Here is a 136989-nt window from a genome sequence, read left to right on the forward strand (position 1 = left end):
CCTTCCCTCCTTGTCTCACGTCCCCACCCGCATCGTGGCTTCCTGGGGTCACGTCTGGGACAAATCAAATCCTCATCTTAGGGGTGTGATTTCTGGAGACCCCAGAACATGACAGCGTCTCTCCTCCTGTGACCAGAGACGATCCTGCAGTTGGCGCGGGGTGGGTCATCTGTCCCTGGGCTATTTCAGGGAGGTTTTATGGGGCGGGTAGGCCGGAAACGGGGCTCACACCACCCTCACCCCACACTCCCTCCACCAGTGGGCTTCCCTCCAGCGCCTGGCTGGCCGTCACCTTCTCCCATGTCTTGGCCAGGCAGTTGGAGGGTGTGGGAAGTGTGAGCCTGTGTTGGTGGTGAGCAACGCAGTGGACCAAGAAAAGCAAACACTGATGTGAAAACCAACCAGCAACGTTTAATAAAAAAATAAGCAAGTTATCCAGGACCCGACCCAGTGAGCAGATGTCCCCAAGAGAGCAAAGCACTGCTGGCCGGCTCGGACATTCATTCCCGGCCGGAGGCACAGCAAGTCCCCCAGCCCAAGCCGGGCAGCACCGGCCCAGGCCCCGGGCAGTACCCTGGTGCAGCCGAACCCCTGCAGGGCCCCAAACACACAAGCCCACCAAAGGCTTGAACGCAGGAACACCATGGAGCGGGCAGAGCCCACGCCTGAGACGCAGGACAGGAAGGTCAAGCAGAGGGGATGACAAGTCAAAACAGGAGCGGGGGTGAGCACAGGAGACCCAGCCCCTGTTTTATCCCTTGCCCCCGCCAGGGGGGCTGGGTCCAGGGAAGCCTGGCGTGGCTGTGTGGTTGCTAGGACCCGCGGCTGTCCCTGGTGAGGGGAGAGCCACCCTCCCTCCTGGGTGGTGGTGGGGGGGATTTTGTCTGCACACAGCTTGGGTGACCAGGCTGGGGGCGGGGGGTGGGCAGGCAGGGATCAAACTCTCAGCCAACAATTCTCCAGTCTCACGGGGAGTCCACGAGGTCTGGTACACAGTAGGCGCTCCATCAACGCCTGCTGCAAGGAGAAATAAGATTCATCTTGTTCATTTGGGTGGCCCTGCACGCAGGAGGGTCGTCTTAATGTCCTGACCCAGCACAGGCTGTGCTGTTTGGTTTCGCTAATGCTGGCCCCCAGGGGGCGCCCTCTACACGTGTGTGGAAGAAGCCAATAGAAGAGTGAAAAGCACCTTGTTGATTTTCACCCCGGCACCAAGCTCAGTTCCCAGCACACAGCAGGCACTCAATAAATGCTCTCAGTTAATAAGAACTTGTCTTTGTGTTCCAAGTACCAGGCACATGGTGGGTGCTTCATTGGTATTCAGAGAAATGAATGAAAGTATCTTGTTTATCCCGGTATTCCCAGAGCCCAGAATGGTTGGTGCCCGACATACAGCAGGCTTTCAATAAATATTTCAATGCATTAAAACAATGACTGTGTATCACTAGTGCTGATTCTTGGGGTGGGGGGGGGCGGGATTAACAAAAGCTTGATGGACCAAACGGTCACTAGCTGAAGGAATAATTATGCCCCATCCACCGCCAAACGCGGAAGCCTGGAACCCGATGAGGACTTCCAAGTGTTTGGCACCTGAAGACAGGAACGAGGTCTGGCTCTCTTCTGATGCCCTAGTGCCAAGCCCCATTCCCGGCATACAGTAGGCACTCCATTAAAGCTGCCTGCATGCACGTGATTGCTGAGCCAGAGCCGAGCCAAGCCAGCTGCACACTGCCTCGAGGGGAGAGCCCTCCGCGGCCTACCGGGGGTCGGGCTGTGCCGGTGAGGCCGGCTTCGGCAGCTCGGCCCCCCGCGCTCAGAGCTCGTCGCGGGCCGCGCTGTCCAGCGGCGACTGCAGCACGTCAGAGTTCTTGGCCTCGCGGCTCAGGGCCTGCTGCTCCCGCATCTTCTGGGACTTGGCGCGGTCCCAGTCGGTCTTCACGTGCTCGTTGTTCCACACCACCGAGGTCTCCGTGTCGCTCACATAGCCATCGTCCCCCGTGTAGTGCGTGGGGTAGACGAGCAGGGGCTCCACCGAGAAGGCGCGCAGGTTGCGGGGCGAGAAGTGGGCCTTGTACTCGGACCTGGTGGGGGAAGAAAGGGGGGCCGCCATGGGTGGGGAGTCCTGGCCGACCGAGGGGGGTGTGGGCGGGGCGGGAGGGGTGCAGGCACCTAGGAAAGAGTGGGTGGAGGGAAAGCCACAGGACAGGGTCCACTCCGCCCACCGACTCAGGCCCGCCCCTCGGCCCGCCCCTCTCACACTGGGTGCTTGTCAAACATGACCGGCAGGAACTCGTCGACAGGCAGCATCTTGGAGAGCGGCTGGGCGGCCAGAAGCTTGCGGGCGCCCTGCAGGGAGATCACGTAGGCCAGCGTCCAGTAGGAGTAATCTGCTTCCACCAGGTTCCTCACGCGGGGCACGGCCTTCTCCGGGTGCTCCACCTGCATCCGCTTCCGGCCCACGTAGCTGCGGGTGCAGAGTCAGGGTCCTGTCACCCTCTTCGCCCCCGCAGAGAATGCTAACGGAGCGAGTCTGAGGTCTGGTGAGCCTCCGTCAGGCCCTGGGGTGCAAGCGGGCTGGGCGTGTTTGGGGGAGCAGCCAGGAGGCAGGGGTGGCTGCCGGACCACGGAGGACCTCAGGGATCTGGGACGTGCAGGGAGGAGACTGTGTTTTTCCCAAGGGTACTAGGGAGCCATGGGAGGATCTGGAGCTCAGAAGGGGAAGACGTCCTGGACACTCTGAGGTTGAACCACGGGAAGGACTGGGGCTAGGAGGGAAGCTGTTCTAAGTTCAGAAGGCTGTGGGGCAGCTGGGCAACGTGCGGGAATGTGGTGAATGGCTGGGGAGGAAGGGGTATCGCTCCTAGTCCTCTGACTAGCACAGTCCAGTCTGGGGCCCAGCACCTGCATCAGGGCCCTGTATACCGTGGGCCCGGGGGGACAAACCAACTCACCTAGGGGAGATTCCAAAGGACTGTCCAGAAATACGCTGGCCACATCAGACCTACTGCTGGTCTAAGACCCAGGCTTCCTGGCCACGCCCCCACACTCAGACACGCCCCCAGCTTCTGGACACAGCTCCAACCCTGACCACACCCACCCCACCCCACAGCCCAAGATCTTCAGCCCTGAGCACAGGCTTCCACCTCAAATCTCAGGCAAACCCCATCCCCTCTACAACTCCTCAAGCCTCCAAGCCCTCTCGAGCCCCCTCCCCACAGGCCAGGTCCCTAGATTTCCAGGTCATCTTCACAGGCCACAGGCCCTACCCCCCAGGCCTTAGTCTAAACCCTGAGTGCTCTCTGGATCCAGGGACCACAGGCTACACCTGAGTCCCCTCCCGCCACACCCCTGAGAGTTGGTGCGGCCTATTACCCTGCAAAGGCCCTCAGACCTCCAGGCTCTAGGCCTTACTTCCCGAGTCCAGACTGCAGCTCCACCCACTCCAAACCGAGCCCCCAAGTCCCGGACCCACCCCAGTGCCACCCAGGGGCCCAAGCTCACATGAGGTCCCAGTCCAGACCCTCCCGCTCCACGTCCCGCATGAGGTTGAGCAGGCGTCTCTTGAAGAAGATCTCAAAGCGCAGGTCATCCTCGAAGACAAGTGACTTCCGCAGCCCTCGGTCCACAACCTGAGGGAGGATGCCCTGCCCACATCAGACGGGGACCAAGGACAGACCTGACCCAGAAACCAGCTCCGCTTCAAGGCCCTGGGGCCACAGGAGAGAAGCAAACACAAGCCTTCCTCACCGTCGTCTGGATAGACCTCTTGGCCATCAGCTCCTTGCACACTTGGCGACAGGGGCCCTGGCCTTGCCCTTGGCCTGACTGCTCCTTCCCACCCCAGGGCCTGTACCTGTGCCAATGCTGATGCAGAATGCTCCCCCCGCGCCGCAGCACGGCGGCAGGCTGGCCCCCAGCCTTAAGGCCTGGGCTCAGAGGTCACCTAGGAGGTCCTCTCTGACCACTGGCCACAGCTGTCAGCTGAGGACAATTCGTCCTCGTGTGGGTGCGTCACACTTAGATTACTGTGGTTTGCCATCAGAGTCCCCATCTCCCAGGGCCGTGAGCCCCCTGCCAGGACCCGCATCTGTCTTGGTGGCTGTCCCGCTCCCAGCACCAGGCCAGATGCACAGCAGGTGCATGGGTGTCCCCAAAGGCACTTGAGAAGCCTCAAGACTGAGGAGGGTGACTGTCATCTTCAAGAACAGGGCACCCTCACTCACAGAGCTCACCCCTCTGTGAGGCAGGGCTTGGCTTGAACCCAGATCAGGCCGCCTGGATACAGGAATCTCGGCCCCTTGCCCTCCATGACGAATCTCACTGAGGAAGAGAGGAACCATCACCTCAAACGCCCGGACACCCCGTCTGGCCCCCTGCCCGGTGGCTCCATGTTTGAATCTCAGCCTCTGAGAGGGGCTGACAAGACCCCGGTGTGGGGTTAGCGTTGCTGACTGTCCCCGTGGCTGTCATTTCTACTGGTAAGTGCTGAGCACCGAGTCCAGGCTCCAAAGACCTGTGGCAGCAGCGGGGGGAGAAGGGGCCTCACTTAGAGGTCCTGGGTCTGAGACCCCACCTTCTATGGAAGCTGGACACATCCCTGCCTCCCTCATCTGCTTCCCCATCTGCACAACGACGGAAGGATAGCAGCTGCCCATCCAGGCTGCCCTGACATCCTGGTGGAGGCTTCTGGGAACCGAGGCCCGTGTCATGCTGAAATTCCAAAAGCCTGCAGGGGGCGCCTGCAGCGAGTCCCTCCCTAGGTGGCCAGAAGCCTGAGCGCAGCCCTGCCCTCCCCCGCCAAACCTACCTCCTTCCAGATGTTGTAGTGGCTGAGGAAGCAGCCCAGCTCGCCCTTGGTAAGGGGCCGCCCGTGGTAGGGGTCCCGGTAGCCGGGCAGCATCTGGATGCCCAGCGCCTCCACCTGGCTGGTGTTCATGGCCCTGGAGGTGGGGACGGGAAAGAGGGGGTCAGAGTAAGACGTATGTGACAGTGCAGGCCTGGGAGCCATCTACACCCAGGTGCCCTGCCCACCCGCTCCACCAGCCACAAGCCCCCCCCACCCCCCCCACCCCCGGGCGGGACTCGGGACGCACTTGCCGTCCACAGCCTCCACCAGCCGGCACTCGATCTCCTGTGCCTGCAGGGCCCGCAGCATGCGCTCCCGCCGGTCCTGCCGCCGCTTCAGGTTGATCATGAAGACCTGCGGCCCAGAGCTCCCGTCGGACCCTCCAGGCCTGGCCCCTGCCTCCGCCCCGCCCCCACCCGCTGGGGTAAGCCTGGCTCACCTCGTCGAAGCCCATCTTGTCAGGCGTCTTGGGGGGCACGGAGATGAACCTGGAGGGCTCCGCCGGTGGGTGCTTTACTGTGAGGCAGGCAGAATCCAGGGTGTCAGTGGGATCACCTGGGGAGGCGCTCCAGCCTCCAGTGTCCCTTCCTTTCCCCAGCCCCTCTGGGACCCCCGTCCCCCTAAGCTCCTTAGCCTGGAATCATTGACGATGTAGCACCGACTCACTCTGGCTATTGGCACTGCCCCCAGATGTACTCCCTCCTACCTCAGGACCTGTGTACATGCTGGGCCTCCGCATGAAACACCTTCCTTCCTCCCCTCCTTCTCCTGAGTTCTCAGCTAAGATGCCCTCTTGAGCTGGAGCAGGGTACCTCCTCCTGGCTCCCACAGCATCTGGCCTTCCATCATCAAACCCCAAATCTGTGAGCCCACCTCCCTGGCTTTCTATCTGTCTGCCCCAAGCACTGCAGGACAGACACCACGTCTGTCCACTCACACTGAGTCCCCAGTGCCCAAAGCTTGGTACACAGCAGGCACTCAATAATTGCTCAGAGAATGAACCAAAAAATGATGGCAAACTGTGTGACCTTGACCTACTGGGGCCTTGGCTTTCTTCATCTATAAAAAGAGACTCCAATTTTATTTTATTGAGGATTTATTTATTTGAGAGAGAGAAAGTGTGCTTGAATGGGGGTGGTGGTGGTGAGGGACAGAGGGAGAGAGAGAATCTCAAGCAGACACCCTACAGAGCACGGATTCCCAACATGGGACTCAATTTCAGGACCCTGAGATCATGACCTGAACTGAAACCAAGGTCTGATGCTCAATTGACTGAGCCACCCAGGTGCCCCAGGACTCCAATTTTAAAAACCTCCTCCTCAGGATGCCTGCGTGGCTTAGTCAGTTGAGAGTCTGCCTTTGGCTCAGGTCATGATGCAAGGGTCCTGGGATCGAGTCCCACATCGGGCTCCTTGCTCGAAAGGGAGCCTGCTTCTCCCTCTGCCTGCTCTGCCTATTCTGCCTGTAGCTCTCCGTGCTTCTGCTCTCTCTCTGACAAATAAATAAAAATCTTAAAAAAACAAAAATCTCCTCCTCCTCCCAGAGGTTTCAGGAGATGCCATGAAATGATGCACATTATGGGTTGAATCGTGTCCTCCCCAACAGGATGGAATCTTAACCCCCAGTACCTCAGAATGTGATCTTATTTGGAAATAAGGTCTTTACAGAGACAACCAAGTGAAAATACTGACTGGGGTCCTTATCAAAATGGGCAACTTGGATCCAACCACATACGCAGAGGGGAGACCACAGAGATACACTTGCAGAATGTGACCGTGGGACCGGAGTGGCATGTCTATAAGCCAAAGTATGGCAAGAATTTCAGAGTGGCCATGAGCCCCGCCCCCAATATGCCAGCTGCTGTCAGCAGCGCTCAGACCACATCTCCAGGGCTTTGTCTTGGCAAAACCCTGGCAGCTTCCTTCAGAAGGATCAGCACCACTGGTGGACAGGAGGCTGGAGGGGCTGGCCCAGAGGAGCCCAGCCTGAAGGTGAGTGCGCCATCTGCTCCATGGAGAATATAAAGGCCCCGTGGGAGCCCAAGGGAGAGACACAAGCCCCTCTGTCTGGGACAGGCTGGGGCGCGGCCCAAAGCCAACCCGGACCCCCCAGAACACCACATCCCGGGGTTTCCTCCTGCCCTGGGCTCTTCACAGCTCTGCCCCCCCCCTGCCCCCGCCCTCTTGGGGGAGCTGGAGCTGGAGAACAAGATGCTGAGATGTGAGCACCCAGTTCAAACTCCGGATGCCTTTTCCCTTCTCCTTCTGAGCTTCTGCCCCTCCACTGCGGGGTGCGGAGGGTAACAAGGCTGCCTGTGCGGCAGGGGGAGCTCCTCACTGTCCACAACAGGCATCCAGAAGGAGCAAAGCAATGCAGCCTTTCCAGAAAAGTCACAGCACAGTGATTACAAAAACCAAACGCCTCCAGACCCATTGTGGGGGTGAAAAATCAAACCTACCCAAGAAGGCATCTGGCCTTTGTCCCCAGCACCTGAGAGGTGGAAGCCCTCTGAACATTCTGCCTGACAGAACCATCTTTGTTTGCCTGGGCTCTCGGGCCACACTGGGTGGTCTATGCCAACAGTGTGATTTAGGGGAGGGGTCTTGGGCCACGTGGAATCAGCTCACCCCCTGTAGGGGCTAGAGAGGCAGTCAGCCAGGTCCGTGTGAGTGAGCCCCAGTAAAAAGCCTGGACCCTGAGGTTTAGGGAGCATCCCTAGACAGTAGTACACCATATGCGTGGCCATACAGGGTGCTGGGAAAACTGGAAGCTGTCCACACGAATCCACAGATGGGGGACACCCGGAAGTTCATGCATAGAACTCTCTGGGTTGCCACCCAGACACCCCTTCCCTTTGCCAGTTGTAACCTGCATCCTTTTGCTTGTAATACACCCTGAGTGTAAGAGCATGGGTTCCCAGGCGATGGGGAAAGATACTCCACTGTCCACGAGTGGGGTTGGGGGGAAGGGAGCAGGCGGCAGGACCCCCCAGCCCCAGGGACGTCACTGAGCCTTCCTGCAAGTCTGAAATTTCATCACTGGACAGACTTTTGAACGCATGAAAAATCACATGCACAGTCTGGGATGGAGATCACATCCCCACACAGGGATGGAGAGAAAAATACAGTCTTCACTCAGACTGGAAGGAAGGATTTACACAAATATCTGAAACCCCCAGACCCTCCTTCTGTCTGTTTCGTAGGCTTTGCTCTGGCCCTCGAGACATAGGAAAATATTCACTCCTCTGGTGATGTCAGGTTCTAATACTTTCTAACTGAGCCTGGGTGGCTCAGTTGGTGGAGCATCTGACACCTGATTTTGGCTCAGGTCATGTTCTCATGAGAGCCCTGCGTCGGGCCGGGCTAGCTGTGGAGACAGTGTAAGATTCTCTCTCTCCCTCTCCCTCCATGCCGCCCCTGCTCTCATGCCTGCTTTCTCCCTCGCTCTCAAAAAATGAGAAATAATAAAAATAAAATGTATTAATACATAAATAAAAATAACATTAAAAAAATAATAAAATCAAGTAGGAAAACTCTGGCAGCCTGTGAGACATTTTTCAGAGGCCAGTCACCGGCTGGAGCTGGCGACGCCAGAGACCCTCCCTCTGTGAGTGTGGCCTGGTGGGGCTGCTGGACCAGGCCTGGGCATCTGTGTGTGACAAACGCTCAGGTACTACAAGGGTCTTCACCCTGGTGACCATGCAACCTACAGGTGTCACCTCAAAGTACCTAATGTCCCCCCCAAAACAGAGGGCAGGGTGCCATTCCATCTTCAGCCACCGGGGGGGGGTGTCTTAGAACTTTCCAGAGAGAGGTTTAACCGTGGGAAAGGTTAAAGGAGCAGGGTTCCTCCCTGTCTGTGCAGTGGGAGGAAAGGCCACGCTGCCTCAGAGGCCTTCTGGGGGATGTGCGGGGCCAGCACTGGGCGAGGCCCTCACAAGAGACACTGTCTGGGGTCTCTGGAGAACCCCAGCAGGAACAGGAGCCCCCTCCTCAAACAACCTTGGTGGCAGCTCAGCCCTTTGTGCTTGTCCCATCTCAGGGGCCCACTAGAGGGATGGCTAGTTGACGAGTTCATGGATTTATTTGTATATATATATATATTAGAAAGGCACAAGCTTGCAACTCTAGTACAAGTACCTAGCTTCCGGGGCACCCGGGTGGCTCAGTCATTAAGAGTACACCTTCGGGGGGCGCCTGGGTGGCTCAGTGGGTTAAGCCGCTGCCTTCGGCTCGGGTCATGATCTCAGAGTCCTGGGATCAAGTCCCGCATCGGGCTCTCTGCTCAGCGGGGAGCCTGCTTCCTCCTCTCTCTCTCTGCCTGCCTCTCTGCCTACTTGTGATCTCTCTCTGTCAAAAAAAAAAAAAAAAAAAAAATCTTTAAGAGCACACCTTCGGCTCGGGTCATGATCCCAGGGTCCTGGGATCGAGCCCCAGGTCAGGCTCCTTGCTCAGCAGGAAGCCTGCTTCTCTCTCTCCCTCTGTGTCTCCCCCTGCTGTGTTCCCTCTCACTGTCTGTCAAATAAATAAATAAAATCTTTTTTAAAATTCCTAGTTTTCTTTTTTAAATGTATTCAAGTGGGGGAGAAAAGTGTCTGCTTAAGGTAAGTATTAAATAACGCTGGGTCTGGGTTTGGCAGCGGCATGGAGGAGGACACAGCTTGCAATGGTGGAGCCCCAGACACTGCCATGCCCCTTCTGCTCTCACACCCTCTATAGCTCCCAGCTCCCTTTGGGCAAAAGCTCTGTTCCTCAGCTTGGTGTCAAAGGCCCCTGTGCTGGCCCTGCCTGTCAGCTCTGCCCAGCTCGCCGCCTTTATTTCTGTCCCGTCAATCTTGGCTGTTCTCTGAGCTCAAGTCCCCTCCAGCCTCCTGGCCTTTGCCCGTGCTGTTCCCTCCAGTTGTAATTCTCTTCCGGGCTAACTCCTACCCGCCACGCATCTTCATGCCCCTCTTCCCGGGAGCCCATCCTGACTGCTCTCAGGATGCTGCACACAGCTTCCAAGACCAGGGACAACCATCCACCTTGTTCGTGCCGAGTCCCCCGCTCCCAGCCAAGGGACTGGCACGCAACAGATGGGACAGAGGCAAGGTGGTAGAGAAAGGGAGGTGACTCAGCCCTCCGTGTTTGGGGACTCACCCATGACCTCCAGCTGCACGTGCATGAAGCTCTCGGCCTCATCCTGGAGGGTGCTGTGTGACCGCAGCGGCACAGGCAGGAAGCCGTACTCCTCCTTGTTGCAGACGTACATCTGGACCTCTGCGGCCGAGGGAACAACAATGCAAAGTGAAAAATGGTACGAGGCAACAGCAGCTCCCAGAAACCAGACGCACCACTGAGGGTGAGCCTAGAACCTCAACAGGGCCCCCCTGTTCCCGCACCCGGCGGGGACTCCTCAGCTCCCCAGCTGCCAGGCCGGCCTGGGAAGAACTCCAGAGCTGTTCACGAGTGCCTCGCACAGCCACTGCCATGATCCCCCGCAGGGTTCCAAGACACGGCCAACCGCACAACCCCAGGGAGGGCAGCGCAGAGGCCCAGTGAGGCAGGAAAAGGAGACGCGGCTGACCCAGACAGAAGCAACAGCACCTCCATCTGCATTTGTCCTTTTTGGGTGGTTTAAGGTTTTATGCATATCTTTTCTTTTTTAAGGGAAAAACCCAATGAAAAATGATTCCACTTGAACTGGTTAACTTTTTCTGAAAAGGGCCAGATGGTCAATATTTACACTTATGGGCCAGACGGTTCTATCTCAATGACTCAGTTGCAGCTGGAACGCAGCAGCAGCCAGAAATGAGGCTTCAGTGAATGGGCGTGGCTCGTGCTGATGAAACTTTATAGGCACTGAGATTCGAATCTTATACGATCTTCAGATGTCACAAATGTCTTCTTATCATTTTTTTTTTCCTGTTCAGATGACCAAATACAGATTTGGCGTATATATTTGGTCTTCGTCCACAGGTCCGGGCTCAGTTCCCCAAATCCTTGGAATTCCCTAAATGTTGAGAGCTTAGAGGTGTCTCTCACATTAGTAAGTGACTTTTGGAAAGCACTTAAAGAGGAACCTCCCTCCCCCAACACACACACTGGTTGCCAAGGGGAATCAGCCATGAACAGAGGGCTGGAACTTTCAGTCCTACCCCTCCGGTCTCTGGGGAAGGGAGGGGAGCTAGAGGTTGGATTGCTGAGAGCCAATGATCCAATTAATCACGTCTACGTAAAGAAGCCTCCATAAAAACCCAAAAGGATGGAATTGGTGAACACGTGGGGTGTGGGGAGAGTAATGTACTGGAGCCTGGAGGGGGAAAGGAAGCTCTGCGCCCCTTCCCCCGGACCGCACACAGCCCACATACCCCATCTCTTCTCCAGGGCTACTCCTGAGTTAGAGCCTTTTAGACTAAACTGAGGCATCTGGCGAGTAAATGGGGTTCCTGAATTCTGTGAGCTGCTCTTACAAAGTAACAGACCTCAAGGAGAGTGTCTTGGGAGCCGCAGGTTTATGGCCAGTTCCTCAGAAGCATGTGGGTTTATGGCCAGCATCTGAAGTTGGGGTGGCGGACAGTGTTGTCCGACTGAGCACCCCCCAACCTGTGCGATCTGACACTATCCCTGGAAAGACTGTCAGAAGTGAGTTGAATTGGAGGATACCCTGCTTGTCTTACAGAGACAATGGCTTGTTGGTGTGGGGAAGTCGCCCCCACCAACACACACTCTCAAGATAGAATTAGGTCCAGGAACCCAAGACATACTTGGCTTATGGCTACAGGAAAACAGATGGTGGGCCAGATTTGGGCCATGGGCCATTGTTCGCCGAACCACGGTTTAAAAAAAAAATGAGAGGCCAGCTATGGCTGTGTTCTTTTTTTTTAAAATGTTTCCTCCCTAACTGTATAATTAGCGAATAATTATGCTCAACTACAGAAAACTGGGAGAACACAGGAGACTATTAAGGTGAAAATAACCTCCAATAAAGAGATCTTAAAGATAAGAGAAGCGAAGTGACCGGGCGAAGCGGGGGCTGGAAGAAAGGGAGTACTGGGGGCATCACCTGAACACCTGGATGCAGCCACACCTGAAACAATCACTGTACCCTGCAGTTCTAGTTTCTGGGAACCTTCTGTGGGCTCACCTGCTTGCTTGCAGGAGAAGGCAAAAACGATGATGTCGTCAAAGGACCAGGTGTAGTCAGGGTGAGGAGGGTAGAACGCCAAGTTCCTGGACGCTGCCTTCCGCAGGTCAATGAGGAAGGTGGAGTGCACCATGGGAACAGCAAAGCAGCCCCGGCGGTCCCGCTTGCGAATGGGGATGTAGGCGGGGGTACGTTTGTAGTAGCCCTGTGGGGGGGAGGGTGCAGCTCTATGGGGGGGATGGAACACTTAGAGAGCAGGACCCAGATGCCAGCCTCTGGCTGTGGTGGGCTTTCCCCGAGTCCAGAATTCCGGGGGTGGTCAGGGCTTGTCCCCCACACCCAGAGCCACAGGCAGTAGGGTAGGGGCCGAGGAGGGAAGGGCCGCAGCTGTGTGCCCACCTGCAGACCTAGCTCAACACTTCAGATCAGAAAGGCAGCACTTGCAGGAAATGAGGAAGCTGAGAAAGGGACCAGATATTTGCGATTCCTTGATTTACACAGGACTGAACATCAGAAGTAGGACTTCAAGAAACATGGGGCGAAATCTTTTTAAAAACAAGTTTTAACCATCTGAAGTTGTTCTCTCTTCATCATACCTTTACAAACTGGAATTGTTAGAGGGTAATATTTAGATTTCCATGACATATTTTTTAAAATAGAAACTACTGAAATGTTCACTTTAATAGGGTGAGTTTCCTATTATGTGAATTACACATCAATTAAAAAGACAGGAGGAGACAGGAGGAGGTCCTGGCTCTGGCATGCCCCCCACTCCAGCACCTACCCTTTCACTCCTCCTGGTGTTGCCTGCAATCCCAGCCTCAACGCTGGGGTGGGACTACAGACCCAGGATCAGTCAATCAGAACCTGGCATTTTCCTGGCTTCGGAAATTGGCTCAGGTGTAGGAGGAGACTGGACAAGGCCCAAAGTGGACTTTGGCTGGATGGTGCTAGGATTGTGCTCCAGGAGTCTGACAATGAAGCCACCCAAAAGATGGAGGAAGATGGGAAAGTTGTTTGAACACCTGGATCAAGCTGTGCCTGAAGTCCTACCTGGCACCATGGCTTCCTAGCTGTGTGATCTCGGGCAAGTCAAGTCCTCTCTCCCTGCGTTTCTGTCTCTGCCTCAGTGACTGGGAAGGGAATGGGGAGGAGAGGGCACAATCATAGACCTTCCATCAAGGAGCTAGTTAAGGATTACCACAATGGTGTTGTAAAGGGCCTACCATGAGGTGGTATGGGAAGTTAGGCTCCAGCCACAATTCCCAATCGCTTGCGCCCACCATTCCTGGCCCCCACCATCCCCCAGCAGCCCCCTCACCTGGGAGGTCATCCCGCACCAGAAGTTGGAGTATGCAGCCCGCGAATCCAGCATGGGGGCCACCACCGTCTTATTCTCAGCAATGAGGAGGCTTAGTGTGTTCGGATTGAGGATCAGGTTGTCTGCGTCCACAAACTGCAAAACACCCAGCAGAGAATCAGCAGGGCCCATGGGACTGACCCAGGCTGGCCCACAGCTCTGAACAGCGGTGGCAGCGGCCAGCGTCCTAGAGGGGAGGGGGTGGCAGTCTGGGGATCCTAGAGTAGCAGATGGGGCCCTGGAAGCCAGCCCGTTCCTCCACCACCGGCTCTGCCCCTGGTGACAAGCCCAGTAATGCTCATATAAAGAAATACACTCTGTAGCAAGAGAAGGGACAGACCACAACACACAAAGCAACACAAATGGGGTCCAGACGTGGCGCTGGGGGCGGGGGGGAGGGGAACACATCCAACTCGACAGCAAGGACACGTGGCAACATTTATGGGAAATTCTCAAAAAGGCAGCCCCTGTCCATGAGTAGGACGGTAGGAGCAGAGGCCAGCTCCGCGGGGATTGGCAGGGAGGAGCGCACTACTGTCCAATGTGAATTACGGGCTGACAGAGTGTATACAAATCCGGTCTTTACGGAAGCCCTTAGTTTTCCTGTAACACCTTACATGTTGGGATAAAAAAATGGTAACTTAGAGGTGCCTGGGTGGCTCAGTGGGTTAAAGCCTCTGCCTTCAGCTCAGGTCATGGTCTCAGGGTCCTGGGATTGAGCCCTGCTTTGGGCTCTCTGCGCAGTAGGGAGCCTGCTTCCTCCTCTCTCTCTGCCTGACTCTGCCTATTTGTGATCTCTGTCTGTCAAATAAATAAATAAAATCTTAAAAAAAAAAAAAAAGATGGTAACTTGCTTGGTGCAGCATGGGATGAAATCCACCAACCCAGGAAAAGGGTCACCATCGGGGCGCAGGTGCCTGCTGTTCCCCCCAAAACCATGTGTCACCAACACTCCCCAAAGAAGCCCCACCCGGAGGCTCACTGCAGTGCTGCTGACCACACTAACTGGGGAACGACGCAGGAGTCTAGCCATGGCGAACCGGCTAGAGAAGTTCCGGCCCCATCCCACTGCAGAGTGAGCCCAGACAGCTAGGAATTGCACCACAGAGTAGGATCAGGCGAGGGTGTGCCTGTCCACGGGAACATGAAGACACCAGGCCACCACGCATCATGGAACTCTTAGGACTGATTGATTTGTTTTTCTTGTTGTTGTTGTTGTTTGTTTAAAAGATTTATTTATTTATTTGTTTGACAGATAGAGATCACAGGTAGGCAGAGAGAGAGAGAGGAGGAAGCAGGCTCCCCACTGAGCAGAGAGCCCGATGTGGGGCTGGATCCCAGGGCCCTGGGACCATGACCTGAGCCGAAGGCAGAGGCTCAACCCACTGAGCCACCCAGGTGCCCCTGATTGATTTGTTTTTAAATGCCTCTGGTCCACAGATAGGCTTTCTTTCTGTCCCCCACACAGGATTTTTTTTTTTTAAGATTTTATTTATTTATTTGACAGACAGAGATTACAAGTAGGCAGAGAGCCCGATGCGGGGCTCGATCCCAGGACCCTGGGATCATGACCTGAGCCAAAGGCAGAGGCTTTAACCCACTGAGCCACCCAGGCACCCACCCACACAGGATTTTTAAAACCTATAAATCACTTGCCACACGCAACAGCAAGAACTAGAGTCCCAGCCTTCCCTGGCAATTCCAGAGTGGCACTCCCACATGGCAACCCCCAGCTGGAGACAGAAGGTGGCTGCCCCTTGGGGCAAGCCGCGGGGCCGTTCCCTGCCTGGCCCCTGCCAACGTTTGTTTGTGTGACCTTTGAATATATACACAATAAAAACAGCCAGAAGGGTCTGGCGGTTCCTCCAAGAGTTACACAGAGAACTACCTAATGACTCAGTGAGTCCACTCCTAGGTATGCACCGAGACAACTAGAAACAGGCACCTGCACACCCACGTTCACAGAAGCACCGGCCACGAGAGCCAGACAGTGGAAATGACCCACGTGTCCGTCAACGGGAGAATGGATGAACAGAACATAGTCTGTCCATACAATGGAACATCATTCAGCCATAACAAGGAACACAGCACGGACACACGCCACAACAGATGAACCTTGAGAACATTGTGCTGAGTGAGAGAAGCCCGACACAGAAGGCCACAGAGCGTATGATTCATTTATAAGAAACGTCCCGAACAAGCACATCTACAGACACGGAAAGCACACTGGTGGCTGCCAGAGCCTGGGGGAGGGGCGGGGGAGAGTGAGAGACTGCTCCTGGGGACAGGGCATCCTTCTGGGGTGACGGAAACGTTCTGGAACTAGAGAGAGGTTGTGGTTGCACGACATAATGAATGTACTAAATGCCGCTGAGTTGTTCCCTTTGAAACAGTTAATTTTATGTTATGTGAATTGCACGTCAATTAGAAAATACGGAAACCAGCCAGAAAGGGAGTCTCTCTGGGAGGTAAGATTACAAGGTTTGCTTGTTTTTTAATTCCCTAGGTTTCTTATTTTTTCTTGTATATTTTCTTATAAGTAACACCCGGTGCATTTACAAAAAGAGAAAAAAAAAGTGGTCCTTTTTAAACATTTTTTTTTGCTTTTTCTTTTAAAAAGAGGTCTTTAAAAAAAGAAAAAAGAGGTCCTTTTCATAACAATTTTAAAACACTGGACAAATGATTTCACACCCCAATATAGATTTCCAAAGTCCCTAGTTACCAAAAGATACTGGTGTGTCAAAAGCTGCTTTGAGTTTTGAACCGACATGTAGAGTTCCACCCAAGTTTGCAGAGGGAAAAAAGTGAAAACCAACCAGGCTCAAACCCTGAAAGCAAAACCCAGGGAAGCAAATAAGGTGGCCTTGTGCTAGACAGTTCCAGAAGGTTCCGGTCCCACCACTGCGCCTCACTGGTTCTAAGACTCTACCAACAAGCACGATGTCCCCTCCATCTCTAAGCCTCCATTTTCCCATCTATAAAATGGTCTGATAAGGCATCAACCCATAGGGCTCCAAGGAAGACCTTGTTCCATTCTTGCTCCTCTCTGCAGAGCTCAGGCCAGGCACACGGGGTCCTCCCGGCCCCCTCACACCCAGTCCCTGAGCAGGGTTCGTCCCCTTGGCCTACGAAGGCAACCTCAATCTACTTGCCTTTTTTCACAGCCCTGCTCCACACTGGCCTCCTGCTGTTCCCCATCTAGCCCCAACAGGCCCTGCTCCCTACAGCAGCAGCCACGAGCTTCTGAAAATCATAAATCAGAACACAACTCTCCCCTGCTTATATACCCTCATGGCTCCCCATTACCCACAATGTAAAAACCAAATCTCTGCCTCGGTCTGCATAGTCTGGCCCCCTCCCACCACTACAGGACCACCTCCATCACCCCCACAGGGGCCTCAACGGTCCCTGAAGGCCTCAAGCTTGCACACTACTCCGCTCCCTCGGCCCCAGTTTCCCGAGACTGGCTTCTTTGTTCCTTCAGGTCACAGCTAGGGTTCCCTCCTAAGAGAGAACCCTAGCACCCCCAATCCTGCTCACTGGTCACTACACCCTGACTGTGCCATCTGTTGTGGATTGAACGGTGGCCCCCCAAAAGGTTGAAGTCCTGACCCCCAGGACCCTGCGACTGTTTTCTTATTTGGAAATAGGTCTTTGCAGATGTAACTAGGATGTAGGTTAAGATGGGGTCACACAGGAATTGAGCTAAAGTCAATGACTGATGACCTGGTACGAGGAGGAGGGACAGAGAGATAAGCCCACGGGACCACAGAGGCAGACAACAGAGGGACACAGCCACAGGCCACAAGCCCAGGAGCTGGAAAAAGTGAGGAAGGATCCTCCCCTAGAGCCAGTGGAGGGGGCAGGGCCTGGCTGACACCTTAACTTCAGACTTCTGGCCTCCAGAACTGGGAGACAATGAACTTCCGCTGTTTGCAGTCCGTCCCCCCCCCCCGCCCCGCCCCCCAGCCCTCGTCAGGGCGGGGAGTCTTTTGTCACAGCAGCCCCAGACACTGATCCACCAGCCACCGCCTTTCCTTTCCACAATCACGACAGGGGCTGCTCTCAGTTCTTCCTCACTCGGTTTTGGTTTCTGGCCACGGCCCCCCTTCCTGGGACACTAGGAAGGCAGGGCTCAGCCCGGGGCATCCTCACTGCATCCCCAGGCTCTGGCAGGTGGAAGAAGGTGGAGACCACAGCTCGGGGTCTGTCATTCCGACCACAGGCTCTGTCGGGCGGGCATCAGGGGAGCCAGGCCTGGCAGCCCGGGTGCCATCCAGTCCCATCCACACCGGGGAAAGGGATCACAGACTGATCAAAGGGATGGACTCAAGGAGCTCGCACAGGCCTGTGGGCAGGTACCTTCACATTACTGCGTTCCAGCCTGAACCGTCCCTTCCTCCAGAGGCAATGGCTGGCCCAGGAGAAGGAAGTGAAAGTCAGGCCTCAGCAGCCTAGACTCTCCACCAGCCCCCAGACCCCCACCCCATCTTCCTGCTTCTCAGCTGTCACCCAGAGGCTGTCACTGTGGGGTGCGAAGAGGTGGCGATAAAGTGGAGACAACCCCAGGGTGCAACCCCAGGGGACAGTCGGGGACACCACCTGATGTTAAGAACCCCGGTGGCCAGGGATGGAATCCCAGCTCCTCCGCTAACCAACTGTAGCACATCGGACAACTCATTCCCCCCTCTCAGAGCCTGTTTCCTTCTATAAACGGGCTTAAGGATGATCTCCACATCCCACTGATCCCCCTTCCCTCGGTGGCCACCCAGATGTCCCCCATGATCTCAGAGTAGCTGGCTGAGAGACTCACCAGGATGTAATCAGCCCACATGTCCCGGGCAGATTTCAAGGCTGCCTGGCGCAACTTCATGATGTGCTCGTAGCGCGAGTCAGACCAGTGTTTGGGGCCCTCCTCATCCGGGTAGGACCTGCAGAGAGAGACGGTTGTGATGTGCAAAGGATGGAGCGCTATGGCAACACAGAGGGCAGTGGTCAGAGAGGGCTTCCTGGAGGAGGGAATGTGTAGGCAGACAGGTAAAGAAATAAACCCGGAAAGGCTGAATGGAACAAGTGGTCTGCACTGCCCAGGGGTTCATGAGGAAACTATGCATAGAATGAGACTGGGAACAAAGCAGTAGGCGTCCACCAGGAGGACAAGGGAGTGAGGGAACTCTAGGTGGAGAGACCTGTGGGGACAAAGGTCCACCTGGAGGATTATGGCCCACTGAAGCTGAGATCGGGTCAGAGCAGCCAAGGCCAGCCCGTACAGCTGCGTTTGGCCAGAGAGGCAGAGGAGGAAGGGCTGGGGTTCTGTCACAGGACAATGGGGAGTCATGGAAGGTGTGTGAATAGGGGCGCAGCCCAGTTGACTTGGGGAGGGGGGTCAGGGCAGAACCTGGAGCTCACCTGGGTTCCTCCGCTGGTCGCCACTCCACAGAGTGGTACAGACTCTTCACGGCCACCAGCCATTCCCGCAGCACAGCCGATGTGTTATCTGAGTTGTGGTCTGTGGCCACCCTGCAAAGCAGAGCAGGGCAGTCAGCGTGAGGCTGGGGAGACTGAGGCAGCCCCGGGTAGCAGTGAAGCAACATGGGCTCCACACCCCGAAGCTTGCCTTCCAGCAGCTTATACAGCCCTGAGCAAGAAGCTTCCCTCCTCCATGCCTGCTTCCTCATCTAAAACAGAGATGAGGGCAGGACCCACTGCACTGGGCTGCAGAAGGGATTAAACAAGCTTTTTGGGAAAAATACAGCAGACACTGAGCACCCAGGATCTCATAACCACGTTAAGGACTAAATATGGTGATTTAATTTAAAAAATTCTGTATCATCTACCGCCACCCCACCATCCTGGACTGTCTCCTATCAACAACAGCACCTTAGAGTGGCCTGTGCTTACTGGTTAATTCAACAAACATTTCTTAAGCACCAACTGTGTGATTGCATTATCCAGGCTGGCGAATCTGGGATGGAGGAGTAAGGGGCATTTAGGAGTCCACAATAAGTTCTTATTAACTTGCCAACATGAGCAGCCATGACTAGTAAGGACAACATAACCATAACCACAGTTCTGGTCACCGAGCACCAAGCTAGAGATCCCAGGCTCAAGGCCTTGAGTGCATTAACTGGTTAATTTTCCGAGAGGAAGGCAACCAGAGTTATATTAATGCCCCCATTTTCCAGATGAGGAAACCGAAGCAGGAGGCAGGAAATCACGAGTTGCGATACAGCTCTGCCCACTCCCCCACCCTTGGCCACCTGATCCCATAACCCACGCACCCACCCACCCACGCTGGTTAGAGGGCAGGGGATCGACTCTGGCTGGATTCAGGATTCAATGCCCCAGAAACTGAAAAGACTTCCTGTTAGTGGAAATGCAGTGTGGGCCGTGGGGGCTCCAGGCTCCCCTAATTGGAGCTGTGAGTGCCCTGAAGGCGGTTTGAGGGTTCGTCCCAGGCAGAGCAGCCCAGCCCTGGCCTGGGCACCAGTGGTTCGGAATCTGCCCCAACCGCTGGACCAGAGGCCAGAGCACGGTCCGTCAGTACCACAGCGGCGGAGCAGAGACCGGGAGGGAGGGACAGCAAGCGGAGGGCCAGCGGGTCTGGCCGGCCCGAAGAGGGAAACAAGCAGGGGCCACGCGTGGGTCCCGCCCGCCTCGCCCGGTGCCAGGGCAGCAGTCAACGCGCGGGGTGGAGCCGGCTGGATGGGGGAGGCAGGCCGGGCGCGGGGAAGGCGGGTGCCGCGCTCACCACAGCGCCGTGCGCTCCCGCGGGTGCCGCAGCCGCTCGAGTGCGCCCAGCGTGGCGGGCAGCGCGTGGGCCGCGTTGCGCGCCACCAGAGCTATGAGGACTCGGGGCGCCTGCAGCGGCGACTCGGGGCTCCAGCGTTCCTCCGGGAAGTAGGCGGCGGCGCCCGGCGGGCCGCCCGGGGGCGGCAGCGCCAGCAGTAGCAGCAGCAGCAGCACCGGGCGCAGCCGCCAGCGCCGCCTGCACGCGCGTGGGGCCGCCGCCATCGCTCCACGCGTCGCCTTTAAGCCGCTTTTCTGCCGGCGGACGCGGACCGCACCTTGAGCCAGCCACCGGGCCCCGCCCTGCCGCGCGCCTTAAAGGGGAGGAGAGTGCCTGGAGTGAATCAGCCTTCTGGGACCGCTTCCCGGACCCGTCCTCCCGAGGACCTTAAAGGCTCAAAGTGCTGCGTACGCGACTCCCACCCGGAGTCACGTCAGTCCCGCCCCGACGCCCCGCCCCCCGCTCCCGCCTTAAAGGCACAGAGTGCTCCTAGCGTTCCGGTTTCACGTGACTCAGTGCCATAAAGGTGTTAGAGCTCACAACGCCCCGTTCCTCCCTACACCCGCCCCCGCCTGGACCTTCCCCTGATACGCCGTGCCACTTCCATTTGTGTAGGATCCAGTCTCTGCCACCAGGCGGACCTGGCTAGTTAGGACCTGGTTTCAAAGGGCTGTTGGGTATTAAGCCTGCGGTTTCTAGAGTCCCCAGACCTGGCTTCAAATTCAGCCCCCACTGTGGGCTCCCAGTGAGAGCCTCAATTTGTCTATTTGTAAAATAGACACCTTACCGACACCGCAGGGTTGGCGTCAGATGGAGCCAGATGATACTTGTAAGCGCTGAGCACGTGCTCCGCAGGTGGGGCGGGAATTTCCATAGAAATGCTGCTAAGGGATTGTTTCCCAATGCTCCAATGTACTTTCTAATGGATTGGTTTTGGGTCGTTATTAAAAACTAAGTTTTAAGAAGGATGCTCAGGTATACATTTGTTAATATGATGGTGAGGGGAGAGATTCAGTACTGTTACGTAAAATTCAGGGTCCTGCGACCTTGTGCTCAAAGGGACAGTAGGACCTGAACTGAAGGAAGTAAGACAGGGAGGTGGGCTTGACCCAAATGCCTCAAATCTCCCACCATGGCTAGCGGAGTCACGTGATACTTGCCCTTTCTCCTCCCCATGTCCTTGTCCATCTCTCTCTTCGAATTTCATCTCTCCTTTGTTTCTGTTCTCCAGTTTGTTTGTTTGTTTGTTTGTTTGTTTGTTTTTCTACAACGGTCATTTGTTCAAGTTCAGTTTTTAGCTGAATATTTTGGAAATGTACCCTAAAATGTCCTGGTTACCTGACTGACTAAGGGGGTGAGGGATGGGAGTAGAGGGAAGGGATCTGGCCACACTTGGTCACTGCTGAATCTGAGTGGGGGCACACAGGGGTGTGCTTTTGGGGTGTATTTGAAACTTTCTGCAACAAAATGGCAAAAAGCAATTTTACGCTCTATAGGCCTGACAAGGAAAGATCAGTCATATTAAGTGAGAAAAACAGAGTGACAAGACACGTCCCATACCCTGATCAACTGAGAAAAGACTGAAAGTTTTTGAACCAAAAGCAAATAGTGATTTGTTTGTTTGTTTGGTTGGTTGGTTACAGATTTTATTTATTTATTTGACAGAGATCACAAGTAGACAGAGATGCAGGCAGGGGTGGGGAAAGCAGGCTCCCTGCTGAGCAGAGAGCCTGATTTGGGGCTGATCCCAGGACCCTTACTTAGATCATGACCTGAGCTGAAGGCAGAGGCTTAACCCATTGAGCCACCCAGGTGCCCCACAAATAGTGATCTTCTCAAAGAGGGCAGGATGACAAGTTCTTGTTGTTCCAATTTTGCAGAATTAGCATCACATTCTGGGTTAAAAATTAAAACAAAAACAAAAAAATCCCACCCAGCTGTACAAGGGCTATGAAACACGAATCTATCTCAGAAGTTTGAGTTGGAGGGTAAAGTCAGGAAAAGTGAAGAAAATCTTTCTCTTTGGGGAGGCTAAAAACTCCAGGGAGGAATGGGAGGAAACCATTCCCATGCAGCATGCGTATTCCCCTCTGAAAGCTGAACCAGAGAAGCACCGTGGGGAAATCCCTCCGGAATCTGCTCCGGAAGCAGCTGGAAGGCTTGTGATAGGGAGAAGCTGCCAAACCCCAAGGAGACAGATGACTCTTCCTGGCAAGCAGAAGGGAAGTCAGCAAATGCTTCACTCTCAGCGGAGACACTTGATACCAAGTTAAAATTTGGAGCAAATAAACAAACCCAAAAGACCCCCAGCAGGTTGAGAATAAAAGTACCTGTAACCTGTATAACAAAGCATTCATAGCTTTAATATACAAAGAGTTATTAGAGATCAATAAGAAAAAGATAAAACCTCCTGAAGAGAAAAGTAGGGAAAAGTCATGAACAGGCAATTCACTTAAAACAAAACAAAACAAAACAAAAGCAGAAACATAAAAATGGCCAATAAACATATTTTTAGGTTCAGTGCCACCATGAGTGAAATTCAAACAATGAAATGTCTGCGTGTGTCTCAAGTTGACTTTTTTCTTTTATGAAACTGTCTAGTGTTTGGAAAGGATATGGAGAATATGCAAAAATGCTGTTGATGGGAGTGTAAGAAAGAGGCCAGCTTTTCTGGAGAGGAATAAAGTGGAGGTATGAGGATTATAAAAGCCTTGAAATGGTGCATATGTTTGACTCCAAATTCTGTTAGTAGACATTTACTCAATGGGAATAAGGACCAAGGTGGCCTAAGATTCAACTGCAGAATGTTCTGGGAGGAGGCAGTGGGCAGAGTGGCTGGACCTCAGTGCCAGAGGCTGGCTGCCCAGGGCGAGTTCCTCTCTGAGCCTCAGCTTCCTCATCTGTAAAATAGAAAGTATCATCAGGAGGCAAAAACATATCAAATGCCTGACACAAAGTAAATGCTCTGGACATGGAAGCCCTCGTAAAAGAAACTGAGCAGAAAATGACAAGCACCCAGGAGATGCGTGGGCCAAGGAGAGGAACAAAGTTTCACAGAAAAGAAGCTAAAATAGTTCTTAAACACACAAAAAGATGCTTAATCTCATCTCCAACAAGACATGCTTGTAAAAATGATGCCAAGACACCATTATTCACTCAGAAGATCTAAGAAATCCTGAGTCAGCTGGTAGCCTGTGCTGCTGGGGAAATGGGCCACCTTTACATGGGGGAGGGGTACCAGGTGGGACCAGCCTGGTGGAGAGTGCTCTGGATACTGCTGTTAAAATGCCAAACACAAAGGCTCGAAACTCTGAGATTTCACACTGGGGGATTTACCCACAGAGACCTGCACATTCCTGGAAAGTATGTACAACGTCATTCCCTGTAGCACTAACAGCTAGTTGGAAGACCAACTAGTTAGAAGAAGTAAAATGGCCATCACTGGGTATATTCTGGTCAAATGGATTAAGGGGCCTGTTTGCAATCCTTCATTCTCACTCGTGAATCCCCAAATATTCTGACCTCAGAAGTCTTTCTAAAACAGTTTAATCTCCATTTATCCACACACTTGTGTATACTCATCAGTTTGTCTACAGTGATCGACTATGATCACTATGACTAGGCCAGATTAGCAATGTATGAGTGTATCAGTTAGCTATTGCTGTGTAACAAATGGTCCCAAACGTTAGCAGCTAAAAACAACACACATTATCTCAGAATTTCTGTGGGTGAAAAGTATGGGGGCGCTCAGCTGGGTGGGTTCAACAGCAACACTCAAGGGGACTGAGCTGTGAGCTGTTCTAGAATCCTGCACCCGCCCTGGGTTCTGAACATCCAGGTTACAGCTGTCCTGCCCACCAGTCTGCTTCTAGGTGGACCAGTTGTTTTCTGCCCCATCTCAGGGAAGTCCCCATGATGCATTTCCATCTCACGACTGGAGCTGAGGATCCCTGCCCTGCCAGCAGCGTCAGCCACAGCCCTACATGCATTTACTGCTCCAACAAAGAGTTCGTTGTAGGATCCTGCAGCAGGAGGCCAGGCTGCCCTGGCCCTGAGCCTGGCTCCCTATACCCATCTCCTAGTACAGCCCTTGCTTGCAGTGGCCCCAAGGCTCCCATCCCCACAGTTTCCCCTTGCAGTGTTGAGAACTCCATGAGCTTGACCAACTGGCTGGGTCAGGAGATAAGGTATATGTTGTTCCATCCAGGAATCCACACTTACAACCATCCCTCCCACCCCATGCCAAGCCCCCCTACTCCCCCAACAATTCACTGGCATGACCCAAGAGCTTGTGATGTCCTCACCTACTGCTGTCTGGTCCCATGGGGCCTCCGAGCAGCCATCCGGAGTGCAGGACACTCTGGCACCAAGGGCCCTTTTCAATTCTAAAGCGAGAGATAAACGCTTGCACCCACCTGAGGATTCCATGCATTCCCTCAGAGAGGTCACAAGAGGGCAAAGGATGGGAGGAAACATCTCAACCAGGATCCAAAACAAGTGGTTCAAATAAGCCTCTCTCCATACCTGTGCTCACAGCAGACAAGGCTAGCCGATCCCCACCCCTTCACTGAGCCCCCCACCAGTCCCACCTGCCAACACAGCATCCCAAGCAGACATTACAAGTCAATTAAGGATAGAATACCGCTACCTGTAAAACCTCTAGGACAGAAACTCTCTGAGATTACCTGTTTCTGGATTTCCACCCACCCCCCATTAGAGAATAGCTTTTCCTCCACTGAAAATGCCCCTTTCCAAAAAGAAAAGAAAGAAAGAAAAAAAGAAAAGCCCCTTTTCTAAGGGAACTTAGGGGGTTCTTTTTGCATGGATGCCCAAGGACCAAAGACATCCTCACCTTTACCTCCTGGTTCCCAGAACCCTACTATCTTTGGCTTTCTCCCAAGAAAGGGGAGAGCTGCCTGAATCCATCCTTTGCCTCCAGGACTGTGCCCTCAGCCTCCTCCTTGGCTTCCGGTCTGGTCACTGTTGCCCTCTGCTCACACACCCTCCATGGCTCCCCATTGCCTGCTCAATAAAGCCTAACCTCCTGTGCCTGTTATTTCAAGCCCTGCACACCTGCCCCAGCAGCCTCCTCTCCTTCCGTTCTCCTTCATGCCCTCTGCATCAGCCACATGGATGCCACGCCATTCCCTCAGCCTCACATGGCGCATCCCAGCGCACGTTTCTGCAGTCTCAGGCACTGGCTCATATGCAAACTGATGAAGCAAGAAGGAGAAGAGAGGGTTCTGGAGCCGCTGCCCAGCCCAGAAGATCCAAGAACTCTGGGGGCTTCAATGTCAGCCCAGAAAGAACAGGGAGTTGCTGAATGAATAAATATAAATGTCTACCCCCAACTTCTCCATTTTGCCTCCTTCCCCCCATCCTAAGACATCCTACACACTCCTCAGAGCCTTGTTCCAATGCCCCCTCCTTTAGGGAACTGCCATCAGTGCCCCTCGAAGACTCGCTCAGCCCATTCCCATCTGTCCCAGTCCTACCCTCCATCAACGGACTAGTATTGACAGGAAGTAAGAGGTGATAGGGAATGTGGTAGAGGCTGCTACACACAGCCAGGGGTCACGAGGCTTCCTTGAGGCAAAGAGGAATGGGGTTTACCTCCATCGATCCTCTGCAGCAGGACCCCCTGGACGATGTCTTTATAGATGCCCTTGACAGTCAGGGCTGGGCTACCCACGGCAAGGACGTCTCCTTCGAACTCAAGCAGCTCCTGGAACAGAGGCGGCTGAGGGGCTAGTCTGGAGGGGAGGGTGGCCACTCTGATCCTGTTTAGCTGGGGGGGCCTTGGGATTAAATTTCCTCATCTCTAAAATGGACTCCTTGATCCATATGCCCTCGGGTTGTTGTGGGGATCAATGAAACAGCACATCACATCTTACTGCGCATAGGGCAGGCATCTCCACTAGCCCTCCCACCCATCTTCCCTGGCAAGAGGATCTTGTCAGCCACTGAGGCAGACCCCTCCCTGATGCCCCTGTGGGACCAGGCCCCTGTAACCTTCTCTCTCACCCCCTTCCCATGCCCTCACTCACCAAGCTCCAGCCATGTGCGCCTCCTCACTATTCCTCCCACACACCAGACACTGGCTGACCTCAGGGTCTTTGCACCTGCTGTGCCTTCTGCCTGGTCCATGCTTCCCCAGGACATGGCTCATGCCCTCAGTTCACTGCTTCTCGAGTGTCATTCTCAGTGAGAGCCTCCCTGACCATCCCGCAAACCCCCCAACAGACACACATTCCCTCTTTGCCTCCCCACTTCCCTAAGGCCCATGTCACCCACTGATACGCGATGCCTGGGTGCATTCACCCACCCCCCTCTCCAGCTTTCAAATGACAGATGCTGAGCACTCTCATGGGAGAAGCAGAGAGCATTGTGGGAGCCCAAAGAGCCATACATCCCAACCATAGGGCTTAGGGAACAAGAGTCTCTTATCATCACAGTGACTCCAAGGGAGAGAGCACTCTGCCCACTTTACAGAAAGACAGAGACCCTTGGCTGTCCTCTAGGATGTGCGCATGCGTGCCCTCTTACTCACCACTGTGCAGCTCCCCTCCAGCTGGTGCAACACAAAGGGCAAGAAGATGGAGAGCAGCCACCCACGGGTAAAATTCCTCTGCACTGAGCCACTGTCTGACTGGAACTTCTGCCGGACACACACAGCAGCCGGTCCAGGGGCCATCGGAGTACCCAGGCCATGGGAGTAGCCATGGCCACCCAATAGACCTCACCTTCAGCACACGCCCCCGGACTTTCTCCAGCTGCTGGGCAGCCTGGGTGCAGTCCAGGGCTGTGGTCAGACACTGGTCTGCCAGTTGTAGGAAGGTGGCCACGGCGTCAGCCATAAGCTGTGGAAAGAGCATCTCATAAGCCCCCTGGGAACCCACGCTCTGGCCTTTTGGGCCCTGTGCCTACCCGGCTGACCCTTCTTGGCATCCAGACTAACCTGATCAGCCACTTTCCCCCAACTTTTTGTCTCAAGAAACAGCCTCTCCCTCCACTCAGGACCTGGGAGTCATGCAAACAGTGGGAACCTATGTATAATCTTGGCAGAAAATGCCCTTCCCTCTGGAGGATGGTGCCAGAGTGCTCAGTCTGGGGAGCAGAGGGCTGGTCGGAGTTCCACCTCTTTAGCTGAGTGCTCTTGTGCAGTGTACAAAATGAACAACTGTACCAGGCAGCACTTGGTCTTCTCAATCCTTGTCTCCTTCACCCACCTTAGCAGGTCCCATTCCCTTGGCCTACAAATGCACCCCACTTCTCTCTATTAACGGCACCCATTCTAGTTCAGGCCTCCTTCTTGCCTCCTCTAATCCTGCCCCCAACAGCCCCTCTTCCCCACAGCAGGTAGGGCTTCGTAAATCTTGAATCTGGTCATGCCCCTCCCCTGCTCACATACCTGCTGGGGCTCCCCACTGCCCTCAGGACAGAGCCAGACCCCTTAGCCCCATATTCAAGTTCTGACCCATCTGCCCACCCACTCTGATGGCATATCTCCTACCTTTCTGCCCTCACTTGAAACATACAACCCAATGTCTCCAAATGGCTTCATTTTCCCCAAATGCGGATAGACTCCCTCACCTCCTGGTGCTGATCCACACTATTCCCTCTACCCAGGACACAACCCATCCCCCATTTTCCCCCCTGCTGCCTCAGTTCAGAAGTTCTCTCCTCCTGAAGGCCCTCCTAACACTGGAGATGAATTGCACACCTCCCCAGGGCTCCCACAGCACCCCATGTGTTCCCACCACAACTCTGCCCACCACATGGGAGCCCAGGGAGGGAGGCCAGGTCTGTTGGTCATCATGATCTCCCCAGCACATTCTTGGCACCCGTTCAGTGGACGCAGCTGCCCCCACCTCCTTCAGCCTTCCACTCCCCACTCACCTGCTGGGCAAGATCCTGGGCCCCAAACATCAGGCTCCGCATTCCAAAGAAGCCAAATGGCACCACCAGCTGCCTCAGGCGCCCCTGGCTTCTCTCAGCCTCACGGTAGCAGGTCTGCATCAGCTCTGGGTCCCATGGCATCTCCCCAAATGAGTAAACCTGGGCTCCACAGGCAAGTGAGAAAAATACCATCAGTAAATGGAAAAGAAAGGTCAAGGATCTCACAGCCAATTCATAGTAGGAGAAACGCGAATGAAAACACATCCCACCTCAGCCACCCAAAAAATGCATAATAAAAGTAACGGGTATGGTGTGATGGACATAAAATGGTAAAACCTGAAAAAATGGATAACGTGCAGTGCTGGCATGACTGAGAGGAAATAGGCACAGCCCTTGTCACACCTATACCCACCACCTGATGCCCTCTCTGTGCTGGGGAGCTCTGCAGCTGCAGAAATGAAGTAATCCAATATGGTCTTTGTCCTCAAGGAGCTCACAGAGAAGTTGGGGGAGGTAAACTATAGACTAACAACTACAGGGGTGTGTAAACCCATCTGTGAGGAGGATCACACAAGTAGCTGCGGATGCAGACAAGAGCAGGGAAAGTTCCTGGAGGGGATGATTATGAAATGGAAGCTTAATGAGCTCAAGTTTTCCTGGCACTTAGTCGGTCTTCATTTAATATCAGAAAAACTGAGGTGACCTCCATGGAGCAGAATTCACTGGCTTAGGGGATGGGGTGGCCTCTGACAACAAAGGAATGGGAAAAGGAGGAATCTGAAGGTAGGTGGCTCCAGACTTATGTTAGTAAAATGCTACTCTTGTCATTTTACTCCTCTCTCCAACCATGGTTTAAACTGTGGCCCCAATGACCATAGCATAGTGGTCTACAACAAGTAAAAAGCAGCCTACAACAAAGTTAAGAAAAGGTTTTCAAAAGAAGTTTTCAAGAAAGAGGAAAAAGAGTTCACGCAACTCTTCTGTAAAGCCAATACACTGTCCATTGGATGAACACACACACACACACACACACACACACACACACACACACACAGGAGTCACCTCCTTGCGCAGCTGCGTGCCGGAGGAGCTCCCACGCAGATGGCCAGACAGGCGGTCCATGCCCTGAGCTAGGAGGGTCTGCACTGCCGAGAGCACGGCTCCGATGGTGCTCAGCAGCTTCTGCGTGACCAGGGACAGCTGTGTGTCCACCTTTCCGTGAAGGCACAACTCCAGGGGGCGCTGGACCTCGACTGGGAGTGGAGGACACTAGCCTGGGTCTCCTTCACAAGGTGCTCCGCAAAGGGCGTGGAGGCGGCCCGGGCTCAGCACGAGGAGGAGGACAAGAGCTCAGACTCTGAGCACCCTTTTATACCATTTTATACAGGAGAAAACTGAGGTTTGGCGTATGGCAGCAGTCAGCGCGAAGTCCCACGCCCAGAGGCAGAGCCCGGATTCCAAGCCGGTTCTTTTGGTTACTGAGCCGAGTGGGAACCTCCGCCATCTGACCGGGATATCCCAAGTCAGGTTGGCCACTATCTGCGCCTCCACCAGTCTCCCGACTGGGTGTCCCTCGCTCCATCCCTAACCCAACGCTTTTCCACGACGGGACCTCCCTCTTGACCCCACCCGTGTCTCGCATCTCGGAGCCTCGGCCACGCCCAGACTCCCACCGACACCTAGTCCCTTGTGCTCACCCTTTCTCCCACGCCTTCTCCCACCCCTCCTCCCACCCCGCCCTGCCCTGCTGGGTTTGGGGTCCGAATTCTCGGCCCCACCCCTTACACCCACCCTCACACCCACCCGGTTCCCCTTCCACCTCTCAGGCTCCCGGCCCGGCCCCTCCCTGCCAGTCCCGGTCCCCAGGCCTCACCCCGCAGCCTCCCCGCCAGGCGCTCCCGCTGCCGCAATATCTGGTCTACGTCGGGCCGGATGGTTTTCTCCAGGACCGCGAGCAGCTCGTCCTTTTCTGGCTGGAAGGCGCGGAGCCCGGCGGAGGCCTCGGCAAGGACGGCGGCGTGCACTGCGTCTAAGAGCTGCCCGGCCCGGCCGAGGGGACCCCACACGGGCCAGAGGCGCAGGAGGGAGCCGTGATGGGGCGGGGGTGCGAGAACAGAGAGACCAAGACGGAGACGCAGAGAGACGGCGGAAAGAGTTTCGGGGACAGACGAGAGGAGGGGGAAGATGGGCCCCCGGGTAGGGCCCCCATCCGCCTCAGCGACTCCCCGCGTGTCCCGGCCCCCCCTCCGCGACCCCGCGCCTACCTCGGTCCAGGCCCAGGCACGGTTGCGCCTGGCCCCCCGCAGGCCGGGCAGGGTCTGAGCTCGCAGCGCCGGCAGCAGCTTCCTCATCAGCACCCCGGTCAGCACCTGCGGGAGAGGGGACCGTGAGCGCCACGGAGGGCCTAGGGGCTCCCGGGGACGGCCTTGCTCGGCACTGACCTCAGCGTCCGAGCCCAGGGTCACGTCGTCATCGCCAAAATGGCCTTGGTGCTGACGATAGAGTCTTACGGCGTCCAGGAAGGCACGGGCGGCGGGGGCCTGACTTCGCTGCAGGACTGAGGGGGCAGCGCCTCAGGGCCAGCCCACTCCTCCTCTGCTCTCGCCTCCGCCTGGCTCCCCATCGCCCGGGAAGGAAGCCCTCCACCTGCTCACCGGGTCCCAGAACGCCCAAGCCTCATCACCTCCAGACCTTTGCTTGAGCAGTGCCATTTGCAGGGAACACGGTGCCCCGGGACCATCACCAGCCCAGGCTGCACAGCCACCCCCCCCCTACCCCTCCACAAAGGTATATTTGTGCACTCAACGACCTGCTCAACATATGTGTTGGTCCTGTTCCCTTCTTCAGCCGGCTGACCCCTTACCCTTGTCAGACCCCAGCCTTGACATCCCTTCCTCCCCTCCTCCGTGTAGCCCTCCCTGATCTCCCAGGCTGAGCTGCTGCAGGGCTGTGTCCCCATCGTAGCCCTGGTTGCTTCTAACTGCCTGTTGTCGCTTCTGTCTCCCTCCACAATCCATTTCATAAGGAAACTAGAAGCTTTGAGGTGACCCCATAGCCAGCAGGAGCAGAGCTCCTGACCCACTGCTGCCTGGCCTTTCCCAGGACCCACCTGTGCCACGAAGCCGGATGCCACCCTGGAGGGCTAGCCTCCAGGCTCGCTGTGCTTCTCCTGTGGCTGCAGAGAAACACAGATGCCGGCGGAAGGGGTGCTGGAGGAACAGGGGGAAGTTCACCGGCATTTCCAGGAGGGGGTCAGACTCTTCCTGTGTATGCTCTCCTGCAAGTGGGCAGAGGGGATTGTCTTCATTCATGCACTCACTCTACAATCATTCATTCACTAGAAGAAAACACCCATGACGGGCTGAGAGGAGCCGTGCGGTTGCGCAGTTGCTTGGTAAGGATGAGCTATGCCATCATTATTGCACTCTCCTTATTCTTGCTCAGTCCCAGGGGGAGGTGGGCCCACGATGGACATCAGCAATCCCTCCCAGCATTGTTTCCCAGCCTCAGTATCCTCCTTAACCCAGAGGCCTGGGCAACCACCGCTAATCGAGCTAAGCTGGCATGCAATTTGAGCCCGGATTGCCCCTGGGGTCTCAGCCAGGTCCAGATTCAAACCCGGCCAAGTCATTTTGCTCGCTCTATGTTTAGGGAGCAGTTTCTCTGTCTGAAACTCGGGTCTCTTGGCTGAAAAATGGGCTTCAAAGTGATACCAATGAGATATTGAGAGGACTGTTGGAAGGACTGTTGGGGGCACTGTTGTGGGGGCAAAATGAGTGAATTTCTTTTTGGTTACTTAATTTGGGGTGTCCTAAATCTTCAGTGTTTGGTTCTGATTTCCAGGGTGATACATGGGACCACAGTAAGATGGAATAATCCAGAAGGTATAAATTCCTGGTCACCCCAGCCCTTCAACCTTGGCCCACCCACCAGTGCCCATCTTCCCACATGCTCACTGACACCAGGTTTTACTGTTTTACCTTTGCTACTTGGATTCTTATCCAATGTTCTAGGTCTCCTTCTCTCTCTGATGAGAGTGGATATTTTGCTTGCTAGAGCTGGGGTATTCAGCCAAAGACAATGCTGCCCCAAGGGTACACCTGATAGTGTCTGGAGATATCTTTGATTGTCATACCTCTCATGGGGGGCGTGGAATGCTACTGGCATCAAGTGGGTGGAGTCCAGGGATGCTGTTCAACATGGTGCAATGCACAGGGTGCCCTTCCCCCCCTCGCCCCCACAAAGAATGATTTGGCCCCAACTGTCAACAATTCTAAGGTAAAGAAATCTGCTCTTGAGGATCCAGGAAACTTACCTGAGGAGACTGGGCAGAGAGTGTCCAACAGGTGGAGATATTCACGCTGGGAAGTCAGGACGGTATACCCTGTCAAGGTCGTGGAACCCAGGGGATGGCCCCCATTTTCATATTCCTATGAAAGGCATCGAGAGAACCAGCTTGGGACAGGTCTAGACTGTGCCTTCCATGTCCCAACTGTGGGATCAGGAGAAGGCGAGGGTTCACTAGGGAAGTCCTCCACCCCCCCTCCCTCCCTCCCCGTAGTCAAGCACCAGCACCCACTGTGTGCTAAGCTAGTCCCAAATATTGTATGAGGATTATCTCATTGACTCCTCACAGCCCTATGTGGCCTAGACCACCATTATCCCATTTCACAGAGATGGAAACTGAGTCCCAGGGACATAAGTGACTTGAATTCGCCAGCAGATGTGATGCATAAAGGACTCTCAAAGTTTCAACCTCAGCTCTGCTAATGACCATGAGTAAATCCCTATTCCTGGCCTGGACCTCAGTTTACCTCCCCGGCCCAGCAAGAGATGGCCACCCCTCCCAGGCCAATCTCACAGGGACCCTCAATTCATAGCAGGTGACTGAAGAAAGGAAAGAGGACCACGTTGGGAGCTGCTGAGGGGAGTGGGATAGTGAGGCTCAAATGGAAGGGACAAGAGCCACTTGCTTACCTCCCTGTGGCTGAACCACTCCAGGCGGCCGTCCCCACGCAGGACACAGAAGATCGGCTGCCACCGAGGCGGATGGCCCCCAAGCTGGGTCAGAGGCCCTCGGTGCTCACGGACTCGGGGAAGCTTCTGTAGGAGGGACCAGTGGATGTCGGGGGCCCAGATCGGTATCCCCATGTCCAGATCACCTAGAAAACACCCTCCACCCATCCCAGGCGCCACCAAGTACAGGACTCGGGCACTGATGTGACCGCACTGCTCTTCTTCCTCACACGCTAATACCATGCACTTGTTTGGGACACTTCCAAATACACACTGACTTCATTCCCTCCCACAGCCCTGGGAGGCAGACACTTTGTCATCCCCTCATCACTCGGAAGCAGCCCACCCCTGACTTGAGCCTCGGATGAGACCCCAGCCCCTCGCCAATATCTTTTTTATTTATTTATTTGACAGAGAGAGAGAGAGAGGGACAGAGATCACAAGTAGGCAGAGAGGCAGGCGGGGGTGGGGGAAGCAGGCTCCCCACTGAGCAGAGAGCCCTATGCGGGGCTTGACCTTAGGACCCTGAGATCATGACCTGAGCTGAAGGCAGAGGCTTGACCCACTGTGCCACCCAGGCGCCCCCCACCGGCCAACATCTTGATTGCAGCCTGTGAGAGACCCTAAAAAAAAGAACTCAGGAGGCTGTGTCTAGATTCCTGACCCACAGCAACTTTAAGATAATACATGTGGGTTGTTTCCAGCCACTGACAGTGTGATGTGTTGTTACGTGGCATTATCTAACTAATACAAGAGGGATTGCTGGGTCACGGAGCAGGTGTAGTCCGCCTTCCTGTGGATCAGCAAGTCCTCTGTCCACAGACCCCTCCCTTGGGCAGGGAGGGATATCCTTTGTTTTAATAATAAAACCCTTTGTTTTATTATCTTTGTTGCTCTGCTCACTCCCTGGCCACCTGAATTGTATGTGTTTTGTTTCATCACTGGGTCCCAGAGCAAGGCCCAGTGCACAGATGGTGCCCAATAAATATTCAATGAATAAATTAACTGTATTTGTGATATTTTCATTCTTTGATGGGGTGGTAGAAAGTCAGGTGCTTGTTGAATGGTTCTCCAAACTTTCTCTGAGGTCTGAGATTTTTCATAATAATATCATTAAAACATTGTTATAGAGGGGTGCCTGGGTGGCTCAGCCTGTTAAGCGTCTGCCTTTGGCTCAGATCATGATCCCAGGGTCCTGGGATCGAGCCCCATATCAGGGTCTCTGCTCATCAGGGAGCCTGCTTCTTCCCACTTGTTCTCTTTCTCTCTCTCTCCCTCCCCCTCTCTCGCCATCTCTGCCTCTCTCTCTCAAATAAACAAAGAAAAAAATTAAAAACTTAAAAAAAAATAAAATCCTTAAAAAATAGTTATAGAAATGATGTATAAAATAAGTATATTATAAAGTGTTCAAACTGAAGCAAGGGGAAATCCCCCTACACTGTTTGAAACCCAGTGTCAATGGTTTCCTGGGCCCAGTGGCCAGAACCTACAGGTGGCAAGAGGTGCAGGTGGGGACGACACCTGGAGTCCTGTGATGCCCCAAGCAGGACTGGGAGCGCCCCAGGTGAGAGAAGGCTCTGTGTCCACAGGGCTGGGGAGCCTCCAGCCCAGGTCGGGTGCGACTGGGTAAAAGGCATCCGAGAAAGATGGGATAACTCGGAGCCCTTGATTAGGGCAGGGACCCAGTAACTAGCATGGACTCCAGGGTCAAATCATGCCTCGCCTCTTCCTGACAGGGTGACCTCAGGCAGGTCACCTCACCTCTCTGTGCCTCAGTTTCTTCTCTGGTCAAAGACTCATTTCACAGGCTGGCAAGGACTGGGGCAGTGATACAGGGCATGTGGAGCCATTCGTTAGCTCAGGAGACATCTGGAGCTGGACTGGGCAGCTCCACAGTCTTTTTTTTTTCTTTTTAAGATTTATTTTATTTGACAGAGAGATCACAAGTAGGCAGAGAGGCAGGCAGAGAGAGAGAGAGAGAGGCAGAAGTAGGCTTCTTGCTGAGCAGAGAGCCCGATGCAAGGCTCAATCCTAGGACCCTGAGATCATGACCTGAGCTGAAGGCAGACGCTCAACCCACTGAGCCACCCAGGCGCCCCTCCGCAGTCTTAAGTTCCATCAGCAAACTCTTCTTGACCTCCTCCTATGCACAGTCATCACGTGGGCACAAGGGATATGGCCCCCGCCCTCACAGGGCAGACGAGGCAGATGTGTGACCCAAGGCTTCCCTGGAAAAGCATCAGGATGGGGATCCCAGAGGAAGCACCCAACCCAGGAAGGGGCTGTGGTGATCAAGGAAGGCTTCTTGGAATAAGCGTGGCTGGAGCATGAGGAACACCAGGAAGAGTGCCCTGGGCAGAGGGTACCATGTGTGCAAAGGCTTGAGGGTCCAACGGGCAGGCTTCACGCCCCATCGACAAGGCAAGCCTTTTCTACCTTGAGAGCTTTTGCATGGACTGTGCCGCCTGCCTTGAATTTCCTTCCCACTCTGGCTTCCAGATCTGGTTCCTTCTCATCTTTTACATCTCAGCTCAGAGAAGCCCGCCCTGCACCCCAGCTCCCCGCCCCTCGACACTGCCTTTCATCTTGTCTTCAGAGCACATATCAGAAGTCCTCCAGTACCATGACATGCTAACTTGTTTGCTCACTTCTCCCCCAGTCAGACTGTGAGCCTGGAGGCGGTGGGGGGGGGGGCACTGCAAAGCAGGATCCTTCCTCCACCAATGCTGTGCGCTCCCGGCCCATATATCCAGCCCAGGGCATGGTCTGCTGTAGGTGCCCAGTGAATGTTTGTTCAAAGAATGAATTTTTAACAATCTCCCTAGGTCTTGGTGCCTCCTATAGGGTAAAGGTGGAAGGCAGGAGGGCCCCGCAACTGAACCAAAGTCCCCCCAACTCCCGTCTCCCTCCCTTAGCAACCCCTCCCTTTGTGGCACCCACTTTACTGCGCATCAGCTGACATCCGGCTGGCTCCCTGGGCCCCAGCTCACGGGAGATCTGTTGCAGGACAGAGGCTGCCAGCTGCTCCCGGTAGCAGGGCAGGAAGTTCCTCAGCAGGGTGTCCACCTGGCCTGCAGCGACAAGGGCATGGTAAGGTGATAGACTCAGAACCCTGAAGACCTGCCTGGGGAGGGCAGAATAGGCAGAGAGGCCACTGGTGAGCTCCTGTCCTTGCCCCAAAGCTGCCCAACAAGATGTGCTCCAGATTCCACTCACCATCCATAGACTGCTTGTAGCCACGTGGGGGTCAGAGGCGGGGGAAATGAGTGACTCAGGCTTAATTTATAACTGATGCACAATAAACTTTAATTACATAAAGCATCCGATCTGATGAAATTTGACACCTTTACACACCCTAGAAACCATCACCACCATCAAGATAATGAACAGATCCATTCCACCCCAGTTTCCTCTGGCCCTTTCCCTGGAGAGAGTTTCTGAATATTTTAAGCCTCACCCCAGCACCAGGGAACTTTCTGCATCTTGATCTAGAAAGTGATCGCACAAGTGTTAAAGTCCTTCAAGCTCTTCCCCTAAGATGTATGCACTTGACTGTATGTAAAACAAATCCATATCTGCTGCCTGGAATGTGGACCTAATGGCTGGAGCTTCAGCAGTTATTATGTGCTATGAGATGGCCTTAGGCACAGAAGCCATGAGTGGTAGAACCATGAAGTAGAAGGAGTTCAGGAGTCTAACTTATATGAGGCTGCCTGCCACTGTACTTTTCTATAGGCGGGAGAAGTAAATCTTTATCTTGTTTAAGCCACTATAGAAAAAAACAAACAAAAAACAAAAACAACCAACATAGCAAAGAGTAACTTACTGAATCCTTACAATGGTTCCATGAGATAGACATTGTTGCTATCCCTGCTTTACAAATAAGAGAATGAGACCTAGAGAGACGAAGTCGTTCACCCAAGGTCACACAGTGAGTGAGGGCAGGGCTAAAGTGTGAACTTACATGGTCTGAGTCCTTGCAAGACACACCACATGCCTGTGAACATGCTGTTCCCCCTACCTGGGATGCTCTTCCCACATCTCCTACCAATGAACTCCATCACAACCCTCCAGCCCTGGCTTGACCCTCAGCTCCTCAGCTCCTCAGTGGGCAGTTACCCACCCCTTTTCTTGCCCCCGACTTGGAGAACCTATGGGCTTTCCCACAATGCTTATCAGTCAACTGCTATTTTTGTAATTGTAACTTGATCTTCTTTCCTGGTCTAGGTCACAAACCCAGGAGCTGGGAACCGTTCTTAACCCCACTGTGTCCTCACTACCCAGCACACTGGAGGTGCTCAAGCATGTGAGGGCACCAGCCACTCTTAGTCTTGAAGTGGAATCTGAGCCTGTTCCCCCTGCAGGTCCCTGTCCATCTAGTAAAACCATCCCAGAAGATCTGGCTGAGCCACCTCTCACCTGCTCCCTCGTCCTCATCCTGAGCCCATGCCCTGAATAGGGTTACCAGATTTACCAAATAAAAATATAGGTCATTGGGGTGCCTGGGTGGCTCAGTGGGTTAAGCCTCTGCCTTCAGCTCGGGTCATGATCTCAGGGTCCTGGGATCAAGCCCCACATCGGGCTCCTTGCTCGGCGTGGACCCTGCTTCCCCCAGCCCTGCCTGCCTCTCTGCCTACTTGTGATCTCTGTCAAATAAAGAAAATCTTTAAAAAATATATAGGTCATCAATTAAATTTGAATTCCGGATAAATTAGGTATCATTCTTTAGCATAAGTATGCTCCCGTGCAAAGTTTGGGACATACTTATACAAAACAAAAATATTCATCCCGTATCTGCAATTTACATTAGTAGGGCATCCTACTGTGTGTTTGACAACCTTAGCCCTGACCACCACCACCCCCACTCCCACCGTACCCCATGCCGGCTCACCCCTCAAGTGCTGCTGCTGCCGCTTGTCCAGGGGGCTCGAGGGCCGCCCACCCATCCTGCTGCCGTTTCTAGGGTCTCCCTCAGGAGCAAAGCAGACACTCCCTCCCCTCCCACAACCCCCAGGTTTCTGGGTTCAGGGGTACCCCGGGAGCAGGGCAACCAGTGAGGGGCTTAGATGCCGCTGAGACCAACTCCCTGGGAAGCCAGAGCATGGCCACTGTGTGAAATGTGTCGGGGGTGGGAGGGAATCCCCGCTCTACCCCTGCCCCGCCCCACCCTGCACCTGCGTCCTCCTGGTTCCCCTGGGGCCTAGGCCTTCAGAACTGCTGGTTTCTGCAGGGGCTGCTGGGGCAGCCCCAGGGGTGGGTTGGGGGTATGGAAGCCTAGAATCCTAGCATTGGAGGAGGGATGCAGGGCCCACACCAAGAAGGACAAACAGCAGTTGTCAGGTGTGTGAGGCAGGGAAGGAGGGTGGGCAGGGACAGGGACAAGGGGACAAGGGACAAGGGACAGAGACAAGGACTCCCCCCAGTGGGTGATGCTGGGTTCTGAGAGGACTCAGCACTGATCCAACAGTCCCCAGCAACCCCAGACTGGGGAGGCAGAGCTGAACAGACACCCCCAGTTCCTGGGAACTGTGCTGGGGCCAGGGAAGAGGGTGGGCGGCTGTTGGTGTACCGTGAACTGGTGCAATGTGTCCCTTGCGTTCCTGTCTTGTCAGCCTGTCCTCCATCAATGCACACAGCACCGGACTGGCTCAGGCTAGTTGGACCTCCCTACCCCTTCGCCTGTTTTTCCAGCACCTGGCAGAGAGCAGCCCTGGTGAAGGGAGGGTGGGAAGGAGCAGAATCTGTGCTCCAGGCTGAAAATAGGATCAAATAGGAATCTCACAGGCTTTCAAATGAGGGGAGTGTTGAGTTCCAGTGGCTGGAAGGTAGATGTGATGGCTGGAGCATATGCAGTCCACCTTGGACCACGAGGTGAACCCCACATAGTGACAGCAGCACAATTATGATTTAGGAGCAAGGGGTCCCTGAAGAGTACATGACATCGCTCCAACCCTGGGTGGCCTCCCTCCAGAGAGCGAGCTAACCCTCCATTTTGCTTAAACCACCAGAAACACTGTAATCCTCACCCATGCCCAGGATTCATTTCTCCTCTCAACAAACATCACTCCTTGCCAGCCCGAGTGTCATCCTTGAACCGTGTGCCAGGGATGCAGAAATGGGCAACACAGACCATGGCTCCAGCCCCCATGAACCGTCAGTTGGCATACCAACAAAAGTGTCAGATAACGACAAAGTAAGGATGAAAGATGGAGCTGGAAGAGGTAGAAAGTACTAGTGGTGGAGAAGGATCGGGGAGATGTTGCACGGTGACCTCAAGCAAGTGAGCGCCCACACTGTACACAAAGCTGGAGAAAAGAATACTGGGTAGTGGGCAGAGCACAGACAAAGGCCCTGAGGTGGGAATGTGTTTGGCAGGTTCCAGTAGAACACAAGGTGGGAAGGTGAGTGAGCTGCGGCTACAGGGAGAGGAGTGGAGAGGTGACGCGCCCCAAAGGACCTCCATGTGGGGACCCCACGCCTCTCATCACATCCCTCTGCTTCTTGGCACCCCCCCCATCCTGGCTACTGCCTGAAACACTGGGGGCACGGCCACCTGCTGTTGCCCAAGCCCACGGCTGGGCTGCTTTCTCTGCTTTTCTTCATGTTTTCGCCCCGGGCCCCATCCCACTTCCTCACTCACACATCTGAGTGACCAACCCAGACAAGATGTTGAAGGAAACTTCACTTTCTGTGGTTTTGGCTTCAGGGTTTCAACCCCCACGGCCTGATCAGGTGCCTCTGTGGGATGGGCCCAGCCGCCAAACCTGACAAAGCTCCTCATGGCTGAGGGCTCCCATGCACCCACCAGCCTCCCCCACAAGGCTGATGGGTGGTCTATATGCACAGTCAAGCTCTGGGAAAATGCTGCAGCCCTGATACATCACAGACTGAGGAGTCTCGGCCCATTCAACATTCAAGGCTCTAACAAGGCCCGCAGCACAGCGGGACACAGAGGCTGCCACTCCCCTGTGTGCAGGGAGGGCTCAGTTAAGTGTGTAGTGAGCTGAACAGTGTATACCAAAAGGATATGTCCCCAGGCTACTTTCAAAACAAAACAAAACACACATTGGTGAGGTGGTGAAGAAGCCTTGGGCACCAGTGGCAGGAACAGAAAATGGTATAGCTGCTGTGCAAAACAGTACAGAGGGCCTCAAAATTTAAACATAGAATCACCATATGAATCACCCTTTCTACTTCTAGGAATATCCCCAAAAGAATTGAGTCTGTAGTAGCTCTGTCACAGTGAACAAAGTGTGGGAGCCGCCCAAGCGGCGGCTGGTGGATGGACGGGAAACTACATGGCATATGTGCACGGTGGAATGTTCTTCTGCTGTGGAAGGAGGAAGGAGGAAGGAGGTTCTGACCTAGCCTCCAACCCGGAAGACATTAGGCTGAGTGAAAGACACCAGCCACGGAAGCACAAATAACGTGTAATTCCACATATGGGGGGTGCCCAGAGCGGTCAGAAAGTCGAATTGTAGGTGCCTGGGGCTGGGGGAGGGGAGAATGGGGGGCTGTTTTATAGGTGTAGTTTCAGATTCCCAAGAGTTCTGGGGATGGACAGCAGTGAAAGCAGAGAGAACATACTTAATGCCGCAAACGGGACGCTTAAAAATGATTAAGATGGTAAATTTTGTTACTTTTTAAACATACACACACACACACACACACAGGCCATGTCCCCTGGAACCTCCAAGAGTGACCTTATTTGCAGCTGTAATTCTTAAGGATCTTGAGAAGAGTTCACCCCGGATTTAGGGCTGCCTGATATCCACTGGCAGGTGTCCTTACTAGAATGGGAGAGGACACAGAGACACAGGGGAGGACATGTGACAAGAGCGGAGGAGACAAGAGCGATGAGTCTACAAGCCAAGGATGGCTGAGGGCTGCCAGCAGCCACCAAACACAGGAAGAATGGCATAGGACAGACTCTCCTTCAGAGCCTCCAGAAGGATCCAAACCTGCGGACACCTTGATTTCAGACTTCTGACTCCCCCACCCCCGAACTGAGCAACCATACATTTTGTGGTCCTTTGCTCCGGCAACCCTGGGAAACTCACCCAGGGTACCCCATCCCTGCCCTCCCCTTGCTGGGCCAAGGGCTTTGGGTCACACACTCAGCTGGGGCATCCCTGCTCCCACCACCCACCAAGGACCACGAGAGAGTGGAGACTTCAAGCAAATGCTCCCTTTAATCTCTGGTCCCCCAGAGCCCTGGCCGGTGGGCTGAGTGCCCCCAGAGCAGGGCTGGCAGCCAGACCCTGAGGCCTTCCTGCGGCACCAGGTGGCTTTTTGAAAATGAAGCCTGGAGTGGTGGTGGCAGCGGATCCCAGCCCAGGAAGGTCCTGGCCCATGAGGGCCATTTGTGGTCCCCGCCGTGGAGTCCCTCGGGGCCAGCTACAACGTGGAATGCTTCTCAAAGGGCACCGTCAGGAGTCCAGCCGCTGCCTCGTCCAGGAACCAGCAAAGTTTCCCGGTGTGGGGCTGCACCAACGCAGCGGGGAGCGGGTTCTCCTCCTTGTCCTCCAAAATGCGCTGCATAGAAAGGGCAGGAGCATGAGGCACCCCCCAGCACCCACACAGCCCCTCAGAGCTCCCAGTTCCCTGCATGGACAAGACTGTCCTACTCTCAAGAGGTGATGTCGCCCTTCCAGCTGTCTTAGCCTCAGTCGGTCCCTGCCTTTTCTATCATCCGTGACTACAGGACACAGGGGTTGGCACACCTACCCTGCACAGACCGGGGTCACACTTGCATTCTGCGGATCACACCCTGTCCCTGTCACAAGTGCGCAGCTCTGCTCTCACACGGCGAAAGCAGCAGCAGATGACACATGAACAAATAGGCAGAGCCTGTTCCCGTGAAGCTTTATTCACGGACACTGCAATCCAGATTCCACAGAATTTTCATGGGTCAGAGAATATTCTCCTTTTTCTTTCTTTTCCCATCTGCTTTAAAATCCTTCTTAGGGGTACCTGGGTGGCTCAGTGGGTTAAGCCTCTGCCTTCAGCTTAGGTCATGATCTCAGGGTCCTGGGACCGAGCCCCGCATCGGGCTCTCTGCTCAGCAGGAAGCCTGCTTCCCCTGCTCTCTCTCTGCCTGCCTCTCTGCCTACAGAGAGGCAAATAAATAAATAAAATCTCTAAAAAAGAATTCCTTCTTAGCTGGCAGGATGTGGGCCCATGGGCTGTGGCATGCTGATCACCCCATGTGACCTTACAATTAGTGGAAATTATAAATGCTGCTTTCTGATAGCTGGGCCTGCCCCATTCACTCTGTGAGGTCACCTCTATGCCCAGCCCCATTTTACAGGTGGGGAAGCTGAGGCTTGGGGGGACTCAGGTGAGTGTACTCTGAGCTAAAACTGCCTGGACTGACCCTCAGGAGGTCCACAGGGAGGAGCCCTCCCAACCCACCCCACAGAAGGGAAAGTTGAGGCTTGGGGTGGAGGTGTGAAGTGGCTGCCCAAGGCCATGCTGGGCATCATGGGCAGAGATCCTGGTCTGCTGGATTCTTTATAGTCTGCACCCTTAACCCTAACACCAAGCCAGCCCATGAGGACATCTGGGCTCAACTGTTTGGGAGGATGAATTGTTATTTGTTAATTTTTTTTTTAAGATTTTTTATTTATTTATTTGACAGTAGAGATCACAAGTAGGCAGAGAGGCAGGCAGGGACAGGAAGGGAAGCAGGCTCCCCACGGAGCAGAGAGCCCGATGCGGGGCTCGATCCCAGGACCCTGGGATCATGACCTGAGCCGAAGGCAGAGGCTTTAACCCACTGAGCCACCCAGGCGCCCCTATTTGTTAATTTTTTTTAAATATTTCCAGTTTCTCCCATAGTTGGTCTTTCAATGATAGCAATTACAATATATTTTTTATTATTTAGTTTACTTTTAATAGCTTATATATTCTATATTTCCCTAAAATATTATGTTTAACTGTCTCTCTTTTTTTTCTTATTCCTCCTTTTTTACTTATGCCTCCTACATAATTTTCCTCCCTGATTAGTTTTGCCAAGGGTTTATCTTTGGAATCTAATACCACTAAGCTTTTAAGAATACTAATATATTCATTAATTTCTTTTTTTTGAAGATTTTTTTTTCTTTTTTAGAGAGAGAGAGAGACCATGAGGAGGGTTGGGTGAGAAGCAAAGGGACAGTGAGAGAGACTCCAAAGAGGGCACAGGCAGGCGTGGGGCTCAATCTCATGACCATGTGATCACCACCCCAGCTGAAACCAAGAGTCAGACGCTTAACCCAGAGTCACCCTCCCCTTAACCAATTCATTAATTTCTGATTATGTCAGGTATTCCTTCCACTGACTTTTTCTAGACTTACGTTATTGTTCATTTCAAGTCTAAAGTGGTCAATTTGTTTAACAATTTTTTTTAAGATTTTTTTTTTTTAACAACTGAGCCACCCAGGCACCCAAGACTTTATTTTTAAGTAACCTCTACATCCAATGTGGAGATGTGAACTTACACCTCCAAGCTCAAGACTCACATGCTCTACTAACTGAGCCAGCCAGGTACCCCTATTTAATACTTTTTAAAACTGCCTTTTCAAAGCTATGAATTTGCCCCTGAATGCAGCTTTGGCCTCACCTCATCAATATGCTTTAATAATTATTTATTCCTAACTATCCTATAATTATAGCTTCCACCTCCCCTTCAGCCCAAGAATTATTCAAGTACCTTGGCACCTGGTACTTTCAGCACTATGATATCTGGGGCCATATTCCATCCTTGGGCCCACACACCTTTGATCTTCTTGGGAACAGGGCCCTTGGCCATTACCTTCAGGACAGCTGCCTTGCCTTCTCCAGTAGCCACGAAGATGACGGTTCGAGCTGCGTTCAGCACAGGAAGTGTGAGGGTCACACGCTGTGGTGGTGGCTTTGGGGAGTCACTAATGGGGGCTACAATCTTCTCCCGCTCCTGGGGGAGGAAGGCCGGGATGGAAACAGAAGGACAAGGTCACTTCAGCTTCATGAGCACTCACACACACCCGACATGGTCTGTTGGATCATTCCAACCCCTCCTACTGATCCTGTAGTACTTGATTTAAATCCTCATTTTAAGATGGGTGAACTGAGGCTCAAAAGGGTTAAGCCCAGCCAACTGGCAGATGCTAACTAAACCCCGCTGTGGGTACCTCCTGGCCCCCAAAAGTGGCCCTCCCTCTGGAAGCCCCAGTCAGCAGAGGCCCATGTGGGCACACTCACCTGCAGGAGGGGGTGGTCTGGGAAGAGCGAGCAGGTGTGGCCATCAGGACCTACCCCGAGAATTAGCAGATCAAACACTGGAATGGAGTCCCCTTGGAAGGCCTAGATGGGGGAGAAGACAGTCCTGTGAGGTTGTGGGGGGTACTCGAAGGCCACAAAGAGACAGTGATCAGAAAAAGAATCCCAAGTGGTTTTAACAGGGAGCAACACCCAGTCTCACCTGCATGAAAGGGTCTCTACGAGGTTCCATGTTTCATCCATTTGACTGGCCAAGAGTCTGGAGACACAACTGTCCCCCAGATGTGAGAGCCCAAGCCCACTCCCAGAGGGTCAGAAGCTGGGCCACCCTGAGAGACCCAAAGGTGGGGGCTGTGGCCTCTCAGAAGAGGGAACCTCCTGGCATCTGTCCAGGGTGGGGTGGGATTTGCCAACCACCCCTGGGGGCAGTTTTTGCTGGTGACAATCATGCAGCACCACCTGCTGGGCCACTCCCCCACCACCTCCCTGGGTGCCAAGTAGGCCTCCCTGGGGCCAAGTAGGGGGTGGGGGGCATGGGACGACCAGAAGGTCGACCACAACTCACCTGTCTCAGCTTCTTGGCATAGTCTTCCGCTGCCTCCTCCACAGGCAGCTGGGGGTTAATGGTGATCACCTGGCTGTCAGGAATGGGCAGCCTGGAGAGCAAGTGGGTCTGCAGCAGACAGAGGGAAAAAGTCACCCAACAGCAACACGCAGCTCCCAGAGGCACAAGGTTTGCATGGGTGACCGAATGGCCCCTGGGACAGACCCATCATCGCACCCACCTTCTGTGTGTGCTGGGATCCCAGCGGCACTCCGCCAGGAGTCTTTCAAGTCCAGCATGTTTGGGGGCCTCTGGCCCCAGCCAGCACCTGTGTGGCTGTACCACAGTCCTGTTTCAAAGCTCCCAGAGTCCCTTACACCTCAGGATAAAACCCAGCCCCTCTCTGCCCTGCACAAGGCTTTGCAGACCCTGCGACCCCAACCCACACATAAGCCACTGCCCTTGCCTGGGAGAGCACCTCCTCTGAGGACCCACCCCCCGCCTGTGCCTCCCCTACACCGCATGTGACAGTGGTAAGCACTGACTTCTCTTCGGCTGCCACTACAGGGTGTCCTTGGCCAGCATATAGCACATGCCCCGGGCTCGGGAAGGTGGATTTAATTTCTTTGGAAGCACCTGGAGTCAGGTCCCCTGCAAGGTGGAGGGCTCTAGCCTTTTCCCTCATCTCCCCAGATTTGATCTGCTCCAGGAGGGACAACTGTGACCCCCACGTTGGTGCCTCCCTTCACACAGGATCTTGGAATCCTGTGCCAGGGAGACAATGCCAAGCTGAGCCACAGTGGAAAAGCAGGAAGCCACAAAAAATACTGTATGAGAAGGGACAAGGGACAGGGCCAGGGACATGGAGTACACATACCAGACCACATAGGGCAATGGAAAGTCACCTGAACACTGGCCCGAGGAGTAAGAGCTCTCTCTGTATTAAGGGTAATGGGGAGCCAAGGAAGGTCTGTGAGCCAAGGAGGGCCAGGGTCAGATCTGTTGGCAAGACCTCTCTGCTTTGTCCAAGGTTCCCATCGATACACACCCTTAGGGATTACACTGAGCAAAGCCAGTGCAGGGTATCAGTGTCCTCTTTCTGTCACGTGATCCTCTCCTTAGCTGCCCCTTCCCACCAGGCTCAGAGCCATTCCTTTCTCCTCCTCCTCCTCTGCCTGGGCTCCTGCCAGGGAGCCAAGGGCTGGAGTGTCAGTCAGGCAGGTTCCTGGAAGTGGAACTGCTGGTTGATCGGATTGTTTCTCTCTTAACATTCTGTGGGCATTGAGAAACCATTCCTAAGAAGGAGGCAGCCTCAGCTAATCCCCCCAGCCCAGAGGAAGCCCTGGCCTCAGCAGCAGCAGACCCACAGAGCACACAGGGTAAGCAGAACACTCCTGCTGACAGAGCCCCAGGGTATACCGGATCTGTCCTTGAGGACAGAAGCAATCCTGTGCTCCTATACTGGGTTGACTCATGGCCCCCAAGATTCGTGTCCAATCCAGAACCTCAGAATGAGACCTTATTCGGAAGGGGGTCTTTGCAGATGTCATTAGTTGACTTCAAGTAGAGTAGTGTGGGCCCTGAATCCAATGACTGGTCTCCTTGAAGAGGCAGATGCAGAGACTGGAGGCCAAGGAACACCAGGAGCCCCCAGAGGCTGGAAGAGACCAAGGATCCTCCCCTCGAGCCTCCAGAGGGAGTGTGGCCTTGCCAACACCTGGATTTTAGGCTCTGACCTCCAGAACTAAGAAAATAAGTTCTTGTTTTAAGCCACCCAAGTTGTGGTCCTTTGTTAGGACAGGCCAGGAAACTCACGGGACTCCCCTCACAGGGAAACTGGCAGAAGGAGCAAATCTTTGCCCCACACTTGTTCCCATGGCATCGCATTTGTCTGTGTCATACCCTCTGCCCCAGCTCTGCCCCTGGCCAGGACCTCACACCTCCAGGCCTCAGCTCAAACATCCCAGGTACTTTCTCTCTCACGCTATTATCTTTGGTCCACACTGCATTATGTGAATGCTCTGAGTGGACTTCCCTTATTTATTGCCCTGTGCGCTGGTGCCCGATGCCCCACTATGAGCTATGAGTCCCATGAGGAAACTTTCCAACACCCCACTGTGTCCCCAGCGCTGGATACAAGGACAATGAACAACCCTGCAACATTTTTTTTTTTTTTTACTGTTTTGTTAGGATTTTGTTACTTGAGGAAGTACAGTTCAAAAAAAAGCAAAAGTTCTTCAAATTCATGCAAAGTAAAAAGAAAGAAATGTGAGCCCAGTTTTTAATGAAGCTTTTGAGGAAGACACACTGGGAGGCCCCTGCCCTTGAGATGCGTCCCTGAGGGTCCCTGGGGGGGGGGGTCCGTTCAAACCCTAGCTCCCCTGCAGGTCAGCAGGAGACCCCGGCACACAAGCTCTCCTTTTCCGGCCCCAGTTTCTCCATCTATGAAATGGAGGAAATGACAGCCTCGACTTCATAAGTTATTGTGAAATTACATGAGATGATGTGGAGAAAATGTTTGATAATCAGTAGACCTTCCTTTTGATGACAAAACAAAACAACAACAACAACAGAAACCAGGAAACCGTCAGCTCAAGCTTCTATGCAAAGAGAAGGCAGCACAACCAGGACCTAAGTGACCTGTAGCTTCTTCTGACCAAGCCCACCCCTTCCACACCTCCCTGGGCGTGTTTTCCCCAGGCGGACTTAGCCGATGCAGCTGGAGGACCCCAGCGCAGACCACGCCTCCTCCAAGCCTCAGTTCCCCTAATTGTGTAAGACCTGAGGCCACAAGTTAGATAACCAGACTGGGAGGTCATCAGCACCAAGAGCTGATCATCCTGAAGGCGTCCAGGCTGGAGATGTGAAAACTGAGACCCAGGCTCCACACCAGATACCTCCTGCCTGGCCCTTCCCTAACTCTACCCTTGCAAGCTACCGGGCTGGCGCCCCAGAACGTCTCTGGGTCCCTGGAATGGGCCACTGTTTCACCTCCATGCTCTCGCCTGGACTCTGTTCCCTCTACCTGGCCACCAGACAAAGCATAATGAGACTTCAAGGTCCCTACCGGCCCACTCGGTGGCAGTGGACGTGGGAGTTCAGGGCACCCTGCAGGCCATTCCCAGATAGTGGCAGAAGGCAGAGTGTGACCCTATGCGACCCCCGTGGCGGGGTTCAGGAGGTGGGCGCGGCCTTCTTCATATGACCCCCAGCGGCCCCCGTAGTCGGGTGCGGACGGTGGGCGCGGCCCTCTCGGTGTGACCCCCGGCGGCCCCCGTAGCTCTCACCCGGTAGAGACCGTACGTGCTCTCGGCGTGCTCGAAGGGCACGAGGCGCTCGTCGCAGAAGCCCACGGTCCAGCGCGCGAGGCTGGCGGGGCCGGCGGGGGCGGCGGCGGCGGGCAGCTCACGGGCCAGCATGGAGACGAGGCTGCCGCCCGACAGGCCGAGCGCGAAGCGGGCGCGAGCTCCCGCCAGGCAGCACGCTGCCCGTTGCGCCACCAGTTGCGCTAGCGACGCGCCTAGCTCCTGCGGGCTCGAGAAGACCGAGATGAGGTCCGGGGCCGGCGCGGCCATGGCGACGGCGGCGGAAGGGAGGCGGAAGCGCTCCGGTCAGCCACCAGTGCGCCTGCGCGAAGGCCGGCCCTGCCGCACGGCTGTCAGTACCTACGGGCGGCCGCCTATGGCACATGCGCAGTCCCACGAGTGAAGTTGCGGCAGGGCCCTCTTTGATTCTTTGCACCCTGTTCCTGAGCTCTTCCCTGGGCTGGAGCAGGCAGAACCGGTGCGGTTGTTCTCAAGCCTCGTGGTGCCAGGGTGGGGCCGAAGAGAGGAACCTAGAGCTGGGGTCCCTAAGAAGGGATTGTGAGGTGGGATGGAGGGAAGAGATGGGAGATTTCCTGGAGGAAGGCACCTTTTGGTGGACTTTGATGTTCCTGAGCCTGATATTTATCTTGTTGCTCTTTTTGGTCTCCCTCTTTAATTAAAATATAAGCTACAGGAGGACAGAGTTTGTTTTGTTCTCTGATGCTTGGAAAGCTCCCTGATGCCAGGAAAGCTTGGCACAGAGTTGGACCTGAAAAGATACTTGTTCTTTGGCAGAATTGCTTCTGCCAATGCGCCCCGGGGATCATTGCTCTTGCTTGGAGAGGCCCAGAATGGGGCAAATGTGTAATGGCTGATGAGAAGGAGTATTCCAGGGAATAGCATGGGCAAAGAAGTCTAGAAAGAAGAGAAGGCCTGGTGGGCCTGGGGAGCTGGCCCACTTATGGGGGTGGGCGGATAATTCAGAAAGTGCAAGGAGACATGCATAGGTAGTACATCTTTAAAATCAGTCGCAAATTGGTGGCTCAGTGGGTTAAAGCCTCTGCCTTCTGCTCAGGTCATGATCAAGACCGGCATTGGGCTCTCTGCTCAGCTGGGAGCCTGCTTCCTCCTCTCTCTCTGCCTGCCTCTCTGTCTACTTGTGATCTCTCTGTCAAATAAATAAAATCTTTATAAATAAATAAATAAAACGGGCAAAGTTTCTGAATAGACATCTCCAATAGATTAAGAGATATCTCCAAAGAAGATACAGAAATGGCCAACGACCACATGCAAAGATGTCCTGTCCACTCCACTAGCCACCAGGGAAATGCAAATCAAACTATGAGATACCACTTCACAGACCCACTAGGGTGACCATGATACAAAAGGACAGATGGGGCGCCTGAGTGGCTCAGTTGGTTAAGCATTCGACCCCTGTTTTGGGCTCGGGTCATGACCTCATGGGTCATGAGATGGAGCCCCAAGTGGGCTCCACGCTCAGCAGGGAGTCTGCTTGAATCTCTCCCCCCATTCACCCTCTCTTTATAAATAAATAAATAAATATATTTTTTTAAAAGACATAAATACACACTTGCGCACACACATACACCCCTTCTCATATTTCAAAGTTATCTAATTGCTTCTGTAATATGGCTCCACTCCTTTAATCCTGAAAAATCACAAAAAGAAGCTCAGGTTCAAGACAGACTTGGAGGAGGGGCGCCTGGGTGGCTCAGTTGGTTGGATGACTGCCTTCGGCTCAGGTCATGATCCTGGGTTCCCCGGGATTGAGTCCCACATCGGGCTCCCAGCTCCATGGGGAGTCTGCTTCTCCCTCTGACCTTCTCCTTGCTCATGTTCTCTCTCACTGTTTCTCTCAAATAAATAAATAAAATCTTAAAAAAAAAAAAAAAAAGACAGACTTGGAGGAAAGAACTGCTTTTATCTGCTAGACACCTCAGTAACACAGACCATGGGCCAGATCTTAGTACTACTCACTAGACTGGCGGCTAGGACTCCATTTGCTGCAAACAGTCCTGACTGCCTGCAGTAGCTGGAAAGTAAGAAGGAGGGGCTGAATCCAGCCTAGGGAAGGGAGGGGTAACTGCATTCATTCATTTCCAAGATGTTGAACACATTTTGTCTTTCAAGCTTCTAGGCAATTTTGGTCCTCAGTGGTTAAGGGGTAGCAGAGGGCAGAGGGCAGAAGGTGGGATATCAGATTGGGAAGGGAAGGCAAGCATCATGTGGATGCTGTGTTGTTAAGAATCTGGTGGGTTGGGGCGCCTGGGAGGCTCAGGGTTGAAGCCTCTGCCTTTGCCTCAGGTCATGATCCCAGGACCCTGGGATCAAGCCCTGCATCGGGCACTCTGCTCAGCAGGGAGCTTGCTTCCTCCTCTCTCTCTGCCTGCCTCTCCGCCCACTTGTGATCTCTGTCTGTCAAATAAATAAATAAAATCTAAAAAAAAAGAAAAATCTGGTGGGTTCCCATGGGGTCCCTTAAACAGTACAATTGAGGGCAGTGAATGAAGGTGCTATAGACAAATTATACAGGCCGACCCGCAAAGTGTTGTTCAGGCGAGTTTTATTATTTAGCACCCTTTGCTTCAGCAGAAATCAGGACCAGAGGCTTTTGCTCTGATGTCCTGGTTCCCACAATGCTGATACTTTACACATATAAGGAGCTGTCCTGCTCACCAGGGCTCCACATGCCCTCAATCACCATCACAATACACCTGAGCCTTCCCTCAGATGCTCCCATTTCACACCTGGAGAAACTGAGGCTCGGGGAGTGCAATGCTTTCTTCAACCATTCATTCATTCATTCATTCATTCAGAAAACCATTTCCCAAGCTCCACCTGTGCCCAATGCTGTCCTTCATCTGAATGAGCCCCTGAGGGCAGCAGTCCCTGCCCTCTCCTAGCTCGTACCCTCCTGGAGAAGTCAATGAACTGGTAAGCCACATAAACACAAGAAAAAAACCAGCACAATAATGGAGATACTATAGGGTGACGGGAGAGAAGGTGACTGGGGGCTGTAGAGATCGGGAGGTGAACGAAACGACATTTACATGGAAGCCTGAATGGCAGGGAGGACACAGTTGTGTATTTGGAGGAAGAGTGTCTCCAACAGAGGCGCAAGGAGACTAGAGCCCCAAGGCGGGAACGAGCAGAAGGCAGACACGTGTAACTGGAGGCTGACCACCCAGGCCAGACAGGAAAGGTGAGACTGGAAAACTGATCTTAGGGGAACCTCTGGAGGGCTTTGAGTAGGGGAGTGACTAGGATCCGTTTTTAAAAAATCACTGTGGCTACTCGGTGAAGGGATTGTGAAAGAAGGTATGGAAGCAGGGAGGCCAGCTAGGAGCCCATTTAGTGGGCTAGAGAAATCTAGTGCTGGTTGGTTCGGTGGGTTCAGTGTGTCTTGGAGGCAGAGTTCTTGGTCCTTTCCGATTATGAGCCTTGGAACATGACAAAAAAGAGGAATCAGGACTGAGTCCCGAGTTGCTAGCTTAATTGGATGCACGTGGAGCGTTAACTGAGCCAGAGAAGCTGGTTGGGGAGAAGACTCAGGTCCATGTGCTGGCCATGTCTTGTCTGTAATAGATATATTTCCCAATAAGAGTGCTGGCAAGGATGTGGGAAATTGCAACTTTGATATACTGTTGCTGGTGGGACCATAAAATGGTACAGTCGCTTTGAAAAACAGTCTGGCAGATCCTCAAAAGATTAATCAGTTACCATATGACCTGGTATTTCCACGCCTTGGTTTATACCAGAAAGAATTAAAAACATACGTCCACACAAAGACTTGTATATGAATGTTCTCAGCAGCCTTACTCACAATAGACAAACAGTGTAAATGACTTAATGTCCACCACTGGATAAATGGTCAACAAAACACGACCCATCCATTCAAAGGGATATTATTTGGCCATAAAAAGAGACAAACCTGGATGAATCTTAAAATAAGACGTTGAGTGGAAGAAGCCAGACACCAAAGACCACATGTTGTATGATCTCATTGACATGAAATGTCAGGAACAGACAAATCTAGAGACAGAAAGCCAGTTAGTGGCTGCCAGGGTCTGGGGGAGAGACTTTAATGGGTCTGAAGTTCCCTCTTGGGGGAATGAAAATGTTCTGGAACCAGACAGAGGCGACGGTTGCCCAGCTTTGCGATCACTAAATGCCACCAAACTGTACGATTTACAAGTGTGGATTATTTGGCATGTGAATGACACCTTAATTAAAGATCAGCTGGAGTTGGCCAGGCATGTGGCATAGGAACAAGGGTTCAGGGACAAGGGACAGCAGGAGTAAAAGCATGGAAGCAAGACACAGACTGGAAACAACCAATCACCATGGAAGGAAAAGAGCCTTCAGGATGGCAGCACCCGGGAGACTGGACTCTTCCCCAGAGCAAGGGAGACCCTTGAAAGGTTAGAGGCAAGGTCCTAGCCTCCAGCTGATGAAGTCCCAGAACCTAAGTCAGGTTCGGTGGGGTGAGGTTCGGAGCTGACGACTAAAGAAAGAATTCTTAAGACATCTTTGGTGCAAAATGGTGGTTTATTAAAGCATGGGGGGGGGGGGGCGCCTGGGTGGCTCAGTGGGTTAAGCCGCTGCCTTCGGCTCAGGTCATGATCTCAGGGTCCTGGGATCTAGGCCCGCATCAGGCTCTCTGCTCAGCGGGGAGCCTGCTTCCCTCTCTCTCTCTCTGCCTGCCTCTCTGTCTACTTGTGATCTCTCTCTGTCAAATAAATAAAATCTTAAAAAAAAAACAAAAAAAAACATGGGGACAGGACCCGTGGGCAGGGAAGAGCTGCCCCGGGTTGTGAGGAGTGGCTGGTTATATACACAGGAGTTGGGTAGGTGAGGACAAAGGGGTGTTCAGAAGGGCTACTGGGCAAAGAATACTATCAGGATATTGAAGGCCTGGTTACTATCAAGTAAAGACAATTGGGAGTCTCCTGGTGGAATGTTACATTCCTGCTATCAAGCATCCTTGTTAATGAGATTTAGGTTTAGAAGAAATTTAACTTTATTTACTTTTCCTTCTACCTCCGCCTCCTTTGTTTTTTTATGAAGAAGAGGGTGACATTAAGGCTTGAGGAACTGAGTTCTGTGTCTTTGGAAATTGGGCTATCGATAAGGTAACTTCTTTGTTTGTAAATCTCAAGGACATTTGCAAACCAACTTGCAGGATTGTGATCTCTGCAAGTTAATTATTTATCATTTTATGGCAGTCAGGGGTGCCTGAGGAATGCTACACATATGGAGGGGAGTGGGTGAAGAGGGGGTGCAAGGCTCCAGCTTTTGCTTTGTCCTCAGCCAGCCTCCTGCTCCCTCATCACAGCCACCTCTCCCTGGAAGCCTCTCATGTCCTCAACTCTCCCTCCTCCCCATGCCCTCTCCAGCATGCTTCTCCCCCCTTGTCCCTCACACACCGCTTAAGCCCTGACATTCCTGGCCCACGTATTGATGCCAGACTGGAGCAAGTTTCTCTTCCCATAACACAGGGACAAACATCCTCTCTGTACACATCCTTCCTGAGCACCTTCTGATTCTGGCTTTCCTCCCGACCTAATGATGGTCCCTGGGGGCAAGTCACAGAACTTCTTGTTCCACAAAACAAACAAACAAACAAACAACAACAACAACAACAAAGCTTAACAACAACAACAACAAAAGCTTTTGGGGCACCTGAGTGGCACAATTGGTTAAGCATCTCACTCTTGGTTTTGGTTCAGGTCACGATCTCAGGGTTCTGGGATCCACCCCCACATCTGGCTCCATCCATGCTCAGCATGGAGTCTGCTTGAGATTCTCTCTCTCCCCCTCCCTCTGCCCCTCCTGCTCCTACTATCTCTCTCTCTTTAAAATAAAATCCTAAAAAAAAAAAAATACAAAGCTCTCAAGCCAGCCAAAGGCAAGGATCTTAAAAGCATCTTGCTAAGTCGAAGAAGCTGGTTTGAAAAGGCTGTACATTGTGGGATTCCAAGTGCATGACCCAGAAAAAGCAAAGCTATGGAGACCATAAAAGATCCACGGTGGCCAGGGGTTGGGATAGGAAGGATGAAGAGATGGGAACACAGGGGATTTTTAAGGCAGAGGAATGATGACACCATCACAATGGACGCAGGTCAAAACCCAAGGAAGGTACAATACAGAGTGGAAGCTGATGGAAGCCGTAGACTTCAGGTAATAATATTGCGAGAGCACAGACTCCTCGGTTGTAACAAACCCAGGTTGGTAATGCAGGACATAAATAGTAAGGGAAACAGTGGTGCGGGGTAGAGTGTATGGGAAGTCTGTACTTTCTGCTCATTTTTTTATGAACCTGAAATGGCTCTAATACTTAAAGTCTGTTATTAATTAAAAAGACAAACACAGAGCCTGCTGCCGAGAGTCACCAGGATTATTTCCCTGCCAGCTCAGAGGGAGCCTCTTACCCTGATGAGAGTCACAGGCTTTGGAATGGGAAAGGTCCCGCTGGCCCGCTTTCTCACCAGGAGCTGCCTTCGTGCCTGTTTTCTTATCTGTATAAGGGGGACCATGGCAGTTGCGAGGTCTGATGGGATGTCATATGGGATGCACTTGCTTTATCAGCATACTGGGGACACTCCATCCCCAATGGCAGTGAATCCTTCTGCCTCCCTCTCCTTGTGGACGGTGGGCATCCAAGGACCAGCCCCAGTCAACTAGGGCTTCATCCAACCCCCCGCCCCAATCCATTCTCAGGGCTGGCCCCTCCCAGCAAATGCTCAGGCATCACAACCCTTTCCTCCTCTGTCCCCTGCAGTGGAGACAAGATGAGACAGACATTGTAATACTGAAGGGGAAACAGCAGAAGTTAGGATTGAGTGTCTAGACTCTGGAGCTGGGAGTCCTGGATTGGAAAGCCAATTCCAAAGGGCCCCTTTGCAGCTCACACCCAGAGCTACGGCCACACTGGGGCACCTGCCAGAACGCAGAGGCAGATCAACTGTCCCTTCCCTGGGGCTGAGGCTGGTGCAGGACTCTGTGAGGCCCCAGAGGCTGCCGGGAGGTAGGGAGGATGCTAACCACCCTTCTGCACCCCCAAGACCCCCATCTCCCACCCCTCCTCACTCCCCCACCTCCCCTCACCTCACCCCCACCCCCATATGCAGCCAGTCCCCAGACCCCAGAGGCCCTGCAGCTGCGCTTACAAGCCACGCGGGGGCAGCAAGAAATGACCATGAGTTCCCCAGCAAAAAGTCCTGCCATCTGAAACTCAGAAAGGGTTCTGCGCCACATGGAGACAGACAGTAAATAACCGGGATTCAGGCACCAGACACTCTGCAGGTTTATTTCTTGAATTCAACCAGGAAACAAAACCTTGGTGCTTGGAAAGGCCCACATGCAACAGCGCTGGTCCCAGTGTTTGTGGGACTGGATGCTGCTGCGGGAGGAGAGCAGGATGGACAGTCTGGGAGGCCAGTCCCAACCATGGGAGTCCAGGATGAGCCACCAGCACTGGGTCATCATCACCAACAAGGCCAGTGGGGATATTCAACAGGCTGGAACCCCCAAGGCCCAAAAGTCCATCTTGGACACCACCCCCCAGGCATGAGCCCTCCCCTGACACCCCTGCTGCCACTCCTATGGGTCCCAGCAGTAGCCGTGCCAAATGGGGACACCGAGAGGCCTCTGCCGGGGTGGGCATCTGAACAGTGAGCTGAACAGCCACCCAATGCCATCTTCAAGGCCCCCCCTCTAACAGGAGCTCCGTAGAGACGCCTAAAAGGAGACATGTGGGCAGGGGCAATGTCCAAGGGGTAAGAGTTGATTCTGGAACCTTCCGGGCATCAGGAAGGGCAGACAGTGTGTATGGGAGACCCAGCAAAGATGGTCAAGTGCAAAGGGCAAATGGCCCAGCCTGGGAGATCTCTAGCTGGCCTGGAGGTCCCTTAATAATGCCCCCCTACATCCAGGTGAGTGGGGCGTACCACCTGTGGCGCCTCTGCTCAGGGGCCGGTGGGGAGGATGGAGGGTCTGCCTGGCACTCAGAGAGGGCGAGGATGCCCTGGAGTCCGGCAGCCTGGGGAGGCCTGGATAGAGGCTCCTTAAGGCACAGCTGAGAGGGAAGCCAGGAGGCTCCACTCTGGGTCCAGGACCCAGCAGGGATGCCCCTTGAGGGCAACGAGACCCTGCACGCCTATAGATCCCAGGAGAGAGCAGGGGAGGAGAGAGGGAAGAGGTGAGGGCAGATGGAACGGAAGCAGGGAGAAGACACACACACACATAAACACAGAAGCCAGAATTCAGGCAGGAGAGAGCCTAGAGGAGAAAAGAAGAAAGCGAAGATAGGAGAGCCGGGGGCTCCTGCTGGGATCCAGCTGCGCGGCACCAGGATGGCCCCACCTGGAGCATCTGGACCAGCCCCTCCGCAGGCAGGGCTGTCTGGCTCAAGCTTGCGTCACGGGCAAGGCCCAGCTGGCAGCCTCTAGCAAGCAGAGGAGGAGCATCAGAGGGCAAAGGCACCCGAGCAGATGCGGGTGTAGACACCCTGGTCCAGCGGCAGGTAGTGGCCCTGCTTCAGGTCCAGGAAGAAGAGCCTGTCCGAGGTCTGGCGTGGGTCGAAGCCCTCGTGCTGCAGTCGAGTCTTCTGGATCTTGAAGGTGCCTGTGAGGGTGGGCATGGGGTTTCTCAGCTGTTGGGGGGAACGTTCTGGGATCCCCAAACTCACCTTCCTGTCCTATACCTCCAGGCTTCTGCATAGGCCATCCCCTAGCGCTGGAAACATGCTTCCCCGTTTTGCTGGCCTGATTCCCCCTTGTCCTTCAGATCCTGACTTCATACCCCCTCCTCCAGGGAGACCTCCCTGCCCACTACCCCATCACAATCCCAAACACTGTGGATTCCCTGCCTGGACACGGGTCCACTTCCCATGAGGCCAAGGCAGGGCTGAATCTGCCACAAAGTAGGTCAGAGGTCAGCAACCCTGAGCTGAGGGCCAAATGCAGCCCATCATCTATTTTGTAAAGAGTTTTTACTGGCACAAAGTGACACCCACTCATTTATACACCATCCAATGCAGCCTTTGCACAACAGAGGCAGAAGTAAGTTATTGGGACAGAGACTGCATGGCCCAAAAAGACCTGAGAATATTTACCATCTGGTCCTTTAAGAAACAGTCTGCACTCCCTGCGGTGGACAATTAAAGAAAAGTTTCATGAAAATTAAGGCTCAGGGGTAGGGTGAGTAGGAAAAAACCGAGGCAGGAGACCTGTGTGCATTAGAGTTGAGAAGGTTTCTCATTTTAAATAAAACTTCAAAAACACAAGCCATAAGATTAACAACAACAACAAAAAAAGGTAAGTCTGTATCAAAATGAAGGGCTTCTTTTCAACAAAGGCCCCATTAACAAGGTTGACATTTAAGACTCCCAAAAAGAAGACTCCTGACATCCGAAACTGCTAAGGAATTAACATTGGGACTATTAGGAGAAACTTCTGGTCAAGAAGAAAAAGAGAGCAAGGCTATAAAAGATGGGCAAAAATTACATACAGGTGACTTATAGGAGCAGGAAGCTCCTAGTTCGGCGAACCTCAGAGGTACTAATATGATTTGCTCAAATTTCCTAGTCATCAGAAAAGTACGGGAGATGGAAGAAATGTACCAAACACTGCAGAATGCCTAAGGGGGCCAGGATCGAGGAATGGGAATAAATAATGATGCAGAGAAAACAAGATAAGGCCCCTACATGAGCCCACGGTGCCTGCTGGCCATGGACCATTGCAATGGACCATTGCAATCTGGCAGGGGGGCCTAAACTGGGACAAATAAGCAAATGGTTGCTGAATCAACAGACAGATGGACAGACAGACAGAGACGCAGGAGGCCGCACCTGTGGTATCCACCTGGGGCAGGAGGCGTAGGAAGATGGGCCGGGCATACGGCGCCAGAACCTTCTGCAGCTCTTGGTACAGTGCATTGGGGCTCAGCTGGCCGTGGGGGTCCGCGATGGCTGCCATGCCTGCTTTTCCCTCCACTCCTGGAGACAGAGGTTTTGCTTAGAACACCCCACCTTGTGTCCCATCGCAGGACTGGATGCACCCTTGGAGGCTCCTGGCCTCTGACGTCCAGTCCCTGCCATCTGAGATAACATTTGCTGGAACAGTCACTGTGTTACTGAGCTCCTGCAGCACTCTCTGTAACAGTGAGACAGTAGCTTTCCTGATCCCATTTTCCGGATAAGGAAACCAAGGCTGATTATCATCCATGAGGGGTGACTCCAGATCCAGGGCCCCTATCCTGGCTGCCATGTGCAGTTACCCAGGTTGAGCACTGCCCCAGGGCACCTGTGCTTTCAAGCTCAATCAGGTTTGGCTCCTCTGGGGCTGCCACACCCTAGGACCAACCCCAGCTTGCCTGGCACAGCCACCCCATACACAGCCACGTCTGTCTGGCCCAGCAGGCGGCTCAGCACACTCTCCACCTCTGTAGTGGAAACATTCTCTCCACGCCAGCGGAAGGTGTCCCCGCCGCGGTCCCGGAAGTACATGTAGCCCAGCTCATCCATCACCAGCACGTCACCTGGCAGAGGGGAGAAGGAGAGGTGAGATGGTGGCCCACCATCTCCATAGCCAGCACCCCACCCCCGGGGTCTTCGCACCTGAGAGGTAGGCACTGTCACCCTTGCGGAAGACACTGTGGGCAATCTTCTTGCTGGTGGCACTCTCGCTGATGTAGCCATCGAAGCGACGCAGTGGGTCCTGCTGGTTGATCTGGCCCACAAGGAGGCCGGGCTCCCCTGGGAAGGAGGCCACCCTCAGACTGTGCTGGGTGGGCAGGGGGTGGGGGCTCCAGTTCCCCAGGGGACTGGACAGGGCCTGGCTCACCGGCCTGACATGGGATACAGAGGCCCTGGGCATCCCGCAGTAGTTCCATGGTGTCCTCATTGACCTTCACCAGCCGGATGGGGTACACATGGGGTAAGATACGGCTGTTAAAGCCACAGGAGCCAACCTGGGACAGAGCGATCTGAGTTGGTGAGAAGCCCCGGGGGATGGAGGGGACACAGCGTCCTCCCCACGGACACCTTGCCTCTCCTGCCCCAGGGCCTGGAATGAACACCCCTGCGTTGCCTGAACTCTGTGACCTTGGGTGATCTGAAAAAGGGGGTCTTAAGGGCAGTGCCTCCTTCCTGGGACTCAGGCTCCCTCTTCTCCCCCTTCCCAGCTGTCTTTGCAACCATGTGAGGAAACCCGCTGACTGGTCACCACTTCCAGGTCCATAAAACCCTCTGTGCTGGCAGGAAGGAAATGTCTAGAAGGACCCTGAAGCCCACTGCCCACCTGGCTCAATCCAATGAATAGAAATGCCTGTCTCTACACTGTTGGGCATGTTTGTTACAGCAGCAAGTTCCATGAGCATGGCCAGGGTATCTTCCCCGGCTGTCTATTCAACAGATATGCATGGGGCTGGGGCAGGGGGGAGGGGAGGCTGGCTCTCAGGTACTGGGGCCCCAACACAGAGACAGACAAAAAAGGAATTCCTGCCCCCAGACGCTTGCTTTATCATGATTCTCCTGATCTATGCATGGCTTAGTAGGGCTGCGTAAGAGGAGGGTCCGGCTCAGGCAGAATGGAGACAGTGATTGCGAACCCTCAAACCATCTGCAGAGAGCCTGCTCCCTGGGGGTGCTGTGCTGAGCTCACGGTCTGCTGGGGATCCAACAAACCCAGGGAGCTATCATCCCCACTGACAGATGATGAAACCAAAGCCCAAGGAGTCTGAGTGACTTCCCCGGTAGGAGGAGATGGGCACGCCAACCCCGGGCCAGGACCCCCAGGTCCCTGCTCACCCGATACCCCCACAGGTAGGACCTGAGGCTCATGAAGGCTGAGGCCTTGGCCCAAGGGATACCACCTGACAGAGGACTTGAACTCTGGGGGCACCGCATCAAGGCTGTGTGTGGTCCTGCCAGGCCTAGGAGCTCCCCCTTCCCCCAACCCTGTCAGCCTGGCAGAGCCCTCCCAGGGGTAAGCCTGTCCTACGAGAACAGGGGGAGGTGGGGGGGACTGGGGAGGCCAAGGTGGCAGTGATCCCCGAACGTGATAACCTGCCCACGCCCACCCCCCCACCCCCCCCCCACCCCATTCACCTTGCCATCCATGTTGGCTATACTGCAGTTGCATTCAGTGGCTCCATAGAACTCGCCGATCTGGCGCACACCGAAGCGCTCGGTGAACTCCTCCCAGATGTTGGGCCGTAGCCCATTGCCCACCGCCAGGCGCACGCGGTGCCGCCCCTCCGCCTCACGCACCGGCTGCTTCAGCAGGTAGCGGCAGATCTCCCCGATGTACTGGACCACCTGGGGGGGGGGGGCGTGGGAAAGCAAGGGGTGGGCCTGAGGAGAGTCACCACTCCAGCCTGGGTGCTAAAACCAAATCGTCTTCAGGGCGATGTAACACCCATCCCCACCCCCAACCCGGGCCATTTGCACCTACCCCTTGCTGGATGGGGGTGGGGGGCAGGAGGATGCACTCAGCGATTCTCACGCCCCTCCCCGCCCTTCTGCTCCCCACGCTGTCTCCAGGGACCCCCGCGTGTACCACAGGCAGTGCAGGACTGCGGGGTGCACCGCTGACACCCCACCAGCCAGCCCTCAGCCAACAGCCCTAGCTCCACCGGCTCCACTCCCAGTGGGGAGGGGGTGCATCTCCCAGATACCTCAGGCGCCTTCCAGTCCTCATCTCTGGGTTGACTTTGAATGATTACCACCAATATCCCCAATTTTTACTGAGGGTCACCAACAGTAAGTACCTGGACCAAAGCTGATAAACAGCAGAGCTTGATTTGAAGCTGGGCAGCCTGACTCCGGAGTCTGAATGAAGCAGTTTCGAGCCAATTCCCTCTGGCCCCACCGTCCTCACCGCCTCCTCTCCTTTCATTTCCCACCAACACCCGCTACCACCCCAGCTCCTCCTCAGGGCCTTTGCACATGCTTTCTTCCCTGGGGCATTCTTCCCTGGGATGCATCTGGCTCTCCCGTTTTGGGAGAAAGGTAACCGCTGCGAACAGACTGTCCCTGAACACTGCTTGCTAAATCTCTGATGAGAAAACAAATGTACTGAGTACTCTCTCCCGCCAAGCAGAGAGTTCATTTAATTCCCCCAACACCCCATGTTGGACATGAAGCCCTGAGATCCACAGAGGGAAAGAGCGTGCCCAAGATCTAACCAGGAGGCAAGCAGAGATGGGGCAAGATTGGAACCCGATGGTGCTACGTTCCCTCCCTGGGCCCCCAGGCTCAGGTCCCTGCTTTTGCCTGTGGCCCAGCCCACCTCATCTCCAGGGCAGAGCGTCAGACAGGGTCTGGCCAATCAGCCCAGTACAACCTCAGCTACTAAGTGGTTCAAGCCTAACCAGAATTAGACCCATAAGAATCAGTCCCAGGATTTATGATAAACCAAAAGGATGAGAAAGGCTCTTTATCTCCTGGAGCTGCTGGGAACCTTCCCAGCCCCAGAGAAGCAGGGCTGGGAAGGAAGCTGCCACTAAGGAAGGAGAAAGACAAGAAATGGAGAGGGATTGAGGCACTCCTGGATCAGGCTGTGCCTGAAGCTGTCCCCCTGTGGAATCTTCAGGTCCATGAGCTAATAAATCCCCTTCTTTAGGAAGCCAGGGTTTAGGCTAGGCTTTTGGCTCCTGTCAAATGATACAAAGTCCTGCCCTGAGCAGCTCTCAGCTGTTCTCTTCAGGCCAGGGGAGGGCTGCCAGCCATGATTGAGGCAGCTAAGGTGGTAATAACCCCCTCGGGCCCGAGGCTGTGTCCCTGCACTGAGAGCAAACATTTAATCTTTACCTCTGGTCTGGACCCTCAGACAGACCCAGTGCTCAAGGGAAGACAACTCGGGTCAGTTCAGAGAGCCATACATCAGTGGGCCTATGCTAAGACCTCCCGCCTACAGGGTGACAACTGGATAGAAACTGGAAGCTGGGGGGCCTTCTGGGGGGCTCAGTCAGTTAAGCATTTGCCTTCAGCTCAGGTCATGATCCCCGGATCTCAGGATCAAGCCCTGCATTGGGCTCCCTGCTCAGCGGGGGAGTCTGCTTCTCCCTCTCCCTCTGTCCCTCCCCACCCCCCGCTGTGCACTCTATCTCATAAATAAAAAATTTTTTTAAAAGGGGGGGTGGAAAAAAATTTTAAAATAAAATAAAAAGGGGGGTAGGAGGATGGGAGAACCAGGTGATGGGCGTTAAGGAGAGCACATGATGGAATGAGCCCTGGGTATTACAGGAGACTGGTAAATCACTGAATTCTACCTCTGAAGCTAATAAGACAGTATATGTTAATTAATTGAATTTAAATTTTAAAAAACAGATTGGATGAATAGAAAAAAAAAAAAAAAGATTCTGGGAGGAGATCATTGACCTGGGACCCCGCCATGACTCCTATGTCAGGGTGATCTTATACTTTAAGTGCACACACCCCAGTGGGTATGGAAGGATAAAGACACCACATACTCAGTCCCCCAGGATGAGAAGGGGTCCAGCCCTGTCTCCTGCCTGTGTGTTCCTATGTAGCCAAGAAATTGGGGTTCTAAATGACAGCCTGCTGTCTCCCGTGAGGATAGATGTTCTGTGATTTGGCCGTGAGGATAGATGTTCTGTGATTTGGCTGCAGCCACTGATTCCCCATCCAACAGCCAGAGGATGGGATTTCTGAACCCAAATGCATGCGCTTGTTTTAGCAACATTCTTGTTAAACTTGACCTTTGAGGATTTTGTCCTCTATTCCCTAAAGGGCTCCTAGGGTTTCCTGGTACTTCTCTTGACACAGAAATTCCCCTTCTTAGAAACAGAATAGACTATCAAGGATGTGGAGACAGTGACCAGTGCCCAGTGGGAGTATGGCACGTCAAGGACAAAGAGAGGGACCACCAGACACTACAGGCCTTCTAGGAAAAAAAGTTGAACTTGAAGCTGATCAATTATCTAGACCAGAGGTTCTCAACCACCAGCAACTCTGTCCTCTCAGAACCCTTCGCAACATCTGGGTACATTTTTAATGCTCACAACCTGGGGGAGGGCAGGGGGGCGGGGTCTAGTGATTTTGGGTCAAGAATGCTGCTGAATATCCTATAGTACACAGGGTGCCCCCACCGAATGATCCAGCCCCAAATATCCTTAGCATCATGGCTGAGAAACACTGCATTGTACCCAACTCCCAACGGACAGGAAACACCGGGGATAGAGGAACATGTTAAGAGACACCCCAGCAACATCCAGACTGGGAAAATACTACAGGACGCATAGCCCTTTAGTAAATACAAGGCAGAAAAAGAAAAAAGAGACAAAGGGCTCCTACAGATGAAGGGATCCTCATGAGACACATCGGCAGGTCAAAATGTGTGGGTCTCCTCTAAAACCAGATTTTTTCCAAATTACAGAAACAGGGGGGAAAGTCACATTTTGACCCAGTGAGACACAGGGGGTGGAGCCACTGCCCAGATTTCTGATGACACTGAGAGCTCACTGTCACGTTTTGGCTGTGATGATGGGGCTGAGCTTATGGCGTATTTGTTTTTTTTTTTTTTTCCCCCTTTTGTTGTTGTGTCCACATATACATAACATAAAATTTACCATTGTGAGCACAGTTCGGTATCATTAAGAACACTCACCCTGCCGTGCAGCCCCTATCATCCGTCAGGACTCCTTTTATCTTGGAGAACTGAGATTCTGTCCCCACGAACCACTGACTCCCCACTCCACCCCAGCCCCAGGTGACCACCAGGCTTCCTCCTGTCTCTATGACCGTGACTGCTCTAAGTCCCTCATATAAGAGGGATCATACAGCGTTTGTCTCTGGGTGACTAGCTTATTTCCCTCAGCACAACGTCCTTGAAGTTTATCTATGTTGTGGAATGTGCCAGAATTTCTCCCTCTTGAAGGCTGAACAATATTCTGTCATATGAATACACCACTTCTTGTTTATCTATTCACAGGTTGGTAGCCCCTAGGTGGCTTCTATACTTTAGCTGTCGTAAATCATGCTGCTGGGAACAGGGATATACAAATATCCCTTCGAAATCTGAGAGGCAATGTGGGGGGTTTGGGGGATAGGGAAGGAAAAAATGAAACAAGATGGGATCGGTGAGGGGAGACAAACCATAAGAGACTCTTAGTCTCACAAAACAAACTGAGGATTGCTGGGGGGAGGAGGTTGGGGGAGGGGGGTGTGGTTATGGGCATTGGGGAGGGTATGTGCTATGGTGAGTGCTGTAAAGTGTGTAAACCTGGCGATTCACAGACCTGTACCCCAGGGATAAAAATACATTATATGTTAATAAAAAATAAAAAATTAAAAAAATATATCCCTTCAAGACCCTGCTTTCAATTTTCTTGTTTTAACAATAGTCCTTACCAGACACAAAAGGCCACACATTGTGTAAGTCCCACTTACAAGAGATGTCCAGAACAGGCCAATCCATGAAGACAGAAAGCAAATTAGTGGTTACCCAGTTTGGGGTGGGGGGTGCTGCCAGTGACGGGACAGGGATGGGGAGTGACTGCTAACGGGTTTTCCCTCCAGCGTGATGGAAATGTTCTGTAACTAGACAGAGGTGATGGCTACAAAACATAGTGAATATAGCAAACACCACTGAACTGTTCGCTTTAAAAATGGTTTCTTGGGGCACCTGGGTGGCTCAGTGGGTTAAAGCCTCTGCCCTCGGCTCTGGTCATGATCCCAGAGTCCTGGGATGGAGCCCCACATCGGGCTCTCTGCTGAGCGGGGAGCCTGCTTCCTCCTCTCTCTCTCTCTCTCTCTGCCTACCTCTCTGCCTGCTTGTGATCTCTGTCAAATAAATAAATAACAAATCTTTTAAAAAAATTAAAAAATAAAAATGGTTTCTTTTATACGAATTTTGCCCCAAAAACAAAGTCAGTCTCATCTTTCGGAGGTTTTCCCGAAGCATTTCTGTGAAGGACACACACTTCTCTCTGGGGGATGCTTCACAAGGATGCAGAAGGAGGGAGGTGGGTGGGGCTCGAGGGGGTGGGATGGGGTGTCTGAAGGCCCCCTGGGGCCAGTGACAGGTGCTTGGGAATCACCTGTACCTTCTTCTGTCCATATTCATGTACACAGCCTTTGCCCACAACCCAAAATCAGAGCATTCCTAGGAAAGCTTTCATAAGCTTTAACAGCATCAAACATATCTCCTGATACCTAAAAGTATGAATTACACTTCACTTTTATGAAAGATATACATCAGAACTAGAATGTGTGTGTGTGTGGTTTTTTTTTTTTTTTTTTTTCCTTGTAAAAGAGAAAATCCTCTTTGGAGTTCTTTCGGTTAGCAAAAGGGACTGATATAAGTCTTTCCCCACAGTGAAACCATAATCGGAACTTTCAGAGTGTAGACTATCTATATTCACGACTCTTGATCATCAAGTTAATAAAATAGACTTCTGCATTTCAAGACTTGGTTTAACGATGTTCCTAGAGAGTTCCCCATGAGCAAAATGGAAAATCCTCAAAAGTGGAGCCGATCCCAGCCTCTGCCCCCAGGGGTACCCAGGATGCCGGCCAGAGCCCCCACCCTGCCTAGCTGTGTGACCTGGGCAGCCAGCGTGACCTCTCTGGTCCCCACCTGTCCAAGGCAAGGCGGGCACCTGCCAAAACTTGGCGGTCCCTGGCCACACCCCCTTCTCTCCTCTCCTCAACCCTTCTTCCTGGAGGAAGGTGCTAGAACCTGTATATAACCCCCCATCCGGGCATTGAGATCCTCAGGCTAGTTTCCTCTCACTGCGGAGGGGAAAAAAGAGGTTTGGGCGGGGCCTAGTCCCCCTTATCCTCCCCCTCTCCAGCACCGTGGACGTCCTCCACCTCTATCTCATGCTCACCCCGCCTGGAAGCCCCACACCTTGTGGCCCTAACCAGCCCAGAGCAGGGTCTGGACGCACTGGTCTCATTTCCTGATTTCCTGGGGCCACCAGCAGGGAAGACTCCTGGGGCACAGAGCGGACTCCTTAGAAAAGTCGGGGGCCTGGGCCCCACCCGGTCTGTAGTATAGGCCTCAGTTTCCCGGCCTGCAAAATGGTCTTGGTGGTGCCTCTGCCCACTCTCACGCAATCATGCGGATCCACTGAGCTTGTGGAGGGGGGCGGGGGAGGGGGGTTGGTTTAGCCTGGGGCGGGCCATCCTCCTGTCCCTCTCCAGAGCAGCCCTGGTGGGGCGGGGTGGGGGTGGTGCTTGGAAGGCGGGTGGGGTTGTGGCTGCACCGCGGAGGTGGCCTGGCAGGTGGAAGGTGGGGCCACGCGGGAGGGGCGGGGCCTGACCGTGCAGTTGTACTTGACGCAGTCATCCCAGAAGCGGCTGGCGGAGAACTTCTTGCGGAGGACCACCGTCAGCCCGTAGATGAGACACTGCCCCACGCCCATGATGTTCCCTGCAGAGGGCGGGCTCGGTGAGGAGTCCCCAGTCCCTGCCCCCCACCCCGCCCCGACCCGCCCGCGGTACCTGCCGTGTGGTACAGGGGCAAGCAGTCATAGAGCACGTCTGCCACCTGCATGCTGTAGGCGTGGTGGCCGAAGGCTGCGATGCGGTAGTACCTGCAGGGGCGGGGAGTGCAGGGGCTGCGACTTACATCCTCCCGGGCAGGGGAGTGGAGGGAACGTGCAGAGAGGGGCGCGGGGGGGGGGGGGGGGGGGAGGACAGAACACCGCAGGGACCCAGGCAGAGCCAGCCCAGCTCACAGGGGTCCTAGAGAGGAACATGCCGCCAATAACTGTCAATGGTGCTAGGGGCCATGAGAAATAGGAGAGCAGAGAAACAGAGAGGGGCTAAAGGTGACACAGCCAGAGAGGCTGGGGGATCCTGTGAGGGGAGGTGATGCATGAGCTGAGACCTGGTGAGAAGGAGCCATGGTGGGGGCCGGGGAGGGCCAGGGAAGAGCCGCCAGGTGGAGGGCACAGCATGTGCAAAGGCCCTGAGGCCAGAAGGACACTAGTGGATCTGAGGAAGTGTAAGGAGCTGAAAGGCTAGGAGTGAGAGGTGGAGAGAAGGAAGAGGACAGCAGAGAGAACTGGCAGGCGTTGCACAACGCGACCATGGATTTTACTCTGAGGGCCAAGGCAGGTACAGGGAAGTCTGGCACAGGAGGGTCTGGTTTAGGATTTTAAACCCTCCTGCAGCCACTGAGGGGAGCAGGGCCATTAGGGGCAGGAGCAGGAGCAAGAGACCAAGGAGGGACACAGAGCACCACTGTCCCGAGATGGGCTGTGGGTTTTACTGGGTTGAGACAGAAATGTTCCCAAGATCCCAACAAGATTGAGGGAAGGGGTCAGCCATAGAGGCAACCTGGAGTCACTCCCCAAAGCTGGGATAAGGCCCATGGGCCCCTTACCTGCTGTGCACTACAATGGCAGCCTTGGGCAGCCCTGTGGTCCCCGAGGTGTAGATATAGAAGAGTCGATCTGCAGGAGATGCGTGTGTTGGAGACCGAAGACCGGGTGGGTGGGACGAGGGGACAGGGTAGGTAGGCACTGGCTGAAGAAGGGTGTCCCACCCTGGCCTCACCATCCATGCCCTTGTCAGGGGGCTGTGCCAGGGGGGCTGTGGAGGCCTCCTTCAGCAATGGGTCCAGGAGCTGGGTGTCTGGCAAGATGCCCTCAGGCCCCAGTTCTCCAGAGCAGAACTTGACCAGGCTCTTCCCCAGCTGTCCGCTCACCTCGGCCACCGCTGCAGCCCAAAACAGATGTCACTGTCAAGGACGGCCAGGGCCCCTCCCAAGGCCTGGGATGCACCACACCATCTCCCGGTCCTAGAACCCCGGGAGTCCCGACCCAAGGTGATAAGTGCACCCAACCTCACCTGCCGCCAGCTCCCCTCCGAAGATGAGGGCCTTGGCCCCCGAGGTGCCCAGGCAGAAGGCCAGGGGCTCTCGCCGTAGGTTAACGTTGAGCAGAGCGGCTTCCACGCCCACCTTGGCCAGGCCCAGCCAGAGCCCCACGAACTCCGGCCGGCCCTCCAAGAAGATGGCCACCACGTCACCTGATGCAAAGCCCAGCTGGCAGAAGAGGTTGGCCACAGCATTGGAGTAGGCATCCAGCTGCGCGAAGGTCCAGCACACATCACTGCCTGCGTCCACCAGTGCCAGGCGATCCGGCTGCCGCCGCGCCACCACCTGGAAGATCCGCGGGATGGTGTGGCGGGCGCGCTGGTGCCTCCGCAGCTCCAGACGGACACGGATCAGCACGAAGAGGCCACTGGGAGGAGGGGGGAGGGAGGGGATGGGGTCACTGAGTGCCCTGCCTGGCCTCCAGGAGACCTCTCCAAGCCTCAGCATCTCCATCTGGAGAAAGCAGAGGGAAAAGTCCTGCACTGCCAAGGAAGGCAAAGGTTTAATCAGGACCTTTTGGTCACTGGGTCTCTTGGGGGTACTAAGGGCATAGAAAGGGCAATTTGCCAGCCAACCCAGAAGTACACAGATGGTCAAAGCTGGCCATGCCAGGCCATGCCATGAAAATCAGTGACTCTGTCCTTCTCTACCCCAGCTAGTTCAGTGACTCGGAGGGAGCCAGGGTCCAGTCCTTCCTTCTTTTTCTCTCCTGGAACATCCAGAGCCTCCCATGGACCCCACCACCACCTTTAGCCTGGATTCCTCATGCTGCTTCCACCCCAACCTGGTGTCCTTATCACCTCCTCCAGGAAGACTTCTAGGGCTCAGCCCCTGCACTGTGCCCACTGCTCCCCCATCAAGCATAGAGTCCCCCAAATGGGGCCAAACTGGGGCAGGCACTGGCTGGGCTCAGAAAACTCTCTCCTGCCCACCTTGGAAGCTCCCCCTATCCCCTATTCTCCATCAAAGCCTCTGTGCAAAGCCATTCGATAATGGGTGCTCCCCCCCACTCCTAGATCGTGAGCACCCAAGGGGAAGTCACATCTGGTTTGGCTGAGGAGCCTGGCACCTACTAGATGCCCAATTAACAGCCCGACTGTACTCATGTGCCCAAACCTGGACCTCAGTGTGCCCTCCATCCCTGGAGGTAGCAGCCAGCACAGAGTCAGATTTTTCCATTCATCTCCCAAATGATGAGCATCTCCTGTGTGCCAGGCCCCCAACGGGCAAGACCCAGTGGTGATCCGGGCATAACCTTTCTCCCCCTCCAACTTTCTCCTGCTCCACCTCCCTTTCCATCCTGCTTCCCCTGCCAGCTCCCCCCTTGCTCACTCACTCCAGCCATGGGGACTCCTTGTTGTTCCTTGAGCATACCCGGCACACTCCTACCTCAGGGCCTTTGCAAAGGTCATGCCCCCTGCCTAGACCACTCCTCCACCAACATCTACATTGCTCCTACCCCACTTCCATCAGATCTTAGCTTAAATGCCACCTTCTTCAGGTGGCCATTCCCGGACAGCCATCTGTTACGGTACCATCACCAACCCCCTCTGATCCCTGCTTTGTTTATTTTTCAACACGGCACTTACACTGTCAAATGCCCTGTGCAGTTTCCTGATCTACCATCTTGCTGCTGGGCTATCCATCTCTCCCTGCTCTGGATGACAGGCACTTGTGTCTATTTTTGTTCTAGGCCCTGGAGAGACAGCCGTGGAGACAGACCAAGGCCCCACTCTCCTGGAGCACAGAGAGCCTGCCACAAATAATCCCACAGGACACCATTGGAGGGAGAGAGAGAGAGGCATCTGAGCTCTCATGCCAGACCTGAATCCCGCAGCCCAAAAAAAGCAGCCACCTCTTTATGGCTGGCCAGATCTTTGGTGAGAGGAGGGGCAAGGTCCCAGGCCAAGACCTCTGTGAAGAGAGGCAGGACAGGCAGGGGGACAGCTGTAAGGACCAAAAACAAAGGGTCTTGGGGAGGATACCACCCACCAGTCCCCTCTGGGTGCCTGCCCCGTTACTCTCAGGGTGACTGATGGCCTCTAACCACAGAGCTCTGCTCATCCAAGCCCCTGTTTGCAGTGACCAGGGGAAGCGACGCCTGCCTCCCACCGGGAGCTTGGCACATAGTAGGTGCTTAGCAAAGAGAGGCTAAATGACTCCCTTCAAGACCCTGAATCTGGAGCCCAGGAGCCCGCCCCTCCCTGGTGACCAGTGCAGAGGCACGGATTGCTTCATGCCCACACAGTGAGCACCTGCTTTGCACAGGTGAAGCTGATCAGGTGGGAGACGCAGATCGGTGGGGGTGGGGGGGGCCACAGTGAGCGCTGGGGGGCTGAGATACTGGTGGCAAAGGGGCAAGAGGAGTCTTGTGGGGAGATGGGGATGCTCTGTATCTTGATGGTGGTAGTTACCCAGATCGAAAACCCCAAACGTACTCTTAGCACGGGTATATTTCATTTTATGTAAGTGATACCTCAAAAACAACCCATGGGAACAGAGCCGATTGGCAGTTGCCAGGGGCTGTGGGGAGGGGAAAGGACTGCTAATGGGAATGGGGTTTCCTTTTAGGGTGATGGAAATGTTCTGGAACCAGATGGAAGTGGTGGTTACGTAACTGTGAATGTGCTCGATGTCACTAAGGTAAATTTTATACACACTTCACTACAATAAAAATGAACAGGACAACTCAGGAAGAATATCTTGTAGCAAGTTAAAAAGGGGGAGTCTTTGCCTCCCAGAGACAGACTCTAGAAAACTAAGAGGTGAAAGGATGTGCCCGTGGGACTCCGAGAGCGGAGGGAGAGTCGGTGAAGGTCATGGATGTTGGGGGATGGGCACATGGGCTCACAACATTATTCTCTCCATTTCCATAGGCAGGAAATCTTCCATAATAAAATCTTTTATTTATTTTTATTTTTTAAGGGGGCGGGCAAGGGGCACAGGGAGACAGAGAAAAGAGAATTTTAAGCAGGCTCCATGCTGAGACATGGGACTCGATCTCACGACCCCGAGATCGTGACCTGAGCTGAAAACAGGAGACGGATGCCTAACCAGCAGTGCCATCCAGGCACCCTCTCCCCACAAAAATGTTTTAACCTGGGGCGCCTGGGTGGCTCAGTGGGTTAAAGCCGCTGCCTTTGGCTCAGGTCATGATCTCAGGGTCCTGGGATCGAGTCCCGCATCGGGCTCTCTGCTCAGCAGGGAGCCTGCTTCCTTCTCTCTCTCTCTCTCTGCCTGCCTCTCAGTGTACTTGTGATTTCTCTCTGTCAAATAAATAAATAAAATCTTTAAAAAAAAAATGTTTTAACCCTCCAAACGGCCTGTGAAGCCCCGCCTGCCCCAGCCTCCATCTATCTGTCCACTTGATCCTGCCCTCTATTCCTCCAGCTTCCTCTCACCTCCTTCCCTGATTTTCAGCCTGGCAAAGGTTCCTGCCCCTGGGCCTTTGCCCATGCAGTTGCCACTGCTGGAATATTCTTCCCCAGACGTCTCATCAGGCTTCCTTCACATCTTTTACCTCTCAGCTCCACCTCCAGCTCCTGCCTGGAGAGGTCTTCCTTGCCCTGCCCAGCTTGGATCACTATGGCTGTTTGAGAACCTGCTTGCCAATTCCTTGGCAGTCTTCCCTTCAAAAGGCAGGTCCTATTTCCCTGCCCCTTGGGAAGGGGCAGACTCAGGGACTCACTTCTAATGAAGAAAACACAGCAACAGTGATGCTGTGTGACTTCTGAGATGGGGGCACAGAGACAGCACCCCCTTGCTCTAGGCACACCGATGTTCTCACACTCTCTGGGGACAGTGGCCCTCAAAACCCAGCACCAAGTTGCAAAGAAGCCCAGACCATGTGGAGAGCCCATATGTAGGTGTTCTAACAACACGTCTGAGCGAACAAAACTTCGGGTGATTCCGGTCCCAGATTCTGAGTCGGCCAGCGGAAGCCCCAGACTTGGCAGAGCAGACAACATGGTGACATCTGACTTCCTGACCCAGAAAAACCACAGGAAATAATACTGGGCCTTGTGTTAAGCCTCTAGGTTCTGGGGTAATTTGTTACGCAGCCATGGAACTGATGGGTAACTGCTACGCTCCCAGCCCGTTTTATTCCTACGGAGCGATCATCACAATCGGAAATGACCAGCTTCCTTTATGGGTTTCCTGGCATTTTATATTGATGTCTATGAGAGTAAGCACCCTGTCTATTGTGTCCGGGAATACAGTACTCGCACGAAACCCAGGACGATGCTGGTGTCCTCCCACACTACACAAACACAGCCCCGCCCCCGCCCCTGCACGCAACGGTGGCTGTTGAAGAGTGTCCCCAATAATTCACGTCCACCGGAAACCTCAGACGTGACCTCATCCTGAAGTAGGATCTTTATAGATGTAACTGAGGTGTGTATGAGACGAGGTCATCCCGATTCCCCAGGCGGGACCTAAGTCCAATGACAGGCGTCTTTTTAAGGAGAACACAGAAACACAGGGGAGGAGACAGGAGTGACACGGCCACGAGCCTCAAGACACCTGGAGCCCTCAGAAGCTGGAAGAAGCAAGAGAGGATTCCCTCGAGAGCTTTCTTTCTTTCTTTTTTTTTTTTAAAGATTTTATTTATTTATTTGATAGACAGGGATCACAAGTAGGCAGAGACACAGGCAGAGAGGAGGAAGCAGGCCCCCTGCTGAGCAGAGAGCCCGATGTGGGGCTCGATCCCAGGACCCTGAGATCATGACCTGAGCCGAAGGCAGAGGATCAACCCACTGAGCCACCCAGGCGCTCTGCTCGAGAGCTTTCTAAGGGAGCACACCTGCCGACACCTCGATGGCTGGCTTCTGGTCACCAGAACTTAGAAGAAGACAAGTTCCTGTGGTTTTAAGCCACACGTTTGTGGTCAGTTACAGCAGTCCCAGGACACGACAAATGTGGACAGTAAGATCCCCCACCTCCCAGGTCATGCTGGGGAGAAAAGAGGCCAGAGGTAGATCGCTGAAGACAGGGCCTGGCACATCCTATATTCCCAACCAACTCTGTTGCTATCCTTTCCCCCACGGAAGGAAGCATGGTGAATAAGAAATCAGAATGGAATTAGCACTTTATCTGCCCAGCAACTTCATTGGTATTCACCCTGCAAGGAAAAGAGAGGAACAAGCAAGTTATAAGAGCAGGGGTCAGCCCGCGAAGCCCCAGGGGTAAGGCAGAGAGGCAGAGGAGGAGGCGGAGCTGATTTCTCAAGCACCTGTCCAGGAGCTCTGAGCCCCAACACACCCCAGGAGAAAAAAGTGCCCTAGAGTTCACGGTCTTAGGTCAAAGCCTCTTTGACTGCCTACAAGCTGTGGGGGCCTAGGCAGAGCCTGCCCTCCCTACAGGCCTCAGTTTCCTTACTTGGAATGTCCAAAGACTGGACCAAACGACCTCCAAGGTATTCTCCAGCTCACTAAAGTGTAGGTCCTGCCACTGCCCTATTTACAAACAGGAAGTGGGGCCCAGAGCAGCCACCCAAACAATGCAATTCTCAGCCTAATACCTGTCAAGCATGTTAAGTGCCCAGCCAAGAAGAAGGGTTGAAGAAGAGAGATCTGTTGTTCCTCTGCCCAGCGGGATCCTGCCTCTGCGCTTTGCACCTGCTCTTCCCTCTTCCTTTCCCCAGATCTTTGCAACGTTGCTTCCTCTCATCTGCCTACTTGCGCCGGAGGCCCTGACCTGATCCCCTTGGCTGGAGTCACCACCAGTGATCCCTGCCCCACCCCCAACATGTTCAAGCCTTCTTGTCAATTTCAGATGTTTTATTATGCCCTCGTTGCCTTTTTGATTATTCTTCTCTCACTAGACTGTGGGCTCCACTGGACACATTCAGAGCGTGTCACACTGAACATGCTGTCCCATAAGCCCAGATGGGGTCTGGCACCTAGGAGGTCCTCAGGGATGGAGAGAACAAATGACTTTCTCCAGTGCAGACTAGCCAGAATCTGACCTTCTTGGCACCCCAGCCCGGGCCCCACCATGACTCCATGGGACCAGCACTGTAGTCAGTCTTTCTGGTCTCCTGGCTCTGCTCTGGGCCAGGCCCCATTCCCTGCACAGCAGGGTGAATGGTGGTCCCCAAAAGATATATCCAAGTCCTGGCCTCCTGAACTTGTGAAAGAAACCATATGTGGGAAAAGGATCTTTGTAGATCTTAATTAGTTGAGGATCTTAAAGAGATCGTCTTGGACTAAGGTAAGCCCCAAAGCTAATGACAAATGTCCTTATAAGAGACAGAAGAGGAGACACAGACACGGAGAAGAAGGCCACGTGAGAACGGAGGCAGAGATCACGGTCGACCTAACTTTAAACCAAGGGACTGCCATGGAGCACCAGCTGCCCCCGGAAGCCAGGAGATAGACATGAGAGAGTCTCCTCCAGAACCTCCCAAAAGATCCAGCCCTGCCCTCGGCCTGACTTCAGACTTCTGGCCTCTATAGCTATAGCAGAATTAAATTCGGATGTCTTAGGTCACCCGGTTTGTGTCATGGGAAGTGAGCACAGGCATACCTCAGAAATATTGTGGGTTTGGTTCCAGACCACCACAATACAGCAAACAGCACCACAAAGCAAATCAAATGAATTTGTTTCCTACGGCATATAAAAGTTATGTTTACGCTATACTCTAATTTATTAAGTGCGCAATAGATAGCATTATGTCTAAAAGACCAATGTATGTATCTTAATAAAAAAAATACATATTTAGAGACCACTGGGTAGCTCAGTCAGCTAAGCAGCTGCCTTCAGCTCACATTGTGAACCCAAGGTTCTGGGATCGAGTCCCACACTGGGCTCCCTGCTCCTCAGGGAGGCTGCTTCTCCCTCTGCCGCTCTTTCTTGCTCTCTCTCTCTCTCTCATGAATAAACAAATAAAATCTTTTATTTTTTTTTTTAGAGATATTATTTATTTGCGGGGGACAGACGAGGGACAGAGGGAGAAGGAGAAGCAGGCTCCCCGCTGAGCAGGGAGTCCGACATGGGACTCGATCCCAGGACCCCAGGACCGCAACCAGAGCCCAAGGCAGTTACTTAACGAACTGAGCCCCTTCAGCTCAGGTCATGATCTCAGGGTCCAGGGATCAAGCCCTGCATCGGGCTCTCTGCTCAGCAGGGAGCCTGCTTCCTCCTCTCTCTCTGCCTGCCTCTCTGCCTACTTGTGTTCTCTGTCTGTCAAATAAATAAAATCTTTAAAAAAAAATACTTTATTTAGCTCCTTTCTTCAGCTAAAACATGCTGACCATCATCTGAGGCTTCAGTGAGTCATAGTCACTGATCACAGATCACCATAACCAATATAATGATAATGAAACATGAGTTTGAAATATTGCAACAATTACCAAAATGTGAAAATGTGAGAGACACAACATGAGCAAACGCTCACGTGAGAAGAAAATGGAGCCAAGAGATGCGCGCAACATACGATTGCCACAAACCTTTAATTTATAAATAAAAATAAAAAATAAATAAACCAAAACCAAAACAAAGCAAAAAAACCCACAATATCTGCGAAGCACCATAAACCGAGATATGCCTATACGCCATGCTTCATCTTCAATCCTTGTCTTGCTTACTGTTCTCACCCCAGCACCTAAAACAGGGGAGCCCATGTTTCCATTCCTATTGTCCAGCAACAAGTCCACTTTCGGCCTGGTTGCCCCAAACCCTCCCTGCTGCGCCACCCTCCTCCTCCTCGGTGCATGCCAGTCTAACCATGCTGCTCTCCTGCTCAGAACCCTTCCCTGGGCACACGACGCTCCTCTGCTCAGCATTCAAAGCCCTGGAAATCGGGCTCCGCTTGGTGACCTCTTTGGCTCCTTGAACTCCCAGCGCATACACCTCCCTGCAACACATAAGCAACTTTCACACAATCTCTTCAACACAAAACACAGCAGTCCCATGTTCCCTTTCTTCTACCCAGAAAAGCTGTCACGGGCATGTAATGGCTGGAACCACAGCAGCCAACATGAGACCATGAGGGTACCCAGCTGGAGACAAGAAACCTTTACAGCAAGGATGGCAGAGCATAAAGAGAGACGGAAACTGAGTCAATGACAACATACGGCACGATGAATTGACCCGCCTGAAGCCATCTCAGGTCAGAACTCCATGTTACAATCAGCTGTAAATGTTCCTAACTGCCAATGCCACTCCAAATTGGGATTCATGTTCCTTACACTCACAGGTGACTAAGGTAGGTGTGATCACTGCCTACATGGGGTTTACGAGGAGAGGGAGTTAATAACCAAGGAAACAGCAAAGAAAAACAATGGTAGTCTTTTTTTTTTTTTTAAGATTTTATTTATTTATTTATTTGTTTGACAGAGAGAGATCACAAGTAGGCAGAGAGGCAGGCAGAGATCGAGGGGGAAGCAGGCTCCCAGGAACCTGGAACCATGACCTGAGCAGAAGGCAGAGGCTTAACTCACTGAGCCACCTAGGCACCCCAGCAATGGTAGTCTTAATAATAAGTTTCCTAAAAAGGAAACAAACAGACTGATGTGATCGAGCATAACCAAGGAAGACATTATCCATGGGAATGGGGGAGGCCACGTTGAGGAAGCAACATCTGCACTGCATTGTAGAGGATAGGAAGGAGGCAGCAGTCGATAAAGCTCAGGGGGAAAGCATTCCAGGCAGACAGTACCCTGAGTGCAGAGGCCTGGAGGCAGGAAGGAGATTGGCACGTTTCAAAGACAGCCAAGGTCAGTGGGATAGAGAGGAGTGATTAAAACAGAGAGTGGGGGACGCCTGGGTGGCTCAGTTGGTTGAGCAGCTGCCTTCGGCTCAGGTCATGATCCTGGGGTCCTGGGATTGAGGCCCCCATGAGACTCCCTGCTCTGTGGGGAGGCTGCCTCTCTCTCTCCCTCTGCCTGCTGCTCCCCCTGCTTGTGTGTGCTCTCTCTCTGTCAAATAAACAAATAAAATCTTTTTTAAAAATGAAGTTTATAGGGGCGCCTGGGTGGCTCAGTGGGTTAAGCCTCTGCCTTCAGCTCAGGTCGTGATCTCAGGGTCCTGGGATGAGCCCCACATCGGGCTCTCTCCTTGGCGGAGGGCCTGCTTCCCTCTCTTTCTCTGCCTGCTTCTCTGCCTACTTGTGATCTCTGTCTGTCAAATAAATAAAATCTTAAAAAAAAAGGAAGTTTATAAAAAATTAAAAATAAAATCTATTACTTTAAACAAATAATGATCACAATAAGAAATTCCAAATGTGAGGGCATAAGTCAAACATGAATAGAAAGGTTAGAAGGTATATTTGAAGAAATATCACAGAAAGTAGGATAATAAGATAGAGATGGAAAAGAAAAAAGAAAACGAAAATTAGAGAACCAGCCAAGACGGTCCAACATTACGTTTATTCAATGAATAGTCATCAGGGGCGCCTTGGTGGCTCAGTGGGTAGAAACTTCTGCTTTCGGCTTGGGTCATGGTCCCGGGGTCCTGGATGGAGCCCCACATCGGGATCTCTGCTCCGTGGAGAGCCTGCATCCTCCCCTCTCTCCCTGCCTACTTGTAACCTCTGTCTGTCAAATAAATAAATAAAATCTTAAAAAAAAAAAAAAAAAAAGTAGTTATCAAACCAAATGCTGTTCCAGATACTGAATAACAGGAGTTCCAAGAAGAGTAAAGGAAATAAACATAAGTAAATCATCAGTATCATTCAAGAAAACTTCATGGACCTGAAACCAACCAAAAGATCATACAAAGAATAGAAAGAGGGGTGCCTGGGTGGCTCAGTGGGTTAAGCCTCTGCCTTCGGCTCAGGTCATGATCATTGGATCTTGGGGTCAAGCCCCACATCGGGCTCTCTGCTCAGCAGGGAGCCTGCTTCCCCCTGCCCCCCGCCTCTCTGCCTGCTTCTCTGCCTGCTTGTGATCTCTGTCTGTCAAATAAATAAATAAAATATTTAAAAAAAAATTTTTTTTAATATTTTTAAAAATAAATAAATAAAATCTTTTTTTAAAAAATCTTTTTTATAAAATCTTTTTTAAAAAGTCTTTTAGCCCACCATCTTGAAAAGATCCCACAAGCTTCCAGAAAGGGGAAAAAAAAAAATCAGAAATTGGGAGGGTTTCTGACTTCTCAACAATAATGTGAAAAGAAATGTCTTCATTTTTGAAGGAAAATAATTTCCAACCTAGAAGTCTATCCCCAGACCATCAGTCAAGTGTGATGGTAGAAATTAAAATCTTTTCATATGTGAAGGGTCTCAAAAAATTAACTTCTCGGGGTGCCTGGGTGGCTCAGTGGGTTAAAGCCTCTGCCTTCTGCTCAGGTCATGATCCCAGGGTCCTGGGATTAAGCCCCACATTGGGCACTCTGCTCAGCAGGGAGCCTGCTTCCCCCTCTCTCTCTCTCTGTCTGCCTCTCTGCCTACTTGTGATTTCTGTCAAATAAATAAATAAAATATTTTTTAAAAAAAATTAACCTCTCATCCATATTTCTCCAAAAGCTAATAAGGATGTGCTGCAACAGATCAAAGGAGTAAACCAAAGAAAAAAACCACCAGGGATCCAGGAAGCAGGGTATCCAACCCAAGACTTTTCAAGATGGTGGGCTAATTCCATTTTTTTTTTTTAAGATTTTATTTATTTATTTGAGAGAGAGACAGGGAGAGAGAGCATGAGCGAGGAGAAGGTCAGAGGAAGAAGCAGACTCCCCATGGAGCCGGGAGCCCGATGCGGGACTCGATCCCGGGACTCTGGGATCATGACCTGAGCCGAAGGCAGTCGTCCAACCAACTGAGCCACCCAGGTGTCCCAAATTCCATTTTTTTTTTTTAAGATTTTATTTATTTATTTGACAGACAGAAATCACAAAGAGGCAGAGAGGCAGGCAGAGAGAGAGGGGGAAGCAGGCTCGCCGCCGAGCAGAGAGCCCGAAGCAGGGCTCGATCCCAAGATCCTGAGATCATGACCAGAGCCGAAGGCAAAGGCCTAATCCACTGAGCCACCCAGGCGCCCACTAATTCCATTTATTTTTATTTTTTTTAATTTATTTGCCAGAGAGAAAGAGCGCGCGAGTACACACAAGCAGGCAGAGCGGCAGGCAGAGGCAGTGAGAGAAGCAGGTTCCCCGCCGAGCAAGGAGCCCCATGTGGGACTCGATCCCAGGACCCCGCAATCATGACCTGAGCCAAAGGCAGCAGCTTAACCCACTGAGCCACCCAGGTGTCCCCCCCGCTAATTCCATTTTTTAAAAAAGATTTTATTTGGGGCGCCTGGGTGGCTCAGTGGGTTAAAGCCTCTGCCTTCAGCTCGGGTCATGATCCCAGGGACCTGGGATGGAGCCCCACATCCCGCTCTCTGCTCAGAAGGGAGCCTGCTTCCTCCTCTCTCTCTCTGCCTGCCTCTGCCTACTTGGGATCTGTCTGTCAAATAAATAAATAAATCTTTAAAAAAATAATAAATAAATAAATAAATAATAAATAAAAAATTAAAAAGATTTTATTTATTTATTTGACAGAGATCACAAGCAGGCAGAGAAGTAATACCCATCCTCGGGATGGTGGCTAGGATTAAGCCTAGATGATGGCTATGCACCAGGTACAGGAGGCAATGAGCCTAGCCTGGGCAATTTGAAGGCTAGAGAGAGACTTCTCCAAAAAAGGTGAAACTGAAAGCCCATATTATGCTATAAAAGTCATGAGAGAAGAAAGAGACAACTGTTGTCTGAGCTTGAAGTAATGATAAATACCAATAAAACTAACAAATATAAAGGTAACCAATAACCTCAAAGAAAATACACAAAGGTTGTTAACAGAATAAAAAATGATCATAGTATACTAGACAGCTCAACTAAGTGAGAATACTATGACTGTTGAAACAATGTAGAGGTGCCTGGGTGGCTCAATCGTTAAGGGGCTGCCTTCGTCGACTCAGGGTCCTGGGATCGAGCCCCGCATCGGGCTCCCTGCTCAGTGGGAAGCCTGCTTCTCCCTCTCCCACTCCCCCTGCTTGTGTTCCCTCCCTTGCTGTGTCTTTCTCTGTCAAGTAAATAAAATCTTTAAAAAAAAGAAAATGTAAACACCAATTACTGACCTGACCAAATTATAATAATGGATAATAGTCAAGTCTCATTATTAACAGATTTCTTCATTGCAAATCTGCCTGCTCACTAAAATTTATTTGTAAGCCCAAAATCAACATTCACATTACTTTCACAGCCATTCGAGGACACACACAGAGCAGCAAGTAAGTTGCATTGCCAATGTGAACATTCCCAGGTTAGGTCAAACAAGGCAACACTCAGCCTTCTTGTTTCTGCTCATGCTGTAAACAAGCATCCTTTTGGCAGTCTATTTAGCGCCACATTTTTTGCATTTTTGTCCCTTTTGCTGGTGATTTTGCTGTTTAAAAGGGCCTCCAGGCATAATGCTAAAGTGCTCTCTAGTGTTTCTAAGGGCAAGAAGGCTGGGATGTGCCTTACTTAGAAAGTTTTGTTCAGGTGTGAGTTATAATGCTGTTGGCCATAAGTTCACTGGTATTGAGTCAAGAAAAGACATTTCTTTTAAAAGACTATGGTGTGGGGATGGGGGTGCGGGGGCACCTGGGCGGCTCAGTCATTAAACATCCATCTTCAGCTCAGGTCATGATCCCAGGGTCCTGGGATCGAGCCCCACATCGGACTCCCTGCTCAGTGGGGAGCCTGTTTCTCCCTCTGCCCGCTGCTCCCTCTGCTTGTGCTCTCTCTCTGTCAAATAAATCAATAAAATCTTTTTTAACAAATAGATAAATAAAAAGACTATGGGGGTACCTGGCTGGCTCAGGCAGTAGAAAATGTAACTCTGAATCTTGGGATCATGAGTTCAAGCCTCACACTGGGCACAGAGCTTGTTTTGGAAAAAAAAAAAGGGGGGGGGGTGGGGAAATGTATATAAAATGAAGTGTCTTTATTTTTTTAAAAGATTTTATATATTTATTTGATAGACAGAAATCACAAGTAGGCAGAGAGGCAGGCAGAGAGCGGGTGGGGAAGCAGGCTCCTGGCTGAGCAGAGAGCCCAATGCGGAGGTTGATCCCAGGACCCTGAGATCATGACCTGAGCCCAAGGCAGAGGCTTAACCCACTGAGCCACCCAGGCGCCCCTCGAGGTGTCTCTAAAAAGAACAAACATAAAACAAGGTTATGTATTGCTTGGTTGATAAAAATGCTGTGATCAAAGGTTTGCAGAACCCTAACCCCTGTACTTGCCCTAGGAATGATGGTTCAGTATTTGTTAACCCAATGTTTGCAGTGACTTTATAAAACAAAATTACCACAGGTAATGAGAATCGACTGTAATAATATTGGGGCAATGAAGGTATGGAAAAACACGTGTCTGTTGGGGAGCAGGGCGTACATGCATCTAGAGGGACAGGAAGAGCGTGAGGACAAGGGGATAAAGGGGTACCACATCCCTGTCTTCCACGGAGGGAGACGACTGATGAAGTGTCCAAGTGAAAAAATGCAGATATTATCCCATAACCCATTTAGAGACACGGAGTAAAAGCCCAAAGGAGTCAGACAAGACCTAAGAGTCATTCCAGGTAGGGAAGGAAAAGTGTGGGTGTGGCCAAAGGGTGGGGCTCCAGCTGCCCCTCGAAGTAGAAGGCTCAGAGGCTTTCATCTCAAAGCTCGCGTGACTTTAATAAAATTTAAAAATTACAAGTAAAAATGGAAAGCAAGCACCAGGTGAGAAACAGGGCGGAGAACATGAGGGCATTTACAAGTGCCTACAGGCACAAAGAACAGGTGGGTCTGTGCAGATTTTTCTAACTGTATCTTGGGAAAGTGGCAGAAGATGCCTCTAAGAAGGAAACTGCAGGGCTGGGGGCAGCAGAGAGGACAACATTCACTGTAAACCTCTCTCTAAAATTTGAATTTTGTGCCACAGGTTATATATCGACTATTACACAAAACAAGTAAACACAAAATATTAAAAGACGCGTGTCGGGACGCCTGGGTGGCTAAGTCGGTTAAGTGTCTGCCTTTGGCTCAGGTCATGATCCCGGGGTCCTCGTTCCCCGTACCCATGTCCTTGCTCAACACGGGGTCTTCTCCCTCTGCCTCCCACTCCCCCTGCCTGTATGCGCGCGCGCGCTCTCTCTCTCTCTGACAAATAAATAGATAAAAACTTTAAAAATTGAAATAAAACAAAATTTTTAAAAAATTAAATAAAAATAACAAAATAAAACAAAACAAAATTTAAAAAAATAAAATAAAACAAAATGAAAAAAACAAAGTAAACAACAACAACAAAAAAAAAACAAAAAAAAAAAACAAAAATTCACCCACCTCCCTGGTCAGATCCTGATATCTCACCCATTCAACAGTGAACAGAGTAGCTAAGATGAGCAGCCTTAGCATTTATTGAGCACCTACCGTGTGCCAGGCACTGAGCTAACCTCATGGACACCCTCCAAAGTAGGGTCCTGAGATTTCCACGTGACAGGTGATGGGATGAGGTGGGTGCTCAGAGAGGTGAATTCACATGCACAAGGTCAGCCAGCAAGTCAAGACAGAATAGCCCAGAACCAGGCCCCAGCAGGGGGAGCCTGCTGCTCCTCCACAGGCTTGCCACAAAGCATTAATAAAGTATTCACCACGTACCATGAGGCAGGCCAAGTGCCCATGTTGCATGCAGGTGTTCAACGCATGCTTCCTGAAGAGGCGGTACCTACCACACAACGACTGTTTTTATAGAGGGAGGAAGTGAGACTCAGAGGGTACAACTCCTGGGGCCAGCAAGGGGCACAGCTGAGGTCCACAGCTAAACACGCTGGCTCTGGCCACCCAGCCCCCAACCATCCAACCCACACAGCCACCAAGGCCCCACCCCCAGCGCCCCCAACCAGCTGATGGCAGCCAGCACGAATGCATTTGAGTGCCTACTGGGTACCCAGCTCTCCTCTGAGAGTTTGCCATGAATAAACTTGACAGAGCACCCCAAGAACCCCAGGAGCTGGCACTACTTTTATAGCCATGGGGAAAGGACCACCAGCAAGACTGGGAACCAGAGCAGGCAGCTCCAGCCAAGGAGGGCCCCCACAGCCACCATCCATAGGTGACATTCAAGGCAACGGGACCTGAGGCCGGAGCTAGTGATGATCAGGGTACACGAGCACTCAGGGCGAGGCCCAGCCCTTACCACCTGTCCCGTCCTGCCCTCGCCCCCATTTTCTCCGGAGCACGCCCACGTGGGCAGGCAGTGGACTCCAGTGCTCTTAGCTCTAGCCACTTGCCTGGGCCGCCCCACCTGGCAGCAGCCCAAGCCACCCCTACCCGGAGACAAAGAAGCCACTGTCCACCTCTGAGCCCTTCCTGAGAGCTCTTCTCACCCTTCTCTTCTTCCTAGTCCTTCTGCCCCCTCATGTTTTCACCCCGAGCCCCAGAGCACCAGAACAGACAGAAACCAACTCGATAAACGGGATCAGATTTCAGGCCGCAAATACGGGACATGGGATGAGGTGGGAGAAGATGCCCGGGTCTCAGTGCAGGCCCCCCACCACTCCCAGCACAGCACAGTAGCTAAGAACAGGGACCCCAGTGTCCTAAGTCCTCCTTGGCTGTGCATTCTAGGTCAATGACCTCATCTCTCTGTGCCTTGGTACACCAGCCTGTAAAGTGAGGTTAGTAGGCATTCCTTCTTTCTAGGACTGTGATCCTAGTCCCTAGAGAGGGCTAAGCAAGCTGCATTAGTTAGCTATTGCTGTGTAACAAATCACCTCCACAATTACCAGCTGGAAACATTTCTTATCTCCCAGTTTCTGAGGGTCAGGAAGCCAGGAGGGGCTTAGCTGGGTGGTTCTGGCTCCAGGTGTCTTGTGAGGCTGCAATCAATGTGCTGGCTGGGGCTGGAGTCCTCTCAAGGTTTCACTGGGACAGAATCCACTTCCAAGATCACTCACATGGGCTGCCTCGCATCAGGGCAGCCAGCTTTTCCTAGAGGGAGCGATCCGAGAGAGTACTGGTGATGGAAGCCACATTCTATTACTAATCTTGGGTATAGTATCCTAGTACTTTTGCTGTATTCTATCCATGGCAAGCAAATCACTAGATCCAGCCCACACTCAAAGCATGCGGGGGGGGGGGGGCGGATCATATGAAAGTGAAGACCAGGTGGTTGGGTCATCTTTGAGGCAGTCTCCTACAGAAAAGTGTGTCAAGCCCAAGGTCAGGGAGTTGTAGTCGGCCCAGCTCTTACTCCATCCCCGGGGGAACACAGCCAGGCACAGATACTCAGGATCAGTGAGGCACAGCTGGGGCCTGGACAAGCCCACGGTAGCCAGGGAAGGGCTGCCAGCTGCCATATGCGACCCTATGTGGAAACCAGTTCATCCAAGGTGGCATGAAGACCCCACACAGCTTCCCTTGTGCCCCCACAGGGCCCCCAGCCTGGCTGGGAGAAAGAGACTCAACAATTAAAAGGCAAGAAATCAGACACATAAGAGAATTACAAACGATGGGGCGCCTGAGTGGCTCGGTTAGTTAAGCAGCTGCCTTCGGCTCAGGTCCTCATCTCGAAGTCCTGGGATCGAGTCCCACACTGGGCTCCCTGCTTGGCAGGGAGTCTTCTTCTCCCTCTGCCTCTCCCCCTGCTCAAGCTCTCTCTCTCTCAGATAAATAAATAAAATCTTTTTTTTGGAAAGCATTTAAATACAGATAATTACAAATGACAGATGCTACTAGTGGCACCAAGTCAAGCTTTGGAGCCATGCTGCCTAGGTTCTAATCCTGTCCCCACTACTTGTCCCCTGTGTGACTCTGGGCAAGGGACCAGCCTATACTGTGCCTCAGTTTGCTCATCAGTTAGATGGGGACAAGAGAGTACCCACATCACAGGGTTGCTGGGAGGATTTAAAGAAGTCATGTTTAGCTTTGCGCAGTGGCAGTATCATAGCCAATGAGGTTTATCCGAGGCGCGATTATTGCTAATTAAAGAAGTCATGTTTAGCCTTGGCATGGAGGAAGCACTCTGCAAATGTTGGCCATTCTGCCAAAAAGCCAACAAGGTGGGAGGGCATACAGGGACACAGTGTCAGGAGAGGGCTCTTGGGGTGACGTTCAAGCCACGGCGTGATGAAAAGGAAGAACAGAGAAAGAGTGACCCAGGCAGAGACAGCAGCAAGGACAAAGGCCCCAGGGCTGCACATGTTGAGGGCCAGCAAGAAGGCCAGTGTAGCAACATCATAAAGCATCATCACGCAAAAGGAGGCTCGGCGTGTTCCAGGCAGAGGGGGAACATCCTGAGCCTGACAGGCACGCTGATGTGAGGGTCAGGTGAATCTATGAAGATGGGAGTGGCGAGTGGGCAGATCCTGGCGTAGGTCACAGAACCTAGTGTCCAGCTGGAGGTTGAGTCTTTCTCCTGCAGAGGATGGGGGTTGTGGAGGATGTGTCAATAGAGGGCATGGTCAAATCTGGTCAGAAAGACCAAAGGCAGAGGCAGGGGCCAGAGCATGGAGAGAAAAGGACGAGTTCTAGAAGGTTCGGAACCAATCATTTGGCGGTGGGACTCTTCCCAACTCACCCCATCCCTGCTGCTCACAGGGATGTTTCTTTATCCTTACAATGGGTTAGTTTACCCCACCTCACCTGAGAGGATCAGTCCCGCAGACCCACAGCAGGTGCTCAGGCATTCCCATGTGGTGGTTGTTATTAAGATTCTTTCCAATGGGAACCCCCAGCAACACCTATTTCACCCCAGGAGGACCCCCAAAAGCTTCTTCAAGCATGCCCCTTGGAGACACCCCAGAGACCTTCTCCCAAGGAAACCCGCATAGGACACCAAAATCCCCTCGTGAGAGATCACGATCTCTAGAGATCCCCAAACAAGTCTTGGAATACGCAGCAACGTCTCCACAAACTCTGAACCCCTCAAATCCTGTACAGATCCCAAACTTTCAAAGAGCACCCCGGGACACAGAGAAACAGGTAAATGACCCCCAGGAGACACACACCCTTCAGAAACCCTAAAAGTCTCTTACAGATGTCTCAAGAAGCCCCTTCATCCCTCACCCACCGAGAAAGCCCTAAAAAACTTCAAAGTGTCTTTGCATCCCCCAAAGACCACTGGGTCGCCACCGCGGGCCCCTAGAGACCTATGAGAATCCCTGAAGAACCCCTAGAAGCCTCTCACAGTCACCAAGTCCCCACAGAGACCCCCAAATAACAAAGCCTCCCAATCAGCCCCAGCTCTCTGGAACCACCAGCTGCCCAGAGATCTCCAAGTTATCGCCCAGCCCCCTGAGGTCTCCCAAACAGCCTTTAGAAGCTTGAAACTTACTCTCTCCCTCCAGAGACCCTCTAGCTGTCCCCTCCAGTTCCCCTCAGAGACCCCCAATCCGTCATTCTTTCAGGTCCCAGCCCCGCCCTCATCTAAGCCTCGCCCGCCAGTCTCCAAAACCCCTCTCCCCAAGCCCTCAGAGCCCCCGACTCCGCCCCTGCAACACCCCCGCTCTGATCACCCCCCAAGACGCGCAGCTGGTCCGGGGCCAGGCCCCAACTGCACTCACAAGAGGTCCCGCCTTGCGGTCTTGCAGACGATGCGCAGGAAACGCCAGCCGCCACCGCCCACGTACACGCCGAGCGCCGCCGCTGCGCTCCAGGTCCACGGCAGCCCCAACAGCCACAGCAGCACGAGCGAGACCACGGAGGCCGAGCCTGCACCGGGAGCTTGCATCCTGGGGAGGCGGAGAGCTCTCAGGCCGCGGAAGGCTGGGGCCCCGCCCCCGGAATGAGCTCCGCCCCCAGGCCCTGGCTCCGCCTCCTCAGGGAGCCCAGGCCACCCCCTTCGAGCCCCGCCCTCATGCCTGGAATTAGCCGGGTCCCGACAGACTCCGCCCCCGGATCAGGGCTCCGCTCCTTCCCATGCTGGGCACAGGCCTCCCTCCTCTTCTTAACCCGGCTCTAGCCTCTTTGCCAATTCTTAGCACAGGCCACGCCCTCAGACGCAGCTCTTAAGACTCCGCCAGTCACTGTCAAGACCTACCCCACGTCTTGACCTAGCGGCTGGGCTCTGAACCCAAGCTCCAGGCTCACGACTGGGGCCCAAACATGGGCTCCACCTCGTCCCTACCACAGACACAGGCCCTTCCCAGGCACTTGATCAGCCTTCCTCCATTGCCGTGATCTAGCGCCGTCCTCGGTTACAGGATCCACCCCAGTTCCCACAGGTCCGGGGCTTTCCTCCAAGACCCGTTTCTATCTCTACTCCGCCATTCATTGGGCCCCGCCCCCAGATTGGCCTCTGGTCCCGCCCACAATCCACGCCCCGCCCACTCCCAATTAGGGCCCCCCCCGGCCCGCCCCTAACCCAGGCCCAGGTTCCATCCCCGGCCACTGGCCCCGCCCTCGGGCTTTGGCCCAATCGACACCCTCTGGACCTCCCTCTGGCCCACCTAGAGCCCTAGGCCCCTCCCCATCTGCCAACCTAGGCCCGCCCCAAGGCTATCTTCCGACCTGTCCTGATACGAGCTCCGCAGCCGCTCAGCCAAAGCCCGCCTCTTTCGGGAGGCCACGACCATAGAGAGGGGCCCCAGGCCAGAGAGACGACGGCCAACGAGACCGGAGCCTAGAACGGCCCAGAAAGGGCGACCGCTGTCTTGGAGACACCCAAACGGCTCCCCCACTCCTGCCCCCGAGCGGCGTTTAGAAAACACGTGCTCCCGCACCCTAGGGGCGTGGCTCAGGAATGAGCACTGGATGGCAAACGGATTCCTAGCCCGGGGGACCAGAAAGTCTCGGATCACACCCAGGGCCTGTGTGTACTGGGTTCTCGCCCCGTTTATCCTGAGTCTAGGCTGCGACGCCTCTTGGGTCTTACACATTCAAGGAATCCGGAGAGTCCTAAACTCACAGTCTAGGAGCCTCAGGAGGTTCTAAATCCAAACCCCACCTCAGTCTTAATTATACATTTCAAGGACTCAACTAATCCCCAATCCATAACGCAAAATCTTGTCAGTCAAATCTCAGTGCAACACCCCAGGAGCCCAGGGACAGCAAAAGCTACACGCCAGGTTCCTACCCGCCACACCCGAAGTTCTAAATGCCCACCCAGAGACCCAAAAGCCCTCCTGATCAGGCACGGGCCAGCGCTGGCCTGGCTGCCCACTACCCTGGCTGCCCACTACCCTGGACCCTGGCTTACCTGGAGCGGTGCACAGACCCTCAGTCTTAGCCGCTTCCTCAAGGGTTCCCAGAAGCTGAGGCAGGGACGATGAGGCCAAGACAGAGGACTCCAAACCTAGCCTGAGAGTGGGGGCCCTCCGGAACCACTATTTCTGCAGACTCCTGGGCCCGGCTCTGCCTGTGCTGTGCCCATGCAGGCCACCGCCTTGGATCCCTCCCTCCAAGCTCCCCCTCCTCTGCCCCCCTGCCCACCCCACCCCAGCTTGTTTTCTGCCTTGCTTTGGCCGACCTTCTCAGCGCTCTCCTTGGGAGGCAGCCAGGGCCTGCTTCCAGCACCATTTGGAGGACAGGGCTGGGCAGGCTCCCACCCCTCCCACATGCTACCATTGGTGCCTGTAGTTGCCCAGGGTTGGTGGAATGGGGGGCAAGCGGGCAGATCTGGAGGACAGGCCGAGAGCCAGCCACTGGATGGCTATTTTCTTGGCCAGGGATCAGCAGAGTCAGCAATGACCAGTAAACACAGCTGCGCTCTTATCCTGTCAGGTAGCCCTGTTGTGCTCACCCCATTTTACAGGTAAAGAAATCGAGGACCGGAGCTGTCACGTGAGCTGGAGCTGAAATTCTCTCATTCACAAATGTGGGCTAGAGGCTTGCTCTCCCACCTCCCTCCACCTCCCCCCACCTCCCCCCTTCTTCCTCCCTAAACTTCTCCTCCCCCTCCTCCCTCTGACCCCAATTCCTCCATTCTTCCCCACTTCCACCCCCTCCTTCTCTTCTCCTCCCCGCCTTCAGCTTTCTTCCTCCCCTCCCCCTTTCCCCCCACTTTCCCCTTTCTTTGCTCCTCCCCCACCTACTTCCTTCCCCTTCTCTTCTGCTTCATCCCTCCTCCTCTCCACCCCTCCTCTAACCCCCACCCCTGCCCTCCTGGCTTCCCTCCTCCTCTCCAACAATTTCTTCCTCTTCTCCCTTCCTCCTCCTCCCCCCTCCCCCCTTTCTTCCCTCCCTCCTTCTCCATCCTACCAAATTTACTGAGACCTCACTAAATAGTGCCCATGAACTCTGAGAAGCAAACTGAAGGTTTTGGAGGGGAAGGGGTTGGGAGGTTGGGTGAGTCTGCTGGTGGGTATTAAAGAGAGCACTTATTGCATGGAGCACTGGGTGTGGTGCATAAACAATGAATTTTGGAACACTGAAAAGAAATGTTTTAAAAATATAAAATAAATAAATAAATAGTGTCCATGACCATCACTCCCCAATTCTGCCCACAGCTCTTCAAGATACTGTTATGGGTCCTCAGTCTGAAATCCCCAATTCCAAAAGGCTCTGGAAACCCAACTTTTTCTTCAGGTGGGACCAGAACTCCAGATGTAGTTCTGGAGTAGGGTAGGGTGAAGGGTTCCCAAAAAAGAAAGATGAACCACAGCTTTCTTAACGTAAGAAGTCATTTTAGGTTCCCAGTCACTTTGATCTACACTTGAAAGGCCCTCATTGCCCAAGCACATTTTCAAGTCCAATTGCGGAACTTCCTGGGATATGTTCAAATTGCAGAAAAATAGACCTTAATAGTTAATGATTTTAAAGAAACAAAAGAATGTGGGTGCCTGGGTGGCTCAGTCACTAAGCATCTACCTTCGGCTCAGGTTCATGATCCCAGGGTCCTGGAATCAAGCCCCTCATTGGGTTCCCAGTTTTTCGGGAAAACTGCTTCTCCCTCTCCCACTCCCCTGCTTGTGTTTCCTCTCTCCTCTCTCTCTCTCTCTCTCTCTCTCTGCCAAATAAATAAATAAAACCTTAAAAAAAAAAAAAAAGAAGAAGAAGAAGAAGAAGAAGAAACAAAAGAACTTGAAAACTAGCATCCACTACCAGGCCAGGGGCGAGCCTTACCATTTCAGACAATAAATCAGGGGTCATACTCCCAGCGCTGTTTTAGAAGTAAGGGTTGACCCAACACACAGTCTTGAGTCATTGCAGAATTTAAACCCCTTTGAGCTCTCAAACACTGATGACTTTTGCCCCAGTTCTCTACTGATCTTTCCTTTGCCAAGCCCCTTCATAAATATGCATGAATCGTTAGCTTAAAACTTCCCCAATTTTGTTGTAGGGAGGAGGGAGAGAACACTACTTTGGGAAATATCCTCCGTGGTCTCCCTACTTGTTGCGAATAAAACCCTTCCTTTTCCCACTCTTTGGCTTGGTTGTCTTCTAGCCAGACTCACACCAGGAGGAGAACCCAGTTTCCAGTGCAGAAGAACCACCTCCCACTGTGCTGACCCAGTCCATTTCAATGGTCAATTACCCCTTTGTATCCCTGTTTATCCATTATTTATGCCTTTGCTTAAAGGCTGTTCCTAGATTCCCAGGGGCATCACACAATATACAGGAACTTTTACACTCGATTACTTTCATAAGACACCAAAAAACCTCCCAGTTCTGAAGTGCAACTGTCCTCCAGTTTTCTGGATGAAGCACTGTCTTATTCCCATTTCACAGATGTGAAAACTGAGGACTGAACACCTGGGGGACGCAAATTCGAGTTCTACCCTCCAGGTGGTGGCCTTGGGCAGGTCCCCTCTCCTCTCTGTACTTTCGTTGCCTTCTGGGTGGTCCTGCTCATCTCCTAGAGCACTGTGCAACAAATATTTCTTGATCACCACTGCGCCACAGTTGACAAGTGACTTCGCATCTGCACACTGAATGGTCCAGGCACATGCTAGGTATAGGGGCACAGGCAGTCATGCATCTCCCTCCCCAAGGCAACCACAAGGGGCTGCAGGCCACAGCAAAGGGAGTTCTTAGGACTTTCCAGAAGGAGAAAAATGAAGCATACATTAAAAGTAAAATAGTGGATGATCATAGCTTGGGGGTTTCACTGTAAAGAGAGCATGAGCCCCGTGGGAGTGAACAGTGTCTCTCTGCTCAAGTCATGTGCCCGCCACAAGCAGGGGTGAGTTTCCTCTGCTGCCCTAAGGAAGTACCACAAACCAGCTGGCTTAAAACAACAGAAATTTATTCTCTCACAATTCTGGAAGCCAGAAGTCTGAAATTCAAGTGTGAACAGCCATAGTCCCTCTGTAATTCTAGGGGAGGATCCACGCGTTCCTTGGCTATGGCCACATTACTCCGGTCTCTGCTTCATGTCCACATGGCCTTCTACCTCTGTGTGTCTCCTCTTCGGTCTCTCTCTCTCTCTCTCTCTCTTTTTTTTTTTTTTGTTGAGATTTAACTTATTTGACAGAGACAGACACAGCAAGAGAGGAACACAAGCAGTGGGAGAGGGAGAGGGAGAAGCAGGCTCCCCACCGAGCTCCGATGTGGGGCTCGATCCCAGGACCCTGGGATCATGACCTGAGCCAAAGGCAGATGCTTAATAACTGAGCTACCCAGATGCCCCGTCTTTCGTCTCTTATAAGGACACTTGTCATTGGATTGAAGACCTACCTACATAATCCAGAATGATCTCCTCTTGAGATTCTTAATTACATACGCAAAGACCCTGTTTCCAAATAAGGCAACAGTCACAGAGTCTGGGTTTAGGACTTGGACATATCTCTTTGGGGGCCACCACTCAACCCACTACAGCAGAACAAAAGATTAGAGTAGTAGCTCTCAACTGCCCCCTGGGGGCACCGGGCCATGTCTGGAGTCATATTTAATTGTCACAACGGGAAGGGTTGCTGCTGGCATCTTGCGGATCAAGGCTGGGGTGTTGCTAGGCATCCTACAATACACAGGACAGCCTGCACCACAAACAATGATCTAGCCCCGAATGTCAAGGATGCGGCAGTTTGGAAATGCTTGGAGAAAGGAAAGCCCCAATCAAGTTGGACTTGGCTCCGCAGTGCAGCACACCACACACACACACACACACACACACACACACACACACATCACTCATTGGGTGACTTCCCCCTGCCCCGCCCCCACCACACATCATTCACTGGGTGACTTGGCTTTGAGAATCCGATTCTCTGAGGCTCTATGCTGCACCTGTACGATGGAATCAAATCGCACAAACCTGGCAGGGCTGTTCGGAGAACAGGAGCCTGGCACCCTATAAAGATTAGAGGAGAGTCCCCCATTACTGAGATCACTATGCTCCCAGTGCATCTTGCATTCACAACACGGCAGGACTTCCTGGGGTTCTGGTAGGCTGAGGAAAATCTGACCCGGAAATCATTTCTAAGCAGAATGTAACAAGGACACATTAGGAATGAGCCCGTTCACAAAATCTTGACAACATGAATTAAATCTGGAGAATGTGGACTTTGTGATTTCCTTTTTATTTTATTTATTTTTATTTTTTACTTATATTTTGGAGAGAGAGAGAGAGCATGCATGCATGAGCAGGAGGGGCAGAGGAAGAGAAAAAGAGAGAGACTCCAAAACGGGGCTCAGTCTCACCACCCTGAGATCAAAACCTGAATTGAAATCGAGTCAGATGCCTAACCTACTGAGCCATCCGCGAGCCCCATTCTTTCTTATTGTTTAAAGCCAATGTGAAGTGTCTTTCAAAGTCTCTCGTGTTTTCCTACGCCTGGAAAAAATCCTCTAGACCTGGTGTACTAGTTAGCTATTGCTGTGTAACAAATCATAACAAATCACCCCAAACTGGAGTGGGTATACAACAGGGATCAACTGTTTTGGGGACCCCATAGGTTGCCTGGGCAGTCCCTCTGCTGGACTTGGCTGGCTCAGGCAATCTGCTACAATCTGCCAGTGGCTGGACTGGAAGATCAGGTGTGTAGCAATTGGAGCTGGCTCTCCTGTGAGCATCTAGCTCGCCTTGGTGAAAATTAATAAAGGGAAACCTTCCTGAAATGCAGTTGAAGGCCAGAAGGGGGAGGTCTCCTGCGGGTACCACCACATTTCAATTACAAGAAGAAATGTCAATTACAGACCCTAAACAGAAATATCAACAGGAAGGAATTATCATTTAATGCACCCAACAGGAAAAGGTGGACATTGCACCTCCTATAAGGACTATCCAGTTGACTATCCAAGCATCAGCCAATGAGAAACCATCATCAGCCCAAACTCCTGGTTCCCCGCAGCGGACTTCCCTTCAAAACAACCCTTCCCAACTTCCTCTTTCTCCATGAAATCCTCTCTTTTGTTTGTTGGACAAACCTGTGGTTTTTACCATAGTTTGCTTCCCCTGAATTGCAATTCTCTGCTATTCCTGAACGAGCCCATTTCTGTTGGTAAAATAATTGACTCTTCTAATTTTAAGGTCAACACCTCCGTGTGGCCTCTTATCCAATAGGCTAGAACAGAGGTCTGCAAATACAACTCACTGGCCAGATCTGGCTTGCCAGAAGCTGAGAATAGTTTTTACATTTAGGAATGGTTGAAGGAAATCAACAGTAATATTTCATGACATGCAAAAATTTTATGAAATTCAAACTTCAGTGTCTGTAAATAGAGTCTTATTGGAACCCAGACACATAAATTCATATACATATCGTCCAGAGCTACTTTTGCAAGACAGTGGCAGAATTCGAAATTGCAAGAGACCCTATGGCCCAGGTCACCTGGGTGGCTCAGTGGGTTAAAGCCTCTGCCTTCGGCTCAGGTCATGATCCCAGGGTCCTGGGATCGAGCCCCGCATCAGGCTCTCTGCTCAACGGGGGAGCCTGCTTCCTTCTCTCTCTCTCTGCCTGCCTCTCTGCCTGCTTGTGATCTCTGTCTGTCAAATAAATAAGTAAAATCTTAAAAAAAAAAAAAAAGAGAGAGACCCTTATGGCCCACAAATCCAAAAGTATTTACTATCTGACCTTTTATACAAAAGCTTTGTCAACCTCTGGGCGAGGTCAGCTTCCTCACACAGGGGTTTTGAAGGCAGCCTTCTAAGAGAATGAAAATGACAAGCGAGGATAAGACTCATCCTCCAGGGGCGCCTGGGTGGCTCAGTGGGTTAAGCTGCTGCCTTCGGCTCAGGTCATGATCCCAGGGTCCTGGGATCGATCGCCGCATCGGGCTCTCTGCTCAGCGGAGAGCCTGCTTCCTTCTCTCTCTCTCTGCCTGCCTCTCTGCCTGCTTGTCATCTCTCTCTGTCAAATAAATAAATAAATAATCTTTTAAAAAAAGAAAAAAAAAAAGACTCATCCTCCAAACTCAGACCTCGCACCACATTCTCTTGGTCAAAGCAAGTCATGAAGCTGGCCCAGATTCAAGGAAAGGGGAACTAGTTTCGAATTCTTGATGAGAGGGGACTGCAAATGCTTGTGGCCATGATTTTCAACCTTACGCACCAAGGGATCTTAAGGTGGGCTGTCCCCACTGAATTCAGGAGGGTGTAGGGGAAAAACCCCACATTTATTTTCATTAACTTCTGTTGACCTTAAAAATAAAGTCAGCTAGCAAAAATAGGTTTATTTGGAAATAGTACAGAATTTGGGATGATTCGGGAAAAGCAAACTACAGCAAAAACCGAAGCCTCTTTCAATAAAGAAGATGAAGGTTATTTTATGGAGAAGGGAGGAAGTTGGGAGGGGTTGTTTTGAAGGAAAGTCCAATGGAGAAAAGCAGTTCAGGGTGATGATGGCTAATTGGCTGAGTTGCAGGGGTGGTTGCAATGTCCCTCTTTTCCTGTTGGGAGCTACAATTGATCATTCTTTCCTCTGGATTCTTCTACCAAAGTTCTGAAACTGACCCGTCTTCCGGTAACTGACCGCTGGTATGGTGAGAGCGCCCCCTCCTGGCCTCCCGCGTCCATTTTAACAAGTTTCCCATTAAATTTTACACTTAACTGGAAGGTGGGATGTTTTTCATGTCCTGTCAAAGCAGGTATCAGCCAGCCCTGTGACTTTGACTGCCGTGGAAATCAAAGATAATTTCACATCACATCCTGGCCATTGCAGGCAGACACTTCAAAATACCATTTATCACAGTAGAAATCACAATCATTTGTAGAGCCCAGGTGAACCACAATTACTTAACACATTGAATTCATGAAGAATCTCGTATATTTTACATCACAACTTAATAAGATATTTTCACACCCATATGTCAGGATTACTGTTTTCCTTTGCAATCCTGTACTTTTTCTTAATGGATTTCTTCCGGGAAGGAGCCCCTGGGCAGCCTGCCCCTACCCTCAAAGGCAGCACAGAATCAGGTCGCAGTTTAAGCAGATTAGTGAGGTCCTAAACTGGCCTCCTAAAGATACCTAATCCTGGGCCAGCCGCCAGCCAGCAGACCCAGGGCCTCACAAAGTCCCTCCGCCGTGTCCCCAGCTCCCAGCCAAGGCTGCCATGGCCTCCCTGTTCTCCGGCCGTGTCCTGATTCGCAATAACAGTGACCAGGATGAGCTGGACACGGAGGCTGAGCTCAGTCGCAGGCTGGAGAACCGGCTGGTGCTTCTCTTCTTCGGCTCTGGGTCCTGCCCACAGTGTCAAGCCTTCGCACCTATCCTCAGGGACTTCTTCGTAAAGCTCACAGATGAGTTCTACGTGCTGCGGGCAGCCCAGCTGGCTCTGGTGTACGTGTCCCAGGATCCCACAGAGGAGCAGCAGGATCTGTTCCTCAGGGACATGCCAAAGAAGTGGCTCTTCCTGCCCTTCGAGGATGACCTGAGGAGGTGAGGTGGGAGAAGAGGTCAGGGAGGGCTTCCTGGAGGAGGAGATATTTCTGCTGAAAGTGAAGTTTTTATTTATTGTTCCCTCTGTTCCAGCTGGAATTAATGAGCATGTCCTGTGTGCCAGTCTATCCCCAGATGGGGTGGGGAGGGGACCACCTAAGGGGCTACGTATGCCCGTTTCTACTTAGCTCCCAAGGAGCTTACAACCTAGTTGGGAGACAGATGTGACACAAAGACTCAAATACATATATTATAAGAAACTGCAGTAATGGTCCAGAGGACAAAGGGAGGATGCCATGTGGAAATATAATGAGGAGATCTTGCTGAGGTTTGGGGTCAGGGAATGGTTCCTTGAAGAAGTGTTTTTAAAGAGAGACCCCCAAGGCCAGGGAGGATAGGAAAGAGTGAGGAGAGGGAAGGGTTCCCAGGCAGAGGGCACAGCACAGATGAAGGCTGGTAGGCCATCAGAAAAAGAGCAGCAGTTCAGGGAACGGTAAGCAATCACAGATGGGAGGGATGCCTGCGTGGCTCAGCAGGTTAAATGTCTGCCTTTGGCTGGGGTCATGATGCCAGGGTCCTAGGATCAAGTCCCACGTTGGGCTCTGTGCTCAGCCAGGAGTCTGCTTCTCGCTCTCCCTGCTTATGCTCTCTCTCTCTCTCTGACAAATAAATAAATAAAATCTTTAAAAAAAAAAAAAAAGTAAGCGATAGGAGAGGTCTGCAAGCACCATGCAGAGCAGCACCATGGTCTCCATCTTAACGGGAGTGGATATGATCCTCAGAGTAGCTGGGAGCCAGGCAGGAGCAGGCAGGAGGGCATCGGAGCTGAGAGAGAGGTGGTGTACCCAATTGCCCAATGAGCCATGCTACCATGGCTGTCTTAGGACCCTCCCCTTTTCTGCAGGAAGGCGTTCCGTTTTTTGTTTTTGTTTTTGTTTTTGTTTTTTTAGTTTTAAAATTTTTTTTAACATTTTATTTTTAAGTAATCTCTACACCCAGCATGGGGCTCGAAGTCACAACCCCAAAATCAAGAGTCACACTCTCCTCCAACTGAGCCAGCCAGGCGCCCTGGCTTTCCTTCTTTTTAAACTTCAACTTTTCATGATGAAAAATTTCCAAGATCTCTCAAGTTGGAAGAAGCATGCAGTGAAATCCACAGCACTCGTTGGCACCTGGCCATGTCTGCTTTATCTACACACACGGGAAGTTTGCAAGGAACCATCTGAAAGCGAATCACAGGCTTCTGACACTTGACTGACTTCGTTAATTTTGTTCCCCAAGTTGGAAGTTTCTAGAGACCGTCATTCTCCACCCACCATTATCAGAGTTAGGACATTTGCTTCCTCCTTCTGCCCTCTCTGCTGCTGAGGGGGATCTTTCCTGCAAAGTGGCAACATTTTCCTTCCCAGGGCAGAAATGTCAGCTGTGAGGTTGTGTCAGAGCCAAACTTGGACCTGCTGACCTCGTGTGACACAGGGTCCTCTGGACAAAGCCTACTCTGGGTGGCTTAGGTGTCTGGACAGAGAGTGAGCGATTCCCTACCCCCTTCTCGCCACCCTATACACACAGGAACACACACACAAACAGAGTTCCCAGATAAAATACAAAAACAAATTTCGCATCAACAATGAGTCATTTTTTAGTGTATTTTTTACTTTTTATCTTTTTTAAAGATTTTATTTATTTATTTGACAGAGAGAGGGAACACAAGCAGGAGGAGTGGGAGAGGGAGAAGCAGGCGTCGCTGAGCAGGGAGCCCAACGCTGGGCGCTGGGCTGGATCCCAGGACCATGGGATCATGACCTGAGCACAAAGCAAATGCTTAACCAACTGAACAACCCAGGCGCCCCAGTATACGTTTTTAGCGTAAGTATGTCCCGCATAGTGCATGTTGTGATGTGTTATAACATATACAATTATAATATATGACATGACATGAAATATATGAGGTGGTAGCTTGTCTGAGGTATTGGAGACACAGTGCAGAGGCCACTGAGGCCTGGCCAGGTCCCCGGGCGCCCCCAGCGCACACCGTGCACACGGAAGGCGCTCCGTGAGTCCTGGGGATGGGGGTGGCTCCCCAGCTCGGGATCGGGACCGGCTTCCGACCCGACTGACGCGTCCGCCCCACAGGGACCTCGGGCGCCGCTTCTCCGTGGAGCGCCTGCCGGCTGTCGTGGTGCTCAAGCCCAGCGGGGACGTCCTCACCCACGATGCCACCGACGAGATCCGGCGCCTGGGCCCCGCCTGCTTCGCCAACTGGCAGGAGGCGGCGGAGCTGCTGGACCGCAGCTTCCTGCAGCCCGAAGACCTGGACGACCCCGCGCCGCGGAGCCTCACCGAGCCGCTGCGCCGCTGCAAGTACCGCGTGGACCAGACCGCCCGGGGCAAGCGCGGCCCCGGGAGCCGGAGCCCGCCGGAGCCGAAGAGCGGGGCGGAGGGCGGCGGGGCGGGGGAGCTCTTCTGACCCCCGCGGGGAGCTCGCGAGTGGGGATTCGGGGCTGCGACCTCCAGAGGAGTTACCGCCCCAGACTCTAAGGGGTCACAGAAGGGGACACTCGAGGCAGACGTCGTGGCGTCCGGGAGCAGCGCCACCCCCCCAGCAGGGGGCCCTCGGACTCACCCGCAGAACTTCGAGAGACGTAAAGTGCCGCAGGGTGGGAGGCGGGGGTGGGGGGGCGTGGCAAGAAGACAAGAAACCCATTCAAAACTAAGCAAAGGACCTGAAGAGGCATTTCTCCAAAGAAGATGCACAAACGACCAAACCCACGAAAAGATGCTCAGCCTCCTTAGCTCTTAGGGAAATGCAAATCAAAAGCACGGTGAGGGGCTCCTGGGTGGCACAGTGGATTAAGCCTCTGACTTCGACTCAGGGCATGATCCCACGGTCCCCCATGGGGCTCTGCTCAGCAGGGAGCCTGCTTCCCCCCCCCCACCCCCACAACACCCACCGCCTGCCTCTCTGCTTACTTGTGATCTCTGTCAAATAAATAAATAAAATCTTAGGGGGGAAAAAAAGGCACGGTGAGATCCCACTTCACGCCCAGTGGATGGCTATAATGAAAACCCAGGGCGTAATGAATGTTAGCAGGGAAATGAAGAGAGTGGAGCCCTCGGGCATTGCTGGTGGGAAGGTAAAAGGGTGCAGGTTGCTGTGGAAAGCAGTCTGAGGTTCCTCCATAAGATAAATACAGAAGGACCGTAATTACCAGCAATTCCACTCCAGGTATAAACCCAAAAGAAATAGGGACTCAAATAAATAACCGTGTGCGTGTTCACAGCAACACTATTCACAACAGCTAAAAGGTGGGAAAAAGGGGCGCCTGGGTGGCTCAGTGGGTTAAGCCGCTGCCTTCCGCTCAGGTCATGATCTCAGAGTCCTGGGATCGAGTCCCGCATCGAGCTCTCTGCTCAGCGGGGAGCCTGCTTCCTCCTCTCTCTGCCTTCCTCTCTGTCTATTTGTGATCTCTGTCAAATAAAATGAATAAAATCTTTTTTTTTTAAGATTTTATTTATTAATTTGACAGAGAGAAATCACAAGTAGATGGAGAGGCAGCCAGAGAGAGAGAGGGAAGCAGGGTCTCTGCTGAGCAGAGAGCCCGATGCGGGACTCGATCCCAGGACTCTGAGATCATGACCTGAGCCGAAGGCAGCGGCTCAACCCACTGAGCCACCCAGGCGCCCATAAAATGAATAAAATCTTAAAAAAAAAAAAAAAAAAAAAAAGGTGGGAAAAAAACCAAATGCCCCTCAACAGACAAATGCATAAACACCATGTGGTCCATCCATCAGTGAGATACTCTTCAGCCCCTAAAAGGAACGGAGAACTAATACACGGTACAATGTAGATGAACGTCAGTGAAAGAAACGGGACACCGGAAGTCATATAGGCTCTGGCTCCATTTGTATAAAATGTCCAGAACAGGCAAATCCAGAGACAGAAAGCAGATCAGCGGTTGCCAGGGCTTAGGGGAAGGGGATGGGGTCTCCTTTGGGGATGAAGAAAATGTTCCAGAACCAGACGAAGATGCTGTTTGCACAACACTGTATGTACTAAATACCACTGGACTGTTCACTTCAGAATGGTTTCTTTTATGTCATGTAAATCTCACCTCAATGTTTAAAATTAAAAATAAATAGATAATAACCAAAAATACGGGCCTTGGGAAGAACAAAGTCGAACAGCAAAAGACAGGGGTGCCTTCTCAAGCCGCGGCCGCCAAAGGGCCTCGCCGAGGAGGCGACATTTCGGCAAAGCCTTAAAAGAAGGTCGAACGGAGGGGAAATCGCAGCCAACTGCAAGCGCCGCAGGTAAAGAGACCGAATATCAGAGTGGATTATTTAAAAATTCGTTCAAGTTTCTTTTCTTTTCTTTTCTTTTTTTTAAAGCAATGAAACAGGTGCTTCGGGCAGTGGGCGGTGTGGCGGTCCCTTTAATGAGTTTAGGGGCTTGTAGGGCTCCGGGGATCCAGCCACCGAGCCCATTCCTGTCTTGGGGCCGCCTCTGTCCCTTCTTCGCCCCGCCCCGCCCCGGCCCCGCCCGGCCAGGACCTGGAGACCGGGAGGGGGCGCCCGCAGGGTCCCTGGAGGGAGGAGAAAGACTTTGACCCAAGTTTTCGCAGAGCTTCCTCATCCCCACAGCGATCTGCACACCAATCCCTCTTCGGCCCCTCAATTTTCAGATACCCCTTGCGGTCCCGCCCCCTTCGGAACTCCTGGGGACCTTTGGACGCCAGCCCAACTCCCCTGCCCCGCTAAAATCTCTTTTTTTCCTCGACCGCCCCCCACCCCCACCCCGGCTCACAGACCCCCAGTCATGGCCCGGTCGTACGGCGGCCGGGTGCTGGCCGCGATGACCTTGCTGGGCATCCCGGCGGCCGTGCTGGCGGCACTGGGAGCGCAGCTGCTGTTCCAGCTGCAGGCGGGCCGCGCGGAGCTTCGGGGACTGCGCGTCGACGGGCTCGGCCCGGAGCTGGGCGTCGGCCCCGGGCTGCCCGAGGACGCGGCCGGGGCGCTGCTGCCGCTGGCCGCCGCGCTCGCCGCGCTCGCCCTGGTGTTGGGCCTGACCTGCCTTCTGCTAGCGGCGCTCTGCGGCCACCTGGGCGCCGAGCTGGCGCGGGGGCCCGGCCCCGGCAGGTAGGACAGGCCCCTCCGCCCCGAGGCCCGGCTGGGGGCTGGGCAAGCCCAGGCGAGCCGCTGCCCCTGTCGGGACCTCAGGTTGGGGGAGAGCGTCCCCTCTCCCCTCTTCCTTGCTTCCATCCCGTCCTCTCTTCCTCCCCTCTCTCCATCCTCCACCCCCTCTCTCATCTCTCCCTCCCTCTGTCCCTCCCTCCATCGTGCATCGACTGCTGCACTCCCCCCACCACTTTACAGAGGTGGAAACTGCGGTCATTGGGGACCCAGGGCCGGGTGGCCCCGGTGTTGACAGCGCTTATCATTGAGGGAACCCTAAGCTCTATGTGCTTTTCGCATTCTGTGGACTAGCCAAGTGACCCCTGCGAGGCTGGTGTTCTGCCTCTCTTACACAGGGGAAGCTGATCTCTTTAGGCTGCCGGGTTTGGAAGAGGGTGGAGGAGATTTGAACTTATTTCTGGTAGAGCCAGAACCTGTGCTCTGGTCCTGGGTGGGTATCCTTCCTCAGGCAGCTGAGCTCAGGAACATGGGCACTGGTGGAGGCAGGTGTCAGGGGATAGGGAGTGTAGGGAAGAATCTTCCCAGTGTTCCCCTCCAGGATGCTGGGGGAAGGGAGCCAGAATCAGGGTCCCCTATTCCATGGATTTGAATGGATGGGAACTTTCACCACTGGGGTAGATCTCACCTAAAGTGTGCGCTATTCATTCCCTAGCTCAAGGGGGGCTGAACTACACTCATGTGTCAGTCAACAAACACCCAATCATGGGTGTCTTCAGGGGGCTGAGCCCAGCACCAGGAGTAGAGGACACAGCAGGAACCAGGTGGACCCAGACCTGTCTTCATGGGATAGAAAATAGAGGCAAGACAAATAACATTAAGTAACGATGAATGCTGGGAAAGGAGGAAGATGGGGTGATGCCAAGAAAGAGGGCAGAATGGGGGTTGAAATGGGACCATCAGCAGAGGCTTGAGCAGAGACTTGAAGAAGGGAAGGAGGCAGAAGATCTGGAGGACTGTGATCCAGGCAGGAGGAACAAACACCATGTGCAAAGGACCTGGGGCAGGAATGTGCTTGGGGTGTTAGAGGGAGATCAAGGTGATTGATGTGGCCGTGGGGAGACATAAGGGAGATAAGGGCAGAGAAATCAGGAACTGGACCATGTAGCTCTTCTTGTGCTGTGATGAACACTTTGAGGGTTACTCTGCCTGAGAGGGTTGGGGGAGAAAGGAGGGGCATATCTGACTTCAGTTTGGAATAACCCCTCCGGCCACTGTGGGAAAAGGGGGCATGAGGTCAGGTGGTGGAGAGATTGGGGAGGAGGCCACTTCTGCTGTACCACTGGGAGATGAGCGATAATGGAAGCTCTCAGAGCCTCTGTTTCTTAAGCCTCCAGGAGGGAGGGAGGGAGAGTGCACACAACAGAAGCACTTAGCATGGTGCCAGGCTCAAAACGAAGACCTCCATCAGTCTTAGCTCTTGGGAATCTCTGTTTCTACTATGTCTGATAACAAATTAGCCCTGGTTTCTTTACTTCCCAAACGAGCTTATGGTCTGTAGAATAATGGAAGTCAGGTGCACAACTAGTGTCTGTGCATAACAGCTGCCTCATGAGTGTTGCATGTTTGAATGGACTGATGTATACGGATGGGCCATAGAAGAGGGGGAGAGGATGGTGGATGGATGAGCGGTGAATGAGGAATGGATGAATGGACAGATGGATAGTTGGTTGGGTCAATGGATAGTGAGGGGGAGATGGATGGTGGATGGATGGGTGGGTGAAGGATGAAAGGGTGGTTGGAAGGACGGATGGGTAGTTGGGTGGTGAATGGCAAATGGATGGATGGACAGATGGTGGCTGTTTCAGTAAGTGGTTGGATGGATTAATAGAGCCTGATTGAATGGATGGATGGCTGTACGGTTGAATAATCGATGGGGATGTGTAGATGTTAATGGTACCTGGATGGATGGATGAATGGGTAGATAGATAGAGAGATGGATGGATGGATGGATGGGTGGATGGATGGATGGATGGATGGGTGGATGGATGGATGGATGGATGGGTGGATGGATGTGTCCTTACATAGATCTTGGGCCTCCCTGGCCTTCCCCCACCAGCTCCACCTGAGCCTATTCTCTTTCTGCTGCCCCCTCAGGTCTGACTGGTTTCTCTATGACTGCCGCCTCCTCAGACACGTGGCCCTTGGCCTTTTCTGCTGTGGGGTCTCTGTCTACTTAGCAGGTGCGTGCTGGGGGATAGAATGTTGGGTGTAGAGCCCTGGGCTGGGGTGGCCAAGGGTCGTGGCCCCATAACTGAAGTCAGCTCCAGTGCCAGTCGGCCTGTGTTCAACTCTTGGCTCTGACACTTTCTTGCTCTGGGACCTTGGGCAGATTCCCTCTGTGTCCAGGTTTCCTCATCAGTACAGTGGGGATACATAGTTCCCTGCCTTCTAGAATTACTAAGGGGATTCCGGGTTAATCCCTGAGAAAGATTGTGAATGGCATCTGACCCCAGTAGGGGTTCCATAAGTCGTAGTGGTCTTCAGAACATTTTTGATTCTTCAGTTTCCTACTTTTGGTTTGAACAAAAATTTTCATGTCCTTGGTGTTTTTTTGGAGATAGTGTTTCATGGGTTGGTCTTAGTAAAAAGCTGTTGGTTACAAATATCAGAACCTCTAGCTCAAGAATGGCTTAGGTTAAAAAAAAAAAAATGCTTTATAAACCAGAAATGCAGTTGTAAATCCCATAACATGAAACATAACAAAAACTAAAAGTGTGGGTACCAGAAGGACACAGCACATTGTCTTTCCTTCCCTGACTCATGATAACTTTTCTTAGATCAACATCCTCTCACTCACACTTGCCAGTAAAGTAATCAAAGCATCAAGCATCCCAACATCTTAGATATCATTCTAATCTTGGAAAATGCATTGATGGTGCTGCAGACCCAGGGCTGAAACATACACAGACCACTGGCAGTCCTATAAACAACCTGTTTTACTAGAAGAAGAAAATATTCAGCTGAATGAAAAACAAGGGGTTTGCTATTACTGTCTGTTTTGTTTTGTTTTGTTTTGTTTCTACAACAGAGAAATAGAAGTTTAGGAGATATATTTAAATTATTTATGAGATGTGAGCCTAGGGTTCATTATGGGACTATAAGGGTATATATGGATATATAAAGTGCAGGGAACTCTGCATAACTTTTGCTGTTAGACTTAATAAAATGCTCCAGCTGTGAGTGTTTTTAAAAAGGAGAGTGGAGGGGGTGACGCATGTATCTGTAAAGATCGGGGCTGGTTGGCCTCAGGTGCAGATGGATCTAGGTGCTCCACAAGGTAATCAGAAATGCCTCTAGTTTCACCTCTTCACCTGCTATCCCCTGGAAAACATGTCTGTATCTATAAGTGCTTTCAATACAATGCCTACAACCTTGAGCCCTTTCCCAGGCTGGCTTAAAAAAAAAAAAATTTATTGGAGACTTGGAGAATAAGATATCCTCATTCTAATACACAAGAAACTCACAAAGAGGGGGAAAAGGTAACTGTGTCAGCCTCATTAAGTGTTAAATTAAGAATTTGTTGAGCTCCCATTTAGATTCCTTTTGAGGTTAGATTACCTCACTCAGCAAGAATGCCCAAGCACATCCAGCCAATCACCCAATCATCCATTCGTTGCTAGCCAGAGCCAAAAGAATAATTTAAAAAACCTTTTCAAAAATGTTTAGAGCAAAAGAAGTCCTTGGCCTCACTTTAATCTGTCGAACATGATGCAGTGTGACATCTAAAAAGCAAACAGTACAGAGCCGGAGAAAGCATAAAGACAGCCAGCAAAGTGCCAAGAAGGCTTCCAGTCCACTCTGGGCTTCTCCTGGACCAATTCCCCCGCTGCTGCAGTAAGAAATTCCTCCCTACCCACAGCCCAGTCAAAAGCCCCAGGGCTCACTTTGATTGGCTGGGCTTGGGTCATGTGATAGCCCTGCACCCAATCAGTACAACCAGGGGAAGCAATGTTCTGATTGGCCTAGCCTAGCACCATACCCATCAACATGTCAGAGAGGTGGCTCAGTGCTCCTACATTAACGATCTGGATGAAGGTAGGGACTGAGCTGGTGGTTTTCAATGGGAACAGATTCTGCTGATCCAGGGGACATTTGCCAATATCTGGAGACATTTTGGGTTGTCATGACAGGGAAGGCGGAGAATGCTACTGCATCAAGTGGGTAGAAGCTGCTAAATATCCTACAGTCCACAGGACAGTCCTCATCAAAAAGAATGGTGCCAACTGGGTGCTGGACAAGTCAACAAGCTAGCACAGATTGGTCCTCAAGGTCAGGTCACCAACCATCTTGTTGAGACTGGCAAACAGGCCAGAGAAGGGCTGTGATTCACTCAAAGTTAAATCACGGGATTCAGGAAGCCTGAGATCTGGGTTGTTTTAGTTGTGGTCAAGTACTTATAACATAAAATTCACCATTTTACAGTAAAATGCATGTGATGATGGTGTAAGAGGATTAGGTAGTTAAGCTATGTGCCCATCGTGTACAAGTTTCTGTGACTGCCCTCTGTTTGGGGGAGCTCTCCCAGAGCTTGGGGATCAAACGTTTGTTGACTAAGTAAATGAGAGCCATTTCTTTCCCCAGCACTGTCCATCTACGCCCTGCTGCTCTTTGAGATCGAGACAGGTGCAGCAGCCGCCTCCATCCTTGGAGTGGGTGCTCTGGTCCTGGTGGCGGCACTGACCCACACTCTGCTCCGAGCTGCCCGGGCCACCCGCCGTGGCCTCCATGAACTGTCCCCACCACACTTTGAAGACGACCCTGTCCGCCCTGCTGAAGTCTCCAAGGCCAGCCCCAGGGCTCAGCCCCAGCAGGGTACCCACCACCAAACCCCCTACTCATCCTGCCCAGAACCTGGGGACCCCCTCAGACCCACAGTCACTGCTACAGCACCTGCAGCCATGGGGGGAGGCCGGGAGAGCAGCCTGCCTTTATCCCGCTTGCACCGGACACTGTCGGCTGGCAGGGGCCACTGGGAAGGGGTCACCCAAGAGATGCGTAGCATGCTGGGCCACCGGTCACGGGGCTCAGGGAAGGACTCTACACTGGTGTGAACCCAGGGATCAGGGATAGAGACCTGGTGTCAGGCAGCAGGAAGAGGACTCTGTAAAGATAGGTCCAGGCTCAGCCACAGTAGCAGTACTTGATTTCTCAGCATCCCTGCCTTGTGTCTGCAAGGTGGCTTCATGTCACAAAATGGCTGCCAGGGCTCCAGCCTTCACCTCCTCTCTCAGAGGGAAAGGCAGAGACCAGGGGGCACTCAGAACCTGGAAATCTTCCCGGGAGGCCTTGGGACCCTCCTGCTTATACCTCATTGGCAAGAACAGAGTCACATGGCCACATCTCTGGGCAGAGGAAGCCCGGAAATGTAGCTCTCCAGATGTTAGATGCAGGAGGCGGGGAGGGTCGGGCTTAAACAGTGGTTCTCTAAATGTCTCCATCCATTTTACAGATGAGGAAACCGAGGTCCAAAGAAGGGCAGTGACTCACCAGGAGTCCCATGGCCAGTACTGAGCTTCAGAGTCAGGATTCGAACCGGGTTTCTGTAACTCCCATGCTGCTGACAGTGCAAGTCTCAGACTCTGCGACTTCTACCAGGCTGTGAGCATTTGAAATCTGTGTGTGCTGAGCTCAGAGCACCCTAGGGCCCCAGGTGCACATGGACGGCTGGACCCAGCCTTCTGGCTGTGGGTTTTGCTGCTCTGTGTCTCAGTTTCCTTGTTTATAAAATGTGGCCAGAAGCAGTTCCCCCTCCTAGGGCTCCTGTGAGACTTGGTGTAAGCAGTCCAGGTGCCTGTGCACAGTAGATCCTCAGTGCATGTCAACCTGTGTCGTCGTCAGTCGGGTGCCCTGGTGTCAGGAGAAGGTGGGTTGATGGCCACTTTCTGGGGCTCACAAAACTGCCAAGGCTTAGAGTGGATGACTCAGAGCCCCAGGGATCTCCAGAGGCCCTGGCCCCATTCCCATCTCATGCAGCCCTCAAATAAACTCTGACCCTCGCTATCGCCTTTGTCACTCGAGTCACATCCAAACATGTGTGGTCCAGCCCAGGCCTGGGATAATGGGTGGGATGACAGGAGTGGGGTGGGGAGGCAGAAGTGGGGGACAAGGGTCTATTCCTTGTAGACCCTAGTTGGGGAGCCATGTCCCACAAATCTTCATGCACATAAATTGCACTGGGAGTGGGGATGCCTGGCCTCCACTCACCCCAAATGGACAGATGTCCCCAGAATTCTCCTACTGCATCCCTTCCTGAGCCACACAGGCACTCTGAGTCCCAGGGAGGGAGGAGACGGCTCAGCCACAAAGTGATTTCAAGCCCCCCTAGGACCCTTTCCAAGGTGACAGCACTCGGGGGCGGGGGGAAGCTGGTCCCTCAAGCCTGACCCTAGCAGGAATCCTGCTGATCTGATACACCCAGACCTGAGTGGCCCACCAACTCCAGCTCCAGCTGCCTCCTCCCAGAGTGGCTGGTAAGATGCATAGACGACCTTGCTGGTGGAATGGAGCGAGGACAGAGCACACATGAACGTCCCACGTGGCGCCTGACACGTGGGAGCACCCAGTAAGCATGGGTTCTCGGGGACCACAATAAATATCAATGAAAAAGATCAAATAAGAATAAATGTCAGGGGACCTGGCTGGCTCAGTCAGTAGAGCGTGTGACTCTTGACCTCAGGGCCATGAGTTCAAGCCCCATGTTGGGTGTAGAACTTACTTTTAGAAATAAATAAGTAAATAACTGTTACATCATTATAACATGCCTGGTTCTGCAGACGCGTGCCAGGCACTTTCCTGGCCTCGGTTTATCTTTGGGACAGCCCCATGTACAGATGGGGAAACTGAGACCCAGGAAATAAGGCCATATGGTGGCCATGGCTGGAACCTCATTACCCTATCACAGAGGGTTCCAGAACACAGCAGGTGCCTGAGAAACACTGGAAATTGTCGTTTCTGAGACTCCCCTGGAATGGGGCAGTCCCCTGGGACTCTGGGGTGTGGGACAAGAGAACGAGGAGGAAGGACCATGGCTGTCTGCCAGCGAGCAGCACCTCATCTCCTGGACTGGGCAGGGGAACCAGAAGCTGGACCCCTCAGCCTCATCTCCAGGGCCAGGCCCAGGGTGCAGGTGCAAAACTGGAGACCTAGAAGAATTGAAAACAGGTCTTCAAACAAATTCTTCTACAAGCATATTCGTAGCAGCACTAGTCACACCTGCCAAAAGGTGGAAACAGCCCAAATGGCCATCAACAGGTAAGCGGGTAAAAAATGTGATGAATCCATCCAGCGGGAATATTAACTCAGCCATGAGAAGGGACAAAGCACTGACCTATGCTACATATGGATGAAGCTCAGAAACATCGTGCCAAGTGAAAGAAGTCACACACAAAAGGCCACATGGTGTGTGATTCCACGTATATGAAACATCCAGAACAGGTCGATCCGTAGAGATGAGGCAGATCAGTGGCTGCCGGGGGGTGGGGGTGGGGGGGCATGGGGAGTGACTGCTCATGAGGACAGGCTTTCCTTTCTGGGTGATAGAAATGTTCTGGAATTAGACAGGAGTAATGTTTGCACCACATTGTCAGTGCACTAAATGCTAACTGAATTGTGCACTTTATAGATTTTATTTATTTATTTGACAGACAGAGATCACAAGTAGGCAGAGAGGCAGGCAGAGAGAGAGGAGGAAGCGGGCTCCCTGCTGAGCAGAGAGCCCTAGAATTGTGCACTTTCCAGTGGTGAATCCTGTGTTATTTGAATTTCACCTAAATCAAGACAAATTTAAGGAGGCACTTGTTCTCAGGCTCCTGCAGGTACAGATGGGGTCCTGAACTAGAATGAGCTCCTTAAATGTTGTACCTCTCGAGCTCGCTAGCCTCACTCTCGTCTGACCCTTGCTCATCCTCACGGGACCCAGGACAGGAGCCCTGAAAACTATGCAAGGTTTCAGCTTGGAAGGCCGGCTGGGAGTGCTGCCCATAGCCCAGTCGAAACCTGCCCCGCCTTGCTGGCTGTTCCCTGGAAGGGACTCTAAGCATCCTCATATCTCGGCAAGAATCAGGTGAGAGGGGATGAGGCTGATTCTGGGGCTGGAGCCAAAGGCTCAGGTCGCTCTGTGTCCTCCAGGAGCTGGGACAGACCTGGCTCCGGAAACAGTCATGCGACCTGCCACTTTAGTTTCCTTTACAAAATAAGGTAACCTCCTCCACTCCACCAAACACAGCTATGAGGACCAAATCAGAAAGGATATTGACGTCTCCATTAATTCCACGGGCCATGCAAAACCAGCAGCTGTCAGTGGACAACATCTCTCAATAAGATATTGCCTTGGATTGGGATCATCAGAACTAGACCTTGAGGGGCGCCTGGGTGGCTCAGTGGGTTGGGCCTCTGCTTTGGCTCTGGTCATGATCTCAGGGTCCTGGGATCAAGCCCCACCTCTGGCTCTCTGCTTGGGCGGGGAGCCTGCTTCCCCCCCTCCCTTTGTCTGCCTCTTGTGATCTTTCTCGCTGTCAAAGAAATAAATAAAATTTAAAAAGAGAGAGAGAGAGAGAGAGAACAAGACCTGAGAGAATTTGAGGGATGTGGTTTGTCTATATCGGAGATTACCCCAGGAACCCCCAGAGCCCTTTGGGGACACCAGTGAGCAGATAGTACTGTGGGCAAATGAGGCTCCATGCTGTTGGGGACCCCTGGGAAACAGCATAGAGCACACACAGCAGAGTGGTCCCCACACAGGGGCTTGGGCCTGGGGTATTTATCCACTGAACCCCATCAGGTATTGGCTGAGAGCTGCTTCTAGAGAGATTAACCCCTCACACTTCTGGTCTTCCCTGTGCACAATCTGGACACACTCTTGTGGCCAAAGGAGGGCCCAGGAAAGGTTGGAGGTATTTTCTGTGAATGACATTCATCAGGAAGAGATAAACATGAAGAGGGTGAAGGGGAGTTGGGGGCAGAGAGTGTCTGTTCCAGCTTTGTTGCATTTTTGCAACAGCAGGCATAGTGGGGAATACTGAAAACACTTAACCACACTATTCCTGGTTGAGAAGAACTATTGAGTTTTGGCTGCCCACCATGGCTTGGATACCCTGAGTAATTCACACAAGCATCACCGTTGTTGTCCCCTTGATCCAACTGGTCTCTCTTTAGTTCTGCACATGCAATCTACTGAAAGTGGCAGGACAGAGCTGGGGTCTTCTGTGCTTGTGATATTTAGAATGGAAAGCCAGATGCCACCTTGAAGGAAATTGCTCTGCATGACAAGGGGCATATTCCCCCACACACACGCACTCTCCAGAGAACACTTTATGAACACACTTTAAAACATATTTTGGGTGAAATAAGAGTTTTGGAAAAGGCCTCATGAACCCTCCATTTCAGGACTGTTCTAGGTACAGTGCAAATTGGACCTTAGGCTCAGAAGTGTTCAGAAGGCTCAGAAGACCACCCAAGATGCAAAACTGAGCAATAATCTCAAAATGGAGCAATAATCACAAAAATACTATCTGAAAATCCAGCACTCTTGCTTTCCAACTTCAATATCCTTTGAGTTTGTATCTGTTAGCTCTTGCTGCAAATCATCCTCCAAAGTTAGCCGCTCAGAAGGCCACGCATTTAGGGGCGCCTGGGTGGCTCAGTGGGTTAAAGCCTCTGCCTTTGGCTCGGGTCATGATCCTGGGGTCCTGGAATTGAGCCCTGCATCAGGCTCTCTGCTCAGCGGGGAGCCTGCTTCCTCCTCTCTCTCTGCCTACTTGTGATCTCTGTCTGCCCAATGAATAAATAAAATCTTAAAAAAAAAAAAAGACACGCATTTATTTTCTGACAGTTTCTGGAGATTAGGAATCTGGGGCATGGCTCAACTGAGACCTCCCCTTCAGACTGCAATCTGGGTTCAACAGGGGTGGGATCTGCTTCCAAGCTCACTTTGGGGTTGTTGGCAGGGGTCGATCCATTCCCTCCAAGCTGCGGAACTAAGGGCCTTGGTTCCTTTCTGGCTGTTGGTAAGAGGCTGCCCTCAGTCCCATCATACATCTTTATATCTTTATAAGCCAGTCTGCTTTAGCAAACCCAGCAAGAGAGTCTCCAACCAGATGGAAGCCACTGGCTTAGAACCTAATCAAGGAAGTGACACCCATCCCCCTTGCTATGTTCGGTTGGTTAGAATTGAGTTGCTAGGTCCAGCCCTACCCAAGGGAGGGGATTATAAGGGTCTGAACACCGGGACACCATGGTCTTTGGGAACCATCTCAGAAACTACCTAATGTCTCGTAAATTCTCGTCAGGCTCTGCCCGAAGACAATTAAAAAGGGCAGGGGTCTGAGCAAGATGAGAAAGGGGTGTTTTCCATACAGCACAAATCAGCTCTTTTCAGTTAGGATCTCTAAGCCGCCAAGACTGCAGAACAGCTCAGGAACTCAAACTCTGGCGAGACCAAAGGCCAAAATTAACGCAATTGCGATGCCAAGTGTTGGTGAAGACACAGAGTCGCTGAAACTCATTTACTGGGGGCGGGAGCGTAAACTGATACAACAGCCTTGGGAGTCTGCGTGGCTACAACTCTGAGAGCGGAACACAGGCCTCGCCTACCACCCACGATCGCCACTCGGGGCATTTACACAACAGGAGCGGGTGCGCGTTCCTCAAAAGACATGGGCAACAGTACCCAGGGTGGTTTTGTTCAGTGGTCGCAGATGGAAGACAATCCAGACGTTTATCAGCAGGGGAGCAGGGGAACAGACTGGCACATCCATGCAATGGACTCAGCAATGAAGAAAAAGGAATGACTCATACAGGCGACACCCTAGATAAATGTCAGAGAGGGAATATTGAACAGAATTAGCCAGACTCAGAAGAGAACTCAGGAGGGCATTACACTTCTATCAAGTTCAAGAGCCAGTAGGATGACTGATGAGGTAGAACGCTGAAGGGGGCTTGAAGGCGGGTGGCAAAGGTATGTTTGAATCCGTCCCAGGTGGGTGCTCTGATGGGGTGGAGAGAGCAGTAGGGGCCACAGCTGGGCTCAGCAACATTTGAATACAGGAAGCACGGGTTTTGCACTAGCAGAGGCCGCTGGGGTTGCATCCCTCCTGCACCTGCTTGGACTTTGCACTCCAGAAACCATTCAGCTGGGCAGAACTTTTGGAGCTGGGAAGTGTTTCTGCAAGTCAGTAGAGCCATGGAGGGATGAGTACGTTCTCCCTCAGAGCTGCACTGAGGTAAGGCCCATTGAGATTCCCATTATAAAGATGAAGAAACTGAGGTATGGAGAGGCTAAGCCACAGCTCAGCGTCACCAGCAAGTGAGCAGGGGAGGTGGGACCTCATCTCGCCCTATGTCACCTGTCTCAGGTGGGAGCAAGCCAAAGGCAGGAGGGACAAAGCTTTGGCCCCCTCCTCTGTAACCCAAGGTGGTGTAAACTCAGCCACAGGAGTCAGGGTTGATGTGGCCCAAGATAGAGGTGCACGAGTAGGCTCCAAGGTGACCCTCACGCACTTCCCAATGCTGTCCTTGGGCCCCAGGGGGCTCAGAGGGTTGGGATTTTGCTGGGTCATTGGCCTAGCAATACCAGAAAGTCCCGTCAGATCCGGGGCCAGGACGGCTCATCTGGGGGCCCCTGGTCACCCACGGATGCCCTGGAAAGTGATCCAGAGCTGGTTTCAGGGTGGCCAAGAGGGTGACCAGGGAGAACAAACAGCCTTTGCTTCTCGGCCAGATCAGATTCCATGGCCGGCGCCAGAGCAGCCTGGGCGGGACCAACAGGCGCCCAGAGAGCGGAGAGGTAGGGAGATGTCTCAGCACCGAAGGCCTAGTTTTCCCGAGGCAGCTGAGCTATACGGGGGAGGGAGCATATTTTCAGTTTCCCCTTGCCCCCCGTCCAGGACAGCTTGCTGTCTCTCCCCTCAGACGTCCAGGACAGGACCATTCTGCTTCCCTCTGACTCCAGACCAGGACAGGACACAAGTGGCTGAGTGGATGGTACACCCCTGCGGGGGACCAAGTGGGGCGAGTTCTGGATGGTGATCTGTGACCAGAGCTCTGACGAGGCACTTCTAATCCAGGGTATCTCACTGACAGGGCAAGAGCTTCCTGAGTCTGGCCATGCTGTCACAGCAGAGAAGGGGCAGCCCCTTTGGGCGGGTCTCAGAGCCTGTGACCAGCAGTCTGTTGCTGCCCCACCATCAGCACCCAGTACAAAAGAGAAAGAAGCCTTAGCCTTTCTAAGCCACAGAGATACGGGGATGTTCCTGACATCAGCAGAACCTGGGCCACTCTGATGCTGCGGGGACCTAGGGCGGACAGAGCGGGAAAGGAAGAAATGCGGGGGTGCGGGAGAAAAATGGTGTGAGCCCTGGATCATTCATTTACACATTGGCCTACCCCATTATGCGCAGATCCCGGTGTTTGTTGAGTTCTGCTGGCCAAGACTGATTTGCCACCTTCAAGCCAAAGCTTGTAGCCCTTCGTGGTCACTAAGGGACACGCTACAGAGCAGGGTTCCGGAAATGTGAATCACCGAGGGACACGGCCCCCGTGAAGTGGGACGCCATCTCACATCAGCTTGGACTGCACACAAGTGACCTTTCTACGGTCCATCTAGTGGCATTTTCCACATTTTTGCATGGCAGTTTTGCTATTTAAAAAGGGTTCCGGGGGCACCTAGGTGGCTCAGTGGGTTAAGCCTCTGCCTTCCGCTCAGGTCATAATCTCGGGGTCCTGGGATCGAGCCCCGCATCGGGTTCTCTGCTCAGCAGGGAGCCTGCTTCCTCCTCTCTCTCTGCCTGCCTCTCTGCCTACTTGTGACCTCTGTCAAATAAATAAAATCTTTTTTTTAAAAAAGGTCTCCAGGGGTACCTGGGTGGCTCAGTCAATTGAGCAGCTGCCTTTGGCCTGGGTCGTGGTCTCAGGATCCTGGGATAGAGCACCAAGCTGGGCTCTCCGCTCAGCAGGGAGTCTGCTTCTCCATCTCCCTCTGCCCCCCTCCCCCACTGGTACTCTCTCTCTCTCTCTCTCAAGTAAATAAATAAAATCTAAAAAAAAAAAAAAGAAAATAAGAAAAAAGTCTCCAAGCACAGTGCTTAGTGCTGTCTAGTGTCCCCAAATGCAAGAAGGCGGGAATGTGCCTCCTGGAGAAAACGTGTGTTTGCAGAGCTTTGTTCAGGCTTGAGTTTAGAGCGCGGCCGGCTGGAAGTTCAATGTTAACCAGTTAGCCGTATGTATTAAATAAGGTGTCTTGAAACACACCAAACAAAGTCACGTACTGATTGTTCAACAAAAAGGTGACTAAAGGCTTGCAGGAACCTACCTCTGTATTCGCTGTGGAATCCAGTATGCCCTAAGTCTGCGTTCACTGCAATGTTTCAGAACGGAACCACCGCGAATAAGAACTGACTGAATGGATCCACCGCAGAGCAGAGCAAAAAGATACACAGAGGAGCCTGAAGACGTAGGCTCTGGGTTCAAATCTCAACTGTGGGGGCGCCTGCGTGGCTTGGTTGGTGAAGCGTATGCCTTCGGCTCAGGTCAGGATTTCAGGGTCCTGGGCTGGAGCCCTGCGTCCAGCTCTCTGCTCAGAAGGGAGCCTGCTTGCCCCTTTGCCCCTGCTCCTGCTCGCTCTCTCGCGCTCTCTCTCTTGAATAAAATCGTTTTTTTTTTTTTAAGATTTTATTTATTTATTTGTCAGAGAGAGATCACAAGTAGGCCAACAGGCAGGCAGAGGGAGAAGCAGGTTCCTTGCTGAGCAAGGAGCCCGATGTGGGACTCGATCCCAGGACGCTGGGATCATGACCAGAGCTGAAGGCAGCCACTTAACCAACTGAGCCACCCAGGCGCCCCTCGAATAAAATCTTTTAAAAAAAAAAGAACATCTCAGCTGTGACTTCAGCTGCTCTGGCCTTAGTTTCCCTATCTGTAAGATGCCAAAACTAGGGCTTCCTATCGGGGTGTGGGAACACCAAATGAGACACTGCACATCAGGTGTTGGGGATCTGACCCCCTCCCCATGATCCAAACGCTCCTGCTACATGCAGTGTCCGGAGGGGCAGACCGAGGCTTCTCTGATCTACAGGCCCGCTCAGTCGCTTGCTAAGCCTGTTCCCTGCCTCTGCGGAATATTCTGGCCGTGGCAGTGGAGCTGCTGCCTCTCCTCGATTTTGCTTACTGGGTGGGCACCTGCCCGGTCTTGTGCTGGGTGCGCATGGCAAAGACGGTGAGCCACAGAGGACCAGCAGCCAGGATCAGGACTCCAGACGGTGGGCACAGGGTAGTGTTTATTGCCAGGAGGACGCCTGCGTGGCCTCCAGGCACCAGAGAGTTTTGACACAAATGACTTGAAGGCACTGGTTTCCGTCCAGCCCCCACACCTGCCCTGCAGGGCCCAGGGGGCGAGAGACCCCATCACCAAGCAGACCGGTCTTGCTCCTTCTCCAGGGCTGTGGCTCCCCTGGGTGGCTGAGGTCTAGAACACCTTGCCCTGCCAAGGTTCCCAAGATGCTGTGGGGCAGGATGGCGGCCGGTCCCAGGGTGGCGGGTGAGGGGGCTCTGTCCCGGGGCTGACCGAGAGCTACGAGACGCTGGGGGGCAGGCGTGCGGCTGCAGTCTTCTCTACCACGAAGCCATAGTTATACTGGGGGGCAGCAGAGCAGGGGGAAAGGGAAAACAGAGTGAGTGAGGGGGGCATAGTGGTGCCTGAGGAATGGTGAGGGGGTGAAGACAATTAGGGCTTAGCGAGCTCCAGCTCTCAGGAGATGGGGTGTGGCTGGGGCAAACTGGGGTACCAGGAAGGCGGGGGTCCCCTAGCACCCCATCCTGGGCCCCACACCCACCTCCTCTTCAATATCCGCCAGCGACTTGATTGTCAGATCAGCAAAGGCAGAGAAGGCCTGGTGGGCAGACATGGGTCAGTCTTGTGGGAGGGACCCTAACCTCCTGGAAACCCAATCCCTCATCCTCAAGGAGGGCCGCCCCCCAGTATTTGCCTGAACATCCCCTCATCCTTCCTGCCACAGCCTCCTGCCGCCAGCACCCAACTGTCCCGCCTGATTCCCCATTCTGGGACTACGACCCTCTGGCTTCCAGCCTCCTCCAACCCAGGAACACGGGCCTCTGTGCTGGGCCACTGGGTACACAGATGACCCTCTTTCCCTCCCTGCATCCTGAACCCTTAGGAAGGCAACTGGCAGGCGCAGACCCAGGATCCCCCCAGCAGAGACTCACCAGGGGGCCACAGCTCTTGCCCTCAAACCGGGGGTGCAGGGTGAAGGGAACACCATCCATGGCTGAGGAAGGCAGGTAAGGGTAGGGGCTGAGACACAAGGCGGGTGCAGCCTGCCTGCGGTCCACCCCCAGCCAGAGAGGCCCTTTCCTAAGCCCCAGGCTCTCTGCAGTCTTTGCAAAAAACTGGGGAGGCCCAAGCCGGCTTCCAACCCTGACCCCACCCCCTCCTGGCCAGCCCACCTCGAGCCAGTCTTACCCCGCCCCAGGGCCTCGGTTTCTTGCATGGCGCTCACCTGAGATGCCATAGAGGTTGGAGGCCTCGTAGATGGAGTCGCTCCGCCGCAGTGTAGATGCCCGAGAGCCTAACCTGGACAGGGTCCGCTCTGGAAAGCCATCCTTACTGACGGGGGCAGGACAGCACAGGTCAGCCATAATTCCCCCCATGGCCACCCCATCCCCAAGCCTGAGGACTCACCTGGGCTGGGCAGGTGGGTCCAGGGAGAGGCCCCGCATGTCCTGGCTGAGAGCTCGGGGCTTGGGCACTGGCCTTGGGGCCTTGGCCTTCCTGCACCAAATGGCAAAGCCCCCCATGTCCCTAGAAGGAGAGAGAAGTAGGGAGGGGTCCTAGCCCAAGAGGATGACCCCAGACCTTTGGGGGATTTGCCTTCTGTCTTAGCCCATACCCTGAGCAACATTCCAAATTAATATTGCTGGGTCTGAGCACGTACTATGAGCTTCAGACTCATCAATGCACCCCTCACAAGAACCCTACAAGACTGATACAAATTAGCCCAGATTTAACCTGTGGAAACTGAGGCACAGGGAAGTGACGGAAGGCACAGGAAGCCTCAGGAGAGTCCCTGAGGGTCAGCAGGGCAGATACGGGAGCTGGAGAGCAAAGGAGGCCAGAGGCTGGGGGTGGCCGTACCCTACTCGCAGGTATCCAGGCACCGTCTTGGTCTTCCCGCTCAGCCGAACATCGAACACAGCCATGTCTGCAGCCCCCAGGGGCACGAGCTTCACACACATGCGTTTCTTCTTGGACACAGAGGCCTCTGGGAGTGGGGGGCGGGTGGCAAGGGTGTGAGAAGAGGGAAGAAGCAGTGAAGGGGGTCCAAAGATGGCTCCAGGATGACGCTCGCCAGGGCACTGTTTAAAGCAGCTCCCTGGAGAGCTTTAGGTCAACGGTTCAATCATGAATGGTATAGCCAAAGGAGGGGACTCCATGTAGCTCTAGGAGCTGGTGACATGGAGAAGCATTCATGGGATGACCATGGGCACCTACAGCAAGGGTGGACAGCTATGAACTCAGACAGAACTGAATGCCTATCCTGGCCTGCAAACCTCACTTTTCCTTCGTCCTCTAATCCAGGGGTCTGCAAACCCCAGCCTATGAGCCAAAAGACGTCCAAAATCTGTTTTTACAGGGCTTATGAGCTAAGAATGGTTTTCATGTTTTTAAAGGACTGTGGGGGGTAGGGGAGCAGGGAGGCAACAGCACTACCTGGCCTGCAAAGCCTAAAACATCTACTATCTCCATCTGAACAGAAAAACTTTGCCAACTCCAATATCCATAGAAACATCCTGAGAGTTAAATACACGTGACAAGTCACAGCGAGAGGCAGGGGGAGCCAGGTGGTTGGAAAGCAGCAGAGGGTCAGGCCTGGGAGGACAGCTCCAGCTATAGGAGCCAGAGGAGAGGGGTGGGGAGAGGTAACCAAAGACCTGGGGGAGAACCAAGTATTAGCTAGCGGGAAGAGTCCCGGAAGGGTGCTCCAGGCAGAGGAAACCGTGTGCAAAAGCCTGGAAAGGAAAAGGCTTGGCAATGACCCGTGGTGCGGCTTGGCTACGGTGTAAGATGCAGCAGAAACAGTAATGAAACGGGTCACAACTCTTGGTCTAGGTCAGAGGCTGTGCCAACCACACATTTTTACGCAGGGCAGGGCATGTGGCCCCGCCCCAGAACAGGGCTCAACTCCACAGCCAGCCCTGTCATCACCCAGTGCGCGGTCGTGGCTCGGAAAACAAGCACCTGTCCAGTCGTCCCTCCACCCCTCCCTGGTCCCACCCACGGGGACCCGAACGCGGCCCCCCATCCCACCCCCAGCCTCGGACGCGGGCCTCACTGGAGTCCAGGGGGTCGCAGACCGGGGAAAAGCCCGGTGGGAGGGGGCTCTTGTCCACCAGGACCTGGATATCGGCCACCACATTCTCCTGCGGATTCTGAGGGGGAGGAAGGGGAGGACACAGCGACAGTCACTCTGCAGCGGGGACAGCGCGCCTGGCGTAGGGCCCCGCAAGAGGACGGGGAAGTGGGCGTACCCGGGGGATGCCGAAGGACGGCGCCCCTTACCTCTAGGCTGCCCAAAGAACTGAGGCACAGAAAATAGCCAGATTTCTGCGCGAAGCTCTTGCCGAAGCTGGCGGGCGTCCCTTCTACGGTGCAGGAGATCTACGTCGGGGACCGGAGTCAGCATCAGGCTCCTACCCCGACGCGGCCGCCTCTGCCCCCACTAATCCCCGGGCCCCCGACGTAGCTCACCGCACTGAATCCCCGCGGGGGAGGCGCCGAGGCCGTCGACCAGGCCAGGCCAGTCAGCGGCGCCGTGTCGGTCCCGGGTCCTGAATCCATCCTCTCAGACAAGAGCCGAAGGCCGGGACGGCTTCACAACTCCGAGCGGCAGAACCGCCGCGGAGTTCGGGTAAGAGTCTGAACTACAAATCCCAGACTACCGTAAGGAAGGCGGGGTCAAAAGAGCCGATTGCGCGTGCCCGGAAGACAGCTGGCCAATCGCATGGGAAAGTGCTGCCACGTCCCCGTGCGTCGCGCAGGAGCGCCCGTGAGCGACGTTTACGGAAAATTGCGTTGCTTCCTTCTCTCTCCTAGCGACTTCCGCCAGAAGTATCCCCGCTCTGCGCCAGAAGACTTGGCTTACCCTAAACCAGAACTACGCTCCCCAGAAACCCTTGCGGCATCACCCTCTCCCGACGCAGGCACGGGCTTTTAGCGGAGAAATGTAAAAAAAAGCAATTCTAGTTCTTCCTAAAGTAAACTTTCATGGGTTATGCAGCGATTAGTTTAAATAACAAAAAATACGGACCACCATGAGCCAATAAATCTTGTGTAACTTGCAGATTTGTTCATGTTACCGGGGGAGGGGGGGGCGCGTTGTGTGAATGGAGGTCTCGGTTCTTGAATTTCCCACGAAAGATTTATCCGAGGATCTGCGCTGGAGTGAAGACAGCCAAGAGCAAGGTAGCAAGCACAAAGCAGTTTGTTGAGAACCGCACACTCGACGTGGGAGAGCGGGCAGGTTCAGGGATCGCAGCTGACCTGAGGCTAGGGGTGTCTTTTCCTTTTATGTTTAAGAGCACAGTTACGGTGGTCTGCCATTGAGGTTTCCAACTAAGGGATTCCTCCTACCGGTTCGGAAGGGGAGTTTTTGACTCTACAGGGTCATGCCGGAAGTGTCGTGGCCATCTTCCCCCACAGTGGGGTAGGAGGTGGGGGTCAAAGCCACAATGTAAATATATTGTAATGAGCCCAGGCAGTCACCCTGAAGCACAGATTGGAGAGGAGACCACAGGTTCTGCACCCGTGGTTCTTGGTCGATTAGCCTGCGCCCACAAAGCCACAAAGACAGCCCCCAGGCTGCTAATGTGTGCCCTATTTGTCGCCACCCTTGCCCCCAGCTCAGGTCTAATAGCTGCCAGTGGTTGAAGGGGGCAGGGAATCAAAAGGGTTCTTAGTGACATGTGAAAAGTATAGGACATTCAAATATCAATGGCTATAAGATGCCCCAGGACACCTGAGTGGCTCAGTTGTTAAGTGTCTGCCTTCAGCTCAGGTCCTGATCCCAGGGTGCTGGGATCCAGCAGGTGGAGCTCCCTGCTCCACAGAGAGCCTGCTTCTCCCTCTGCCTCCTGCGCGCTCTGTTTGTGCTCTCTCTCTCTCTCTCTCTCTGACAAATAAATAAAATCTTTAAAAAAAAAAAAGGGGGGGGGGAGGAAAGAAAGAAAAGAAAAAGAAACAAACATCCTGGAAAAGATGAACCAAAAAGAGAAGGGGGTTTCAGTTAGCATGGAGGTGGCCTGCTTGGTGGCTGTCCGGCTACAATGGAGGCAGATGCCACAGCAGCATTCTAAGCACATGCAAGACAAAACACAAATTGAGGGGTGCCTGGGTGGCTAGGTGGGTTAAGCCTCTGCCTTTGGCTCAGGTCGTGATCCCAGGATCCTGGGATCGAGCCCCACATCGGACTCTATGCTCAGCAAGGAGCCTGCTTCCTCCTCTCTCTCTGCCTTTCTCTCTGCCCACTTGGGATCTGTCTGTCAAATAAATAAAATCTTAAACACACACACACACAAATTGAAATAATGACTTCCAAAATAAGTAACCATTTTTTTCCACCAGGACTCCCATGATCCAAACTGCTTATTTATTAAGTCCCTTAGGCCGCGGGTGGGATCTCTCAGGACATTCACTGTGTCCTCCTGTGCTTTAATTAAGATGATACATTAGCAGACTCATCAGGTATGAACTTGGATAATGGGACAGGCGCTTCCATGCAAGGCGGTCATAAATCCGAGTCCATTCTAATTTGGCAGACAGCTTTTCTCATTACAGATATTTCAGGGTTTAGTAGGACAGGTTTTGTTAGTTATCATTTAAGGCTTTACAGAGTGAATTTAGTAAGGGCGTCTCTGCGCACTATAACTTCCTCCAGGCCAATGGAGGGAACAAACATGGTGGCTCAGCGATCATACCAGTGGAAAACGTGCCCATCTGGCCTCGAGGAGAGGGAGACGGTCAACTTTTGTTACTACAGAGCAGATTGCTGGGAGAACCCAGAGTGAACTGGCCCAACCACCCAGGTGGAAGCCAAGCCAAAGATTTGAGCCACACCATCATTAGGACCCATTTGGATTTACATTACAGTAACATCCATCCCATATCCCTGGTGTACCTGGGTTGGTTCCATTTAGAGTGTTTTGTTTTGTTTTTTTTTTCTGTTCCCCACATTGAGGTACATGCATCCTCTACTATCTGTAATCCAGGGAAAGCCACATGAACCCATCCCAAACCGGAGTGAAGCCACCTATGGCTCTGATAGTGGTATTTTAGGACCCTTTGGATGGGCTGCCTGTTTTATTCAATCAAAAGAAAAAGAATACCCAGTGCCCAATGTTTTGTTTTGTTTTTTAAGATTTTATTTATTTATTTGACAGAGAGAGACATGGCGAGAGAGGGACCACAAGCAGGAGGGAGTGTGAGAGGGAGAAGCAGGCGTCCCACTGAGCAGGGAGCCTGATGTGAGGCTCAATCCTAGGACCCTGGGATCATGACCTGAGCTAAAAGCAGACACCCAACGACTGAGCCATCTGGGTGCCTCCCCCCATGCCCAATGTTATTGAGAGATGTGCCACAGGCCAGATTTCTGGATCAGTATTGGTAGCATCCGCTGAATTAGGAGCACGTGTCCTAGCTTATGCTTCCTTAATGTACTGCTTGTGTGCCTTCTGCTCTGCTCCCTGGAGGAGTGGTACCCACAGCAATCCTGACAAGCTAAAGAGGGACGGCTGCCCGAATCCCCACAGGTGTGGACTGACTCCTTTGCCAGGCACACAAGTGGGTCCTCAGTAGAAAGGTAGTTCCCTTGGGTGCCCATCCCATGACTGGACACTCTCTGGGGCAGCTGAAGTCTAAGGCCAAAAAGACAGCTATGTAGTAGAAACTTGTACGGGGAAGTCTTGTTAATGTGGCTGCCACTTTAGGAACCTGGCTGGGCTGTACGTACCAGGACTGACCTGTTGGCCAGGGGAGAGGTGAAGAGACAGGATGAGGGGCAGGACAGGCTCAGGATCTGTGTGTTCTCCCCTCTTTCTGGGGTGTGGGGTCCATTCCAGGTTTAGTGGGATTCCACAGATCCGGCTTAATAGCAGGACAACAGGATCCCAGTGGAGACTGAAGATTGAAGTAACTCACGCAGCGCAGGGGGACATCCCATTGTCAGTTCCAGTAGATAACGCCTCTCCCCGGCGGGATGGGGCTTAGTGTCCTCAACAGCACAGCACGCTGGTTGCAGCGAGAATCAGGGCCATCGCTGTCTCCGGAGACTCCCAACAGCTTTGCGGGATTGGGAGCCTTGCCAGGGGACCCCAGGCTGGCAGATGGGGTGGTGGGTTGATCATTCCAATGCCTTAAGCCTGCAACAGTCCCTTTGTCCATCCTGCCAAGCTGGCTTTGGCTTTACCTGTTAGCAGTTTAACCTGCTGCTTTAATAGTCCATTCTTCCTTTCTCCCAGATGTGCTGCTCATGGCTGAGTGGGGAGATGGAGCCTCCATTCCCTGTTCTTCTGCCCGGTCTTGCACATTATGACCTTAAAACGTGACCCCAATCACTGTCCACTTGATGAGGATTTCCATACATCATACTCAGCGTCTCTTAATGGAGGCAGCCTGCTTTGCACCTCGGTGACAGGGGAAAGCTTGGGTTGGGCCAGATACATGGACCTCACAAACCAAACCATAGTTAGAGCCCTTGCTCAGGGGTGCCTCAGTGGCTCAGTCAGTACAGCGTGTGACTCTGGATCTCAGGGTCGTGAGTTCAAGTCCCACTCTGGGTGTGGAGATGACTTAATAAATGAACTTAAAAAGTCAGCGGGAAAGGGACAACAAAATAAACTTGGCAATGCCTTACTGGTTGGGAACCCCGACAACTCCTTTTGCAGTTACCTGGGGTGTTGTTCTAGAACATAGAGTACATGGTATTCCATTAACCAAGTCACTGGATTTCAAGGGCAATCCTTGGCAATACACCGTCCCGCCCCGGTGCCACAGCGGCTACTCTTCCTATGTACCCAGTCTGTGGTATCTGCTGAAAGAATGGTGGCCAGGCCTCCTCCCTGGGCTGGGGCATCAGCTCTCTGAATTTTGGGAGCCCCGTGTGGGGGTTTAGCACATGGAAGATAATGAGGATGCCTCTGTCTCCTGCAGGTGAACGCAGATGTTCTCCCACATACCCCGACCCCACAAAGGCTTGTTCATGATCGCCCACCTCTCAGCTTTCCTTGTCTAAACCCTGGGGTTCATCCTTTTAAAACAGCCCAACTATCAGTACAAAGGGTTAACCCGGCTTCTGAGTGATAAGCCAAACCAGCTCTGAGCTGAACCCACTGGAGGCTGTGGTTTGTTCCTTTTTCCGTCCAGATGGTGTCAGTGTGAAACTGCCTAACGATGGTAGCTCACAAGGGTAGGCTACCCCGACTAGAACATTCTGCACGCCAGGCATCAGCAGAAAAGTGCCCCTTGCTCCCTGTGGGCCACCGAGGCTCCCCACAGGAATAGGGGCAGGGATCTTTGGAGGCTCTAGCTCCTCCGTGGGGCCTACCAGCACCTCCTTTCTAGATGCTGTGGGCTGGTAGGTAGGGTACCCCATTGCTAGAAGTCAGCATGCCTTAGTCAAAGTGGGAGTTCAAACCAGGGCAGAGGTGAGTCAATGGGACAGGCTCTCAACGCACCCCTTGCCCCGGCAGAGAAGTTCTTACCGGGATATGCCCTCCCTTCATGAGCGGCTCAACCTGCATGGCGGTGCCTGGGTCTTGAGTTTGCCACAGGTTCACCGCACATCCTCTTACCTACAAATGTCCCAGCGAAGTCTGCAGAGCGTCCCTGAACAGAGACCAGTCTTTATGTGTCGGCATCATGTCATTGGTGTAATGGACCCATTTTACGGATGTGGGGAGGGAGGATGGGGACCAGCCTTGGGCTACCATCCATCCCGTGGCATACGTTGAGGCTGGCAAGTAGCCTTGGGAAGCAGTTGAGAGGTCCACTGGGGTCCCTCCCACATGAAGGCAAATTGAGCTTGCGTCTAGTGGCCAGGGGTGTATTGGAAAAGGCATTTGCCAAGTCCTGCTCAGCATGATACACTCCTAGGGCCGTAGGCAAGGTATGCGAGATGGTGGCAGTGTTGAGCACAGCCCTGTGGTTGGGGGACCACAATTTGTTCAAGTCTCAGTCATCCACCAGGAGCCATCTGTTTTCTCTACTGGCCATACTGAGCTGTTGAAAGCAGCAGAGGCAAGGTGTCCCATACCAACTTGGTGCGGTGCTTGATTCATCCCTGTTCTTTCTTTAGGCCCCTTGGGAAATTATAACACCAGTACCCCTCTTTCATGTCAATGGCTGGCCTCCAGAATTCTCCTTTAGAGGTTTGCAGACTTTGGCCTCATAGGATGTCTGTGCCCAGCGTGTTCTCTGGTACTGGAGAAGGAAAACCCTCCAATTCTCCATATTCTTGGGGTACCTGGGCAGCTCAGTTGGTTAAGCATCTGACTTCAGCTCAGGGTATGTCCCCAGGGTCCTGGGATCCGGCCCCATATCAGGGCCCCCTGCTCAGAGCGGAGCCTGCTGCTCCCTCTCCTCCCTGTTCCTGATCTCTCTCACTCTCTCTGTCCCTCTCTCTCCAGTAAATAAAATCTTTACAAAGAAGAATTTGCTGTACCTTTTCTATCGATTTCCAGGGCCGCATCCTCAGGGGGTCCTCCTCATTGGGCCAAGCCTCCCTGCAGGCTGGAAGAATCCGCTCTATAAGGCAGCGAGTACCTTGAGGCCCCTGCAGGTGCTCTCAAAGGCTGGGGTGTATGCTGGTGCTGCTCATTTTCTTGGCCTCCTGCCCAGGAAGAGAAACTCCATCGTCTGGATCCCATAGGGGCACTGCACTTGCCTGGATAATTTCCCTGGCCTTTCGCTGGGACTTGGCCCCCATATCGATAAGCTCAGCGGGAACAGATTCTCTTATCTTGTGCATTTCCAGAACGGGGGAGCTGCCCCCGTTCTGGAAGGAAAGAAAGGAAGGAAGGGGGCGCCTTGGTGGCTCAGTGGGTTAAGCAGCTGCCTTCGGCTCAGGTCATGATCTCAGGGTCCTGGGATCGAGTCCTGCATGAGGCTCTCTGCTCGGCAGGGAACCTGCTTCCTCTTCTCTCTCTCTCTGCCTGCCTCTCTGCCTACTTGTGATCTCTGTCAAATAAATAAATAAAATCTTAAAAAAAAAAAAAAAAAGGAAGGAAGGAAGCTGTCTCCAGGTATCTCCTGGGGACAGAACCGCCTCTGAGTGAGAACCCTCTTGCCAGCGCCTTCCTACAAGCCTGGAGATGACCTCTGTCACCCACCCAGGGCCATGCACTACTGAAAACATCTCAAGAGTAAGACATTACACAACAAGGCGTTTCCTCAACACAATGAAATGCGTGTGTAGTTTAACAACAAGAAAGAGATAAAAGACCTGAGTGAAGGGAGCAGGATTGTGGGTGACATTTTGAACTTTAAGAAGTTTCTTTGGCGTCCCTACATGATCCTCTCAAGATGAACCACAAAAGGAAAAAGCCCCGAGCGTGTGCTCTTCCGGTCCTGCTCCAGATGTAGGCTGAGGCGTGGCTGTGCCCTCTGACTTCCTTCCCCCGGGGCGCCCCACCGACCAGGGGAGGAGAGTGACTTCCGGTGGAGACACCCGATGGAGCCCATCTCAGCCAGCTGATCCAGGTCAACACCACCGTGAAACGCCACGCTGATGGCATGTGCCCTGGACCCCGTGTGCTGGGCAGGCCGCTTCACCTCTGCGGTCCTCCCCCAAAACCTGTCACCCCCCAGTCCAACCTTGAAAAAACACCAGACAAGTCACAGCTGGGCAATTTCCTACAACACACCTGACCAGTTCTCCTCAACAATGCCCAGGTTATCAACAGCAAGAAAGTCCAAGAAACTGTCTCAGCCCAGAAGGGCCTAACTAAGGAGATGTGACAACCAAAAGTAACACCGGGTCCTGTGTCATAAAAAGGACATTAAGAGGGACGCCTGGGTGGCTCAGTTGGTTAAGCGGCTGCCTTCGGCTCAGGTCATGATCCTAGTGTCCTGGGATCGAGTCCCACATCGGGCTCCTTGCTTGGCAGGGAGCCTGCTTCTCCCTCTACCTCTGCCTGCCACTCTGTCTGCCTGTGCTTGTTCTCGCTTCTCTCTCTATGACAAATAAATAAAATAAAAAATCTTTAAAAAAAAAAAAAAGGGACATTAAGAAAAACTGATGGGGGCGCCTGGGTGGCTCAGTGGCTTAAAGCCTCTGCCTTCAGCTCGGGTCATGGTCTTGGGGTCCTGGGATTGGGCCCCGCATCAGGCTCTCTGTTTAGCAGGAAGCCTGCTTTCCCCTCTCTCTCTGCCTGTCTCTCTGCCTATTTGTGATGTCTCTCTCTCTCTGTCAAATAAATAAATAAATAAATAAATAAATAAAATATTTGGAAAAAAAAAAAAGAAAGAAAGAAAAAGAAAAACTGACGTGGGTGCCTGAGTGGCTCAGTGGGTTAAAGCCTCTGCCGTTGGCTCAGGTCATGATCCCAGGGTTCTGGGATTGAATCCCACATGCGGCTGTCTGCACAGCAGGGAGTCTGCGTCTCCCTTTGCCTCTGCCCCACTCCTTGCTTGTGCTCAATCTTGCTCAAATAAATAAGTAAAATCTTACAGAAAAACTTTTTGTTTGCAGGGCTGGGACTAGAGCGAGGTTGAGTAAGGCACTCTCTGCAGTGGCAGAATTTTGGCGCGCACCGGTTTCATTTTTATCATCCCCATTCTACAGCTCCAGAAACTAAGGCTTAGAGGAAACTTCTCATCCAGGTCCTACAAGAGGGAGGGCTATTCGTACACAGCCTTGGCCTCTGACCTGCAACTGCGGGCCCAAACAGACCCCAAAGTTTGAAGGCCAGTACAGGGCGAATTCAGCTTTGCTGACAGTCTTGTGTTTGCCCCTGGGGTCCTGGCTAGGGAGGGAGGGCCCTTCTCTAGGGACACACAGTCTCCCCCACCCCCCGCCTCTTCAGTACAGGCATCCCTCATCCCTTGTACTTTCGGGGCTGAGTGGTTTTTGTGGGGACTTCTAGGCGGAGCATGTCCAACTGGGCACCTAGAGATGCTTCTCCAGGCCTTCTGGGAGGCCTGGGCCTTGGCTGTGGCCCTGCCCACCCAAGGCCCAGCTCACCACAAACCCTAGAAATGGCCGACCCAATGGAACCTAGGTTGGAGTCTGGGCTGTGGGGGCCCTGGAGCTGAAGAAGCCACAGGACACGTACATGACAACCTTCCAGCTGTCCCAGGCAGCTGGTGGGAGCCTCTGGTCAGACTAATGTCCAGCAGGATGCTCTGGCTCCCTTGGCCACTGAAATGCCCAAATTCCGGGACCCCCAAAGACGACCACCAGAGTCCAGAGTCAAAGGCAAACAGCAAGGATCGTTTATTACGAGTTCAAACCCGGACCTCTGCGCACTCGTTACCAGTGACGCTAAGAGGTCCGTGCTCAGGATCACAACACCTTTTATACACTATTTTTGGGGAGGCAGAGACTTAGCATACATCAAAGTATCTTGTAACAAATCGCCACATACCGCGGGAAAATCATAAAGCAACTCTATAATATGACTGGTGCGCTACAGAGCGGGAAAAGGCTGGGAAAAGATTATTGGTTAGGTCAAAGGGTTGTCTTTCTTCAAACTGCTTGGTTGGCACCGCTAGGGTATGTGTCACCTCAGGATTGGCCGGGGTCTCCCTGCCAAGCCGCGGGGTGCCAGATGGTTATGATCTCTTGCACCCAGAGCCGGGTAGAGGGGTCCGGGAGCAGTCATTCTGTCAGGTTCAATTCTGGGTGGAGGATGTGCGGTTACAGAGTGTCTAGAAAGTCTGCTGGTATTTTTCCCTCTCCTCATGGGTTAGCAAGCGAAGGTACAGAAGCAGAAATAGCGGTTAGGTGTATAATGGTCATAATTTTATTTCCTAAGCTTCTCAGCCACATGCAGAGGAGGTCAAGGCAGTCTGAGTCCTCTAAGGCTTCCCTCCAGGGTTCAGACCCCTTCTGAGTCCTCTTGTGGGCACTCCCCAGGCTCTTTGAGTCCAGCGTATCCCAAATGGACTGGATTGTCTTTCCTCAAAATGAGCTCCTCGCTCCATGACAGTATTTCTGTGTTTTTTGCACTCTGTTGAGTGCCTACTGGATGCCGAAGCCCTTTCCTAGAAACTCCTCACCAGAACCCCTTCCCCCATGAGGCTGTGCCTGCTATTGCCCCCACTTTACAGATGGGAAAACTGAGATTCAGGGCGCCTGGGTAGCTCAGTGGGTTAAAGCCTCTGCCTTCGGCTCAGGTCATGATTCCAGGGTCCTGGGATCAAGCCCGCATTGGGCTCTCTGCTTGGCAGGGAGCCTGCTTCCTCCTCTCTCTCTGCCTGCCTCTCTGCCTGCTTGTGATCTCTGTCAAATAAATAAATAAAATCTTAAAAAAAAAAAAAAAAACTGAGGTTCAGAGGGTTTGCTCGGGGTCCTGGTGATGAGGGAGCAGAAAGCTGGCTGAGGACAAAGCAAAATGCTGATACCTCACCATCTTCCCCTCACCCCAGCAAAAGGCTGACACTTTGCAATCTCCCCCTCCCCCCCACCACTCCTGGGTGGGACAAATGTGACATTCTTTAGGAATGTTAATGGCTTGCCAAAAGGGAAAAGACAACATTGATCAAGCCTCAAGACCTCCGGTATCCCGGCACCTAGTAGGCCCTCTTTAGCATATGAAAACTCCATTGAAACCTCCCTTTCCCTCACCTCCCCCCCCCCCCAACCGCAGGGTACTTAACCTGCCATCCCCCACAACCCCGGACAGCAGCTCTTCCTGCCCACGGGTCCTGTCCCCGTGCTTTAATAAACCACCATTTTGCACCAGAGCTGTCTCAAGAATTCTTTCTTGGTCATCGGCTCCGGACCTCACCCCTCCAAACCTCACCTAGGTTCTAGAACTTCATCACTGGGATGGCAGAGGTAAGAGCCTATTCCCTGCGGGAGCCAGGACAGGATCTAGGAGACCCGTATTTTGAGGGCTAGGGCGGCCCTGGTGGCCAAGTGGGAAACTGCAGCCTCCGTCCTGGGGTCCCAACCAGAGCTTCTCCAGCCTTCAGTCCCTCCTCAGACACCCCGTGTGGGTGCAGGGGTGCTAAGTGACCACCATGGAGAACCTTAAACACAAAAGGTGGCCTCTGGGGTTCGAGCCAGACCCCGCCCCCAGTCCACCCCCCCCCCTCAGCCTCAGTTTCCCCAGCTTGGAGCTGAGCCAATGACAGCCACGATCTCTTCGGGTCCTGGGACCCGCGAACACGAGGCTGGCCTGCATGAGACGTTCAGTAACAGCAGTTGTCACCCTCAGTTACGAGCCAGGAGAGGGGCGGGAACTTCAGATGGTCAGACTCAGGCTGCTCCAGCTCCCCTCACCAGCCCCCTGCCAAACCGGAAAAGCTCAAGGTTTCAATTCACCGCAAACAACCCACCTTTTTCCTGGGAAATTGAAACTGAAAGCCCAAACTGTTTTTTGCCTCCGGATGCCCCCATTTCAAGCCTCTAGGTCAGAGGATTGTCTCGGAACATGTCATTGGTCAGGACGGCCCCTATGTTAATAAGGGGGTAGCCCCAGCCAGTAGAAGGTCTGAACGTCCTATCTCCTGCCCTAACTCCCTACATCCAGGGGCAGATCAAGATGGCACCAACTTTTTACCATCATTGGCCTGAGCCCGTGACTGAAAAATCAGCGTCCATGGAGCAAAGTCAGTGGTGGGGGTGGAAGTGGCTGAGCATTGGCCTAACCTTGCTGGCACTGGCTCTGTTTGTGGCCCTGATCGTCTTTGCCGTCAGAGCCAACAGCAAAGCCTGCAAGGAGGGCCTCCTAGCAGAGCAGGAGTGTCGCAATGTCACCCGCCTCCTGGAACTCCAGCTAGCCCAAACCCGGCAACAGTTACTGGGGGCGAAGGACGAGGCTGCCACCTGCAACCAGACTGTGGTAAGAGACCAGCAACCCCTGGAGAGGGCCCGGTGGTTGCGCGGCCCCCGCAGGTCTAGATGGGGGTGGAGAAACTTCCTCTGGGTCCCCGCATCGGGAGTTGGGTTTTCCCGCTAGGGTTTGGGGGACCTCTAAACTTTCTCAGCGGTGCTGGTCTAGGGCAGGGCTTTAAACGCCCCCAGAGCACCCAAATCCCCACTAGAATGTGGGAAGAGTCTCCAGCCTGTTTTGGGAGAGCTAGCAGCCGCTCTCTGCACCAGAAATCCCAACTAAGGTTTGGGATGGAGACTTCACCTCGTCCAAAAGAAGGGTGGGGCTCCGAATACACCCACCCCATCCCTGGGAGACTATGAAATGTTCACGTGGGTCCTGATATGGGGCGCCTTGAAACTCCCCAAGATATCTAACTTGGGCTCGGAAATCCCTATGTTCTGGGTTTAGAGAAGGACATCTAAGTCTTGGGCAATAGCCCATGAGGTCTGAGAGTTTCCTCGAGGGCTTGGGCATAGGGAGCCTCCAAATACCCATGTGGGGAGCCTCAAATCCCCTATTTCGGGGATCACATCCTTAGTTGCCCTGGGAGGGTGGGAGGTTGTGGCCATTCTTAGAGGTGGGAGACCGGGGTGCAGGGAGGGTTGGAGGGAAACCTGAAAGGGCTTTGGACCCGGGCCCCTCTGACCACCGGGCCTGGGGGAGAGATTCAGGGCCCCCAGCAGCAGCTACCTCCACTCCGCAGGCCAGAAGGCCAGTCTCTGATACCCGCCCCCCCGCCCCGTTCCAGGTGAACCTTTCCGCTTCCCTGGAAATGGAGAAGGCCCAGGGTCTGGAGCAGCTCAGGGGAAGAGAGGAGCTTCAGCGTAAGAAAGCATAATACCAGGGTTCTGCAGGGGGGTTGGATTGGGAGGGGTGGGTCAAGCACTGAACTCCCGGGAGGAGGAGGGGCGGGGGACAAGGTGGGGGGGGAGTCCCAGGGTCGGGGTCACCAGGGAGTGGTCAGAATCCAGTGAAGGGTGGGAAAGGAGGACCCCAGGTTTCCAAGGTGGGGTGGTGTGAGGTTGGGACTGAAGGTGGCGTTGGATCCCAGGGTAGAGCCAGGCAGAGAATGTGGCCACTTGCCACGCCATGTCTGGGCCACCGTGCCACTGTGCTGACAAGGCCCCCTGATTCTCTCCCACCTTAGGAGAGGTTAAGAAATTGAAGAAGCAGCTGCAGGACGCTTCGGAGGAGGTGGAACGGCTCAGGTCTGCACCACAGCCCCTGACTGTACCCCTTTCACGACACCTGTCCCCTCCCAAGACCCAGGACGCCCTTTGCCTGCAAATTTCCCATTGCTCAGGGCACAGAGTTTGAATGCCATCCTTGTCCCTCCGGTCACACCAAGCCTCGGGAGGAAGCGGCCCACTCTCTTCCCCACTGACTTGGTGGGGGAGGAGGGGAGATTCTGAAGGGCGACAAGGCCAGACCCGGTGCAGGCCCTGGCAGCTGCCTCAGTTGTCCCCACATCTTCCCCCAGAAAAGAGAAGGAAGCCTGGAGCAAGGAAGGGGACCCCAGCTTCAGCAGCTCCTCGAAGTCACTCGGCCCCTGGATGGTCCCCATGTGCCTGTCCCTGGGCCTCACTGCTCTGCTGGCCTGAGGCCTGCTGGTAAGAAGGGTGGCCTGGGCTAGAAGAAAGTTGGGGCTGGGAGGGAGGGAAGGAGGGAGGGAGTCTAGGATAGGCCAGGGTCTGGGGAGGTGACCTGTTACAGGGCAGTTGGCAGGGCACAGAGAGGGAGGAGTCAGTGGGGAGCTGGCCTGGAACAGGGCGGGGCCACCTTCTGTCCTCCTCCAGGCCACCCTAAGTCCCCCTTAGGATGTCTCCTTAGCTCACAGCCTGGACTTTCCCCTTCAAGGCTTCCCTGGCCCGACCAGATCTGAGGGAGCCCCATGGCTGCCTGGTTAGGGGGATGTGGGCAAGATAGTGGTGGTGGTCGGGGGGAGAACACGGAGCCACTGCTGGGATGGACCAACAGGGCGCTTGGCCCAGGGCTGCCTCCTCCCCCTACCCCCACCCTTGACTTCGCCTGCCCCCAGAGCAGGGCAGGGCATGGGGTGGGGAGTAAATACTTCTTAGTTTCTTGGTTTCCAGAAGCTCACTGACTTCTAAAGTCTTTGTACTCCAAAAAGTAGACACCCCTTGGTGGGGGGGGGAGACCATACTCTTAAGTTCCTGGAGTGAATGCACTCGGGGCCACCCCTGCAGTGAGGGCAAACCGGCTGACATCTACACCTAAGCTTCCCCACTCCAGAATGTTCCCAGAGACCCTTGGGGTTTGGGCAGGAGCCATCCCTCTGCCTCCCTGGCCCTCTTCACTGGGCCATTCCTCCCGAGGGAACCCCTCCTCCCAAGAGTCTCTCTGCTTCTTCAAAATTCAGAGCTGCTGTCTCGATAGACACTAAGTTGACTTTCACGACTTGCACGGATCTGCCCAGCCTCCATCAATCCTTCCTCCAAGTCTGCCGTGGTTGGGGGCAGCAGGTTCACAACCTGGGAGAACCTCTGCTCTCCAGGCAGAGCTTCCGGGTTTTCCTCACTTTCCCCAGCTTGTGGGAGGGCTCAGGAGTTGTTCTTGGGGCTGCTTTAGGATGACAGAGTCATTTCACCCCCTAGGAACAGCGCCCCCCCCTCTTCTCCCAGCCCCTCCTCACCAATAGGGAAACTGAAATCCAGAAAAGTTCCTGGACTTAATCAGGGCTTCTGAGCTGCTCAGGGAATTGAAACTTCTGATTCCCAGAAGCAAACCCTTCTCATGTGACCTCCCTCAGTCCGGCCCTGCCCCCACTACCCTGGTCCCCCAACCTGTTCCTTGAAGCTGGAAAGGCAGGTAGGTATTCCAGAGCTGGGTTCTGACTGAAAAGGAACAAGAGCGCAGTTCAGGAGGCTGGCCAACCGGGGGAGAAGGCGGACTCTCTTCCAAGAGCCAGCTCCAACGTTTCTGCCTGGCCCAGAGATTTTTCAAGGGATTTAGGGCAGTTAATCAGTTAAGGGAGGCAGTGGCCTGAGATAATTCTTGATTATGTGCAGTTGAGATGGTGCCCACTATGGACGTAATTACGGCACTCACAGCTCGTGCATGGGATTCTGGGTCCTTGGTTCCCCCAGGCAGTGCAGACGTGCTGTTCTTTCCAGTAAAGAATGCAGGATCCATAAATACACAAAGGTTTAAACTAAAACTTAGATCGGCTACTAGAGGTCAGAGGGGCCAAAGGGGCTTCACCTCCCCCACCATCCTCAACCCCCACTACCAGACTGTCCCAAACAATGCTGCCCCCCCACCCCGCCCCCCGCCCCGCCAGCCCGAGCCTAGGCTGTGTTCCCATGGTGATGGGGGACAGGTTTGCACAATATGATGGATTCAAACTGTTTAGCTTCTCCTCCCAAGCCCCCACACGTGGCTGAGTAGAAACTTCTCTCCTTTCTAGAAATGCCCCTGTAGGGGCCAAGGATGGGCCGTTTTGGCATGAAGACTATTGAGTAAAAAAGACAGTCAAGGGGCACCTGGGTGGCTCAGTCTGTAGAGCATGTGACTCTTGGTCTCAGAATCATGAGTTCAAGCCCCATTGAATAGGGCATAGAGCCTACTTTAAAAAATCAAATATTCTGAGTTAAAAAATAAAATAAGGGCGCCGGGCTGGCTCAGTCGGTTAACCATCTGCCTACCTTTGGCTCAAGTCATAATCCCAAAGTCCTGGGATGAGGGCTGCCTGCTCAGCAGGGTGTCTCCCTGTCCCTCTGCCCGTCCCCTCCACTCAGGCTCTCTCTCTCTTTCACAAATAAATAAATAAAATATTTTTAAGATTTAAAATCTTAAATTTTAAAATTTAAGATATTATATTAAAGATTTTAATTAAGATTAAGACTAACCTTAATTAAAAATTAAGATCTAAAATGAAAGATCTTAAAGATCTTAAAATTTAAAATCTTCAGAAGATTTTATTTAGGGGTGCCTGGGTGGCTCAGTGGGTTAAAGCCTCTGCCTTAGGCTCAGGTCATGATCCCAGGGTTCTGGGATTGAGCCCCACATCGGGCTCTCTGCTCCGCAGGGAGCCTGCTTTTCCCTCTCTCTCTGCCTGCCTCTCTGCCTACTTGTGATCCCTGTCAAATAAATAAAATCTTGAAAAATTTTTATTTATGTATTTATTACAGAGAGAGATAGCAAGAGAGAAGACAACCTTGGGCAGCTGGAGAGAAGCAGGCTCCCCGCTGAGCAGGGAGTCTGATATGGGGCTCAATGCCAGGACCCTGGGATCCTGGGATCATGACCTGAGCAAAAGGCAGATGCTTAACAACTGACGACCACCCAGACGACCCAAATAAATAAAATCTTTAAAAAAATAAAATAAGCAATCAAAAATTAGCCTGTCTAAAGACAGAGGGGACACCTAAGGTGAAAGTGTTTTATTCCAAGCACCTCTTCAGCCAAGCTCACAGACAGAACTCACAGGCTTCAGACCTTGCCCTGACTCTCCTTTTTCCAGGTCATGGTGCCCCTTGTTCTCAGAAAACAGACCACCAGGGATGCCTGCGTGGCTCAGTCAGTGAGGCGAAGTGTCTGCCATCAGCTCAGGTCATGATCTCGGGGTCCTGGAATCGAGCCCCGCCACCAGGCTCTTGCTCAGCAGGAAGCTCGCTTCTCCCTCTCCCTGCTGCTCCCCCTTCTTGTGCTTTCTCTGATAAATAAGTAAATAAAATCTTTAAAAAAGAAAAAAAAAAAAAAAAAAAAACAGACCGCCACCATGAAGCATGTTCTTTTCTAACGACAAAGCACATTCTTTTGTCGTGGGAACCCACATCCCGGATGAGCCCCAGAAACTTGTCACCTCCTGCTCTACAGGGCCAAGCAAACATCGACTTCCCTCCTCCCCACTCACCCTGCCCTAGAGGCTCAGCTGCAACCCTCTCACACCCTTAAAAGCCTTTATTTTATTTCATTTTATTTTAAGATTTTATTTATTATTTATTTGACAGACAGAGATCACAAGTAGGCAGAGAGGCAGGCTGAGGGAGAGGAAGGGAAGCAGGCTCCCCTGCTGAGCAGAGAGCCCGATGTGGGGCTCCATCCCAGGACCCTGAGATCATGACCTGAGCCGAAGGCAGAGGCTTTAACCCACTGAGCCACCCAGGCGCCCCCCACCCTTAAAAGCCTTTAAAAGGCCCAGCCTTACAGAATTTCACCCGACAGACATCTCTCTTGATGTCTGGCCCCTCTTCTCCCTTGGAGAGTAAGTAAATTCTGTCCTGCTTGAGGTTTTAACCTCGGCGTAATTCTTTGCCGCCCAGCCCACCGGCCACCTTAACATCATTTCAAAGCTTTCTTCCAGCTTGGTCATCCTGGGCTTCCCACTATTTGCCCTATACTCCTCTCCCCAAAGACCCCTCTCCCTCTCCCCGGTTCTCCCCACTCAGACTTCAGCTCCGCTGACCGGCCTCTGCCTTTCCACCGACCCGCAGGTGATCCTCCCTTGGCTCTTCCCCAACCCCCTCTCCTTCCCCTCAAGACCCTCTGTCACCCCGTCCCCTTCAGCGCTTGCCTCCAGGTCTGGATCCTTCTTCCCCCAACACATGTTCTTCCCAACCCCCCCCCCCCAATTCCCTCTTGGCAAAGTGGCTGGAGCAGAGGGCATGGTTCGGGTCTACCTTCCCTTCTGCTCACCAGATATTTCTCTTATAAGATGTAAGCTTGGCTTTTTTTCCAACTCATCCTGCCAGGTTCACTAAGGAATCTGAGTAATTCACCCTCTCCTCTGGATGTATCATGGAGGGACCTATACAATTAGGAATGGGATAGGGAGGCCACCCAGAGATCAGATAAAAATCCTGCTCTTGTCCTTTTGTCCTCACTGAGGCTCTTCAAAAACTCACCGACCTTGATCCTAACTCTCATGTAGGAAAACTGAACCTAGCTATGCATTTCATCTCCCAGTCGGACCCACATATTAGAAAAACAAAACTAGATAAAGCCCACAAACCCCTCAATCCAAAGTACTAGACCCAGCCTTCAAAGTTTTTAACAGCAGAGAGGAGGAAATGAGAAAGGGACATTAAAAAAAAAAAAAAAAAAAACGATCTCAGGTTTATCAGCTCCTGCCTTCTGCCGTTACCAGAGCTATTCTAGAAAAGTCTCACCCTGCTGGCTTGACGCAAACATTCAATAAGTCCCCCTGGGTGGCTCAGTGGGTTAAGCCTCTGCCTTTAGCTCAGGTCATGATCCTAAGGTCCTGGGATTGAGTCCCACATCAGGCTCTCTGCTGGGCAGGGAGCCTGCTTCTTCCTCTCTCTCTGCCTGCCTCTCTGCCTACTTGTGATCTCTGTCTGTCAAATAAATAAATTTAAAAAAAAAAAAAAGGGTTTAAAAAAAAGACCCCTCCAGGAGCTTGTTACACTTGCAGTAAGCCTGGCCACTGGTTCAAACCATGTCCCAATTAAAAAAAAAAAAAAAAAAAAGCAAAAGCAAAAAAGCAAAACAGGGCCACCCAAAACCTCTTGCCCTGCCTGAAGAGTAGGGCCCATCCTCAAAGTAGAGGGCAGGCACGACTGACACCCCCACCCCAGGATCTCCCTGGATTTTCAGGACCCTCTTCTCCCTCCCCCATCTCTGTGGCTGGGGTTCATGGTGTTTTCTCCCCCTTCAGCTACCCAGCTCTTGTCATGTGCCCCGGGAGATCAAATCCCCTCCCCCAGCATCCAGGATGAGATGTCATGACCAAACTAGAGACTCGCTTTTCTCGGCACCCCCGTACACACCCAATCCCAATTCCTGGGACTCCCTACTGAACCTACACGTCACTCCCACTTCATTCTCTCCAGTTACGACTCCAGGTCCCACGTCCATAGGGGACACCTCCCAACCTGTCAAGGCGACTCACCTCACCTCCATCACCATACACCTCAAGGAGCCTACTTTTTTTCCCTTCCAAACACCAATATGCTCTCAAACCTCAGGCTTGCAGCCCCTCGTTTCCAAATCCCTTTTCTCAAATGTA

General features: G+C 53.0%; 8 protein-coding genes and 2 long non-coding RNA genes across 23 annotated transcripts in view; 5 read left to right on the plus strand and 5 right to left on the minus strand.

The window, feature by feature from the left end:
- Nucleotides 1–391: 391 nt before the first annotated feature.
- On the minus strand, nt 392–20582 carry COLGALT1 (collagen beta(1-O)galactosyltransferase 1). Of its 2 annotated transcripts, XR_014305253.1 has the most exons (13): nt 20083–20582; nt 18741–18851; nt 18145–18262; nt 13293–13427; nt 11972–12176; nt 9985–10104; nt 5286–5362; nt 5094–5200; nt 4808–4940; nt 3502–3629; nt 2258–2464; nt 1761–2081; nt 392–1017 (listed from the first exon to the last, which is right to left on the minus strand). XR_014305253.1 is itself a non-coding variant. In XM_082709522.1 (12 exons), the coding sequence occupies exons 1-12, from the start codon at nt 20343–20345 to the stop codon at nt 1814–1816; spliced, it is 1872 nt and encodes a 623-aa protein (XP_082565648.1). In that variant the 5' UTR covers nt 20346–20582; the 3' UTR covers nt 392–1813. The 2 variants fall into 2 exon arrangements, 1 of the variants encoding a protein (XP_082565648.1); XM_082709522.1 differs by having other exon boundaries at nt 392–2081.
- A 1151-nt stretch (nt 20583–21733) lies between these two features.
- NIBAN3 (niban apoptosis regulator 3) lies at nt 21734–40658 on the minus strand. 3 transcript variants are annotated; one of them, XM_082709284.1, is made up of 15 exons: nt 37928–40227; nt 35977–36107; nt 32998–33123; nt 32336–32450; nt 31130–31297; nt 30462–30577; nt 30285–30389; nt 29894–30056; nt 29083–29273; nt 28021–28179; nt 26865–26981; nt 26672–26779; nt 25735–25846; nt 24426–24506; nt 21734–23021 (listed from the first exon to the last, which is right to left on the minus strand). In XM_082709284.1, exons 1-15 carry the CDS (start codon nt 37980–37982, stop codon nt 22915–22917), a joined length of 1854 nt encoding a protein of 617 aa, XP_082565410.1. In that variant the 5' UTR covers nt 37983–40227; the 3' UTR covers nt 21734–22914. The 3 variants fall into 3 exon arrangements, with proteins under 3 accessions (XP_082565410.1, XP_082565408.1, XP_082565409.1); XM_082709282.1 differs by having other exon boundaries at nt 29894–30389; nt 37928–40658; XM_082709283.1 differs by having other exon boundaries at nt 30285–30577; nt 37928–40658.
- A 551-nt stretch (nt 40659–41209) lies between these two features.
- PGLS (6-phosphogluconolactonase) lies at nt 41210–48493 on the minus strand. Its single transcript, XM_082710859.1, has 5 exons — nt 48109–48493; nt 44843–44950; nt 44260–44361; nt 43832–43972; nt 41210–41571 (listed from the first exon to the last, which is right to left on the minus strand). Exons 1-5 carry the CDS (start codon nt 48394–48396, stop codon nt 41434–41436), a joined length of 777 nt encoding a protein of 258 aa, XP_082566985.1. The 5' UTR covers nt 48397–48493; the 3' UTR covers nt 41210–41433.
- A 6936-nt stretch (nt 48494–55429) lies between these two features.
- SLC27A1 (solute carrier family 27 member 1) lies at nt 55430–88814 on the minus strand. Of its 5 annotated transcripts, none has more exons than XM_082709312.1 (13): nt 88146–88814; nt 86512–86679; nt 67973–68367; nt 67679–67840; nt 67506–67575; nt 66620–66711; nt 66439–66548; nt 60257–60466; nt 58992–59118; nt 58766–58903; nt 58522–58686; nt 57998–58144; nt 55430–56772 (listed from the first exon to the last, which is right to left on the minus strand). In XM_082709312.1, the coding sequence occupies exons 2-13, from the start codon at nt 86676–86678 to the stop codon at nt 56615–56617; spliced, it is 1941 nt and encodes a 646-aa protein (XP_082565438.1). In that variant the 5' UTR covers nt 86679; nt 88146–88814; the 3' UTR covers nt 55430–56614. The 5 variants fall into 5 exon arrangements, with proteins under 5 accessions (XP_082565438.1, XP_082565435.1, XP_082565436.1 ...); XM_082709309.1 differs by lacking the exon at nt 88146–88814 and adding an exon at nt 87458–87651; XM_082709310.1 differs by lacking the exon at nt 88146–88814 and adding an exon at nt 86809–87276.
- Nucleotides 87586–88154, plus strand: LOC309853419. Its single transcript, XR_014305666.1, has 2 exons — nt 87586–87954; nt 88015–88154. It is a non-coding gene; the product is annotated as an uncharacterized lncRNA (long non-coding RNA).
- Nucleotides 88815–95379: 6565 nt separating the features above from the next.
- On the plus strand, nt 95380–98318 carry NXNL1 (nucleoredoxin like 1; the record flags this gene model as incomplete). The annotated part of the gene is made up of 2 exons (XM_082711012.1): nt 95380–95705; nt 97839–98318. 2 exons carry the CDS (start codon nt 95380–95382, stop codon nt 98170–98172), a joined length of 660 nt encoding a protein of 219 aa, XP_082567138.1. The 3' UTR covers nt 98173–98318.
- Nucleotides 98319–100224: 1906 nt separating this feature from the next.
- Nucleotides 100225–106898, plus strand: TMEM221 (transmembrane protein 221). Of its 2 annotated transcripts, XM_082710789.1 has the most exons (4): nt 100228–100841; nt 102993–103078; nt 105480–105710; nt 106348–106898. In XM_082710789.1, exons 1-4 carry the CDS (start codon nt 100522–100524, stop codon nt 106407–106409), a joined length of 699 nt encoding a protein of 232 aa, XP_082566915.1. In that variant the 5' UTR covers nt 100228–100521; the 3' UTR covers nt 106410–106898. The 2 variants fall into 2 exon arrangements, with proteins under 2 accessions (XP_082566914.1, XP_082566915.1); XM_082710788.1 differs by having other exon boundaries at nt 100225–100841; nt 105480–106898.
- A 4866-nt stretch (nt 106899–111764) lies between these two features.
- LOC309853364 lies at nt 111765–113738 on the plus strand. The gene is made up of 2 exons (XR_014305624.1): nt 111765–112117; nt 112977–113738. It is a non-coding gene; the product is annotated as an uncharacterized lncRNA (long non-coding RNA).
- Nucleotides 113739–115150: 1412 nt separating this feature from the next.
- Nucleotides 115151–118974, minus strand: MVB12A (multivesicular body subunit 12A). 2 transcript variants are annotated; one of them, XM_082710827.1, is made up of 9 exons: nt 118657–118974; nt 118468–118566; nt 118241–118337; nt 117043–117169; nt 116590–116709; nt 116408–116514; nt 116115–116176; nt 115724–115780; nt 115151–115524 (listed from the first exon to the last, which is right to left on the minus strand). In XM_082710827.1, exons 1-9 carry the CDS (start codon nt 118744–118746, stop codon nt 115462–115464), a joined length of 822 nt encoding a protein of 273 aa, XP_082566953.1. In that variant the 5' UTR covers nt 118747–118974; the 3' UTR covers nt 115151–115461. The 2 variants fall into 2 exon arrangements, with proteins under 2 accessions (XP_082566953.1, XP_082566954.1); XM_082710828.1 differs by lacking the exon at nt 116115–116176 and having other exon boundaries at nt 118657–118868.
- Nucleotides 118975–129383: 10409 nt separating this feature from the next.
- BST2 (bone marrow stromal cell antigen 2) overlaps nt 129384–136989 on the plus strand; it is a 9218-nt gene continuing 1612 nt past the window's right edge. For 3 of the 5 annotated variants that reach the window (XM_082710937.1, XM_082710939.1, XM_082710936.1), the window contains exons 1-4: nt 129384–129968; nt 130750–130825; nt 131149–131209; nt 131482–131611. In XM_082710937.1, the coding sequence (XP_082567063.1) occupies nt 129669–129968; nt 130750–130825; nt 131149–131209; nt 131482–131602 (558 nt within the window). In that variant the 5' untranslated portion in view covers nt 129384–129668 and the 3' untranslated portion in view covers nt 131603–131611. Of the gene's footprint in view, nt 129969–130749; nt 130826–131148; nt 131210–131481; nt 131612–134484; nt 134781–136989 lie in introns of those variants that run through there. The other 2 variants (XM_082710938.1, XM_082710935.1) reach the window with 2 other exon arrangements.

Source organism: Mustela nivalis (genome assembly GCF_964662115.1).
Source record: "Mustela nivalis genome assembly, chromosome: 1".
Classification (NCBI taxonomy): domain Eukaryota; kingdom Metazoa; phylum Chordata; class Mammalia; order Carnivora; family Mustelidae; genus Mustela; species Mustela nivalis.

Coding starts and splice junctions, on each gene's coding strand:
- NIBAN3 (XM_082709282.1), bottom strand. CDS start 37,982: ATGGGTGGGCGGCCCTCGAGCCCCCTGGACAAGCGGCAGCAGCAGCAC. Junction 31,298..32,335: donor TCTCTGCCCAGTCTCCTCAG/GTAAGTTTCCTG, acceptor GCCCACTTGCAG/GAGAGCATACACAGGAAGAG. Junction 30,578..31,129: donor CATCCGGCTTCGTGGCACAG/GTGGGTCCTGGG, acceptor CTGCCCCCTCAG/TCCTGCAGCGAAGTCAGGCC.
- COLGALT1 (XM_082709522.1), bottom strand. CDS start 20,345: ATGGCGGCGGCCCCACGCGCGTGCAGGCGGCGCTGGCGGCTGCGCCCG. Junction 12,177..13,292: donor GGTGCGGGATGACCTCCCAG/GTGAGGGGGCTG, acceptor TCCCCCCCACAG/GGCTACTACAAACGTACCCC. Junction 4,941..5,093: donor GTGGAGGCTGTGGACGGCAA/GTGCGTCCCGAG, acceptor CCCCACCTCCAG/GGCCATGAACACCAGCCAGG.
- SLC27A1 (XM_082709309.1), bottom strand. CDS start 87,522: ATGGTCGTGGCCTCCCGAAAGAGGCGGGCTTTGGCTGAGCGGCTGCGG. Junction 66,712..67,505: donor GCCATTGTAGTGCACAGCAG/GTAAGGGGCCCA, acceptor CCGCCCCTGCAG/GTACTACCGCATCGCAGCCT. Junction 66,549..66,619: donor GCCCCTGTACCACACGGCAG/GTACCGCGGGCG, acceptor CGCCCTCTGCAG/GGAACATCATGGGCGTGGGG.
- TMEM221 (XM_082710788.1), top strand. CDS start 100,522: ATGGCCCGGTCGTACGGCGGCCGGGTGCTGGCCGCGATGACCTTGCTG. Junction 100,842..102,992: donor CGGGGGCCCGGCCCCGGCAG/GTAGGACAGGCC, acceptor CTGCCCCCTCAG/GTCTGACTGGTTTCTCTATG. Junction 103,079..105,479: donor GGTCTCTGTCTACTTAGCAG/GTGCGTGCTGGG, acceptor TTCTTTCCCCAG/CACTGTCCATCTACGCCCTG.
- MVB12A (XM_082710827.1), bottom strand. CDS start 118,746: ATGGATTCAGGACCCGGGACCGACACGGCGCCGCTGACTGGCCTGGCC. Junction 117,170..118,240: donor CTGCGACCCCCTGGACTCCA/GTGAGGCCCGCG, acceptor CCCCACTCCCAG/AGGCCTCTGTGTCCAAGAAG. Junction 115,525..115,723: donor TGGCGGATATTGAAGAGGAG/GTGGGTGTGGGG, acceptor GCTGCCCCCCAG/TATAACTATGGCTTCGTGGT.
- PGLS (XM_082710859.1), bottom strand. CDS start 48,396: ATGGCCGCGCCGGCCCCGGACCTCATCTCGGTCTTCTCGAGCCCGCAG. Junction 44,951..48,108: donor GCACGTACGGTCTCTACCGG/GTGAGAGCTACG, acceptor TGTCTGCTGCAG/ACCCACTTGCTCTCCAGGCT. Junction 44,362..44,842: donor ATGCCAAGAAGCTGAGACAG/GTGAGTTGTGGT, acceptor TCCCCCATCTAG/GCCTTCCAAGGGGACTCCAT.